The following is a 143,562-nucleotide window of genomic DNA, read 5'->3' on the forward strand; positions in this document are numbered from 1 at the left end:
TCCAAGATAACAGAAATCTGATTTCTCCATTGATTTATTCTGGAGTAATCGTGTCAGTTCATAGTCCCAATGAGGGTGGCGTGATTTGCACAGGAAGTCCAAAGATTGCTGGGTGCCAACACTTCTAAACGCTTTAGAGAAATCCCACTCTTTGTTTTCTGGATCTCTCTGGCTTGGCCGCAAACCCGTGTCGGTGAACAGCACAGGACAGGGCTGGGTGCAGCCTGACTTTGCATTTTCTGCTCTCCAGAGGTTATACCTAAAATGTAGAAGAACCAGATCTGCTTCTCAGTCTGACCTGACCCACACCAAATCATGAACCATGTTAGTCTCATCCCCTCGCTTCATATGTGAGTGCATGCTTAGTAATTTCTTAATATAGTTTTGCTTTTAAATGATTCATCTTCCATTTAGTCGCTTTCATTGGCGCTATAGAAGCCTGGCAGAGCCCAGAGGACCTTTCCTGCCCCGCTGGTGGCTGCGTGTGCGGGAAGAGTCTTGCACCATCCATACCAACAGCTTTTTAAAACAGCAGAGACCTGACACGTGGTATAGGCAGATGTGGTAGGCTGTCTGTCTGTCTGTCTGTCTGAGACCTGCGGCTCCTGGCAGCAGGACAGGAGACACAACTGACCGAGTGGACGTTGCTGAGAAGCTGTAGTGAAGAGGCTTTAGAGGCTGGATTTTTGGTTACCCGTCAGACTGATTTTGGCTGTTGTGACGTTTAGAAGGGGGGGATGTGGGGTGTTGTGTTTTCACGCTGCTTGTGCAGGAGCCGCGTGGGACCGGTTGGGACCAGCTGTTGTGCTTTGCAGTGATTCACGTTGCAGAACATGGATGTTTAGAAAGCAGAGGCCAGTAAGCAGCCTTAGTGTCTTCAGCCGGGCTGGAACTCTGCTCGGCCGTTTGGCTGCTTTGTAGGTCCTTACTGATGCATCGTGAGTTCACGTTTAGCGCTGGAATGAATTATTCACCACTGCAGTCAAAAGGAGAATTTTGGGTCAGTGTTCCAGGCTGTTTTCTGCAGCCCTTTCAGCAGCAGCGCTAGTTGGAGGCGCTGTAAGGGTTCTTAGTCAAATTCAATTATAATTAACCTGGGACTAGAAACCAGCAATCTGAATATCTCTGAGAAGGGTGAACACGGTGGGGATCTCAGATCTTTTCAATCCTTAGTTTAGTACGGAATTTTTAAGAGGATTTCAATCTTTATTTCTTGTATTGGATGATTCCAAGCAGAAGTGATTGAAATTGTTCTGTCACGTTTCCTTGATAACAGACCCATTCGAGTTGGTAAGCTCCAGTCCTCATTCCTGTCCTGCTGTGCCAGGTGAACCTGCCGGAAGGTTACAGGTGTATCAGGGTAAGTGCCTATGGAAAATGGAAGAGTTTTAGCCAGGTGGTTCCGAAGTTGTCTGCCGCAGTCTCTGGCGATGCCGTCACTGCCGGACCTCGCACCGCGGCTCGGCCTCACCCTTCAGTTGTGCACTTAGGAAGTCACAGCCCGTCAGAGCAGCGTTGGTGGCACTCGCAGCACCTCGCCCACCGCTGCCGCCTCCGAGCCGGCCTGAAATACCAACATGGGTGCTCGCTCGTAGTGATGAAGTGAGCATGATCAGCCACTTGTCAATCAGCCTTTCAGTCTGAGCTTCTGGCTTCCTCATAAATGATGCTGCCATTAGCTGAAACAAAGCGGGCGGGTTTTCTCTGTTTTCACGTCGGACAGCAATGGGAGATGACCCGTCCGTGCTCTGAGCCGAGGGCTGCGCAGGCTGGGCCGCAGGACGCTCGCCGGCCCTGCCCGCTCTGCACCTCCACTGGTGCCCCTGTGCACATTAGGGGAAAAACAGGAAAAAAGAGGAAAAGGTAAGAATGGTGAACTGGGAATCCCCGGTCCCAGCGTGTGCTTGTGTGGAGGAGAGAAAATACCCTGCTCTGGCACCGAGACTTCTAGCACAGCTGGAGCTGTTCCACCCTCACAGTTCTGTGTTCATGGTACTAAACCTGTTCAGATAACCGTGGACTTAACCTCCTTTGGTTCAGAAATTTCCCCCTAAGTGAAAATGGTAGCACTTCTGATTCTTCCAGGCTAATTTGCAGTGTGATTATAGAATAAATTAAAGCGTAGTAATGGGAGACATCTCCTGTACTATTTGCTTCACTTTATGATTATTTAGAGGCAACTTATGGTACAGTTACTGTAGTCGCAACCTCAAAAGATAGGGGCAATGGCAAAGTTGTGAGCTAAAATCCAGCATGCATGAAATCACAGATAAGTGTGACAGGACGTGACATCTCAGATACAGTTTGACTCAGCGGTGAGGGCCGAAGCGCAGATAAGGCAGCCTGCCTCTGGAGGGAAAGAGAGGAGAGTCTCGCAGTAGGAATCGTTTTGATTTTTGAAAGGAATCACAATGCTTCAGAATGGTTGTGCTGTAATGGTTATAACATCAAAAGCAAGGATAATCTCCCGGGAAGCTGTGTTTGCGGCATTTCCATTTAACCGTTTCACGGCAGGATGTGCCGCGGCCGTGCTCGCCGGCCGTCCCGCGGCTCGCTCGCCATCTCTGGGTGCTCCGTGGGCCGGGCGGACTCCACGTCCCCAGAGCCCTTCAGACCTGCTGTCCAGTAACACCGACTGTTTGCATTGAGGCCCTTGGGAATAATTATTTCCTCTTACTCTTAACCCCATTGCAGTAAATTCCGTGTGAAAATGCTGGTGCACAGAGCAGGTGAAGAAGTGCACAGAGAGCGTGAGGCTGTTGTTTGCTCTGCGTGACAGCAGCAGCGCAGGAGCTGCCACTTGTGTCCACTGCCTCTGCACAGCGGGAGCGACCGGGTGACACCAGGGCAGCGGAGATCTGGCCCCTCTGCCTTTCTGATTCTGCACATCAAGACTTCGCTCATTATCAAAGTGCTAAAAGTCACTGGATGGAGAGGGCTTAAAAGGGAAAACAACAAACAAAAAAAACCCATAAAAACTAGTGTGTGACATTGATTTACATAGAAATTATGTGACTCCAGTGCAATCAGCGAGAGGCCCCAGTGGCGCTGCTGAGGACGCGCCGGGCGCGGGCGGACGCTGCCTGTGCAAACCGCTCTGGAAGCCCCTTCGGCACGTACCTGGGCACCATCCGCCTCGCTGCCCGGGCGTTTCCCACGCGCCGGAGCTCCGGCTGAGCCGGGCAGCGTCAATCACGGCGGCGCACGTCGGTGATGCCTTATGGTGCCACTGGGGATAGAGGAATCACATCCTCTTATGGCTTTAATCGCGAGGCTGGAGTCCATTAAAAATCCATTCAAATCTATGAACTGGTGCTACTTTTTAACTGGTAATTTATGTCCAGTGGACATTAGCAGGACATTTTTCTCCTGGATCTGAACTATTGCCAGGAGCTGCTCTAACTAACCTGTGGCATTCATGTTCAGGCTTACACAGTATAATCTCCTTTGCTTTCTGGGTCGGTGTCAGCAGGCAGCAGTAACGGGTATTGTCTGAATCAAAGCCTCTTAGGGTATGGTGCAAACCAAAATGAAAAGACTGGAGTAGCTCCCCGTCAGTACGTGGGAACTGTTCAAACTGGGGACTGATGTGTCGTCATCTTTCAAACTGCATTTTGGAAGGACTCAGAAGAAATTCAGTACTGTGTACCCGAAAGTGGAATAAAATGCAATCTGCTGAGGTGCAGAATTACTCCAAGAGCAGAAAAAACACTAATTAGAGCATGAATCAATTTGCTACTTTTACTTGGAATACTACAAAACGGGCAGTAAACTGAAGGCAGCAGTGTCACAGCATCATTTCCCCTCTGTCTCCAGCGGCTCTGTCCATCTGTCCGTGTGTCTTCCTGCTGGCGGGTGAGCACCCAGCCCTGGGGCTGCAGAAGCAGAGCGGAAACTGGCGCCTGAAGGGCGATAAGCGTAACGTTGGACGTGAAGCTGTGCAGCACGGTTGGTGGATCCGCAAGGGGCTGTCGGAGCAAACCTTGGAAGCCGTAGCAAGGTGGGTTTTTGTGCTGCGTTTAGAAATGATGATCAGAGTGCGATGAGGCTGGCCCGGTCAGCCAGAGGCAGACAAAGAAACCAGGTGGAAACAGGCCAAGGCTCAAATGTTTCTAAGCCAAAGTGCTGGTCTTTATTTTTTAAAGTGCAACTAATTAATTCCTCTTGGAAATCTACCAAACTATTTACTCTTCGTTCTGGTAGCAGCAGCCGCAGAGGTAAGCAGAAGTCTCTGGGTAGTACAGGTGTTCGCTAGCAAGAGCAGCTGTTAACGTTAGACAGAAGAGAAAAAGTTCCCTTCAGTTTCAGCTTCATCACCCAGCTGACAGGTTCTGAAATGAATTAAGCCCCCTCCAGCAGACGTGCGTCCCAGGCTGGCTCTCGCTCGGCTTTGCGTGCCGCTCTTGTGCTCCTGCTGGGGTCTGGCACGGACGGCTGTCGTGGGGCTGCGCGCACCCCGCACGGCCCTGTCCTGCCCAACCTGCCAATCGGAACCCGGCTTCTCTTCCCCTTCATTTTGTGCTCGTTAGTGCAGAAGCCTTGGTGAGGCGAAGCACAGCGGCTTCCTCAGGCACACGGAGGTGATGGGTTCGTCCTGGGTGCTCAGGGACCAGGGGTGGACAGCAGAACTCACTCTTTCCCCGGCTCTAACATTGTTGTTAGTTTTCTGATGCGAAGGTTCCCTTTTGAACTGGCGAGGTTTGCGGGTCCACTGAAGGCATCCAGATAGTGCCTCAAAGGGCAACACGGTCCTTCTGTCAGCAGCACTAGGGACAGTTAAAGTTGTGGATATAAGCAATCCAGACTAAGCCAGGAAGCTTCGGCTTGATTCAGACAGCTCACGGCTGGCCAGCGCTGAAGTTGTGTTTGACAGCTGCAGAACTTGATCCTTTTGATTTTCCACATCCCAAGTCCGGCAGCGGTTCGGGGCGAGGAGCGGCGGGTCGGGGCGAGGAGCGGTGGGTCGGGGCGAGGAGCAGCAGTTCGGGGCGAGGAGCGGCGGTTCGGGGCGAGGAGCGGCGGGTCGGGGCGAGGAGCAGCAGTTCGGGGCGAGGAGCAGCAGTTCGGGGGCGAGGAGCGGCGGGTCGGGGCGAGGAGCGGCGGGTCGGGGCGAGGAGCGGCGGGTCGGGGTGAGGAGCGGCGGGTCGGGGCGAGGAGCGGCGGGTCGGGGCGAGGAGCAGCAGTTCGGGGCGAGGAGCGGCGGTTTGGGGGCGAGGAGCGGCGGGTCGGGGCGAGGAGCGGCGGGTCGGGGCGAGGAGCGGCGGGTCGGGGCGAGGAGCGGCGGGTCGGGGTGAGGAGCGGCGGGTCGGGGCGAGGAGCGGCGGGTCGGGGTGAGGAGCGGCGGGTCGGGGCGAGGAGCGGCGGGTCGGGGCGAGGAGCAGCAGTTCGGGGCGAGGAGCGGCGGTTTGGGGGCGAGGAGCGGCGGGTCGGGGCGAGGAGCGGCGGGTCGGGGTGAGGAGCGGCGGGTCGGGGCGAGGAGCAGCAGTTCGGGGTGAGGAGCAGCAGTTCGGGGCGAGGAGCGGCGGTTTGGGGGCGAGGAGCGGCGGGTCGGGGCGAGGAGCGGCGGTTTGGGGGCGAGGAGCGGCGGGTCGGGGCGAGGAGAGGGCTATTTCCTGCATAGGGCTGAGAGGGCCAGAAGCATTTTGAAATTATTCAGCGCCAGTTATATTTTGTTCTTACTGCTTTTCTTTTTAGCATCAAGAATTGTTGCTGATCTCATTCTTGTGTTAGCTGCTCAGTTTGGTGAGAATAAAGGACAGCTAAATTGGGACCCGCAAAATGCAACACCCAGATGGCTGAAAAGACCAGTGAACAAGGTGCTGAAATGAGAGGCTTTTGTCTTGGGTTTAAAAAAGAAATTAAAAAAAAAATCAAGCAGTATACAAGTAATACACATGAGCACATGCAGAAGTGAAGTTGATTTTGAGCTGAATTTCGCTGAGCCAGGAGTTCATCTGGATCTTGTTGTAGGGGATGCTGAAAGAGGCGAGGGTAGTGGCTGCACATTGGAGGACCACTGCTCTGATAGCTGTCGGTAACTCCGCAGCCACGGGCAGCCAGGTGTGGCTGCTGTAGAGAAGTCCCGGGAGGAAATGCAGTGGAATATTATTCTAATATATGGCAACTTACCGGTTGCTGACACCAGCGAGGCTTTGTTAAAAGGTTCCCTTAGGGTTCCCTGTGACAATGTCATGGGCTTCTGCCTGGTGACGAACATCAGTCTGAGCAGTGCAAAGCGGAGTAAGGGATGACGGGCTTCTGGGCATTCTGTGATCTGGGATACAGGTGAAATAATTCCTACCATAGCAGGTATCTTGTGACAGAGGGCGAAATGATGGCTGGTAGTCTGTGTGGTTGCTGAGGTATAATATCATTTGCTCGGATTGTTTCACACAGGAGCTAGGGAGAGAGTTGGTGGCCAAAGAACCCAGAATAAACTTGCTTGGTTTATCTTACAAGGTACTTTTTGCATCTGATTTTCTCTTTTTCCAGCAGCACTGGTTGTATCAGATATAGAGGCGTAACACACAGGTGCTGACATTAACAATGCCGCGTTGTAAAACTGCTTTGTAAAAACGGCGACTGGTGGGAACTGCTCATGAATGAACTGGAAATGCAGGAAGAGTGAAGCAGCACCGAAAAGTTCAGAACTGTTCTTTCAGAGTGTGAAAGGTGAAGGTTCGTTGCCAACCGGTGTGGATTGCTATCGGCGGGGTTCTCAGCACCAGGAACCTGGCATTTTAAGCCCTTGTTGTACGAGTGGGTTTTGCAGCCTTTCGGGTGTGTCACCCTCCGGGGATTCAAGGGCTTTGGTTGCCCATGTTCAAACAAGTGTAGGAAGGGCAGGAAAAATTAATACGGGCCAGTGTTTGTAGGCCTTTGGTTGTGCTCTTGGTTGTTGATGAGACTTTTCTTCTACCTGTGTTTAAACTTGACCACAACGAATGAAGATTAGACCCAGTTAAGCTGCTAACACCGCTGCAAGAGCCCTGAGCTGAGCTCTCCTTTTCCCCGGCAAACAAAATCACTGTTTTCATTCTTCCATAACCTCATTGCTCTGCTTAGCAACACCAAGCCTAAATTATGATGAAACTTATGCACATAATTAGATCTTTGGGAATTTGGAGGTATGTTATCTGTAACTAGAATGAAGATTTTTCCAGCGTAGGGATTTTTTTTCTGATGGTTTTCTGCATTCTTAATGAAAACAAAAGAGCAAAGCCAAAGGCACAGGAAGAAAGGACTCGGTGTCTGGACAGGCTTTCCCGCAGCTGTCCCTGCCCGTGTTGCTCCGGCTCCGTGCCGGGGTTCCTGGCCTGTCCTTAGCTGGAAGGTCACGCAGTGCTCCAGTTGTACGACACAGAGGGGGCACCCAAGGGGTGCAGGTGGAACCGGGACGGCGCTGCAGCCAGCAGCTCACGGCTCAGACACACAGGGCCATCAGGGCCGCGTCTCCTGGAGGGGAGCGATGGCCCCATTCAAAGGGAATTAGAGCTGCACTTGGGCACGTTCAGCTCTGTGTAACTGCTGGCACACCTGAGCGAGCTGCTTTTGGGGGTGATAGTTACATGATGTTCTCAGTTGTGTAATAGATTAAGGGAGATGTTGGGAAAGGTTTTATTCTCATCCTTTGCAGCATCTCCCACTGCCTCGTGAGATGGTAACTGATGGCAGTTTTTAGGGCTTTGGCAGCAATAGGAGTCCTGCTCCGGCTTTGGGTGATGCCCACGGGACGTGCTGGAGCACTCCGGTCCCTGCACAGGCTGCCCTGTACGTTACTCCCCGTTGTTGTCTTGCAGCCGCGTGATGACAAAGGCCAGAGCAGCAGCAAACCTGTCGCTGAGCCTGCAGAAGAAATACTGCCACGATCCAGAGCCAAGCAATTCGACTTGGCCAAATCAAATATTTTTAGTGATATTCAAAGCTATGCACATTCTCCGGTAAGATTTGTGTTGTAAATGCAAATCTCTTGATTTTTAGTAGAAACAATGTTGTCTGAATGGTGCTAGAATATTGAGAGCAAAAGAAATTAGTTGGAAAAGCGGTAGAAGGACCTGGTTTAAGCTAACAGCTTTTACTCCAGCTTTTACTGCTCCCCAGTTGAAGCAGCATTCTGGGCTGCAGCCGCACATGCAACAAACTGCAAACGGCTTGAGTGTGAACTGTGGGGAGCTGCAGCCTTGGAAGAAAGCACCGAAGACAAACCTCGCCCCAGTGGCAGCAGCAGGTAAAAGTGTTCCCGAGTGCTCAGGAACAAGGGAGGTTTCAGGAAAAACTTCAAGGAGAGAGGGTTTACGTCTTCTCTGTTTTCCTCCCTGGTTCCATTTGCCAGCGCTGTTCTCTGGCGCACAAAGGAGATCAGCTTCTGTGGGGACAGCTGGGACCGGGATGGCTTATTGTGAGTCTCAAATGTCAATGACTAACGCTGATTTACATGCAGATTGCCTCTCAGCTCTATTTCGTTATTTATTTATTTCTCAGAAATGCTGTCATTTGCTTCTGAGGAGCAAATCAATGAGGGGCAATAAAGAAGATGTAATCTTATTGCCAATTCACCAAAAAAAGAAAGAAGTTCAGAAGAGGATGAGAGAAGCATTTCAGCAGATGCAGAAGTGCTGGTGTTTTTTCCGTGCAGGTGTTTGCCAGATGTCAGCCTGTTTGGTGTAACGCGCGTTGCTGCGGATCCAGAGCTGCGGTTGCGCCCAGACTCCGTGCAGCCTCTGCAGTTTGAGTTGGCCTTGAAGTTCCTCACTCGTGGTGTGAACCGAGCGCCGTCCCGTTAGCGCTCACACCCTGCAGCGCCCACCATCCGGCTGGGAGCAGAAAGGTTGGTGTTTGGTTGTTTCAGTGGAATTGTCTCCTTTCCAGGGCGTTCCGAATTATAGCTGCGTGCCTTACTGACAGGAATGAAGCTCTTGCGGGCTGCCCATCCCCTGGGTCCAATGCTGTGATGTGGTTCGTTGTTGCCCCCTCCTCTCCAGTCTGTCCCTGTCGTCTGCTCTCTAACGCTGGGGTACGAATGAGTTCTTTGCTCTCTGTCTTACAGTGACTTTGCAATCCTTTCTCCCTCTCTGGGAAATGTTTGTTACTGGTGATCATTTGTAATCCAAAAGAAATCAGCTTAATATTGTTACGGATTTCTCGTTGAGCTTGGCAAGTTTGTGGTTTGGAAGTTGCAATAAGAAGGCTTGAGATACAGCCTTTGAAAATCAAATGTAATGCACCACCAGCTTTATTTTCCTTGGTAGTTTCCAAAATACAATTGCATTGTCATCAGTCCTTGTTCTTGTTTAACTTCCATTGACTTCAATGGGAATCTGGTCCCCGAACTGTTCAGAAGTGGCAAATTGTGTACCAGAAGCAAATGGGGTTTTGTGAAGAGGGCACTAGATCTAACATCGAGAGATGTGGGTTCAGTTTCCAACGTGCTGGCGACCCCCCAGCGTGGGTCCAGCCGCACGTGCTCCGTTAGAGACGAGCAGGCGCGGACCAGCCTCAGGTCCGCGGGTCCAGCTCCTGGTTGGGCTCAGCCCGTGTGCCCCTGTGAGACGGCGCTGGTAACACCAGGGGCAAACTTGTGCTCACCCAGACGTACAAACCTGAACAGAACACGTCTGGTTAGCTGAGGGAAGTGCTTATCTCTCTAGATTTAGTATGGTCACTTACTCCGTGCACAGATCTCATGAGGACTCAGAAGAGTGGCGAGATTTACAAATAAGAAGTTGGGACTATCAGATAAAGACAATTTGAGACAACTCAGCTCTTGTGGGTTTACAGCTAAACTGTATTGCTTTTATTTTTTTAATGTGGGTGGCAAAGGACACAAAAAGTGATCATGGATTGGTGACTTCCTGGTGGTGGTGAAAATCTCTTCTTGAAGATCCATGCAGAGCGAGGACCCGGGTGCAGCCGTTCCCGGTGCCCATTGCGCCTCAGCGGCAGTGACACTGCGGCTGGGGAGTGTTCTGTCTTGAGAATTTTTAATGATTAGAGAATTTTCTTCATTATAGTCAGATATCTAACCACTAATTACTCTGTTAAACTGTGTTCTGGTAGCAGGAGAAATGCAACAACAAATTTATTTACCTATTACAATCTTTATGTGCCTATTAGTGCCACCAGTCTGTGGCTCTTCAGAAATATAGACTCTTATTGATGGAAACCCAGATGCTAACTAGAATTTAATTTAGTTAAATGGTTTATACTACAGATTGTATTTCTCCATGGATATGCACAAATGAACAAGATAAAACCATTACCAGTTACTGAGGCTTGCTTTTTAAAATTCTACCTATTTTCACCCTTCTTTCTTTGCATTGTAAATATAAAATATTTACAACTCTTGCTGTAAAATACTGCTTTTGTGAGTCAGGAATGTGCTGCCTGTGCTGTAAAGTTGCTTCCAGTGCTGTTGCTCCAGTTGCAAGTGTCCAGCAGTTTGTAAGACACCACATCTGGCTCTACTTATCTTTTTAGTGGATTACACTAAAGTGAATCCTTAAGGCTAAACCCTCTAATTTACTAAAACACATGCACATAAAATTACAGCTGTCTCACCACGGCGTTCATTGATTTGAACAGAACTGGGATTCATTTAAGTGGTTATAAAACTTAGATAAGCAAAGTTCTTTCAAATCCAGAGGAAAAAAACACAAGTAAAATACCAAAACCAAAACACCCCCAACCTGCCAAACAGCCTTAATTACGGGTTTATTGATTGGCTCATCAGAGCCTTATTCTTTATCCCTGTGTCCACTGCCACTGTCTCTCCCAGATCCCTTGGTTCAAAGGCACCTCAGTGTGTGTCCCACCTGACAGTACCTTATATAATTATGTACCGTAGGAGGTGTATTTGCCTGTACCCATATGTGCATACAGAATTTGTACCTATGGAATGCTGGCAGCGCCCGTTTGAGCAAACGCGTGTGGTGTGTGCCACACCAACACAGATGTGCCAAGTGTCCCCTGCAGGGCGAGGGGTGATCAGTGAATTTACACCCGTGCAGGACAGACCTGTCCCTGTCGTGGCTCCTCTTCCTCTGCCGTTGTTTGTCATTCCTCCTTTCCCCAGGATGGATGCCCGAAGCACCCGGGTGTTTCTTCAGGCCGAGGTGGGTGCTGTGGCCCCCTGCTCTCCGAAGCCACGTTGCGGGTGCCCGGGGAGCTGGACTGGTCATCTCGCAATGGTAAGACACTTTATTCATAGTGCAGTTAAGCACGTATTTAAGTGTTTTACTGAAGCAGAGCATGTTTACATTTATTATATTTTCATAAACAAATGTGTTAAGTTTCCGTAATTTCATCTATGTCTCTTCTGGACAGCTTGGGATGTTTTAAAATGGCCTTAAGGATGTGGGTCAAAAGTTTGCTGTCTACATCAGGAATGTTTGAGCAAGCTGCTGAAATCACAAAGAGCAAATTGATGCAATAGTTTTCTAAAGAGATGGTAACGTGTTGGCAGAAGGTGGTGCTGTTACCTGATCTTGAAGCAGATAACGAATTCCCGTGGCAGTGAACTTCTAAACAAACTCTTTTCCCCCAGTCGTAGATGTGGCACATGAGCAGTTACTCTCAGCTTTGTGCTGCAGTCAGTCTGGAGGTTGATATTTATTGCCTGTTGTCTTGTGACTTCCGATGCATCTCTGGACAAATGGGTGACTTTACTGTTATTTCTCTCAGATCATGACTGTAATTTGGGGCCCTAAATTAAAACCTGCAAGCACAGAGTTCCAAAGCCTGAATTCTCGCTTGTCAATAGGGAAACAATAAAAATCAGCCTGATGGTGGCACAGCCAAGGCCCATAAATAACACCTACCCAGGTGAGGTGTCCTGGGCCTGGAGAAGGCACTTACATGTCAGCTGTCATCAGCTCTTTGCCCATTTTCTTTCTCCGAGTTGCTGCAAAGCAAACCTTTCCCACAACTAATTGTATTTGCTAATCACCTGTGAAAAAGCAATTATCTGCAGGTGATGCAGTTCTTTGGGAAGGCTCTTTTAATTGGCCAAGATGGGGGAAGAATCTCTTCTATGGGTGTTGTTTTCAGAAAAATCCTCCAAAATATTGTAGCTGATGGATCACATTAGACACGTCGGGTTGGTTTGCATCAGCAGTGCTGCGTTACACGGCATCGCCGGGGTAATGTGCTGTGACAGACTTGCAGTGCAATGTGTCAGCTGGAAAATGGGAAAGATGTGATTTCCTGAATAAAATGCTGCTTAAGCTTTATGGTATTTTCCCCTCCTCCACTAAAGAAGTGGCCGTGTAGGTTCTGGGGTATTTCTTAAAAGACCCAATTGCCTACTGAAGAATTCTTAAGGGTTTTTTCGTTGTTGTTTCCTTGTTCTCCATGGGTAATTAATAGGTGTAGAAATGTTTGGGTTTTGCTACTTACATTTCCATTATAATATATCTGTCCTGAAACTTTCAGTGAGCTGAGAAGGCGTTTCCTCGGATGAGGAGAGCTCTTGCCACCCTGTGCCTGATGTTTTTCCTCGGTTCGTGCGATGAGCTTCACGCCGGGAGTGCCAAGGGGCAGGTTCTGTCTGCGCGAGGCTCAGCGTCACAGCGGGAAGGTACAAATAGAGAAAACACGGCAGCAATGCACGAACACATTGGTCAGAGCTGCAATTAGCAGATGATTTTACAGCACAGGAGTTATTTGCGGTGCACATCTGCAGGGACAGCACTGAGGTTCCTGAATCCACCTTCCCTGGTGGCTGCGACGTTCTCCGCAGGGGCGATAGCAGGCGGACAGTGCAGAGTCTTGTCTTTGGAAGGCCATCCTCAGTGACGTGTAGGAAGACAGGATTTGCATTAGCAGGGTCTCAAATCCGAGCCAGGGTGACGTGTCCAGCCCAGCAGACAGGACAGCGCGGCACTGGCTGTGGCACCAGGAGCGTGTGAGCCCAGCCGGCCCCACACCACGGGCAGCTGCATCCGCTCCCTGTCCTGTGGGTGAGTTCTGTGCGGATCCGGTCCTGGCCGGCGGTGTCTGACAGGCGCTGGGTTGTGGTCCTGGCTGGGCTGGGTGCGCAGCCGTGGCCGCGGGGCAGAGCACGGAGCGCCGCTCCCGGTCAGCCTCGAGCTGTTAGCGTCCCGAGGGGAGGAGGAGCTGTGGAATCACGTAAAAGCAAAAATTCAGATTTTTTTCATATCTCTTCGCAATCTGTGTTGTCAGGAACAATGTGTGGTGTCAGTTCGCTTCCTGTACTAGCTGATTTACAAAAGAAAAAAACTCCCGTTTTTTCTGAGCTCCTCAGCGTGGTCTGGTGTGGAGCCTCCTCCCAGACACGCGTTACACTGCAGTGGAACATCAAAACCATGTACTGAGAATTTCTGAAGAGAGAAGTGCTGTACAATAACGATGAACATATTGTCCTCAAGCTGCGGAGGTTAACAACCCAAAATTGCTTTGGTATTTGTACATACTGAAATAAGAAGAATTTATATGTTTGCTCTCATTTAAGTGGGCTCTTGTGATTCATTACATTGGCACTTCAGAGCTCAGAACAGTCACTTGTCTCCTGCAAAGCAGCACCCTTCACTGTTACTATTTGGTTGCTCATTATTGTGCCAGCTCTTTCTTTTCGCTGCTGCACACACGTTGGTTTGGCAGTGACTGGCTGCTCTGTGGCGGTCGGTGCAGACGGAGCAGGTTCTGCGGCACTCGGAAATCACCTAAGGGAACCTGCAATAGCATTGCTGTTTAAACAATGCCTTGGATCGTTAGAACTAAACCAGAAAGAGTTGTTTAGGTACCTATGGATACCTTTCATTTTACGTTCAATAGGTTTTTCTATAAAATGGCAGCAGTCATGTAGAAATTGTTGACTTACCTTTTGTTCCTTTGATTTAGTCTTTAAGGACAATGCAGTCGTTTTACAGGCGGCCCTGGGCAGGGAAGGTGCGTGATTGCCCCAGAACAGCCTGAGCATGAATGACGAGGTGAAAGTCTCTGATCTGTCCGGCCAACCTACACTCCTGCTTGCTCTGAGCAGGTATTCAGACCATTGAGAATAAAGGTATTAAAAAAGGTGTTGAAGCGCCTAAAGATGCAAATAGGCTCACAGGGTGGTGGGGCTGTTTTCCTCTTTCTTTCCCCTCCCGGAATGACGGGCAGGGCAGGCTGCTCGGGTCGCTGAAGCCGGGGGAGCGGCGCGCCTGCAGCTCCAGGCCAGCGCAGCAGTGCTGTGCGCCCGAGCGCACCCCGGGCTCCTGCGCCACAGGAACTGACCCGCATCCTGCTAGTCAGGGGAACCCGAGCAGTGCGGCCGTTCCTCACCACCCACCGGCTGTCGGGGTGTGGGCACCCACAGCCTCCCCGGTCCAGCACCGGATGGGATCAGATACATCCCGAAGCATCTCTGGTCTCCGCTGGTTGTGTGAGAATTGCTTGGAGGTGAGCTCGGGAGCTGATGTTTCTAGTCTGGCAGCCGCATTTGCTCAGGAGTACCATACTTCAAACAGCGGGGCAACCTTGGTGCTTCTGATGCTTGTTTTCATCAAAATGTTCATTTTCTGTCCTCTATCATATGTATAAGATATTTAGATAAATTAAAAAAAAGTAGTCTCACCTCTTAATGAAATATTAACCTTTCTATGTACAAGCTGGTGTTAACTGACGCTAGCCCTTTTTCTGCATTCAGAACTCCTATTCTAAGCCCTTTCTTTAAACCTATTATTAATTCTGCCTTTTATGTCTAAACCTGGTACAGCAGCACAATTAACTGCTGCACTTACCATGCAAGGTTATAAGCGATCCTGATGATACCACTGACATTAAGAAAGTAAATGGGGTTAAACTGATTCTCATTACAAGCTGATCTTTATACCGTCTTGGGTTGGTAGAGCCGGCAGCAGATGTGTGTTGCAGAGTTCATTTTGAGACAGTTATAAGAACCGTTGATACATAATAGTGATATCAGGTGAGAATGGAAGAGTCCACACAAGTCTTTAATCTCCCTCAAACCAAGCTATTAATTGTGCTTTATTTTGTAGTTTAAAATAAGTCCTTAATCACACTGTCTACATCTTTTGTGCTCTTCATTTCCTTCCGGTTACAAATATGGTTCAGCTTCTCCTTTAGCAAGAGCGGGAAGGAGAGAGGTCCAAGCTCTTCTCTCACAGCAAGAGCTGCTTTTCCTGCTGCAGAAGGATGACGGTATCTCAGTTCCTCAGCTCTGTGGCCTTGGACTTCACGGGAGTTCACAGAGAAACAGCGTGTTCAGGTGCTTTGTCGATCTACCCAAAATGTTCCATGAGGACGCCGTGAGAGGAATCACTCAATGGCTGGTGAGCAGAATTAGGGAATGAGCCGGTGATACATGCTGGTAAGTGACCGAAATGACGACTTTCCCCTGCCCAACAAGGCACATCTTGTAAAAGTAATGCAGGTGAACAGGTCAGTCAGCCAGCTCTGGGCTTCGCTTTGAGAAGAGCAGGAGTTTCACACAACTGTAAAAGCAGTGGTGGCCGAGGCAGCACGACTGACACAGCTGAGGTTCCCCAGGCTGTAAGGTGGGGTGGTGCTCAGCTCTGGCTGGGTTTGTAGCGGCTGCGCTCAGCGGGGCTGCCAAGCGGAGCACTGACTTCCAAAAACCATGAGATATGTCTGAATTCCAGGGCAGGCAGTGTTAGCTGGGTGAGATTTGTACAGCAGCGCCAAGGACATAACAGAGGAAACCACTCCAACCACCCGCTGCCCTCAGGAAGGTTTGTTCCTTTGGACACTCAGGACAGCACTAAAAGACTCGGGCACACACCAGAGCTGCCGAGGAGGCTGCAAGAACTCACCCTTAGAGAAGTGAGACTGAACTGAGGCACCTCTGAGTGCGGAGAGGGGGATGGAGAAATGAGAGAAAATGAAAGGTTTGCACCTGGTTTGAAAATGCTAAGGTGAAGAACTCAGCACAGCGGTGCCTTGCGAGCACCTTCTTCAGCACCCTCTTTTCAGTAGGTGGCTGGAGATCTGCATTGCTAATTTGCTTGCTTGAAAGTTCTCTCAGGCTTCCAAGGAAAAGAGACAGATGTATCATTCCAGGGCAAGATGATAAGATGTTTGAGTAATTTCACCTCTGTGTCCTGTACTGTGGATGTGCTGGATGTGGAGCCGTGGGGCTCCTGGATAGAAAACACCTAAACTGAACGTTCATTAAAGAGCTGGTTTCTAACCACTGTATCCTCGATAAGCAGCACACCAGTAGGAGGGCAAAATAACAATTGCTCTAGGCTTGGAGAGGCTTTTGTGTTACTGCTACCCCAATTATTTCTGTTTTTACACATGTTCAGCAATCTCTCGCCTCTATAATTACCACACTGAACACTGCAGCTATTAGATACAGCCACTAGACTTTTAACAAGCCATCGTTACTCGCACTTGCTATCTTACAATATTACAACAGTGTCTTAGAGAACAGTGTAACTTGTTTCTCCTTCACGAGGAACTCACAGACGTGTGCATGGACGCGTGTGTAAAAGGCGGTTGCAGCCATAGACTTTGGTAAGAAACAGTGAGGAGGCCGAGGGTGGAGACGCAGGCAGTGGAAGCTGATGCATGCTGTGGTCCTGGTGTGAATGTTCTAGTTAGAAGTTATTCGTAATATCTCTATTGGGCAAATTTTCCCGTGAGAAATAGTGGCTGAGGATGCTGTACCAGTAAAACCAAGCCCTGATGTCAGGAAGCTAATTGCCAAATAACAGAAAGCCTGTGAGGTCTGGTGTTGCTGTCAGATGAGAGGACAGCTGTGTGTCAGCTCTCCTTGAGCACCTGAAGAATGGGGGACGGCAGGTTGAGCTCTGCCTTTGGGTGGTCGAGATCTGCCTTTGGGTTGAGATGAGCTCTGCCCTTGGGTTGAGATGAGCTCTGCCCTTGGGTTGAGATGAGCTCTGCCTTTGGGTTGAGATGAGCTCTGCCCTTGGGTTGAGATGAGCTCTGCCTTTGGGTTGAGCTCTGCCTTTGGGTTGAGCTCTGCCTTTGGGTTGAGATGAGATGTGCCTTTGGGTTGAGCTCTGCCTTTGGGTTGAGATGAGCTCTGCCTTTGGGTTGAACTCTGCCTTTGGGTTGAGATGAGCTCTGCCTTTGCCCGGCTCCCCAGCTGCCTGGCAGGTTCCTTCCTGTACTCTGTGCTCTGGTAATGGTGCTGAATACTGAACCCAAGTAATTCTGTGCCCACGCAGGCAGGAGCGCGGGGGCCAGGTTACCCAATTAGCTGCTGGATTTTCTATTCTAACCACAGGTGGCCAGGCAGAGCAGACATTTAAAAACTCATCCATCTCTTGTCTTACTGTCTTTGAACTTGCATAATTAAAAGTGAATTACTTGCTGTATTTTTTTTATATCCAGTGAAAATGCATGAAAAGCTGAAAAATTACAGCAATCCAGTAATTCATGTCATGTCCCATTCAGAATTACAGCTTTCCAGTGCCAGCTCAGACACTGAGGATTCCCCGCCACCATAAAGCTATAATTGCTGAATTAATGATCGCAGGTTTTGGAGAGTGACTGCACACACTCTCTGACCCAGGTAATAGAAATACTCATGTTAAAGTGAAGCTGATACATCTGACTTAATCTATTTCCCATCAGGCTGAAGCAGTGAAGATCATCCTCTCCATGCCATAGCAGCTTATGAGAGCTGCAGCAAGGGGTTACTTTTCAAATTTAGCTTAAGCCGGCTGTGTGACTTAGCCAGCAGGGATTAGAAATTCCATTGTCAGGGACCAGCCAGACTAGTTTTCCCTCTACCAGAGGACTCGTACCCCCGTGTGCCGGTCTGCCCAGTGCTCGGGGAGGGGGAATTCTCCATCCAGCCACGGAGAACAGGATGTAAAGGTAGATGGTGAAAGGCTTCTGTTAACATTTCATCACTACAGAATATTATTAACAACAACTAAGAAACCAGTCCCTTCCCCTCAGCTTCCCACTGCGGAACAAATGCCGCAGCTGCTGCTCTTCCCAGGACACGGAGCCTCGTGTCCCCCGCAGCCGTGGAGCTCACACGGACTAGGATGAAGTGACACGATGGTAGGAAATTAATCAAAGTGGCATGATGTGAATGAAAGGTCTTTCCTGCCTGCCTGTAATCCATTTACCACGACTTCCCAGGTTGGGACTCGGTGGTCATTTGAACCTGGGTGACTGTGTTTCAGTAGGTTTTGTGATTCTTGGTCACCACTATAAGCTGCTTCAAGTCGTTAGAGATCAATTGACCCGTGTCAAAGGATCTGTTGTACCCAGGCATTGATTTAGTGCACAGGTATTCACACTGCAGAGCTCGGCTGCAGCAAAAGTCCAGACGTACAACCGCTCAGATGTTGGACTCAGCTCAGGGTGACGTGTGTGCTGGGGATCTTTGCGATGGTCTCATTCGGATTGTATGTACGTTGTGAATAAGAAGAACTGGCAGTTTCTAGGGCCGGCCGTCTGGTTCCTTTCATAAGAATTACCATCATTAATTAAAATCTCTTGTTCTGTCTAATTATTTCAGCTCTAATTCTCTTGCAGGTTCATAAACAGTAACATCCCGTTGTCCTGGAAAAAGTTCATTTGTTCTCGTTCTCTTAGTCTTTGCCGGTGCCCTCGCTCCGTGCGCTCTCGTGGCTGAAGGTAATTAAGCCTCTAAAGTCTGGTCACCTCTCTGAAATATTTAAACATGATCAAAGGCTTTTCCTGTTCCTTTTGCCTGCAGAGCTCCCTGGGAGTTCTGAACCCAAAGGTTGCGCGTTTCCCTTTGCAGATAACGGCAGAGGAGGGGCCGGGGCCGCAGCGGGGGGTTCTGTGCACCCCGCTCGCTGTACCCAGGCCCGCGCTGCCCAGTTACTGTTCCAACAGCACATGTCTCAAGGCTTATAGCTCGCAGGCATTGTGGAAGGTGTTTAACCTGATCTCTGTAATTGCTTCTTTGCCATTTAACACCGAGATTACAGCATTTACTGGTGGATGTTAATAACTCTCGCAGCTGAACTTTTGCATCTAGCAGATGATTTTTGCGGCATATTTCCGTGGAAGGTAGTGAAATTGATACATGCATGGATGCATACATGCAGAGTAGCTTGGGCTAAGTAATATTAATGAAAAGGAGAAAAATCTTCCTAAAGCCAGGTACGTACAGCATTGCTGCCCAGAATTGCTGAATAGAGACCTGGCTGTTTTGAGAAAGAGTAAGTGGAAATCTGCAGTGTTAGGGCGGAAGGAGCTCGTGCTTTGGGCACCTTGAGGCCGAAGTGGGGGCATCTCTCTAGGCTTTCAGCAAGACAATGACTTTTATCAGTTCACTATCAAATCTGCCTTTTCTGTGTGGATATTTAGCTTGCTGGCTGGTGTTTTCTTCAAATTGCCTTCGCTAAGTGTCAAGTTTTGGTACCAGAAAATATCAAACACAGCTAAAGGTCAAAGTGAATCATGAATGAAATTACAGAAACTGATGTAGAGTGCAGGATAACACAGAATGTCAGAGACCGGTTTATATAAACGCTGTCCCTGCATCAGGGCCAGCTGTTCTTGCCCCTCAGAGATGCGGGTCTACTGGCTTTATTGACAAGAGCTTTGGAATATGACTGCAATGCCCACTAATTTCACTGTTAAACCAGCAAATGGTGCCTGAATCATCACAAGGATTGGGGGAACTTGGCTGAATGCTTTGATTTGGAGAAATAAATCCAGCTTCTTCCTCCAAACCCACAGAGATGCCGGCAGTACCGGGTATCGGTGGAGGTCACTCTTCAGCCGCAGCCTGACCGACGCCAGAGCACGAGCAGCACAGCAGAGATCGCTGCGCCAGCAGTTTTCCTCTTTGTTATGTGATGAGGGAACATAGTCAGGGTGCAGTCTGAGGGACAGCCCAGCGGGATCTGTCAGGTCTGCCCTTCCAGTTCAGCACCACATGCCAGTCTGGGGTTCCTGCCTCAGTCCAGTGTGCGAGTCTGTCTGGTTTCCTGCAGACAGCCAGTGGACTTTCACCAAATCTCGCCATGTATGGTGCGTTTAGAAGCAAGACTTCAGTAGCAACACTTCAGTGGCTGTTAGGCCCTGACACAATGGTGTCCGTCAAACCAGCTGAATTCTGCTGAGAAGCAATTAGTTCTGTGAGCCACAAAGACAACGGCATTTCCAGTCCTCGTTTTTTGTGTTTATCTCTGGATAAATTGAGAGCTTGTTTGTCTAGTTACGGAGGTGCCCATTTCATAAAATTTGTAGGAATGTTAATACCTTGACTACACGTGGACGTACGTATTCAGAGAGGCTTTGTGATCAGGTAACACTTAGGAAAGCATACAAGGAGTTGTTTTTCCTGGGAATTTACAGTGTTGTCTGCACCAGAAAGGAGCGGAAGAGCTGGAGTGAGGGGAAAGTGCATGTCTGGAGATCACGAGCAGAAAAGTAGGTATTCTGAGATACTCGGTGGTAATGAGAGTGCCGTCTCCTCTCCAGTGGCACCGTTTCTTAAAGCTCCGTGAATGAAATGTTCTATGGTTTATCAAGTGCCGCAAAGTCACTGCTATTATACTTGTAATTTCATGACTGGTAAGCAGATACCTTTGTGCTTAAGGGTCCAAGTGTCAGTGGTGTCGAAAACAGATGGTTATGCTGCTTTGTGAAATAGGAGCTGCTTCGTAAGGAATGTATCACGCCTGATGCAGCATCACTTGATATTTGCCCTTGTGGAGCATGGCCCTGTGGCCAGTGTTTTCAGTGGGATCGAGAATAAAGAGGACGGATGGGACAGTTAATCTGGAGATATGTTTATATGTTTCAGTATGGGCCGTATGGAACATGTGTGGTCTCCTCAGGTGCGGTGATTCAGCCTTGGTCCAGTGTACAAAGTCCTTCTGGTTTCCTAAAGACAGTTGATATATTTTCAGCTAAATCTTGCCATTTATGGTGCATTTGCAAGAAAGACTTCCCAGATTAGCGCTTTTAGTGGCCGTCAGGCCCTGAAGCAATGGTGTCTAACGGAGCAATCGACCTTCATGTTCTTGGTGGGTACCTGAAGTCACGTGCAGGTCCTGTAGCCCTGGTGTAGCCGGTTTTACCGATGAACACGAGCAGTGTGGCTGCGGGAGAGGCCCCGGCGGCGTTTCCACTGCAATCTTTGCGATTTCACCAGTGAACAGTGGCTTTGTGCTGTTCTCGCTGTGTCTTATCTAATGTGTTATTGATGCTATTGCATTTGCTTTCAAACACAGTCATTAGAACATTTAATTTGCAGCAGCTGTAATTTATATTTGTAATTTTGTCTAAGATCAATAAAGGAAACTGAAGAGATTTATAGTCCTAGTTTCAACTAAGATAAATTGAAACAGGCTCTATTTCCCTGAAAAGCTTTATTTAAACAGCATTTTAAAAGAACAGAATGAATTAGATGAGATATTTGCATGCAAGCGTGGGTAAATAATCCCTCGTGTCTGGAAGAAATATTGGAAAGTGTGAACATGGTCAGTGTGTTCTTTGAAATACAAATAAACTCCCGGGAAATGTTATTGTAGCGTGGGATCTAATGGGAGTCAAGTAACCATTTCAAAAGGTACCTTAACAGCATAAATATCCTTGGGATCTGTTGTATTAATGCTTCATCATAAGACTGTAGCTGCATGTTTAAATACTGTCGGGATCAGCCTGAGAGCGGAAAGCAACACCCTGACAGCAAGGCGCTGCTTTGTTTTCCAGCAGTCCGTGAGCAGGGATTGCACAAGTGTGTTAACAGTTTCTGATGGGTCCATGTTGGTTCCTGGAGCGCTGGTGCCCAGCAGCACCGCGCAGGGAGGACAGGTCTCCCGGGCACAGGGAGGACAGGTCTCCCGGGCACAGGGAGGACAGGTCTCCCCACAGCCAGCGGGGCTGCGCTGGGCGGAGCAGACGGGCACGCTGGGGCCACTCGGGCTGCTGCAGTTCCAGTGTGTCTGACGGAACCCAATGAACCTTCCTCCTGCAGCGCCGCAGCGGGACAGGGGGGCCAGGAGGAGCTGAAGGCTGAGGACACCATTGCAGCTGGCGCAGAGCAGAGCACCGTCCGGCCGCTTGCGGGCCAGCTCGGGCCTGTCGCGCTGAAGCCCTTTAATGGGGTGTCCTTGGGGAAGGGAGGATATTCTTTCTCCACCCTCCGTTAACTTGATTTGTGCCTAATCCAGCTGCCTTTTACCCACAGATGGCTGATACCGCTGTGTCAGGACAGTTGTTCCTCTCGCCAGGCTTGCAACTTCTGCTCTTTTGGCTAAAGTTTCTCTTCCTGCTGTTGTGTGATCACATGGAAACGGCTGATCTCATACTGAAGAAAAAGGCGTTTTGGACTCCTCAGTGACGTGAAGGAGGAAGTTCCACAGGAAGACTATAACCCTCCCCCACTGGGCAGCTGATTTTTTGGTAGGTTTTTCAATATTGTGGTGTTTTGCCAAACTGGCTTCATTCAGCTCGGAGCCTCCATCCGAGCCCCTTGGCTCAGCGCTCCGGGGTCGGGGGTGCTCACAGACCCCGTGAACAGGGTCGGTATGGGCATGGGGACAGGAGCGGGAATCCCGTCCCAGCTGCACAGAGCTCGTCTGCCTCTGTGGTTCTGGGAAGGTGCACGTCCAGCACTTCTGCTCTGCAGGCGATTCCCTATGGGGAGCAATCCAGGATGGAAGGAAAGTGCCGTTTCTAATCTGTGCTGTTCTTAAATTGCTAAAAGGAGCAGGGTGAGGGCGAGGAGTGGGGGGAGAACTCCCCATTTTCTACATTTCCTCTTGTCACATCCCATGAAGGTTACAGAGAAAACAGGAGCAGACCTGCCCCGTCTCTGCCTGCCACGTTTGATGAGGAGGTTTCGTCTTTGCATGCTCCCCTGGTAGAGACGTACTTCCTCCTGTTTATTGTTGTGGCTGATTGTGTGAATTGAATTAATGTAATACGTTTTTAATAGTGCAGTGCTGCCATCTCTTCAGTACCTTGTAAACAACGATTTTTGCTGTAAGCGATCGACCAGCACCCTGTGTCTAGTCATCGCAGGGGTTGAACGTTACCATTATCATCTTGGACTTAATGTGACTAATGTCTCAACAAATTGCTATACGGGCCACAAGACCATAAAACCCATCGTTATTTCTATTATTATAACTAGTACTAATTTTATACATGCTAAGAAAACCTCTAGATGTTATTATGGTGCTGGGGCTGGAACAGAGAGAGAGAAGTCTATGGAAGAAGACAGACCTCCTTCTGAGAACCTTCTCTTGCAGATGGTTAACGCAGAAGCAAATGTGTCAAGGCATGGTCAGCATCACAAGGTGAGTTTAATAAAGAACCGAGCAGTAGCCGGTGATCCTGAGCCACTGCTGGGCTCACATCGCGGTCCTGTTCGTCCAGACAAAGCTGTGGCAAACTGAAGCCCCAGGTGCTTTGTTTGTTGTGTGCAATCAGTCCAACCTGTCACTTCACCTATACTTTCTATTACCTCGTGTTTTCCTCAGAAGCTTCTAAGAGGAGATTCAGGTGAAAGACTTGTGAAAGTTAATAGCTCTTTGTGAGTCAGTGCATGGTATTGGATTTCACCTGCCAGGTTGAAATGCCTGGTAGGTTAGTTGGAGGGTTTGCCAGTAGCAGGTAATGGCCCTGGATCCTGCTGTCAGCCTGCAGGACTCTGTCCTCAAGCTGCAGGGCTAAAGCCCACACGAAGGCAGAACGGTCTGGCTTTTGTCATCATTAACGAGACTGGAGGAGGCTAATTCCTCCAGAACTTTATGTTTGTGTATCTCTAATATCTGTCCTCTTCTGCTCAATAAATACTGTGTGGGAGTGGAAGAAGAGACGGCTGACTTTTTAAACTGCAACAAGATCTTCTGCTATGGATGGTTTAGTTCTGCTAAAGAGGTCTTCTGCTGAGCAGCAGCAGAGAAGCTTTCACCCCTCATCCCAGAACTGCCACAACATCTGCAGTGTCTTCATTCCACCTCTGATTTGGGGGGTAGAGGAATGACGACGATCAAGGAAAACACCCCCAAATTTAATGCTTCCCTAAGATGTGCTGGGTTTTTCTAATAGTTTTTAGGGCTTTCACTGGTGGGTGAAGGAGTGGCTGCACGCAGCTTTGGAGCCCACCACTTGAATTTGCTGCGGGGCGGTGCTGGCGGCCCCAGCCGGTCGAGATCTGCAGCCCCTGCGCCCGCCATGGGGACGGTGGCACCGAGCGGAGAGACGGCTCTGTGGTCCCCGGGCAAGCCCGTGAAAGGGTGCTCAGGGGCTCCGTGGTCCCCGGGCAAGCCCGTGAAAGGGTGCTCAGGGGCTCCGTGGTCCTGGGCGAGCCTGTGAAAGGGTGCTCAGGGGCTCCATGGTCCTGGGCGAGCCTGTGAAAGGGTGCTCAGGGGCTCCGTGGTCCTGGGCGAGCCTGTGAAAGGGTGCTCAGGGGCTCCGTGGTCCTGGGCGAGCCTGTGAAAGGGTGCTCAGGGGCTCCGTGGTCCCCGGGCAAGCCCGTGAAAGGGTGCTCAGGGGCTCCGTGGTCCCGGGCGAGCCCGTGAAAGGGTGCTCAGGGGCTCCGTGGTCCTGGGCGAGCCTGTGAAAGGGTGCTCAGGGGCTCCGTGGTCCTGGGCGAGCCTGTGAAAGGGTGCTCAGGACGTGTGCCGTTAAGCCAGCGTTCCAGGTTGCTCAATAACAGGCAGCATTGTGAAGCTTCTCCAGGGAGGAGGCTGCAGGGGAAGCTCTCTCTGCCTCCCTGCTGTGAGTCATTGCGAACTCGAGTTCAGAGGAACTGGTACCAAGGAAAAAGCATTGAGATAATAACATTGAAAAAATCACAAGAGCGAGGGGGAAAAAGAGAAAGATTTATACACTGAAAAGAGCAGAACTGCCTGACGCTAAAAGCATTCTGGAAATGAACTCCTGTGCTTCCCAGCTCTGCGCCTTTATCAAAGGCACCGTCTTCTCAGGGTGGAGAGGCATGTGCGTCGAGATTCAGGACTTGACGTGTTGTGCAGCACAGCTTAGCCTGCGCTTGGGGTGCCGCCGCTTTGCAGCGCGACTCATCAGGGCTGTGGAAACGTGTTTAAATCTGACGCTGCATTCCAAGGCACAGTTCTTCGTGTGCCTCGGGAGAAGCAGCGCGCTGTCATCTCCTTTCTCTGGGCGTGCAGGTTGCTGGGGTTAAGAACACGGACATCTACTCAAGCCTGGTTCACCTTTCTAGGAGCCGCAGACAATGCCGCGGTGTGTGGGAATTCTGTGGTGCTTGCTAGCTGCCGGGCCTTCTTCTCTGGGAGATAAGCATATGTTGTGCTATTAAAAAGGACCCTTCAAGTTGCTGTTCTGATTTATATTCCCTTCTGCAGCATTGCATGCGTTTAGTGTACGTTGAAGGCTGACAGCCCTGGAGACCTCAGCTCTTTATTCGTCTACAGAGTGAAATTCCTCTCTCTGTAGAGGAGATGCCAAAGGCACTAATTTTCAATGACACTGTTGCACACAAAAAATATCCTTTCCTTATTTTCCAGACAGGATAATTGTACCATGCAAAGGAGAACTGAAATGGAAGCCGAGGAGAATTTATCTGATGAAGGCCATGGAAGCTCAGCCTGAGGACTCAGCCAGTGAAGCTGAGGGGAGGACTGGCCGTGTTGTCAGGTACGTTTGTTTGTTCTGGCGCCTCACCTGTGCTTACCTGGCACCTGCTGCTCCAGAGACAACCTGTACCTCCTGTCCCTAAACCCTCAATAATGGTGCCGATCCTGTTGTTACTATTTTAGGAACACGAAGGGAGGGGGAGAGATCTTGTCACAGAAAAATGCTTCTCTAACCCTGCATGCTGGTTTTAAATGTGGTCCTAACATATGACGGTATCACAACTTGCAAAACACCTTCCAATAGCAGATTTCATAGAAGCTACCAAATAGTTACCAACAGCCTATAAAAAGTAATATTGAAAGGCATTTTTGTCTATTCATTTCCTTCTGTAAAAAGAAGGTGATGCTAGCGGAAAAACTCCATTTAACAAAACCAATATTCTTTGTCTTTTCCATTCGTTTAAGAAACGTGTAAGTGAGCGGCACCTCCTGCGTCCCTTCCCACGCCAGCGAGCGGGAGCTGCGGTTCCACCTGGCAGCGCCGCGGCTCTGGCCAGCGCTGGTGCCGCCGCGGCTCTGGCCAGCACTGGTTCCCCTGCGGCTCTGGCCGGCGCTGGTGCCACCGCGGCTCTGGCCGGCGCTGGTGCCACCGCGGCTCTGGCCGGCGCTGGCCCCGCCGCGGCTCTGGCCGGCGCTGGTGCCGCCGCGGCTCTGGCCGGCACTGGTTCCCCTGCGGCTCTGGCCAGCGCTGGTTCCCCTGCGGCTCTGGCCGGCGCTGGTCCCGCCGCGGCTCTGGCCGGCGCTGGTCCCGCTGCAGCGTTCTGCAGGAGCCGCTGCAGGGCGGCCACGCCAGACACGTGGAAAGCAGATTCATTGTAATTACATCCATTTATGGTCATTAAAAAGCCTCCTTAATAACTAACTCTGATATTGAATTGTTTCGTATCTTTTCCTAATGCACTCAGACAATGTTTATTTAATTTAATTGACAGGGTGAATTTATAGGACTGTAATTCATGATTTTAGTGAAACAAAAAAAAACCCCACATGGAACTATATAATTTGATGCAAAAATGAAGTAGAAAATTCATCAGAGCAAATAGTATATTCAATTTTAATAGTTTCCCTCATCAGGGTCTCTTAATGGGCTTTCTTCTGCAATTACTCGCGGGCATTGAAGCTGCCCGTTGCGAGCACTGGCCAAACAACGCTGCAGTGAGTCCCAGTGTTAGAGAGGTTTTAGTGTAACCTGTGTGCTTCCTGCTCTTTGACAGCGCTCTTTCAGCCCAGGTTGCGGTTTTGGAACGAACGTCCGAGCAGTGGTGGATCCCGAGGGCCTGGCCGGGTCGCAGGTGAGGAAGGTGCCTCCTGAGCTGCTGACGGTTCTTGCTGAGCCTTCGTGTGCTTGGGCCTGCAGGAAGCAAGGCCTTCAAATCACTTGATGGAGGAGCAAACCGCCGGATCCCCGCAGCGCTGTGGCAGCTGCGCGGCGGCGCGGGCGGGCGCTGGGACACCGCGCTGTGCTTCGGAGCACCGGCCCTGCCGCGGCCTCAGCGCTGGAAAATCCCCGAACCACCATCTGGCAAGTTCCGCAAGAGACACCGGTGTGACCTCTGACTCGTTCCTGTTACACAGTCCCGAATGGTGAGGTGTCGTTTGAAGTCTGTGCTTTCCTGGAGCGTGTAGCAAACAGTTAAACTGGAGGAAAGAGTTTCGAGGCGGATCTGGTCCTGAGAAGGCTGAGCAGCGAGCTGCAGCGCTCAGAGCAGCGCGCAGCCCCGGGACAGAAGGTGTTTCTATGGGGCAGTGAGTTACGTTGAGGAGTAAAGTGGAATCTGACTGCACAACCTCATGGGGAAACCGTCTATATTTAAGCTCGGAGTTTTTAACAAATTCCCCTTTTGCAAGCTAATACCTTTGAGATGACAAGATATCTTCCTGTGCTGTAATAAATAAAGGTAAGTATGATGCTGGTAATTAATAAATGGAGTTTATTTGTGCAGATAATCCCCCTTCTGAACGGAAATCAGAGGCACCGGTGAACTTTGGCCTGACTGTGTGAAGCTGTTACAATGCAATCGTTATTACCAGATCTCAATAGCTCCCGGTGACGTGTAAGTAGCATCAACAGCAGCTATCACACAATTTCGTTGGGCTCGCAGATAAGTATCTGGAAGTAGAACCATGTTTTAGAGGTATAAAGAATGCAATTACCATTTTAATATCCCTGCACAGGGAACAGGGAGATTAATTTTTGTGGGTCTATTTTTGTGATTTTTCACAGGTTGGGAGAGATATGCAAAAAGCTGGCAACAGCACACTAGAAAGAAATGAAGTGCTGCTGATAGCTAATTAAAGGAGCACAACTAGATAGTGGAATTACTGGAAAAATCAGAGTCTCTTGTACTTTAAAATCATCCTGTACTTTTGATTTGGTTTCCAAAACGAAAGAGAGGAAATTCTGATATTGTTGGTCTTGTTTCTTAATGAAGTGTAAACCAGCATTTTCAAAGGAAGAGTGTGGCCCAGAGGATAGAAAAAAAATGTAACAATTCTTCCCCTTTAGGTTCTATTTATTGTTGTAATACTCGTGAGTGTATTTATTGTTACCTGCCCATTCCCATATTCTAATGTACAGATATAGCGTGTTTTATAGCTTAATTTCCAGCTCATTCGCTGCTTCCTGACGAGGCCTTTAGAGTTGGCGCACTAGAACGTGAACTCCGTTTGTGAATGGTGTGGATACACGACTGCGTTGTTGAGATCCAGCCTAAGAAAAGAGGTGTGAGCTGGCAGGTGAACCCGAGAGCTGGGCTGTTGTGGTGCTTTGGCACAGCACCAGCAGGAGATTCGGTGCAAGTGCCCAGTGACCTTCTCTTTGCCTTCAGAACTCGGTCTGGGCGGATGGCTGTAGCTGGGCAGGGAGGCGATGGACCAGCGCGGCGATGGACCAGCGCAGCAGCGGCATCGTGCAAAATCAACATGCGCTTGGCTCTCATGAGCATTATCTCCCTACAGGGTGCTGCCGGGGATGTTGCTGAGGTGCCACGTGGGTCAGCAAGGTGGCAAAACAATAGAAACAAACCCTTTAAAGGCCACATTCCACTTCTTTTCCTGTGTCTCAGGCATTAGAGATATTGAGCTTATATTTTGGACCGGAAACAAAGTAAGGAAAACCCATGACTGGTAGATCTTGCTACAAATTCATCTCTTCACCAGGCAGAAAGTTTTAAAAGTGGGTTCAGGCTTGAGGTGTCACAGTGGTCACAGTGGCCGGACTGTCACACCGAGCCCGTGGCGCCTCTGACACTCACTGCAATGGGGACAGACAGGTGGCAAATTTTAATGACTCATTAATAAACTGGCCACATTTATATGAATGCCAGGAACAGCGGTGTCTCCTGCAGCATATTCGTGAGCCGCCTGCGGTTTTGTGCCGAGGGTGTTGAGATTGATATAGGTGTTGTGTGGAATTTTCTAGTTTGAGGAGAGTAGGGTGGGAAGGAAGAGGAAAGATGCAATTAAATCTACTTGGCCAACTCTAGACTATTTAGCTGTGTTTGCCTAAGCTGCCCATACACACGTATGTTCATACATACACCCAAGAAAATAATTTTCCGCAGCCTTTCTCTTGTTCAGCAGTAGTACTGAGGTACTGGTGTTCAACAGTCTAAACCCTCCAGCGTGCTGGTAAGAGCAGGTTTTAAAGGAGGCGTTAAATGAACCGTTTGGCACAGGGGCCCCTCACCTTTAGTGGCATGTTCGCAAAATGAAATCCCGTGTTCAGATACGATTATAAAAAGAAGAAAAACAATACTACCTGTTTAAAGGGAATATAAAAATCCAATTAAGTTCTGAATTTTAATTTGCTTGCGAACATGGGTTTGTTGCTCTGTGAAAAGAATGCAAATGTAAATGACATTTCTGTGTGTTATCTGCATCATCCAGAGCTCAGAATATTCTGTTATGCTTATTTTGTCTACTGTTGATAAAACTCAACAGTTTTAACTGAATTTCCTGTAAATGGGCAAATAATCAAAAATGAACATCTTTATATTCTGATTTTTCATTAATTTATGTATAAACGCTGTTACAAAGAGATTAGCTTCTATGCAAGAGAACGGCTTTTGCCTGGGAAAGACAGCTGACCCAAGTGGTAGCTGGGTGGCACAGGGTACAGCTGTGCAGACGGTTCCTGCGGAGGAGGGGACAGTGTATCCAGGCTGCCGTGAGCAAGGCTTCTGTTGGACAGTTGACTTTGTGTATGCTTTGTAAAGATAGTTTGAAACAGGCAAAAGGCAGAACATCCAAACCCCCATTATTTTAACAGACCTTTATGCCTAACGGTGGTGTTAAGCATTCAAACAAAGTCGTCTGTTGGGTGTTGAACGAGACTGGGAACTCTTGGTGTCAGTCTCTGTAACTGTGGGTGCCCAGTCTGAGGAGCATCCAGCTCCAGTGTCTGGAGAATCTGCTCCTTCTGAGAGAGCCAGAGGCTGCATTCGCAATCTTCAGGTTTTGATATTGGATCCAGAAGAAATTATGAAATTGTTCATGTGACCTAGAATTGTACAGAGAACAGGGCTGCAAAGCTACCACATCTGCCTGTTGATAGGAAGCAGCTTTATCTGCTTTTGTACTTTTCTGCAAGCTGTATGTACTGCTCCTGGCCTTTAATCTCACTGCAGACTTTGTTCATTGCATTGCAGCACTGCAGCAAGGACGGGAGCACCAACCCGGACCCGGGTTCTTCTGCGCTTCACGCACTCACGCAGCCTGTTCTGCGGTTCGCAGAGTTCAGAAAAGTGCAACTTCTATGCCCCTTCATGTCCTCAGCCAGGTAAGTTTTAGATGGAAGTAAGAACTAAGCTGGTCTTTATTTTTTCTGCATCCAGTGTTGGTTTTATATTATGTATGTCGTTACTACTGTGGTCCTACAGCAGGTCTCTTGTTCAAGCTCACGTTGCCGGTGAAAATGAAAAGAATGAATTATAAGTGTCTGCAAAGATGTAACTTGGCCCCGGTCGGGCGCCATCGGGGAGCGGAGCCGCTTTGCAAGCGCTTCCCGCTGCTGGTGCTGCTGAACGTAAGGACTTGGTCGTGCCCTCATTTCAAAAGCCAAACACTAAATTCAATCACCAAAAGATTAAGCAGTGCCAGAGCTTTCTGATGCCGCTAAAAACAATTCATCGCATAGGAGTTCTCTGTGTTTGAATACCGAATCCCAAGGGGGTGGCAGCTATTTTTGTAATTCCGTGGAGATGGAGTGAATGGTTATGAATAGCAGTGGTAGAACAGGATTGATTACTAAGCTCCATTCGATTAAAACCACCTCAATTTGCCAAAAGGTCTTACGATGAGACTTGTCCATGTACCCTGTTACTTCTAAGCCCTCCCTCAAACACTGCACAGAACCAAGGTCTGGAGGGTTCCAGAAAAGCTCTTCACCGCGTGCTGCCTCATGTCCTGTTTCACTACGGAGGCTGCGAGTCCTTTCCACTGTTTGTGACACAGTTTGTACAAACGGCACTTGCTCTGCAATCTTAATGGTCCTTTCCAAGAAAGAGCTCTAATAGTTCATTGAAATTGCCTTTAGTCTGCAGGCCCCCTGGAGCTATTATAAATGCAATTAATGTCTGCAGAGCAGGACAAAAACGTGAAGGACTCTATGCTGTATTGACTCAATATGTTATAATGGCTCTGTCTGGGCCTGGATGGGCTGTTCTTCACCCAAGAGGTTTGGTGCACACCACAGTTGCACAGTGTGGCTTTCGGCGTCACTTGCTGTGTCGCAGGTCAGGCTCGCTGGAACAAAAGCAGGAGATGGACCCCGCTAACAGTTCTGGAAACCATGGCTCTGTTTCCCCGTAAGTCTTTGTTTCATGGTCGGGCGGTTTCACAAACGGTGCAGGAGCTCTGTGGACAAACCCAGCTCGTGGTGTGGCGCTGGCTCTGTCTGTTTGCACTGTGGTCCTGGCTTGCCCGTTCCTTGCTGGCTCCCGGATCCCCATTGCTGCAGAGGTTTTTGGGGCTCACGCACGTCGTTACAGGGGCCCGGCAGAAGGCAAAGCCCCGGCTGAGGCAGATGAACCTCCTGGCACCTCAGCCCAGCCGCTGGTCCTGGCCCACGCGGGTCGGTGGGGATCTCTGTGTTGTAACCGGGCACCCGGGAGGGCTTTATCCTGCCCTCCAACCCTTGAGACCGGTAGTTGTGTTTCACTGCTGATGGAAGAGCCGTTTCACCGTCACACGTTTTGATTTCATGCTGGGCAGTAAATACGGGGCACTTCACAAATTGTGATTATTTTCAACAAGTGAAGCCTGATTTCAGTCACGAATTTTCCTGACTTTACACAGTGAACACTAAAGCAAATAGATACACAAGTCTGTGTTTTATCGTGGAGAACCTCCCAGGTGCCTGAGGCGGTTTCAGAGCAGCGGCTGCAGTGAGGCCAAGTTGAGCAGCGCGGAGCAGGCAGGAGCAGCTTCCCCTCCGAGTCCCGGCAGTGCAGCTGCAAGGGGAAAGCCTTTAAACGTCAGAGAAATCGTTTGCTTTGAGATCTCCATCATCCGTGTTATCTGTTCTTTTAACCTATCTATCGGTTCATTCAGCGCTGGAGCTTCGGTGCCACAGAACAGTTCAGGTGTCAGACACTAAACACCAGCTGCTGAGTTCTGCTGTTCTTTACTGGGGTCAGATTCATGTAAACTGCAGTGCGTTCAGAGATAGTGCAGGAGTAAGAGAAGAGAGGTTCGTTCAGTGAATTGTTTTTTACAAATGACCTGTCGCTAATCAAAGTGCTTCTTTTATATGAAACTACAGATGCAGCTGAGATACTGATACAGCTGCACTTCAAAGTAAAATGAAGGAATCCGAGGTCTTTGGTGCTCTTCAGATTTGCACCGTGTCAGGACTCAGTGCTATGAACCCTTGTTTATATGGAGTGCGACTGCAGAAATCTTTCCCACCTGAGTATATACAATTTTTTTCTGCCATTTCAATGTATTTTCACCTTAATTACATTATTCTACTATTTAGGCAGAACTTCTGGAATTTATTTTAAAAACGTAAGGTGACTTCCTGATCCTCACATACCTAAAAATATATTTGGAGCATTCAACTCACAGCGTGCTCTTCAATCCCAGCACTAGGCTCACCTGTCTCAGCGCTCAGCACGTAGATAAGTGCAGCTGACACAGTTTTATCTTTAGTGAAGAACTCTTATTTTCCTTAGCAAACGCAGCCCACAAGAGGCAAGCTGCCCCCAGAGTTGTGATCAGAACTGAATGCGTCAGCTGTTATCTCCAAACTTGCACAGCTGTAATCACAACTGCTTGTGTGTGCCAGAAGAAATTGGAATATTTACAGCTTCTCAGTGCAGCCGGAAGGAAATAATTAGAAGTGAAATACAAACACAGTCACATATACAAATATACAGAAAAAAGCACAGATTTGCACTGACATGTGTGTTCACACTCCAACAGGAACAAGCAGGAAGTGTGTTTGCAAGTGGAAGACGTTACCGAAGAGGTGGACTAGAAGGCTGTACAGGGCAGAGGACAAGCCCGGTGTCAGGAGAGCAGACACCAGCCGCGCTTCCCTCCCAGGGCCGAGATTACGTTTGGAAAGGTGGGTCCCCATGGACAGCTCTGGTTCTGGTTCAGCCGTATTTACCCTGTGTGCCCTGCACTCCCACCGAGGCAGAAACAGCTGGGAAGAGGGTTTTGTGTTGATGGAGAAACATTGCACAGTATTCACAAGGTCTACTAGGAACCCTACTATGTTCAATTAAATTGGTGCTGCAAGCAGGATGATGGGTCTAAATGGAGCCAGAATTTTGTGTGGTATCAGGCGTGGAGTGACCTCTGGGGTGGGACTCCTGCCACCGTCCTTTCTGGACGTTCCCGTGTTCCCTTCTCGCTTGTGTTTCTGAGTGCATCACCACATGGCCTGACCAAGGCATGTTCCTCCATAAGCACAGTGAATAGCTGCATTTCTTCTGGCAGTGCAGATGGTCTGGATTGGTTAGTTTCAGTCCTGCTAGGCTTTCTTTGTCTATACGCTTCCTGGGAAATCAATACTCAAAGGAGCAACTGTGTATCTCTGACTTACACGCAGTTCCAGCTGAACAGCGCTCGGCTTCTCGCAGAAGGATTTAAAGAAGAAAGAAAAAGGCTCATTTAATTTACCTCGAGGGATAGTTCATTTTTCAGCCACAGACAATTTGAAAAGCACAAAGCACTATGCCAATATTTTAGTCACTCTCAAAAATAAAATTAAGTCTTTCTTGGTAGGAAAATAAATGTCAATGCTGTGTACATTTGCATCCAGCAGCAATTCTACAGCTCATTTCCTAGTCACTGATATGCTGCTATATTGCTTTATTATGAGTGTTGAAGCATTGAAAATCCAGGTTCGGCCCAGACTTGGTCTGATTTGCCGTAGCAGGCTGGCCAGCACACAGTAATGAGCAGAGCTGGCACGGAGCTTGAACATTGAGGTCCACTGGTGACCTGAATACGGTTCAGAATATTACGGCTCAGAAATGCCAACTTACACGGGGCTGCTTAATAAAACCAGTGACTGACCTGGACAATATGAAACCACACACGAGTTTAGACAAGAAGCTGCCCTTAGACCAAGAGGCCATTAAGAAGCTGAAAAATAGAAGTTTCTATGAGTAGGTGCTAAATTCAAACCAATGCCTTTTCTGAGTCATATGGATTAGGATCTTTATGTATGAAAGCAACTGTGAGAGTGACTTTGTGAGAAAGGTGCATAATGGGTTATGTGTCCATTAGAAGGACATGTCTAGGAAGGCTTCATTCAGGTATATGTGATAACTTCTTTTTAAATGCAGGGCCACACCATCAGCTGGTGTATAGCGGATTATTTTCATTATCTGTCCTAACACACATCCCCTAAACTGGTGCTGAGCTGCAGGGATGCGCAGCAGGCACTACAGTTGTGGCTGCAGGTCCAGGCATCACTCTCTAAAATGAACCAACAACAGCACTGCCGGTATGACTTGAAATTGCAGATACCAAAAATGCAACAGGAGAAGAGCGTGTGCTGGTTTGGGCTGCCTCTATTCAGACATATTAACAGTTAAGCCAACAGCTAGTTATTATAATGACTCCTACATGTGTAGAACTGCCTGCCCTGCACAGACTTTCCCAAACTGGTGCTCTTGAGAGCTGCTGCTGTAGCAGCTGGTCAGAACACACCTTCCATGTGTGCTGCTCCGCTGGCATCCTTTTGGTGTGCTCTGTACCTGTTACTGGTTGTGCAATTCAGTCTGTGTCTGTAGCAGTTGCTCTGTCCACTTATGGCTCCTACAAGGCAATTCTCTTGTTTATTCCTGCTTGTACTGCTGGGAATGAGGACTAATTGCTGTCAGAGGATCTCGTTACTCTTTCTATAGCACATCAGCTGGACATCAGATTCCCTTCCCTAGTGAAGCTGCCTGCTGATGGACTAATCCTTTCATGTTAACAAGATGGTTCCATAGCGACAGTCCTGCTGCAGTTACAGTGAGGGGCTCGGGGTGTTTAGTGCTGGGATGGAAGCAGCCGCGCGCTGGAGGCTTTGCCGGGCGGCACCGGGGGGCGCAGGCGGGCAGGGGGGCGGGTGTGCGCTGCGCTGCGCTGGCTGCAGGGGCTGCAGGCGCCACTCGAGGCTCTTCCGCTTGGCTCCTGCTCTGAACAGCCCCAGGAGGAGCCCATTTCTCCTCCATACTCCAGGTGAGGCTTCCATGTCCCAGAGCCTTTGGGAGCCCTCCTTGGGACCTCTGGCTTCAGCAGCAGGGACTTCGTAGCTAAAAGTGTAACATCCATGGAGCCTGTTGTGGTTGAGATGGACAAACGACACAGACCAAGTTCTTCCAGGATACAAGTAGTAGATGCCGTTTATTGCCATAAGTGCATTTTTATAGTTTTACCAATTCATGTGTCTCTTCACTGTTGGTTACAAGTTACAGCAGTAACATCTCCTTGGCTATTTTTGCTGTCATCAATGTTGCTCTTCTACTCCCTTCTCTCTCATGGGTGCATCCTTAACATCTCGGATGCTCCTTTACTCCCATCTTTCTCACGGGTGGGCCTTCATATCTTCAAGGCTAATTTCTGTTCCCATGCCCTCCGTCAGGGAACCCACGGACCCACTGCAGTCCCCCACAGTTCCCCCTTCTTGTGCTAAAAAATGGCCTTCATTGTCCCCTGCAGAGCCCTCCCTGGAATGTGGACCGACAGAAGGGTGGCCCGCGGGCTTTGTTTCACACGGAATGTGCTCTTCACCAATTCACGTAGTTTCCCTTTGACTTGGCAGATCCTCCTCAGCTCTCTGCAGCGAGCAGCTGTTCTCCGTATTTCCAGCCTGTGAACTTAAAGAAATTCTGAAATAATTTGTCATTTTATAAATAAGTTATACGAGCTGTCACCACAAATCTGTCACGGTGCAGGCAGGTGCAAACATGCGCAGTGTGCAGGGAAAGACACTGACATGCAGATCGGAGTGAAGGCCGTCTCAAAGCAATTACATTTCCAGGTATTAGGCAAACACAATTATTTAAACTGCTAGTCAAAAACAGTTGATGAAATAGATAATTAAAAAAGATTGACCTGAAAGCTGATTTTAAATTGTTCTGTAACGTGCACATAACTCATATAATTGCTCTCACCTGCCCCAGCCTCCATTAAAAGGAAATTTCACCTAGGAAAAAGATTATATATGCAGCACACGGTGATTAAAATAAATACATATTCTCTCAAATGCTGGAAATTATGTGAGGGACTGTATTAAAAAGTGGGGATGAATTAGCCCTGCATTGCAAATGGTACTGTGGTCTGTCGTTTCAATAAATCACACTCAGGAGGCACTGAAATAGAAAGTATGGCAATGCATTAGACCACAGAAATACTAGATGGCCTGTTGTATGTAGATATATAAAAATTAAGCTGGAAAAGACTGAAAAAGATTAGAGAACCATTTAGATTAGGAAAGACCTTTAAGATGGTCAAGTCCAACCCCTGTCCTGGCACTGCCGCGTCCACCACTGGACGTGGCTCCAGGCACCTCAGATTTACGTCTCCTCATCAGCTGCGGGGCTGGTGGCTCCGGCGCTTCCCGGGCGAACCTGGGCTCTTTGGTGCCGCTCTCTGCTGCTGTGGCACGTGAACCGCGCACAGGGCTGGTGGCCCTGGGCTCTTTGGTGCTGCTCTCTGCTGCTGTGGCACGTGAACCGCGCACAGGGCTGGTGGCCCTGGGCTCTTTGGTGCCGCTCTCTGCTGCTGTGGCACGTGAACCGCGCACAGGGCTGGTGGCCCTGGGCTCTTTGGTGCTGCTCTCTGCTCCTGTGGCACGTGAGCCGCGCACAGGGCTGCTGGCCCTGGGCTCTTGGCACCGCTCTCTGCTCCTGTGGCACGTGAGCCGCGCACAGGGCTGCTGGCTTCGTGCAGTGCTTTCCTAAAAGAAGATCTCGCGGTGCCTCTGTTGTGGGATGGTGCTCCTGGCTCAGGCTTCAGTGACTTGATGCTCAGCTGGAGCAAAGAAACATGACTGTTGAGACAGCCAAACTGTGGCAGTTTGTACCCAGTTCTATTGCTCCTGATCTTCTCCATCGTGGTAGATACTTTCAGTACTTATGGCCAAATATATATGTGTTGGCAACACAACCATCAAGTAAAAACTAAATTGATTTTGACCTTCGGCTATCTATATATGCACAATTCAGAGAAACCGGTTAAAGGGAGGGATAGCAGCAAAGGACATTTTTAGAAGAAAATCTTATAGGAGTCCAGTTTTAATAACTCTGCCAGTCTGATTGCAGAACATGAGAGCTCTGCCTGCAATTGGAAGCGCTCTCCTCTGCACACAGTGCTGCTCTGAACCTGCACTTCTCGGAGGCTCTTTCTCAGGCAGTCTGCATTTTAAATCAAGCAGTTGTGACAGTTTTCACTGCAAAAGGGGACAAATTAGTGAAAAACAGCACATAGAGAAACTTGGTTACAATAACTGCTAAACAACAATGACCAGAGTTCCTGGGAAATAACTAATTGGCTGAGATTTTTGCAATGACCATCCATAGAAGAAAGAAAGACGTGTAGGACTGGAGCAGCTCGGCGGCTTCGGTGCCTCAAGTAATGAATTACAAACTGAGACTGACTGAGAATTACAGACTGAGATCATTAATCCTGCATTTATTGACAAGTTTGGAAGCCTTGGGTAACCCGTGGTTAGAAATTGAGCTGGGAGTACAATCTGCTCCCGCATCTATGATATTCCTGAAGCCCTCTGCAGTTTCAGATGCGTTTGTTTTCCCGTGGGGCCTTTGAGACAGTGATGCAGGTCGCCCCATTTTTGTGGGTGAGAAGTTGAAGCTCAGAGGTAGATGTGCTGAATTATGACTTGAAGCCAAATTTTCCCCACCTCCCCTGCGTGTCCCTTCTTTGTGCTTTGCAGGAAACTGGGCTTGCAGACGGACATTGCTGATTTCGTGTTGCAGGCTTTGTATCCAGGTCCAGGCACAGTCTGCGAGCACCGGGCAGCGGTGGGATGGAGCGGTTAGGAAGGAGCTGTTTTACTAATCTGCTTCCGGAGCCCAGTTTTCACATCTGAGTCTTATGATAGGAGATCAAAGGCCCTCATTAGGGGACTGAATCCAGTATTTAATACGCTTAATGCCCACTTTATATACTCATAAGATAGCCTAGTTTCTGCATTAAACAACATTCAAGCTGCTTTTGACACTTAATGAAGGGACAGAAGGTTTTATGGCCTCATTTTCTATGCTGTTACATGGTGGTGAAGCAGGACGGACTTCAGTAGTTCTACTGTCATCCAATCAGCCTGTCAAAAGCAGGCTCAGCCTCCAGTGCTTCACAGGAGGGGATACAGGACTATCCTAATTAATGCATCTGTCTTTCAAAACCTATCCTGTGATACCCTGCACTATCATCTTCGAAACGTCCTGGACTTGGGGAATGTCAAGACTTAGGGTAGGAGTGCACACCATGACTCTGTGTGTTGTATTGGAACTGATAAACCTATCTATCTCTTATTGCTCAGGTATTGGAAACCAGACACGTACTTCTCCTGGGGATTTACCTGGAGCGAGATCAAAAAGAAACTGCTGTCTCCCTTCCCTGTGTGAAGGTTCAAAATCTGTTTTGACTGGAGACATTGAAAATAAATAAACATATGAAGTGACCTGAATAATTTGAGCAATTCCCTTGTGACTAAGGCAGGAAGTGTCTGAAACATGGAAAGTTGCACCCGTGTTCAAATGAGAGAGGTCCTAGTTAATTATTTAGAGCAACCGAAAGCTCATCAAAAATTTAACCAAGATGTATTTCTCCGTGATTGTGCAGGCACCACAATGTGCAGAAATTGAAGCTTTAACTGTTCAGTGAAACTCCTGACTTTGAGCTCGCAGGCGGCCCGTGCCGGCCCCGCGGGGCAGCGCGGCCTCTTCTCCCATCTCATCTCCCCAGGCACCTACAGAAAATGCCTTTGATTGTCAGTGATGCACATTAGCCAGGTGGGTTTAAATAGCATACCTAGGGCAATAAATAACTCACAGCATTGGAGCTGCTGCTGGGGGAGCTGTGCTGGCCCAAAGGAGCTGCGGCTTTTGAAGGCTACAGCCATTTGCCCCGGTAGACGCTGTCAAACGCTGTCAAACCCGCCTGCAGCACAGCCCGCTCCTCCTCTCCTCTCCTCTCCTCTCCTCTCCTCTCCTCTCCTCTCCTCTCCTCTCCTCTCCTCTCCTCTCCTCTCCTCTCCTCTCCTCTCCTCTCCTCTCCTCTCCTCTCCTCTCCTCTCCTCTCCTCTCCTCTCCTCTCCTCTCCTCTCCTCTCCTCTCCTCTCCTCTCCTCTCTCTCCTCTCCTCTCTCTCCTCTCCTCTCCCGCCTCTGCGGTTGTGCGGCTGCGAGCCCTGGACCTGGCAGAGCCTGTGCTCCCTTAGATAACCAGTGCTGCAAACCGGGAGCTGCTTTTAAGCAATTGAGTTCAGATCTGGCCGATGTCGTGCGTGTTGGCTCTGCACCGTTGCCCTTGGCTTTGAAGTCCTTTGCATTTGTGGTTTTTCTTTGATCGTTGCTGTAGAAGTGACTGAGGTGTTTTTCTGGTAGGTTTGTGCGCACGCAGGCGTGAGAGGGCTGAGAACTTCGGTCAAGGTGGAACGTCCTGTGGTGCACCAGCTCACAAACCCCACGCGTGATCGGCGCTGGAAAGGCCTGAAAAGAACACGAGAGGATGGAGCTCAGGAAAACCAGGCGGGTCTGGAAGGAAGAAACATCCGTGCGAGGTGAGCGGAACGGCCAGCGGCCGCGGTGCGGGGGAGGATGCCCTGCTGGGCTTTCCAATCGTGAGTGATATTGGTAACAGAAACAGGGAACAGTTGTTCATCCTTTCTCACAATACATGAAATACTTTTCCTAGTGAAAAGATTTCTCATAAATAGCTAAAATAAACCCTCCAAATCAAGCTGAGTATTTTAATGCTTTCTAAGTGGTAACTAGGGAAAGAAACTCTATAAGGTTTGCATTTTTATTTGAAGTATTACTGTATATTTTGATTCATTTGGCTCAGTTCATGATATAATGGAGCATAACTGATGTAACTTGGCTTGATGTGTCTCCTTGTTACACATACTGGAACAATATCTGCAGAAACATTTGAAATTACACGTTTTTTCAGACATCTATTTTAAGGATCGGTAACTTCAAACAAGCAGAGCACTTAGGCGTATTTGAAAGGCTTATTTCCTGCAATCACGCATGGGTCATGGCTTCATCCTCATCAGAAAGCACACGCGTCGGGATCCTGAGTACAGGAGCGACAGGGAGGGAAGGACACAAAGAAAAGTGCCCGTTTTCAAAAAGAGCCCAGACATCTTGCAGCCAGCCAGGAAATCTGGGATGCTCATTTAGAAGATAGGTGATTTTGGACACCCCGAGAGGCAGAACTGAGTTGATGACTCAGAATAGCTGTTAGGAGAGCTGGCGGTGCTGCTGCGCACTGTGTGTCCGCGTGTGACGCCGGGACGGGCTCCGCGACACCCGCCGGTGCTGGCCGGGCCGGGGCAGCCGGTGGCACCGGCACCTCGCGCCAGCATCGCTCACCTAATTACGGCGTTTCTTAGTATTTTGTAAGGAGGTTTTTAAACAGAAAGGCAGGCTATGCATTATTTTTGAGTGAAGCAGGAGCGGGGTGGCTTCCCTTGGCCATCAGCACAGCTTCCCTCAAATGACATGGGCTAGCGAAGGCATCCTGGTGTTTTGCTGGAGAGGTGGAAATAAATCAGCTTTCTGCAGCTAAGAACTTTGGATAAGTTAAGCACATAATTACCTGTGAATAAATTAGGAAATGCTACATATCTTAATAGATACCATATGGTTTTTTGCAAGTTCTTAACAGAAGGCTCATAAAAGTACATGGCTACATTCAGGAGTTCCCCAGTCACACACATCTCCTGCATCTCCTTTCTGTACTCACCGCCTGAGAGCAGAACACCCCTTCAGTGGATGTTTAAAACCTTACAGCCATCCTTTTGAGGCCTGTGAATATAGAGCGAAAGTCTGTTTATCCCTTTCAATTACATGTAGATGAAATGTCCAATACCCACATTTCTCAAGTAATTTAAAGAAGTTTGGATATTTGACAATTGAACAGGAGGTTTTCATATTTTAAAAAATGAAGAAGGGAATTTCCTGTGGAACTCAGTTTCCTTTACTTCACACATCATTGAAACGCTGATGTTTCTGGAGTACGGGACTGTTGAAGGTACACTGTTACTACAATGTGCCAGGCAGTGTGGCGCAGGCGCCCAGGCTGCTCTCAGTTCCCTCGCACGGCGATCCGGCGAAAACTGGAGGGAGCACAAGTGATGTCGGTGTTTACCTTTGTTTGCACCCTTTATGCTGTAGTCATTGTGTTATCTCCCCAGAGACTTCTCCAGAAATGGGGTTATAATTGTCCTCCCCGGTCACATTTTCCCCCGTTGCCCGGTAACGTCCCGTGCAGCGCCCAGGGCTTCACCGCACAGGCGCAGGCTGGGGCTAATGGGCTCTGGTTCAGATACACGAAGCAGAGGCAGGATTTTGAGGTCTATTTAATCAGCCCAGTAATTCAAAATTTGATTTGAGCTTGAGTTGTTTATGTATAAGGGAAGATTCTGCTTCTGGAGGGATTTCTGGCCTCCGCGCTCTGTGTACACCAATTATTGGAGATGCTACAACCAAACAATATCCTGAGCAACCGCAGTAATAACAGCTTAAGAAGGATAAACTTTTCCCAGCGCTGTAAAAATAAGATTTTAGGAGACATTTCAGCAGTTTTGCAGGAGAGTGATGAGTAACCAAATGATGGACATGATATGGGGACAGAGGCGATGTGCGATGTGGTGAGAGCCGTTGCCTTTATGTGCATTTCTGCATGTGCCGAGCTCCGTGCTGCTTTGGCTGCTCCTCCAGCGCTACCCAGACTCTCCAGGTTTAATCCCTGGTGCAAGCGTTTGTGACCCACGTGGTGCTGTGACATAACACGGGTATTTCTACTGCAAATCCTGCTGCCTTTTCCCTGGGAGTGTGGCGCTGTGCGGCGCTGCGCTCCGAGCTCCCGCGCGGTTCACGCCGACTGCGGCCATTCACGTCTTGTCTCACCAGGCAGCTGGTAATTGTCAAAGGTGTTTCCAAACCTTCTGTAAGTGAAGAAAAAGCCAAGAAGGCAAGGCTGCACATTTTAGAAACCCGATTTGTAAATGCCAAACTCAAATATTTTGATTTTTAAGCTCAAGTTTAATTTCCCCGCTGTGAAAAGCCTGTTCTCCCTACCTGTCACACTCAGCAGCGCTTCTGCAGATGAAAAGCAACTCTCCATTCTGCAGCCTCCCACAGACATATGCACGCACATTATGTCCCACGTTTAATTGCCTTTCAAAACTGTCTTATCTTGGCACGAACTTGTCATTGGTTTATCTGTGCTCCGGATAAATGCATACCTAATCTTATTAGTGGATGCACTAAGAGCAGGCAATCTCATTAATAGCCACCCTTGAGGGATTTTTATCCATGGATCAATTTCATAATTGGAACACAGCAACATAATACAGAAATGCAGCCCTTGGGTGGCACAGCCGTTCTCATGCTGTTCTCATGCTGTTCAGTCTTGCACATCTTATGGAGGGGGAAAAAAAAGAATCCAGAAGGAAAGAGTGTGTTTTTAAAGCAGATATCCTTCCTGAGCTTGTTGGGTTTCCAGATCATGCCACAGGCTTTACAAGCTGGATTTCGTAGGTTCGTGATTGTTACTGGCTATGCGAGTTCTATCATTTTTAGCCTGGATAGTTGCTAAGAATAGTTTCCCTTATTCTTAGTGGCAATACATTGAATTCTGTGTACTCTTTGTTGTAGCACATAGAATTCTACTAACTTGTTAGCTACATATAATTTTAAAAAGCAGCAGGAGCTATATAGCTTTTAAGAATTATGTTCATTTATTCAGTGACTGCAAAATGCCCTACTAAGAGTGTAATAGCTCTTAAAGGCTTCCTAATCAACTTTACTTCATCATTAAATAATTATGCTTTGTGTATCTGAACTGCACTTTTGTCACATCTCATATACAGGATGGTTAGTGAATGCGAGTCATTACTGAGGCTGAGTGAACCATTCATAATTAAACCTGAACCAAGCAGAACTGCCTGGGTTGGAGTTGTCTGAAGCTTTCAGCAAGCCTGGGCTAAGTGTCCAACAAACTTTGGTTCAATTATATCCAAACCCCAGCAAAATAAAATACATGTATAGTTGCAGAGAGCCAAGCCCCAGCAAGCTCTCCTCAGTCCGGTGGGTTCCCCTTGCCCCTCATCAGCATTGTTACAGCTCTGATAAAAGGGATTGGTTTTCCTCCTCCCTCCCGCTCTGTAGGTGCGCAGCGAGGACGGACACCACCGAGGCTCTTGGAACGTGTACATGAGAAATCAGTAAGTATTTATTTTACAGTATTACCTCTTTGGAGCTGCAATCCATGCAACGGCACACGGGGTTTTTCACATTGCTAGTGAAAACGTGGAAGAAATGGCTGTTGTGATGGCCTCACGCCAGTGATAAGGCAGCCGATATGAATCGTGGTGGCAGTTCACCGTTACTGGACGTAAAGGATTACCCGCTGCCTTCAGGTTCGAACCACAGCTTTCCAGAACACAAGCTCTGTTTCAAATCAAATAACCAGCTGAAGGTGGAGGGGCTGGGAGGGCAACTGACTGATAGGGAAATTTCATTGTGGCATGCCATTCAATTGCTTCATTTATATTTCATTAAGCATGAAATTATGTTTATAATTGTATTAGACAAGTGTGTGAGAGATATTAGCTCATAAGCCCAGCCTGAATTAAAACAATTATTAATTATTTTTTAATTTTCAATGAAATTATGCTCCTGAATTCAAAGCACTAGGGAAAGTGTATTTTTTTTTAATTCCTTAAAAACATCACACCGATTGGCTGCTCTGTAACTGAGAGCAGGTGTTATTTAATGCAAACGTCGTGTCACCCAGGAATGCACCTGTGCACGATCTCTATGGAGAGCGGTGCCATCGCGCCAAAGCGACGCCCGGCCCAGCCGGCGCTTCTCGCTGGGTCCAGTCTCGCCCACAGACCCTGCGCGGTGCAACGGAGCGACAGCTCAGAGCAGAACGGGCCCTTCTCTCTACTTTGTACATACACAGCAATCAAGAGCTAGAAGAGCTTTTGTTTGTTTCTCCATCTAAAATCTATCAGGCCTAGGGCTCTGTTGTACTTTTCTACTTCATCCTGTGATATTAATACATACGCAAAAGTCTCTTGGACTTGGAAGGGCCGGCCTGGCCTGGTGTGGGGGCTGCGGGGTGTTTGCTGCGGCCTGGCAGACAGCGCTGGCTCCATTGAAACCCTCCAACCTTCAGCCAGAGCTGTGGCTCACCGAAAGTTCTTCATTTCACCTTCATATCTTTTTCTTATTGCTTTCCAGCTCTCACACTTTTTCTACTAATGATTGAGGATCTCAAGCACTTTAAAACAAAGCTTTTCACCTCTAGATACTTTTTCAATCTCTGTGAGAAGAACAGGTTCCTCATGGGCATTTATCTTACAACGTGCTCCCTGGCGCCTCGGACAAAAATATTTTGAAACACATTCCTTTTCATCTCAGAGCTTTGTGAGTGCCAGGCAATCCAATTTGTTATGTATTTCTTTTTAAAGGCTGATTTTTGGCTTTTGTACTTTCTGTTCCTTTGTGTGCAGGTGACCACATGGTTTCATTCACTGAAACAGCCGATTGCAAAATTAGACAAATCCTTTGACTTTGCCCCCGGCTTTCGCGGCTGCTGCACCTCTGAAGGCTCCGCTCACCTCTAATTACGCGTCCACTGAAATCATGCGGGGAAGGACCAGTGTAAGTCATTAGCCCTCCTAAATGAATGTGCAGCTGACTCGCTAACAACGGGATTAACGCCTGACAGGGCAAGCGGTGCACGCTGAGGAGACGGTCGGGGGTGGCTGCCTGTTACCCAGAAAGAATTGCCAGGCACTGCTGGGAGAAGCTGCTGTCCGCAGGCTGTTTGCTGCGCGGGGACGTGTCCTCTGTCACCTCTCACCCTCTGCTCAGCACAGGAGCTGAGCCTGGGCAGCGGGTGGCGGCGACGGGGCAGCGGGTGCCGGTGTGGACCGGGGAGCGTGAAAACAGGGTCTGGAAATACAAGGTGATCTCCAGCCCAGGGATGTTCAGTTGGAACCTCCCACCTACTAAACAGAGCCCAAACTTTTTAAAAATGCTTCTTTGCTTGATCTTCCACTGCCATAGTATTGTCCATGGCTTGACACAAATGGTTGGTTTGGGGTTGTTTTATTTTTTAAAATATATTTAATGAAGACAATAGTAGGCATAGTAAAAATACTTGTCTTCTTCCCGTACCTGGCTTTTTCTTATTTAAATGCACTTCATGATTCAGTAAAGTATCCACACTACAATGAGCCTTTCCTAGATTAAACTATCTCCAGAGAGAGTCTTCTCTAACTAGTATTTTACCTTTTGAGAATACAGTTCCTATTCATGGAGTGTAACAGATCTGTTAATTCTGTGGCCACGAAGAGAAAGTACCTGTGGAGGACTTAAAAATGCACTGACAGTTAGAAGATGTGCTACAAGGCTGAGCGAGGGGGTTGTGGTCACCGCTGTCACCGTGGTGCTGTTGATGAATTACTCAACTGTGCTTGCTGAAAATACGCCACTACATTAGCATAATGTCATGTGGAATATCCTGTTCAGCAGCGAGAGTGAGCTTACAGTTAGGAAAGATTTTGGGTAGGACTTCCTGCTAGAATAAATGCTCATCACTCTATTGAAGTCACTGCAGCTGTTACGATGCAGATGGAGCAGACAAGGACTGAAATGACGGCAGAGCACTCAGCGCGCACTTGGGGTCGAGCAGAAAGCGGCTCCAGGTTGGAATTGTGAGCAGGGATGCATTTTTCTTTAGTGCTCTCTTGCAGTGCAGAACTTGTGTATCGGCACATGGCTGAAATAATTCCCAGCCAGGATCACAGGGGATTTCCAGGTAAGCAGAGTCTGGAACTGGTTTTTATTTGGTTTATTGTTTTAAACTTGCCAACAATACGTGATGGAAAACTTCTTGGCCTGTTTTGGAAAAACTGTACCATTTCATGGCAAGTTAGCTCGGTCAAAGAAATCTAACTGGACTAAACATAGCTACACTTTGACATCTTTAGCCCAATTTAAAGAGAGGGGAATTTTGTGCAGACATTTTAAGTTATCCAGTCAGCCACTGAGCTGATGATACAATAACAACGCACAACTAAGGCTGAGGGAAGACACAACAGCAGTGGGGTGGTATTGTACAATGTGAAAAGGATGTTCATATCCAAACATCACATGCACAGCTGAGCGTGAATTCACATTAGATCAACTCGAGCTTCAACCATATATTTATTATATATGGGTGGAAACAAGTATTTTTCAGTAGCAGAGTACTAATATGGCAAAGAATTTCATCTGGTGAAATGCATGACTCCTAAAAACCTGAATATGGCTAGGATTTCCAAAGGCTTGTTGAACCATAGCATCTGAAAACAGGCGATGATACTGTCATCTCGGTTATTATTAATGTCTTTTTTTGGCCTCGTCTTTTTCTGTACTTATAACAGCCGGTCAGTTTTGCCAGGGCATGCCCTGTACAGATTTTCATGAGTGACGCTAAAGACATGAATCCACATGAGTGGAGCGGGTGAGGCGAGCGCAGCGTCGATAATCCCGTGCTCAGGCTCAGCCTCCTCGGTGCACGGCCCCGCCAGCCCAGCTCAGCCCCTCGTTGGGCTCGTGCACTGAGCGCGGCGGAGGGATTTGTGCTACTCATGAGCAAAAAGGCCACAGCAAAAAACAGTGATGGGAAGGAAGTTTACGGCTGAGCCAATGGCCATCCCACAGCTCGTCTTCCATTCACCGCGCAGTGCTGCTTCCTTGGGTCTGATGAACTGACATCTGGTTCGTGTATTTGCCTGATTATTTAGTTCTCTGCATCACTTTGAGCAATGTAATCTCTGTAATTGGTACGCAGAAGTTTTTCGAGTATGGTTAAAAGAGCAGATTCTGTGCCGAGGTCCCATCGCGGTTGTTTTTGCTATTGGCTTCAGAAATCATGCAAAAGAAGTCTAATTTTGTGTTTATTCATTTACAGAGTTACCGTATTTGCAGCCTTGGAAACAGTATTTAGGTCTGCATGCGAAGGAAATAAAATGCCCTAATTAATTTTCTGCATCGTTGAAACGGAGGTTCAGTGCCACGCGGAGGCAGAGAGTGCAGCCGGCAGAGACCAGCCCGAGCCAGCCCTCCAGCCGACGGGCAGCAAAGGTACCACGGGACGGTATGTGAGATGATGAAAATGCTGATAACAGGGGTTTGGATTAGATAAGCAAATCTCCCTGTTAATCTCAAACAAATCTGAGGTTTCCTTGCTCTGTTCTCGCCCCATCCCAAGTCTGCCATGCTCATGCATTTTGTTTTGGAAAACAGCCCTCAATCTATTTTTACACGTCAGGCAATAGCAGTCTGGATGAAACACTCCTGATTTGTTCAAACCCGAAGGGTTATTTCCTGGAGATAAGAGGGCGTTCACTGCCTTCCCAATGGCGCAGACTTTAATAGAAACAGCCTGAGCTGTTTGGTCCGGAGTGCTTTTTAAAGGCTGCCCAGCAATCCTGCTCTCAGAGTGTCTGTGGTGTCCAGAGCTGCCCTGCAAACCCCGCACTGGGCTGGAAAAGCTCTTGCTCAGTGTGTTTGCTTTTGTTTCTTTGGGTTTTGTAGGTTTTTTCTTTTTAATATATTTTTTAATTATTTATTTTTGCTATAAGCAACTGTATTGAAGCATGGATACTACTGGTAGGATTGGTATTTTTCAACAGGTTGGTTTTGCAGTGTTAGACTTGCTCATACTCTATTTGAAATTCCTCAGGAGGCTTTAATCCCAATACATCTGAGAAGTTCAGCAGCGTTCATAAGGCATCGGCCAGCCCAGTATTGACTGACAGAGCTTTCAGTGCCCACATCACAGCAGCAGTCGTCTGAAATACATTCCGTTGGTGAGCAGGGGCAGAAAGGGCTCAAGTATCTCTGGTCCCAGGAGAGCAACAGGCATTAGAAAGATGTAAGTTTAAACAAATTTACTTTTTGTAAGCAAAAAAATGTCAAGTTGTGAATCTGTAGAGCTTTGAAATGAAAAGACCTGATGATAAAGGTTTCTAATTATCAAGAAGTCTGCAAAGAGAATGCTTCTGAAATATTGTCCTGGTCACCAAAGGGGCAGGAAAAGTGGTGGCTCCACATGCAGCAAAGGTTTCAATTAGAGATTTGGAAAAGCTTCCTAATGAAGTATACTTAATCAGGGAAGCTGGCTGCTAAGGGATGCTGTAAAATCTGAGCTATAAAGGACCAATTATACCAACACCTGTCTGGAATGGGCACAGCAGGATTCTGCTTCCATGCAGCGAAAATGGACTGGAAACCACTGCCGTACTGTGGTGCTGGTAGTTCGTACCCCAGAATCCCACGTATGTATCCTAAACTGGGCGCAGGTGCTCCCAGCTGGGCTGGGAGTGCTCTCAGGCTCTCTCACTTCTATAGTGCTGCCTGTCTGGAAAAATAATATCATAAACCTAGATTATGTGAGATCAAAGTCCTCTCGCGAGGAAGTCATGCAGATTAAAATTAATTTCATTATTCTGAGCAGAGCAGCCTTCCCTGGGGAAAAAGGTGTCGGCTCGACTCCGCGGAGCTGGCGCCTCAGCTGACTTTAATTAGGGAACACCCTGGCCCATAACCGTCTCTTTTTGGGGGGGGAGATGGTCAAGGATGAGGATCCTGGCGGAGAGGGACGATTTCCCTGCAGTCCTGGTGAGGTTTGCAAAGGTTCTCCCAGGCGCTGTGACCGCATCAGCTTTGGATGGTTCCCTCATCTGACTGGTGCGATTTCCTGGTGCGTTATGTGAGGTGCGGACACACCATCCACAGCTCGGACTCCCCTCTGACAGCCAGGAGCCTTCATGGCAAAGTCAGTGCTGCTTCTCTGGCTTCTAAATCCTGGAATTCAGTCTTAGTCATGAGTGGCAAGAATCAGATCCAGCACTGTAAGTCAGCAGTATCCTGCAAATAAGATGATACAGCAGCTGTGTTGGCTCTGGAGCAGCTTAACTTTAGGCTTCTGAGTGTGATGAATTATTGTTTAAGGAGATGTATTCATAATGCTGTTCCTTCCAAGCAGGTGCTTGATATTTTGAGATCCCTGCTGTATCAGCACTATGTATATTTGGCACAGAAACTGCATGAATATTATAAATTCTATATTTAATTGGGTCTCATAAAGAAATCCTGTAAATCATAGTCATCCCATCAAACAAAACAGGAAATTGATATGGTAAGGTGTTCAATAACATCACTTCTTTTTACCCCTAAATATTAGTCAAAACTTTATTGTTTCCTTAAGAAGAAAAAAATTATGATAGCGTCAGGTATGTTCAATGTAGTTCTGTTTATCTGAAAATAACATAAAATCCTAATTCTTAGCACAGAAATCAAGTACTATGAGAAGGTACTTTGATTCATAACACCAAGCCCCCGCGCCAGCGCCGAGCCGAGTTCTGAAGAGCTCTCTGTTCGGGCCCTCAGCGAGACCACAGTGCCATTGCTCATTCAGGTTGCGGCCTGAGCTTTCCTGCTGCTTTATATCTTCCTTGAAATCTTTCGTTCTGTTTCTCTTTCACATGTATTTTGGCAGGAAAAAAAAAGATCCCAGTGTCATTTGCTCTGCAGTGTGTGCCGGAACTCCTCCATTCACATTAGTGAACACCAGGTGGGGGTTGTTATGTTCTGGAGGGTGAGTTACTGTTGTTTCAGCTACTGGGGCTCCAAAAACCCCAACGTTCTGCTTTCCCTGAATGATATTCAGTAGTTCTTTCTATAGACTCCGAGGCTACGGCAAAGGAACTGAGTCACAATAAATAGGAAACAGTTAGAACACGCGTGAATCTTACCTAATAAATAAGGTAAAATATACATACCGTTGCAAGTGAAAGATTTATATCATCTGGTTTCTGTGTGTTTCAATCTGCACATGACCAAAGCTGCTTTCATTATTGGTGTATTGAGTTCTGTGTACCACTGGATTACATGAAGTACTATTTGCACCCGTTTTATCTCTAGCACCTCTATTACATTGAATCAGACACGAGGTAAGAGAGACTTGTAATAAATGAATGCAGTTCATTATTTAGCTGTATCTGGCAAACTGAACAAAGCGGGGGGGGGGTTGGTTTTGGCACCTGACCTGCTGTGGCGTCTTTTGCCTGCAGAGAGCTCGTCGTGAGAGAGAACAGTCTGCTCCAGGAGCAGCAGCCTCCCGACCACCGCGGGGACTCATGCGTGGCCGCGGCTTCCTGATGGCCTCAAGTGCCTCTCGAGCTATTGGAGCTGGTCCTCCAGCCCCTGTTCATGCTGCTGCTCTTTACTGGGGAATTCATCACAGGCTGTTTTATCTGGGTGAGAGCTGAGCATACGCATGGGGTTGAGTCCATGCAGCGCATCTACAAACAGACAGACTGCCGTGCAAGGTCCCCCGCCTCACTTATCAGAGCGAAGCGGCTGCGGACTGGGCTTCTTGACAGGCCACGGTGAGCGGGAGCATCGCGGCCCGGCAGCTGCACATCCCAGTGCGGTGGGTAAGACGTGCACCTGCTTGTCACAGGTCAGGGAAAGGTCCCGTTTGAGATTGATTGCAGATCTGTGTTGAGAAGCCTCTTTGATATGAGTGGCTAGTGCGGGTATGGCAAGAACGGTACTTGTGATAACATTTGACCATCACAGCTGTGTTGCACAGTACAATAGCGATGCTGAAGAAAAGCCACTCATGTTGGCAGCACCTGTGCTGAGTGTGTGGGAAGCACCAGAGCGAAGGGCGATCTTCACTGCGCCTGCCCAGGTGAACACTTGTCACTGCCCGGTTTTCACACTCTGCTGCAATTGAAAGGCAGTGCAAGTCGCAGTCACGTCTGTCAGAGATGCGTATTTCATCCTGCTCAGCAGCAAAGCGTCCCGCGTGTCCATCTACATCTGGGCGAGGTGCAGGGAGAAAAGAGCAATTATGGAAGATCAAGAGGAAGCTGGTGAGAACGTGAGTGGGGAACTGGGGTCTGCTGCTGGTTTCCAGTGTGCTCAGGGAAGGGGAAGATGGGTAGAACAGGGTTACTCTACGTAATATACGTGATTTACTGTTTTCCCTCCTATCCACAATGATCCAAGACAAAAACCAGGCCAACATCTCACTGCGGGGGTGCAGGAGTGGTGCTGTATGTACCAGGGAGTTCACTGCGACCATGAATAACTATAGATTAAGGTATTGTGACTAAGAGCCTTTGAGCATGCAGGATGTCATGAGGCCTGAAATGCAGTGGAAAGTCACCACCCTCAGGTGCCATTTTCTTATTTTACTATTACACAAAGAAAAAAAACGTTGCTCACCAGAAAAGGGCCTGAGCGTTACTGTGATGGAGGAGGATGGAGTTACTGCGATGGAGGAGGATGGAGTTACTGTGATGGAGGAGGATGGAGTCACTGTGATGGGGGAGGATGGAGTTCCTGCGATGGGGGAGGATGGAGTTCCTGCGATGGAGGAGGATGGAGTCACTGTGATGGAGGAGGATGGAGTCACTGTGATGGAGGAGGATGGAGTCACTGCGATGGAGGAGGATGGAGTCACTGCGATGGAGGAGGATGGAGTCACTGCGATGGAGGAGGATGGAGTCACTGCGATGGAGGAGGATGGAGTCACTGCGATGGAGGAGGATGGAGTCACTGCGATGGAGGAGGATGGAGTCACTGCGATGGAGGAGGATGGAGTCACTGCGATGGAGGAGGATGGAGTCACTGTGATGGAGGAGGATGGAGTCACTGCGATGGAGGAGGATGGAGTCACTGCGATGGAGGAGGGGCTCTGCTGAGGTCACTGCTGTAAGCTGACGAGCTGTGAAGGTACTTTCAGATACCAAACAATATCTGCACCAGGCTTCCTATCCATTTCAGGAGTACTGTTTGTACAGCAAATTACTGCTCTGTATGAGTAAGTCTATGAGCATCCAGATTTCTGCTAAAAGAAGATTACATCTCTATTGGACTGTCCAGAAGCTACAACGTTGCGATATACTGTATTACCCATACACTGAAGATACATCCTTGGGAAATTATTCCATAAAAATATGTAGGAGACCAATTTCCTCAGTAACAGCAAATCTCTCAAGCACTACAGCTGAGGCGACGATTCAGCTCTTGGGGTAGAATCCATTTAACTTTGGATTTGGAAAGGCCAGTGCTGGCAGTTAGGGAGCAGCAGATTTATGTGTCACCGAATTATAATGTAGAGGCTATTTTGCAAATACCCAGTGCTGTGAAACTGCTGCCTGCAGGATGCCGTAGGAATATTCGGATTTTTGCCACACATACAGAAAGCTCAGAGTCAACTCATCTCATCAGATAACAGCACCACGTTTCACTTGCATAAATGAAAAAAACACCCCTGTCCTTATAACAGTGATGAGAATACCTTTCGGTTATTGCAGCACCTGCAGCAGGAGGGGGATCGGTCCAGGCCTGTGGTTCATTGACAAACCAGATTTATATCATGACTCTTACTGAAAGCTTTTCTGGAGAGAACACAGAGGGTATGAAATACTCCTAAACATTAAGCAAATGACTTTATCTCAAAGAAATAAGGATGAATTTCATCGTCTTTCATGCATGCAGCTATCAACACGCTCTTTAACATCTCAGAGATGTTTTAGCCTTATTCTCTGTATCACTGCATTTTCAACTCACAATTTCATGTTTTGCAGCATTTATTGCGCTCAGTCGTCCTCCTTCTGAGGTTCAGTGAGTTATTTACTTGCTGAAACCCAGTGACAGAATCCACTCGGGAGGCCAGAGCTGTTCTTTGTGTTCCATTATTTTGGGGTTGTTTGCATACCCCATGTCCCGTTCTGGAGGAAGATCACCCACCGCATGCTGTCAGTACCACTGAGAGTGCAGAAAGAGCTGCCGCGGAATGGTAGCGTGATAAAACCAGACGACCTTTAAAGCTGAAACTGTGGAAGCAAACCAGATAAAAATGTTTTCAAAACACACACAGAAAGCTCTGTAATGGAAGGAAAAGTTATTATTCTCACATGCTTATTTTAAAAGATTGATGCAATTAAAGTAGGCATTATTTTAAAACAGCTGAATTTCGTACCACGCTGGCTCCATTATTCAGTTTTGAATGAACTTCTGTTTTTTTCCAGTTAAGCAGCAATGCTTATTTTTCTTTACGTGCTCTTGTCGTTTTTCCACCCATACAGCTCAGACGAACATTTTCACAGCAGGAGTTGATTACTAACTGGTCACTTTAAGCCGCGTGGTTTTCCTTCCTCGTAATGCCCGGGTGACTCGTTCTCCGTTCCGAAGGTGCTGGCGGCAGACGGCACCAGGCTCGATCCTGCTCCCCAGCACCCTCCTTTGGTACAGGACACCAGCGTTGGCAGAGGAGCCAGCACTATCTCACACTTCCAAAAACGCCTGCTCGCACCAATTGTTTTTAGTTCCCTTCAGATTCTGGCCCTGATTTTGCAATCACATGCAAGTGGACTTAGAGAGTTTGAGCCAGGGTCAATTTTTTGTTGTATTTTTGCATAATGCCTTGCGAAATGAATTCCTAATCCCCGACTCTGACCGGGTAGGTCAACTGCCCTAAATATAACAAATAATATTAAACTACAGGCTTTGCTCATGTCAGGAAGAAATGAGAGATGGAGGATGAGCTGAGTTGCAGGGCTGTGTGTGACCTTTCTCAGTAATCCCACTGGGGAGCTGTAGATCACATCTATTCTCTTTGAACAGATATATTAATGCAGAAACCAAAAACCAGCCAGAAAAACCACAGCATCAGTATTACAGGGTTGAAATTTGAATTGGGATGTGGAAACAAGTCACTGGGAAGAAGTCTATTGTTAACTGAACTGAAATCCCGCTTACAGCTGCGAGTCTTGTGCTGGATTAGTCACACTGAGCACGGCTTTGCTGGCCCCTGTGGGTTGGGGGGCAGGGAAAGGGTCACGAATGGCTGAAGGAAAAACTTGCTGAGCATGTGCCACGGCAGGAAGGAAATACGGCTTCACGTGTACTCAATATTAGTTACTTTTGAAAGAAACTGTGATTGAACCACAAGTAATGAACTGATCAAATATATCCAGTGCATCCTACCTTCAAGTTCCATAGTGCTAGCGTGGAGATTTTCCTGGTAAAGATTTCATTTTGATACCCTTCAGCTGGGCTGCGGCGCAACTCAACTCATACGCATGTTGGATTCACGGAGCTCCGTGGATCAAGTCCTGTGGTTTCCTTTGGTTTGTCCTGGGAGGATTTCTGCCACTTCTCCTCCCTCTGAAACCCGCGGCGCATTGAACTCCTGCTTCTCTGAACGAAGCTGAGCAGTGGGCCTGCCCGGAGGAGAAAGGCGGCTGTTCATCTGAAAAAATAGCCAAGGAAAGAGTAGAGAAATGCTGGTTTCTCCACCCCCAGTGCAATAAGGAGAGGAAACAGATACATATGTCTATATATTTTTTTTCCCCAGAAAACTTGTCCCTTGTCCCTTTCTCTTCCTCAGGGCCACGTGCAAAGCGCTTTTCCGTGCCTGTCCCAGCGGACTGGGGGCCGGAGCAAACGTCCCGTGCCGCTGTGCTGCAGTTCTCTGTGCGTTCAGACATTAGCGCTAAGCTTTGTTTCTGGGTTCAGACCACATGGCTCGGACCATATGTTACAACGATGCTACCGAAGGTGATGTGGAAAGGCACCCTAATTAAGCAGCACAGTTGGCTAGCTAGGAAAATCAACATTGTGACTTTCTGTCCCAGTATGAGGCAATTTGGAGAGATGGTTTCGTCTGGGAGAACGCGAGACATTTGAATTTGACAGTTGAATTAAGCGAGCAAAATGGAGAGCACATATGCACAGGGCCACGTTTTAAAAAAGCCTTACCTTTAAGATGGAAACTTCAGTGTTGTTTGCAGAGCATCCATAGGTACATTCTAGAGGAAGACGTAATATGTCTGCATATAATTACCTATGGCAAACATGATGGTGTCATTGATGTGAATTCAAATTTGCGTCGCCTTGCATTGCACTAACAGAAAATCCAAAAGAACAGCTTCCCGAGCACTTTGCTGCTGAGTGCACTTCAGATAACACGTGAACTGGCTGAAATGGGGCCAGAAGTTCACACAAGATTTATATGGTTGACGCTCCAGTTCAACAGAGGCGGCCGAGTAACCCGGAGAGCGCCGCACCGCAATATCTCTTCATTGCTGGGGACCTACAGAAGAGGAACAAACAAATGTAAACCAGGACCCTAACGACGCTACTCTTCTCTTAGAATTGCAATAATTAGGCCAGTTCGGGTCATGAATGAAAGCTGTAAGCCATCTTCTGCAAAATAATGGGTCAGCAGGCCAAGTCCGATAAGCATTAGTGCACAGCAGTTTTCTACTGCCCCAAATCCCCACTGATGTGACAGCTGAATCACAACTGTAATTCAAAGGAACAGAGAAAACAAAACATCTCCTCACTGACAAGGAAAGAGAACACACTGTGCAAAAGCACGGGGGGCACTGAGTTTGCAAAATAACGTTGTTCTCATCAGCTTCATTTGGCTTAATCTTTTGCCCTTATCTTCACAAGCGGGTTCAGAATCAGCACCCACAAGCACTCTCCGATACTGGTGCTGGGTATCTCTTTTTGCAGTCTCCGAGTAATACCTGAGTTCGTTTAAATGCTTTCACACTTTCAAAGGAAAAAGAAAAGCACAATAGGGACTATTACAGAAGTATCCTGGGGTGGCATTTTATCCTCCTTCTGTCATGAGCTGAGAGGCAGAAGAACCAGAAAAAAGAAAAATGAGCCATAAAAAAATGAGCAAAAGATGACACTTGGATCATTGTGTGTCACAAATGCCATACAGGACCAGAATATTGTCTTCAGTGAGCAATGACATCCGTTTGTCAGTGTCGTCACCTTGCTTTACTGGGTCCGTCAGCGCTAAATGGACACAGCACTACTCAGTCATCCCCTGTCAATCACATCCTAAAAATAAAGTTCAACTGCCATCAAGTTATTGGAATTTTTGACTATTTTATAGGCCAGCCACCCTGTCATTTTAATTCCCTTCATCACTTTTGTGATACAGGCATTTCAGATAAATGTCCCTGTGGGATGTACTGACAGCCACACAGGACACCTCTCACCTGTCTGGTGAGGCTAAAGCACGCTAGTCCTGTGGTCAGTAACGTCCAGGGTGGTGCAAACCCACAGGTACGTCCTCTCTTAACCCAATCAATGGAATTGCACCCTTAGCTTGAGCTCAGAGCAAGGCCCAGCTGCCTGTGAATTGTGTTATCTTCATTGCTCCATCAGAAACTGCCATGGCTACACTTTTTAGTGGCAGTGATATGACACAGTAATACAGTTTTCCAGCAGCTAATTCACACTTACGGTTCACTTACACTCTAGAGGTTTCTGGAAACTTCCACAGGATCGCGGTGGAGCTCCCCGTGTTGATGCCCCTCTAGACCCATCTCCTGCTGCACCACTGGGGCTGGGTAGCTGAAAGTCAGCAGAGGATTAATACCAGGGTACTGGCTCCTCATTGAGACTGACAGCTGAGGCAGCGGCTGCGGAGGAGCCACCTGGAGCCCGTGGTGAGCCCTGAGGCCAGAGCAGGCCGAGCCAACAGGACCACCGGAAGCCAGCGAGAGTGGCTCCGGCGACCGCCCTGCTGCACGTGTGTGGAGCTCAGGAGAGAAAGGAGCATCTCAAGGGACATGGGTCAGACCAGCTGAGCGCTGCTGGGAACCTCAACATTGCTGCAAAGCCAAAACTTCTTTGCCTTATCATATCCAAAGGTTATTAAACAAAAATAGTGCAAAATGGCAGAGAAACAAAGTCTGATACAAATCAATGCTTGGAAGCAACAGCTGACAAGGAGCATAATATATATGCCAAGCACCCTCTTAGGAACAGGCTAATTTTGTGCAGACATTGCTCAATAGACGATACATTCATAAAAACGTCTTGTCACTGGGTCTCAGAACAGCATGGGAACTCCCTACTGACTTCGTTTCCAGGCGCGACTCAGTGCTCTCCCTCCTCTCCTCCTCCATCCCCGACCAGCTCGGAGCAGCCCCCCCGTCCCTCCGCGGGGGTTAATCCGCTCACCTGTGTGACACAGGCGCTGAGATTGCCTCCAGAGTTTCCACGGTAGAAAGTGGGAATAAAAAGCAGCTCCCTGCATGATTTGTGAAACATGCAAAATACAATAGCAATAAAAATAGTAATGAGCTCATTACAATAGAAATGGTCTCATTAGCAATACAAATGCCAATCATATACGTGGCCAGGTTCCTGATGATGCAGGGAGTACTTTAAAGACCAACCCTCCCTGCTCCAGCAATACGAGTCCTATGTAAAAGTATGTAATTCTTCCATTCCTCGGGCTTCTTTCCCTCCTTTTGCTCCCCCAAAGGTCACTGTGCAATATATTATACCTGGAAACGTAGCACGTGGGGGTCAGATGCCCAGTCGAGGTAGCTCCCATCCCTGTGCACGGCTATCGGCAGAGGATCACCCTCCCGGCCTTCATCACCACCAGAGGAGGGGAAGAGGACTCCATTTGCTGGCAAGAAATGGGAAGCATATGATGCGAAAATGTATTTAGAAGTATTTTAAGTGGGAGGAAAAAAGTTCTCATCAACGTGCTGGTAATGAATTCAGGGCGTTTGCAGATGAACAGCAAGAATGGGGGTTATAAGGCAGCGTCAGACATACAGACATACAGTGTGTCCTGCTGCTTCAGACTTACCTGTCGGGAAAGCCCCGCGAGGGCTGGCGGCAGCTGCCGGTGGCCGGGGCGCGGGTTCCTCTCTGCCCGCGCTGCAGCCGGGCGCTGTGGGTTCTGCACTTGCCAAGTTGCAGTGGTGTTGCCGCTGCTGAGAATCTGCTGCCCAATGGTGCTGCGGGTGGGACAGCGCGGCCCGGAGCTGGGAGAGGACAGGCGGGCACTGAGAAAACCGTGGGGAGGACACAGCTGTGGGGCCTGGAGACCTGCGGCAGAGCAAACCCAGTCAGTCCCGTCCGGGCTGGTCCCAGGTGCCATGTTGTGCAGATAGGAAGCGTACCCAGGCTCTGCAAAACAAGCTGTGTGGATAGGAATTGAAAAGAAAATGTCCATTTCATGCTTTTTCTATTAAATGTCTACTTATACACGACTTGAAAGCTGGAGTTGAGCTCCTTGTATCAATGCATTTGTCTGGGTAAATGAAAAGACACTTACTATTTTCATTTTATAGATGAGAAATGGTGCTGCAGGAAATGCAGAGCTGAGTCAACAGCAGGACTTACTGCATTTACTGGAGGTCCCAGAAGTTCAGCGCCGGGCAGCAGTGACCTGACGCTTCACCCTTTCTGCTGGCTAATGTCCATAATTCTTGGTCCACACACAGACTCTCATGGGTCACTCTTTTTCTCATTACACATTTACATGCTTTAGGGATCTGATTTCACAGCACCTAGACTGCAGGGGACCCGAAGCTGCAGGCACTGCGGCACCATAACCCCTCCATACACAAACGTCTCGGTGACTTGCCCGTGGTCACACAAAAGCCTGCAGCAGAGCAGGAGCTGAGACTGCCCCCCCAGCCCAAGCTGTGCCATAACTGCCAACCAGTACCCCGTGTATACACAATTTTTTTTCATTTGTAATCTAGGCTACTAAAAACGTACAACTCCATCAAGATCTGCAAGGTAATAATGAGCCACACTCTTCAAAAATGTACTTAAGGCTGAAAGTGATTAAAGATGCTCCCGCCTGCAATTACCTCTTACTCGCTGCTGCTCTAAACGGTTCATTTTTCACATCATTCCAGGAAGTTGTAACTTCTTAAAGCGATGTGTCTGGTAATGATGGGAGAGCAGCAGCAGCAGCCCCTGAGCATTGTCCAGTGCTGCGGCAGCCAGCAGCGCTGCCTCCTGCAGGGGGTGCGAGTGCAGGGACGTGGCCGAGCAGCGGCACCTGTCTGCCTGCTCAGCCTCCCGCTGCCCGGGGCTGCGGAGCCCCCGCCACGACTTGGTTTGGGAGAAATACGGGACTGGGGAAGGGCGAGCGCTGCTCGGTGTGTGCTTGGTGTGCCCCGGAGCAGCCGCAGCCCCGCGACCAGAGCGCCCGGCACAGCGCAGCAGGCACAGCTCAGCAGGCACGGCGCTCGCTCCTGCTGGGCCGATTGCAATTCCTGCCTCTCAGAAGCTGGCCTAGGAATGAGAAATGGATTTCAGCAATGTATTTTTAGGCTCTCTACTTTTTAATTTTGAAATAGAGCAGCTAAGACAGACACATCTGAGCACCAAACCTCAACAATCTGCCTTCGCCTTTTTCAGACAATGAGACCTGGTTTTCTTGTTGCAAAAGTAGCGCCACTTGGGTCTGATAAATGTATTGGAGAGAAACCACAATGCTTAAAGCACAGAAATAGAAATAAATAATAATAAAAAAATGCCAGGCACTTGAGACAGCCACTCCATACCAGACACCGTAATTGCAGGACCGAATGCTGTGGCTGTCCTGGCTGCCTCTGTCCACAATCCAGGGCAGAGAATGAACCCAACAATGTCTATAGCAAGCTCAACAGTTTGTGACAGTGAAGAACATAACTTTTACAGATATGGGTTCCTCTGGCTGCAAGCTGCCTTGCTTTGGAGACTTACCTACGATATACAGCAAACATTAGTTTTCCGCGTGCTGGGTGAACCGATGCGTGTTTTCAGTGTCGCTTCCCATTTGGCTGCTCAGCTTGTCACCAGGAGATCGTCACCCCAGCCCTCTGGGGCTGCTGGCACCGCGGCAGAGCACGATGTGGCCACACCTGCTGAACGGAGAGGGGAGGACGGAAAGAGCGGCGTGAGCAGAACAAAGCTGGGTCGGGCACCCAGGGCCCCGGGCACCCAGGGACCCGGCGCCTGAGCGGTGTGAGCAGAACAAAGCTGGGTCGGGCACCCGGCGCCCCGGCGCTGCTCTGCGGGGCAGCTGCGCTGTGACACGTCTCTGCATTTCTGCTGAAGACAACCCCATGTTCGTTAGGACAGCACCCACACACGGCCACTCAGTGCCTTTCACTGCCTGGGCTGGGAAGCTGAAAGCACAGAGAGAAATGAATTATTTACTGCTGGTTCTGCTGCACGTTTGGCTCAGAATGAAAAACCGTGCAGACATGTTCCCGTTGCGTGTCTGGGCTCAGCTCGGAGCTCTAGCCTGGCCCTCCCTCGGTGTCCTGTGCTGTTGTCTCACTCATCCTCCCTCCTTCAGGCTTCTCAGACGCTGTGGTGCTATCAAATGTGCTTCCAGATGCACAGCTCGCCTCGCACGTACCTGTGGCTTCAGAAGTGGCGTGATGCTTCATTCTACTTTGGAACGTGATATTGTTTTACAGACGTGCTATTTCATCCTTAAACAGAGCACAGTGATCACAGCTGCTGAGTTCATGAAGTTTTATCTCAATAAAATAACTACAATAATTTTTGTCTGTTTGTAGAGTACTGTGCACAGACAACACTGTTTAAACAGTAAATGACACTAATACTAATAATTACCCCTGTTACTAAAGACAGGAACTTACCTTGATAATAATAATAAGACTTCCCAAGATGACTTCAGCTCATTTAATCTCAGTAATTTATCTCAGTACTAAGGGAAAAGATGTTAGAAGTAGAAATAGAGAAAAGAAAGTTGTGCCTAAGGATGCCAGAAGAACTGTGTCTGTTCTGTGTGACAGCCGTGGGGAGCAAAGTAAACGTGCCTTCTTGCCTACGTACACGTCTGAACGAACAACCAGCCCCCAACCCCTCACTTAGACACCATGTATTTACGCAAGGAAGTAGCTGGAAAGGCGAGGTTCTTTGGCTGCACAGGAACGGTGAGTTTGGCAGCGGGTGCTGTGGGAGGCTGCCGTGCTAACAGCGAGCTCCCGTGTCTGCAAGTGTGGGAAGTGGTGAGTTTTCGTTTCCGAAACAGCATCCCAGCCCCGTCTTGGTCCTGCGCTGCAAAACGTGCAGCAAAACCCGCAGACACTGATGTGCTGGTGAGGAGTTTGTGTGGCTGGTGCTGCCCCACGTGTCGAGCGCGGTTACAACCCCACGGACCGGCACGGCCCCCGCGGGTCTCCCTTCCCGCGCTCGCTCTGAAGCTGCCTCTTGGTCCTTGTCCAGGTCAGAGATCTCTGCTGAGAGCACGGGCTAGCACAGGAAACGGAGACCGGCAGCTACCAGATGATTAATGCTACCAACGTGAACTTTGCTGGCAGCTCGGAGCCCGGGCACCTCTGCCGAAACACATCGACTTTAGTCTCTTGAAACACAGGAACTAAAGAAAAAGGAGCTGCCCACTGGGAACCATCTAAATCCACAGAAGAGTGATGAGCACGTCTGCGCTGCAGGAACCGGCTGGAGAAAATCTCTGGCAACGTTTGCCACTCTTGATCTGGGTGCTTAACATCCACTCGGCTCAACTTGTACATTTTGGGCTGCTGGTATCAAGTCTATTGGCTAAAATGTCAGAGGTGGTGGCACACGAATTGATCTTCATTTTTTCCACAGTAGTTTGGGAACATTTCCCCGGTTATGTTTTCCACCCTGACCTACATTGCTGATGATGATTCATTTTCCTTTTCTTTTTCTCTCAAAGGGCAACGAGCGGCAGAAGTTCCGCGGCGCAGGCTGGGCCGGGTCTGCGCCCGCGCGGCCGTGGCAGCGTAAAGCCAAATATATACTGAAATACAGTTGCGTGAGTGCACGCGAGCGTGAGATGTGCCGAGTTTTTTCCCCCTCAGGGATTTACGACATATTTACTCATGTCATAAAAAGAGCACCTGAGCAGCTGGCACAAGTCACTCGCGGGTCAGCCCTGGCGTGAAACTTCCTACAAAGAGTAAATAAGGGCTTTCCGCAGGCCGTGGGGTTGGACGGGGATCCGTATCCTGCTCTGAACTCGGGTTTTCAAGGTCTGGGCTCCGCAGCCGCGCGGTTTTGCCCGTCACGGTGCAGCACGACGTGCACTTTCTGTACGAGGGGCTGATTTCACCCTGCTTGGCCAGGGCACACGTACCCAGAGAGACAAAGTGATCGCTTATAGCTCCTGCCCGCACGCCGCTCCCACCGCACTCTCCCGAAGAAGTTAGAAAATGTCAGTGTTGTCTCAAACCGCTGGAGACCAGCGGGATTTCACACCCTGAGTCATAACTCATAGGAACATCAAAGAGGTCCCAGTTTCCTGAGGTTCCTTTTCTCCTTTCCATTCGGGGGCTGCTCACAGCCGAGTTTCTGATAAGCAAAACAAGCCCAGCCCGAGCAGTGGGAATGCAGGGGCTCCTGTAGGGCCGGGGCAGGGAAGGGCTTGTGCAACGTCTTCCAGTGATTTCTATTTGGGGAGGAGGAACATCACCTCCAGGAATTCAGCTTTATGGGATACTCTAATCCAGAAGAGATAAAAGCACTCACTAATTACTGCTGGGCTTTGTTTCTTTGAAGAATTGGGTTAAATCTCCTTTCAAAGTAGATGTCTGTTTGTGCTCCTTACATGTATAATTTAATTTGTTTAGGACTTTTTTCAACTTTTAGGGTTTTGTTCTAATGATATCTGTGCTTTTCCTCCTATTCTTTCCATCTCTTTTCTCCCCAAAGATACGAACTTTTGATTTATTCTAGTTTTCTTAATTTAACAATGAACATCCCCAAGTTGTTGCGTCTTTTGGGGGGACCTTGTTTTTTTCCCCTTGAAAATTCATTCCCCTAAAAACAAAAGGTGGTCCTCTTACCTGTTGAATAATTCTGAGATGTATTTGCTTGTGGACATTTCCTGGCTGAAACTTGTATTCATGCTCCATGGAGACAGAACTCGAAACACCTACTGTAGACAAGAAAAAACCGTAATATTATAATTCATCTGCCAACCACTGCTGTGCAGCATTGCAGGACAGAGAAAACTGTGCCGAAGGGAAACTCGGGAGGTCATTTAATTCACACATCTCCCCAAAGTCACAACCAGCTCTGCCTACAGCGTTCCTAACAGATGTTCTGCTAATCTGCTCTTCAAAACCTCAGTGACACGAGCTGCACAACCTCCCATGGCAAGTTCTATTGGTTTTCACCTGTCCCCCCGTTAGGAAGTTTTTCCTAATGTTTAACCTAAATTCCCCACGTTCAGCCTGGAACTTCTCCTCCCGTCCACGTTTCTTTGCCCTTGTTAAGCCTGACCAGCTGAGCTCCAGCTTGTGCTCCTCTGCAAATGCAGACCCACTGTGACAAAGCCGGCCCTGAAAGCCGAGCCCAAGCCCTGGAAGCCGAGCCCAAAGCCCTGAAAGCCGAGCCCAAAGCTCAGACCCAGATCAGTGCCCTGCCCGTGCCCTCTGTTGCTGTTTTGCTGTGTCAGCGGGTGGAAAAAAAGCCTCACAGAGCACATGCTGTGCTTAATTGCACAACTCTCTCCCCCTTCCACCCCACTGCATAGGAGGAAAATGTTCTCCCTTCCTGCTCTGGGTTGTACACTGAGATATTTATTGACCAATTACTTTCATATTGATCACACTGATACTTGGATGATGTATTCTGAAAGAACTCTTCCCCCTGCCCTGAATAAACCACACAAATAAAAACCTCTGGTCTGCTGTGCAAATAAACAAAAGCGTTGGTTGACGGGTGCTGTTTCCTGTCTGTGCGATGGGAACACACGCTGCTGTTGACCCGCAGGTGCTCTCGCGGCTCTACAGACAGACTGACTGCAGTCGGCTTTGCCGCCGGCCTGGTGGGGTCACTTGGAGGAGCCAATGAGCTCCTTTACCTGACTTCTTACATTAAAGGGAATGATTTAAAAATAAATAAATAGCAAACCACTCTGAGACATAAACCTGAGGCGTGCTCCGTCTTAGTATTCCCGGGTCTAGGGCTTGTCACGCGAGCCCATAAAACTGCTCAATGCAAAACACCGTATAAGCAGAAACAGCTCAAGGCTTTGTAGCCAAGCAGCCAAAACGGAGTTTCTGACCCCCCTGTGGCGAGGGGGCTGAAAGGGATCCCAGTTCTGGCAGGATCGGAGCCCCCGGCCGCTCCTCGTCCCCCGCAGCAGCAGCCGCAGCAGCCGCAGCAGCCGCAGCAGCGCTGGCTGCCCAGGGCTGGCTGCCCAGGGCTGGCTGCCCAGGGCTCGTGCAGTGGGGCGGGCGGCTGCTCCGCGGGGGGACAGCGGGGCCACTGCCCCTCTGCTGCCCCAGCAACTGCAGGGGCTTTGCCCACCCCTAGCGCTGGCCCAACTTGTTATTGGTATCTATTTTCATCACTCGTATTATTATTATTACTACTACTATTCCAAATAACAATGGAACAAACTCCTTCTCAGAAGTGATTTTTTGGTGAAGTTGCTATGTCCTGCAGTGACAAAAGAAGAAATATTATCTCACTAACCGATGAAATTTCTTCATGATGGGGGAGCAGGAGTTATGGTTGGAACAGACGGGGCGCTGGAGCCAGACGGCGCCGGGAGCCGCTGCCCTGGGCACCGGGAAGAGCCGCCGCTCTCATCGCGGAGCCCCCACAGCCCAGGGGCACAAGCCCCGGCCGAGCGGGGGTCCCGCATGTGACAGAGCGGGCGGGGGCGCGGGGGGGTCAGACCGCACACGGGCACAGGGCTGAGGTTCTGTGACTGACGCCCAGTGATTGTGCTGCTGGCCTCAGGAAACAAAACGCTGAACAACAAACACCGTCATTTGGGGCCAATCAAAGATTTCTCGCTCAGCCCCAAGCTGAGACGCTTTTGGCTTGTTTGATCCTCTGGGGGGGGGGGGGAAATAAATTTAAAAATGGGCTATTTGGACTGGACAAAAAAGGACTAAAATACTGTGTTTTCTTTCCAAGTTTTGACCAGTTCTCTGTGTGAAACTGTTTTTTAAATTTGGCTCAAATAGTTTTTGTCCAAATAAAAAAAGTCACATCATCTCTTGCTTTGATTGGTGTGACACCGTAAACACATCCTAAGGAGCTCGTTTCCACCAGACACCTCACCTGCAGCGCCTGGGGAAGCTGGTCTGGCTCGGTGCTCCCTGGGCTCCAGCGCCGTGTCCCCGCCGGGACCGTCGGCTCCTCCGCTGGGAACCATCGTTTCTGAGGACAGACCCGAGGAAGCAGGACAGCGCAGACACAGCCGAGGCCTTTAGACGTGACTCCACTGTCTTGCAGTCCACGGCCCCTTAGTTATTTGGTGATGATTCAGGTCCCCACCTGCAGAGCAAGGACTTGCTGCACCCAGAGTCATGGACAAGTTAACAACAGAAATCCCAGTCCTAAGGAACTCACATTTTGTTTTCACCTCCTGTTGAAATAATGAGCTTTGACCTGGAAACCCCAATTCTCTTCTCCAAAAAGACATTAAACTTCTGCAGATGCGAGGGCAGCAGATGCTGCGCTGAGGCTGGAGGGCCAGAAGGGTCTTGGCTATAAGAAGGACAGCTTATCATTTCTGTCCTAAGCGACAAATCAATAACGGCTCTTCAGAATGAAGCCCTGTAAGTCATATTGCATCAACAAGTCTGGAAGCACAGTCAGGGCTCCCAGACTCACAAAGCAGGACAAGGGGGGCAGCCCCATACCACAAAAACCCACAAACAAAGCACAGAGCCAGGAGAAAGCCTCATAAAACCAATAAGTTCATAGCAATTTCCACAGAAATAGTTTTAAAAGCTGTCATTGAATATTTTGATCCTTAGTTCATCCTTCAGCAATACATGGAGCAGAGTCCATGACAAAATAAACCCAAATATACTGGCAATATCCTTACGTTCTGCACCGTGACACTTCACAGGCACCACCACCACTCGGCCTGCAGGACACCCTGGGGCGCTGGGACCTCTAATGCACCGGTGCAAACAAAAGCCCCGTTTCTGTAAGGCGCGAGGCCGCGGTCGTGCCCGGCGGCTCCGGGTGGCCGACAGGGGCCCAGCACAGCGACGCTGAACGGCGGCGCCACAAACCAGAAACCTTCGCTAAGAGGACCTGGGGCAGCCAGGCCTGAGCACGTCGGAGAGCCCGACCAGCTCCCCTCGGGGAGACTGAGACAGTTCTTGGTACAGACCCGAGTCAGGCCCTTCTATTCCACCCATATAGCTGCAACCCACTGTAGCATCACCCCAAGCAAGCTTGCTCTTCTGGCTGTCTTGATTAAAGTGTTTAGCAATCTCTTTGAAATACTGAAATGGATTTAATTATTCACATACTTGGGGAAAAGAAGCCCCCCGCTGTTTCCCCAAAAATAGGCAAAATGGGCCATTGCACAACGTAGGAGAGAAAGGCATGTGCCACCCAGCCCCTTCTGGAGCATGTGCAGAAAGTCTCACTTGCTCTGCAGTCTCTCACCAGCCCCACACCGTTTTTTTCAGCAACGCTTGTGCAACACGGCAGAACCCAGCCCGTGAACTCTCTAAATAGAAATGCCCGTCATACAGAGCAACCCCGCCAGAACCTTTTCCATCAGCCGCCTTGGGGAGGTGACTCACGGCGCGGTGGGCGTCCGGGCAGCCTGGCTCCGCCGTCCTCAGTGCCCTGGAGCTGCCGGAGCCGCGAACAGGCGCGATGGCAGCGGGACGGGCGCTGCTGGGGGCTCCCTTAGGCAGAAATGGACGGGAAGTGAAGGCTCCTTGGGCTGACAACCCCAAACACGCAGGTCTCTCATACACCTGTTAGAGGACACAGGACAGAGCACAAAGACATTGCTTTAATTCACTTCGTGTGTGCTATCGGATGCCTCCAACTTGCACAGGGAGGATGGGTATCCCGGGCCGCTGCTCCTGACAGCACTGCCGTCCTTTCTCCCTCTCTGAGCGTCCTTCCTCAGTTTTGTTTCCACTTCACTTGCTCTTTTCTCCCGCTGCCACTCTCGCCCCAGGGTGTCCCGGCCCCCGCCCCTCAGCACACAGGGACAGGCTCCGGGCCCCCGGAGCACCCAGCCCTTCCCACAGGCTCCGGGCCCCCGGAGCACCCGGCCCTTCCCACAGGCTCCGGGCCCCCGGAGCACCCGGCCCTTCCCACAGGCTCCGGGCCCCCGGAGCACCCGGCCCTTCCCACAGGCTCCGGGCCCCCGGAGCACCCGGCCCTTCCCGGGAGAGCCGCTCGTTCCCGCCCCAGGGAGCTCCGTCCGGCCGCTGGGGCCAGGCTGTTCAACACCCCCTCGCCATCCCCTGCTGGTGTTTTGCTTTACACAACCTTGCACGTGGCCACTGCCATCTTCCCCTCTGTGCCGTGTGTGCAGGTGTCCCCGTGCTGTCACCTGTGGATCCTGGGTCAGGCGGAGCAGGGAGAACCAGGGCACAAAGCCCATAACGTCACCCGCCAGGATCACGAGGCAGACGAGGATTCCCTGAGCAGCTCCTGGAGCCGTGTGCCAACAGTTAAACCGAGGTGGAGGCAATAAAGATGTGAGACTCTCCTTTTGCAGACAGAGCGTGAGTCAGCCGGGCCGCAGCAGGGCGGTGGAGCGGTTCCAGCGGCACGGAGCACAGACAATGGCCTTGCCTCTGTAGAAAGTGCAGTAACTCCTTTATAGCTTGTTTTTGAGCTGAGAAATAGTCAATAGAAGCTACAGAACATACTAAATTATGTTTTGCTTATTTTTCTAAAATTACGTACAACTTCATGCGCTTGTTGTCAACACCAACTGCCAGAAAAGCAAACGAGCAGAGCAGGAACCTTTGCTTCCAGTATTTGACCATCACCAAGTCTCTTTTGAAGTCATGAAATTTTTAAGACTAACACAGTCTGTGGTTCCTTTAATTCGATTTTAGATTATTATTTCTAAGTTTCTCAGCCATCCACATACCTCCATGCCGTATTTCCAGACCCTTACCACAGAGGTGAGAGCATTGTTTTTAATTACAGTTTTTAGTGTGTTCCAGAAGCGGGTGCTGTGGGTTGGGATTGGAAAGGTCACAGCAGGCGTGCAGCAGAGCAACATCCCGAATCACCCGAATCACCCGAATCACCCGAATCGCCTCCGTGCAGGAGCTCGAGCCGTTCGGCTCACTCCCACCCAGCAGAGCAGCCGTCGCGGGCTCGGCCAACGAAGGCGCAGCCGAGCGGGGAGCGTGCGGCCCGGCTGTGGGGTCGGGGCTCCGTTCCTGCTGCTCACCAGCCTGGGCTGTAATGCCGGGACCTCCCTCGGGGCGCTCACCTCACGGATCCAAACACGTTCATCGTGGGTGCAGTCGGACTCCAGTCCCGGCCAACACCAGCGGCAGGGGAGGCAAAAGCCTTTTCCTGGTGCTCAAGGGAACGTGCACAGCAAGAGAAGCCGGTGCTGCGGCCCAGACGTAAATCAGTGCTGGGAACTTGCAATTAAGCCTTTGCTCCGGTGATGAGTAATCTCTGCATAATTCCCCTCTGGATGTTTTGGATACAGCAACATGTTTTTCCTGTAGCAGCAGATTTCAGAGGGTCTTTCTTACTAATTCATGTCAAGCCTAGTTTGGCTGCAAGTCTGTCTCAGTAAAATGAAACAATTGCTCATATTTGGAGACTTAAACATATAAACGTTTTTAGAATAATGAGACTCCCATTTAAAACCATGTGTTTCTTCCTTTGTATCTGTTTTGTCTTTGGTGTTTTTGCAAACTTCTCAGGGAACGTGTTGGCACGAACAATACGTTTAGACAAAGAGAGCAAATATTTTCAGAAAACAAAGCTTTAGAAAGTCATAACAGTTGATTCATCATGGTAAACATCTGATTTATACATTTACTGTCCTGCCAGTGAGGGTGTCTTAATATTGCCCGAGACTTAAAAGGCCAATAAAAACAGTTATAAACTTGAACAACAAATACTGCAAATGATCTACGTACCATAAGCTGCAGCACAAAACCTGTGAGCAGAAGGGTTTGCCTACTGAACGACTCATCTCCAGATCATCACCTGCTCAGTAGACTTTCAGGTGGCCAGGGAGAGAAAAGGAAGAAAATAAATCAAATACAAATTACTAATGATTCGCCCTCCTCTGCCGTGCACAGAGGTGCCTGTGGCTGGATGCAATGTGCACAAGGCCCAGGTTCACACCTGTAACCTTTTCCAGCTGATTCCCGGCTGCCCGTGCCGAACGCCACCAGCCCTGCCAGCAACAGCTCTGCCGCCACTGCTTTTAGTGCCCCAACCCTCGGCTTCCGAGCCCCTTGGTCAGAAGCTTCGAGTCTGGAGTTGGGAGCTAATTAAACGGACAGCGCTACCTCGCTGCAACTCATCGCAAACCAATTGAACTTCTATTTGGTCTGATTTCTCGGGGTGAAACGCGGCGGCGCTGGGGAGGGGAGGTCTGGGGAACGCAGCCGCGGGTCAGAGCCGCCTGTTTGCTTGTTTTTAACAAAGTGGTTAAAATCACACAACTCAAAATCCCGTTTAATATATTTTTTTGCTCAGGACAATAATTAATTTGTTAAATGACGCAGCAAGAGAGCTCAGAGAGAGGAGAGCTGCTCGGAGCAGGAGAACAGGCTCCTTTCTCAACAGACGGTGTGGGGCAGGAGCGGGTTTTGAAAGAGTCCCAGCAGCTACAAGCAACCACTAAAACCAGCTATCAGTGTGATCAAACCGCGTCTGTAGCACAGTCCTAGGAAACAATTCTCTGTGCTTTTTCTTCAACAAAGCAGTAAAACAATAAGACTTTTAATCTCCATTAAATAAATATCCTCTCTCCTGCTCACACACTTGGCTGCGAACAATGCAAACCTGCATGGCGAGAGGTCACATTTATGGCACCGATAAGATCAGAAGCGCCGCAGCTCTTATCGCTGTGCTCTGGGGTTTGGACCCATTTAGAGACCTCAGCCACCGCTGCCCTGAGTGATTTACCATGGCTAGATTGGGTCCGCCTTACGCTGTCACATTTGAAACCTACACTGTATTAATGCATTTACACTCTCTAATGTTGTTTAAGTGTTGTCCGTGTTGCAGCAGCACCTTCTGGTCCCAAGGCCTTTCAAAGCCTTTGCCTGCAGCAGCGGTCGCTGCACTCGCAGCTCGCGGACCCCGGTGGCCGCACGTGGAGCAGCTGCAGCGCTCCCGGGAGCTCGGGGCGTTCACGGGAAGCTCCTTCACTTGCGACGTTCCTGAGCAGTTTTGGCCATGACAATACTCAGGGACTGCAACCCGTTCTTCCCCTTTCAGGAACCGTAAACCCAAACTATTCACAGGGTGCCTAATGCTTCCAGCTTCCGTTTCGTTAAGGTCACATTTCTTTCCAGTTTGTTTGTAAGAAGTTTCCACTGTGCTGCTCACCAGTTCTTCTAATTAACATTTTCCATAGCTAAAGGTGAGGAGGGCCAATTAAAAAAAGTCTGCCTTAGCCTATTGCTATGAGATAGCATAAATAGATAAAAGCTCTAGTTGTACTAACAGTCCATAAAGGTGCCTTTACAGCTACAGTTACTAAACAAATAACTGCAGTCTAAGACAACAGGTGCATAATGACTGGGAAAGAAATAGCATAAAACATTAGTAGTTTTCTACATGGACGTTACCATTTTTACGTGATGAGCTCATCCGATATTATAAATGCTATGTCAATGTATTACTGCAAAAGGATTTTCAACCATGTTGCTGTGTAGACTATATTATTTTTTTTCCTTAATACAGCACTCAAACAATTACTTATATGTACAATCGCTCAAGTAACAAATCACTGCAACGACAAATTGCTCAAAAAATGCTTTGCTATCAAATTATAAACATAAGATTAAAGAGGCAAACCAGAGTTTTCCATCTGACCTCTAGAACATCACAGTAAAGGCTCTGCCATGGTTATAATGCTGCGACACAGCCACATCTCTCAGATGAGGACTCTCAAAACACATTTCCGTTTGGTTTCAGTGCTCCCCCCCATTAATTCTCCATGTGAGAAGCCCTTTGCAGTTATTTTAAGCAGCAGTCAAAGGGCTCAGGTTGTTTTCTTTTCTGATGGTAGCAAATGCAGGTGTGTTAGAGCCGTGCTCTCGGGACGCCGTGTTGTACCTGGGGTGGCGAGGCTGGCTGGGAGACAATGACGGCAGCTTTGCTGCTTTGCTCAGTCAGGGCCTTGGACTGACCGGTGAAAACGAGCAGTTTGAAACGTACAAGCTCGTTTTGTATTTTGATAAGTAAGTGACACAACCCTCTTCTTGCTTAATCCGGAAACTCATGAGCCAGGGGGATTACTTCCTCCTCCATCTCCAGAGCACCAGGGATGACTCTTCTTGTGTGGCCTCCGCAAACCGGCGACACTCGTTTGGTATTTTCCACTCCTTTATTGTACTTCCTCACACAGACTTTCCTACCATGACCTTTTGGAGCTGGACACTCTGAACGTTGTGGGGAGAACATGATTTCCTGCCTGCTACTGTAAGCGACCCTCGGAACGACAGTCCCGCGCAGTAAAGCACGCGGCACGTAACACGAGTGAGCAGTGAGATCTGATGAGGAGTCAGAGGGAAATAAACAATGACTGAAGCAAGCTGAAGGGTCCGATCCTGCAGGACAGGAGGAACTGGAGCTCTTTTTCTAACTCCGTTTTTATGTTCTGCTGGCAGAAGCAGAATTTCAAGCACCTCAAAGCCAAGAAAATAAGTAAAAATGGGGAGACACTGTCCCAAGCAAGGAAAAAAGTGAAACTGCAGAAGACTCCACCATTGCAATAGAACAGATAATATGTAAGTTGTGAGATATCTCTTAATAGTCACCACAAAGCACTTGGGTCCAGATGAGGGAGATCCCTGTAGAGAAGCTGATGACAGCTGTTACTTTTCCCCGCTTTTGCAGTACATGCGTACAGAGAACAGCAGAATGATGAAAGATGAAATAACAATGAGTTGAATGACAAATTCAGTAGATATTATATAATGAATATGTTCTTCAGAACTGTTTAGGAGCAAGATTTATCTTGTATAAATGAGGTGGAGTATTTCAGCATGGCACGGGACCGTTTCTGTCCATCTTTGCAAAGAAATTATGTGGGGAAAGAAGAATTACGCTTCAAGCAGTAAAACAGAACTGAAATGTTATCGATAAGAGCAAAACAAACAGGAATCCCGGCTAAAGCTATTTCAAAATGTGGAGCTGCTCTAGGAAATTTAAAAACAAGTGAGAACTGATGGAAATGAAAGAACTAAGCTTTGAATTTAGGAAACGCTGCTTACTTGATTACACCCATATGCAGTCACTGATGAGCTCCTGAGCAGAACTGATGAAAAATTGGATTGTTTACATGTATTAAACCAAGCAAATGGGAATCTGAGCTCAATGTGCCAAGAAACCTTGAGAATAAAAATCCTAGCAATAATTGCTACATTTCATGTGTCAGTGGCATGCCAGCAAGGACTCTGCACCAAACTCCGACCAGTGGAAAAAGGATGGGCATGTGAAACTGTAATATCACTTATCTACCAAGCAGGCCACCTGATGACTGACAACTTTAATTTCAGCGTGAAATTGGCTGACCAGCTGTTGAAACATCCATCCCTTTGACAGGGATAGCGGTCTCCGGGTATTTGCCACTAGAAGCTTCCAAAGGCAGCGTCCTGCTCCACTGGTGTCCGTCTGGAGCTGCAAGGAGAGCGGCCTCAGCCGCAGTCACAGCTCCTCGGTGAGCGGGCAGGGGCTGCTCGTGGGCCCGCCGGCAATGCTGTCCCTGCCTGTACGGAACGGCCCGTGTGAAGCTGTATGTGCTGTGAACAGTGAGCACTGCGCACCCAGCGGACCGAGCGCAGCCTTGAGGAAAGGGGCAACTTAAAAACAGAGACTTTTTTCATATGGAACTCATATGTGGATCAGGAAGGCAGATTTTTAACCTGTGTTTTCTCACAGCCAAAAGCGGGCCCGCCAAAAGAAAAGAGCTCAAATTTATTTTTGCGTTGTATCTATGTGATCTTGCATGAGAAAGCTACGAGTACCATATAGTAATGGGGTTACAGCAAACATCACCCTTACGGCACCGGCACAGAAAGTTACCATCTGCCTCTTCAGAATAAATACTAATGGGGAGAATAATCAAAATAACTGTGACCATTGTACATTTACTGTTATTACCAAATACCCTGAGTATTACAGTGCTCTCCTGCCTGGACAGACGAGATATTTTAGCCTGAAAAAGCTGTGCTTTGGGGAACTGGGAGAAAAGCGTTATCTCACTTTTAAGGTGCAATCTCATAGGACCTGACATGGTTCTAAAGCCCGTTGCACTGGAATGCCTCTGCTTATGTAGGAGCTTCACTAGCACTTGCCATCATTTAATGATCCTGATTTTGATATCCGCCATCCACTCTGTTTGCAGCTAAACAACAATTAAAACAGAAGCCAGACAGCAAATTCCCAGAGCCTTCCCGATCAGCCCTGACTTGTGACCTGCCTTCCCCAGGACTGTTTCCCACCAGAGCAACCGCCCCCAGCGCCAGGACTTTCCACAGCACCACGTGCAGGCTTTGGTTTTCCAGCTGTGCGCTTAACCGTACGGAAGGTTCTCCACATGGCCCAGGTACTTCTCAAATATTTGGTTTCATGGTGAAAAGGTCCACAGAGGACATCCCGCCATCCAGCGCAACGAGGGACTTTCATCAGCCTGCGGCTGAGAGACCAACACAGCCATTCCACAGGTGAAGAGATGACATTAATAACACCCCAAACCTGAAAACTTATCTGTCAAAATAAAAGTATTGTGTATTAATTTCTGGCTATTAGGATCCTGACTGCCACTGTGCTCCTGGTTTGGCTGCCCGGTGCCCCAGAGCGGTTGTAACCCTTACCCATGGCAGCTCTGGAGTGACTTTGTTGTGCCAAAGCAGGACACGGGATGCTAATGGCGCTTAACTTTCCTAAAACTGCCAGCTAAACAATGGCCTAAGGGAATGGTAAAGCACATATGAAGCCTGAATGCTGCATTGACTTCTGGATTGCAACAGAAGGCTTCCACAGAATTGAAGGATTACCACTAATTTTTATCCAAAAAGGAAAAATAGAACTGATGAGTCTAACTCATACACATGGAGTATGCTGAACACTGCATCAGCCCAGAGACTATTAGCACATAATTAATTAAAATGGCTTGGCACTTAGGCTTATGCTAAGAGAGCTATGTGAGCTAATGCTGGCACGCTTTCTACTCTCATCACAATCCGTGTCAGTAGGATGGACGCATTTGAAACCATTTCCTGCTCTTTGTTACAGTATTTGCCAATCGCAGGAAAAATTGATGCTGTAAAAGTGAGAAAGCATCTCCAGCATTGCAATGGAGGAATAAATTATTCTCTGGTGCAGATTATAATTGCAACGTAATTTGGTGAGGAAAAATTAACTCTTCCTCCTGATGTATTCAAGGGAACTGTTTTGTGGTTCTGTGAAACGACGCTTTGATTTGTGGCATTAAGTACCAAAGGATTCCCAAGAGCAGCCCCAGCCATCACACAGACCAGCCCGGCTAAGCCCGAGGTGCTCGCCCACCCCCAGCTCACGAGTTCACAAGCTTGCCTGACTCAGTGGTCACCTCTCAGCAAGACATTGTTCTCGTTCCAGGATCAGACCTTCGGAGCAGAAGTGCCGTCAGTGTTTCCTAAGGGCCCGCTCCTGAGAAGCGAAGGAACGGTGCGCGGCCATCCCGGGGGCCTGTTCAGCAGCAGCAACCGCAGGTGAGCACCGGACAACCACCAGAGCTTGGCCGAGCGTCCCCCCAAGACCGGCCTTGTGCAGAGCGGGGGGTCCTGCCCTGGAGACCAACGCAGGAAAGGTAGATCTAAATAATAATGAAACAGGGAATTAAATGAAAAATAGTCCGATTTTTGTAAACCTCAAGAGAAGAACTTTCCGTTTGTATTTCAGCATGATAATTTAGCTCCTTTAGAAACCCACTGAATCAGAAGAGGCTCTCTTTGCCAGAAAATATTTCCTTCCCAACTATTTTAGTCAAAGACTGTGGAAAACCCAAAGGGCTCTTGCTTTCTCAGATCTAAGGACAAGGACTTGCTTTGACATTGCATGCGAAGGCAGATCATCAGGGGGCTGCGCTGCTACCCCGGCTGCAGCACAACCATCGCGACAACGCTGAGGTCGCAGTGTCTGCACAACGCATGACATGCAACTCCTCAGCATTTATTAGTGTTGCAGCATCAGAAAGAGCTGATTAACTATCAAGGATTTCTGCATAGCAGCTAAAGGGAGAGTAACGTGCTTTGAAGAACAGCATCATCCCTGCTAGTTGCGTAGCGGAGAGCTAATTATTTCTGCCTTTGTCGTTGTTTCCATCAGAGGGGAGAATCTGGCATTTCTCCAGCTTCGAGTACTTTAAGGTAATAACGAAGAGTGTCTCAGCATGCTGCACGTTAGAAGGAGATTTAATGCGCTTGCTGAATATTGTATTGAGTTCCTGATTTGTGTCAGCAAGACCTGCTAATTCATAAGAAAAAGTGTCATCAGAACTTATTTTACATACGTTTAGACACGGGTAAATTACGCTGGAGAAAGCCTGACTGCAGCCATTAGTACTCGCTGCAGATCTTGTCTGACTTGAAAGGTTGCTGAGAAGCCCACCAAGGTACAGAGTGCAGCAGCCTGCTCAGACGTGCCCCTCCAGGATCCCTGCGGGCCGGCCCTGAAAGGCTCGCGTGTGTCATTTCTGCTGCTCCTCTTTGCAGAGGAACCTCCCAGGGCCCCGTCCCTACCAGCCGCACTGCACATTTCTGCAATTCCTGCGCAGGCTCCTGCTCCTCCAGCATCCCCCGGACCCTCCAGCATCCCCCGGACCCTCCAGCATCCCCTGGACCCCTCAGCATCTCCCAGACCCCCCAGCATCCCCCGGACCCCCCAGCATCCCCCGGAGCCCCCAGCATCCCCCGCACCCTCCAGCATCCCCCGCACCCTCCAGCATCCCCCGGACCCTCCAGCATCCCCCGGACCCCCCAGCATTCCCCGGACCCCCCAGCATCCCCCGCACCCTCCAGCATCCCCCGCACCCTCCAGCATCCCCCGCACCCTCCAGCATCCCCTGCACCCCCCAGCGGCTTTGGTGCTGCTGGGAACAGCCTCAAACGGCTTTTGCCTCTCCCACTTGTATAAAACAAGCCACACATTTGCCCTCTAAAAATCACTCTCAAAACATGGAGCAAACCCACTGACACAAAATACTGCTTTCCCATCTACCACCAAAAAGCAAAGCTACCGAAACCTGGGGACAACGGGACCCTCTGCTCCGCGCCGTGGCCGCGATGGGCACCGCGGGTCACACGGAGGGAGCGAGTGGCTTCTGTGGCTCCATCCCGGAGCCTCTAAGGCTGCAACATGTATTTTGATGCCATGAAATCCCAGAACCCTCCATAAAATATTCATTGCTTTTTTAATGCCACATCTTCTAATTTTAAAATTCGGGCCTTAAATAATTTAGCAGACTTATGAAAAAAAAAAATAAAGAAAAAATAAGAGTCTCCAACAGACAAAACCCCCATGGGGGTTGCGGCACAGTTACTAAATTAAACCTTAAAGATTCTCACCATGTTACTGGTTTCTCCTCAGAGCTGTGTAGCTGTGCCCACAGCCCTGGCACGGAGCCTCCGCCAGCCGAGAGCCGGCAGCTCACACCGCCCGGGCAGGATGTGCCCCTGGGTGTGCAGCAGCACGTCTGCAGGCTTGTGGAAACGCAGCTGGAGAGTCCCCGCCGTCCTGCGGCACCCAGCGCCCATCTCCTCCAGCTGCCACCATTGATCTTTACATATTATTCCTCCCATCCCGCACACGTCCTGGTCGCAGTGCCCAGGTAGGGGCCTTTGGTCCCCCAGTCTGGACTCCCGTATTACAGACTTGAAGACACCTAGAGATGCAGAGTTGAGACCTTTCCTCAGTACTCAGTCGTGTAACTAAAGCATCTACTTTGTTTTGAACCTGGTGCTTTCAGCTTCCAGTTCTCGAGCCTTGTTACGGTTATTCTATGCTAAACAAAAAAAGCCATAATACCCCAAACTTTTTATTTTTCCTTGTATAGGAAATGCTGTCCCACAGAAACAATCCCAAATAGGCTTCTCAGAGCTATTTATACAATAAACAAGTCTTGCAGATGAATTCAAAATACAAACCTCTCTAGCTATGTACGTATTTTTCAAATCCAAGTTTTGCTGTGCGGTTTGTTGCCGTTCAGGGCTGACTTGGCACAGGTTGCTCTTCTCAATGCAAACTCAGTTCACCTCTTGCTGTGAAAATACAGCGTGTCCCCTGAAATGGTAAATACGCCAGCTAACTTCCCCAATTTAATTAACTTTTCCCCAATGGCCTTGCTTAAATAGACTCCAAAGTTCAAAAGATGAAACAAAATGAAGAATTGTGTTTTAATAATGCACTTGACAAAAAGGAGGAAAAAAGGACTTTTCATGATTTGATATTGAAGCCATGGAAACTCCTGTGCCTGGCGGCTCTCCTGCCTTTTATAACATCAATAATTTAAAACTTAATTGTTGTGCATTATTTGCTTAAAGAAGATTATGACTCCAACATTTGCATTTATTTATCAGTAAGGGTGAGATAGTTCTTCCTCAGTAAAAATATATTTGGAAATTCATTCACCCTGCAAATAAAATCACCGAGTAGCTCATCTCTAATGCTACTATTTAACCACTGAGAAATTAAGCCTCCCTGTTCTCACATATGATGAGAAACGTCTGTTTATTACCAAGCCATTGCGGTGACTTTCCTGCAGTGCACTTTCCAACCATCTGAAAGGCGTATTTGGAGGGTAATCTCTGGGAATGGCAACTCCATTACATTGTGCTTGAGCTAAGTGAAGTTTCTTGGTGGTATCTTCAAAGGGCAGGGTATGGTTCTTACTGCCTTTCATTTACCAGCAGCAGTCAAGCTCCCGGGGCAGTGTGGGCACAGGGACAGCGCTGTCAGACAGCCCAGGCACAGCCACACGTCACCTGCCACCTCGGAAGGGACCTGACAGGCTGCGGGGTTCCAGTACAGCTTGCCCTTGGAATCAACGACCACACAGAGCCCTGGGGTTTGTTTGAGCCTGATGGAGGGCAGGGGAAACAACTACTGAGTGTCTCGAGACTGTCCCAGGACTGAGACCACCACCATAAACCTGCAAAGCCAGGGGACACATGTTCCTGCTTCCCCATCGCCCCGTTCGGGCAGTTTGCCCTGGGGAGTGCTCCCTGCCCCTCACACAGGCGGGTGTCCTGCAGCTCATCGCTGGTTCTGCACCAGGACAGTCCTCCCTGACCCCCTCGGCTTTCAGATTACAGCTGGAAACCCCATCCCCCATTCATTATGAGGAATTCTGGTGTATTCACCAAAGAAAAAATGAAGGCAAAAAATGAAGGCTTGACTTAACTTTCCAAAAACACCAGCTGTAGTCCCGCAAAGTCGCAGGAGTTCCCACCCGATGCCGCGATCACCATCGCGGCAGCAGAGACTGGGGAGGGAGGATGGTGCTGTCAGGATTAGGGGGTAAAACGTGAACTCTGCTGGGACTGAGTGGCACAGAAAATTCATCTGCTGTTTGAAATCTGGCGATCTCGTACCACAGAGCACTCTGGAGAGCCACATCAGAGCAGAGCACTTCCAACTGTTGATTATTTTTGATAAAAAGGACATCTCTCAGCAAGATGTACAGAAACACCCAGAGAAGGTGGGAGGCAGAGGTTTCAAAGTCACTCATTTCTGTGCTCAGCTCCCATGGACCATTTCTATACTTATGCACTTTTGAACATACCCCTGATGCAGGAAGGCGAGCTCTAGGGACCACGGTGCAGAGATATGGAAATTAGAAAAATTAATAGCTTTGAAAAGTTTACAGGTTCAAGAGCACCAGCAATCTGTGACACGTTTGATGAGGCTTCAATCCACGAGTGTTTGCACGCGGAGCACAACACTTCCCGCTGCCACAAACGTCTTGTACAACGCCCGTGAATTCAGCTCTGACAGCAACGGGTCTCAGCACCTGATCGGACGCTGCACAAAGCCAGGCCACACCGAGCACAAAACTAAAGGCTGGGATTTCTGAGGTTCCTGAGGCCTGTTGGGGCACCTGTGCAGGTTTTCAAAATGTGCATTGATTTTGAAATTACACACTGAAGTTACTGCAGAAAATCTGGCTCCCCAAACTGCAGGTTATGATCTACTGGGAACGAATTTGTGCGTGTGTTTGGGTGGTAGGTGCACTGTCTGCTCTCCGAAAAGAGGCGGCCTCAGCAAATTCTGCCAGTTACTGAGCTGGAAGATAGCACGCAGCTTGATTACAAGCATCCGTAACATAAACTGGAAATCCTCAGGGGCAATAAATGCCCATAATAAAACTTGAATCCCCTTTAGAGAGAAGAATTAACATGAGGTGTTCAGAAGGTCATTGGTTGAGATATGTGAAAGGTGGCAGCCTATCTGCAGGGAGACAGGTGAACTGATTAACAACCAGGACTCGCTCAGACTGCAAACTCCCGTTCTGGATGAGGATCTGTCCTGCTGGCTTTTTCCTCCACATAGTGATAATACCCGCAGAGGTGTCATGAGACAATCTTGCCCCTGGCGCAGAGCTAACAAGGATCATTAAACCCTGATGAACATCCATTTAAATTGATCTTTCTTAGTGAAAAATTTGGCTCCTGCCCAGAGCAACCACTTCTGAATGCTCGGCTTGCTGCTCTGGTCTAAGGAGGCTGAGCAGACAGGGCCAGACAAACTGAACGACAGACAGGAGGCAAAAATAAAGAGGGAACCTGTGTCCAAGCAGTACTGCAGGGGAAGGGCAGTGCTGTGGCCGTCGCAACAAACACCGGCACGGTGGTGCCCAGACACAGCACGGCAGCACCAAAACTCAACCGTCTGCATGTGCATCTCTAGGGAAAAGGCCGCTGCTCTGCAACACTCAGGATGAACCGGTAAGTAGGGAGATACAGCCTATTAACAGAAGCTGTCGTTTGAGAGACACAGGAATTGGCAGAGCTCAGGGCAGGACAGAGAGCAGCTCAGTTCGCACACCACGCTTCAGCCCAGGACACACGAAACGCCAAATACACCCCCGTAAGTCAGCTGGTATTCTAGTGTCTATAAAAGTACTTGCGTGTGCTTAGCAAAGCATTTCATTAAGTGGAGATGGCTGGTAATATTTACCCAGCTAACGCCTCTTTATTGGCAATTGATTTCACTTGTACAATGCTCCTTTCTTTTGTTTTTAAAGTCCTGTGTTTTTATCACTAGACCTTGTTCTTAAGAAGGATCTAAAGTCATCTGGAAAATGACTGGTATTCCAAAACCTAGGGAAAAATTACCTGCTTTCTCGATAGCCAGTACTATTTTCCTGGTTGTAAAGAATACAGACTGTGCTAGAATCAGAGCCAGTCTATAATCTGCTGTACATTATCTTAAATTTCAATGCTAGATTTTTCACTTCAGCAGATATATGGTCGGTCTCACCATTCATTATTTGCCAGCACAGATTACAAGTGCAAGCGGAGCATTATCTAATTATTGTTTTAGGGAGAGCAAAGCAGTAAAAAAACACCTTGAAATCCCAAAAGGTTATTTGGAAGCAGATTTGAAGGGAGACAATGCTTGAAGGCTCTTATTTGTGCTCACTTACACTGACCTTTGAAAAGTCACACACAAAGAGCACAGAAAGACCCAAAAGACCTGACCCGAACACTAGTGCAAAAGCTTACACTGAGCTTTACTGGAATCTAGATCAAGCTCAACACTAAATTAATTTCTGGGTTGTTAAAATGTTTATCCTTGACTACCATTCGTGTTGCACCATATGGTTATCAAAATGTAATGTGCTTCTGTCTGGGTGTACGCACGAGCTGTACATTAACTCTCAAAACTGAAGCTTCATTATGAGGAGAAAGAGGGTGGTTTTTTAATGGCTGAGAAGATCTAAAGGTACAGATCCAGCACACCTGAGTGCTACAAGCCTGTGTTCACCCTCGTACGGCTTATAAATGGGCGTGTTTCTTAATTTTTCTCGCTGTTTAATTTCTTACTAGCACTACTGGATGATATTTACTTGGTGCCGCTTCCCAGCCTGTGAAATAAAAGGATGGTTGAGCTGGCAGAAAAAAACAAACCAAACCAACCCAACCAACCGAAGCAGCAGCAAAGCCAATGAACACAGAACATCCCCATGGCCGTCTCGCACCCAGAGCTTGGCTGGAGGCTGCGGAGCGGGGGCAGGATCGGCATTCCTCCCCTACAGGTACTAATTTGGGAGACACTTTTGTTTTTGCAGTTTCCAGTGCAAACAACACGCTCCTTAGAGGGGGGATCTGAGCTGCAAGAAAGATCTTGTTGTGCTCTGGCTCCATAAATGGGAGCTTCGAAAATCAACAGAGCCTTATTATATACGGAATAAACAGAAAAGCCATGAAGGAACTCACTGTCTGCTGTAGATTCATGAAGTGAGAATGGGCGCTGATTTTCCAGCGTAGGGTCATTCGCCGCCTTCAGAGCTGCTGGCCCCACAAAGAGCAGCGATGGGGACGCCCAGCGCCGCCGCCTGCAAACACACCCGGGGAACGGTGGGAACGCGAGGAATCATTCCACCCAGGAGCCAAAGATTCTTTACAAGAGTCCCCCTCTGTCCCACTGGAGCACAGAACCCACACTGGTTTAGATGGTTTTGACTAAAGGTTGGAAGGGAAGAGAGAAAGTGTAAAATGCACAATAAATTACATGTATTTATAATCCTGCTTTCATTTAGAACCCACTCGATTTATACCAAAAGCCCTTGGCTCAGAAACATAGTGCACAAGTACTCAAGGAAAAATGTAGTATACAAAAAGTAGCCAAGATTTTTCAAAGTGACTAATGATTTTTGAGTGTTTAAATATAAATAACTTCCAAGGGAACATAATTTTCATAAGCCTTGAATAAACATTTCCAGCTTCCCTTCCAGCAGTTCTGCGCTGCAGTGTGGAGGTACTCCTGTAAACCTGGGCAAGCTGCTCATTTTTCAGTTCCAGATTTTAAAATGAAGAGATTTTTTCTCCTCCAGGAGCGCTCTCAAGCTACTGTCCTGCACAGTGTGAGTCCCTTTGAGATTCCTCCAAATACCCTTACAAGGGCATGGTATTTTCTTCACATAACGCCTCAACCACGCTCTTGAACAGCCATGACATTTAAAAGGTTATTTTTGCCATTTAGCTTTGTTGTTTTTCTTAAAAAATAAAACCAAACAGATCTGAAGAACGTTCTGTAGCAAGCTTCTTGCCTCCTTCGCCAAGTGCACCTTCTTTTGATAAAATCTTCTGCTATATCCTCCAAGCTCCACCCTCCACTTTCTACCTTCCACACTTTAATGCCAGTTCATGCATTTATCATTTTTCCTTCTTCCATCATCAGTTATTTGCCCATTACTGGTTTTGCTCCCAAATATCGTCTTTCTGTTGGTTGTCTGACCATGCTGCTCCCAGGTACCTTCTCCTCTTACTCCACGTCCTTCCAACTCTTCCTGCCTCCCAAACCTATTAATTCCCACTTCTGCACTCCAATTCCTCCTCTTCTCTGGCCCCCTCTGATCAATTATCTTCCCATAGTCTATTATCTTCCCTCACAATTTCCCCAAATAATACATTGACTGGTAAATATTTCCATGCCCTATCCATCTTGTGTTTGTGACAACCTCAAAATGAGTTGCCTTGCTCAGCCATTAATCCAGTCTCTCTGTGGTCTTCTATTATCAATTCACGCTGTGCCATCCTCTTTGCTGTCAATCAGCTCTTCTGGGTGCAAAGAGCCTGATTCCTCCTCACTGTCCTTTATTCCGCCACCTTCACTCCCAGGTGCTTCAGCATCCCCTTGCTTGTCACAGCTTTTCTCCCACAGCCAAGTTCCTAACCCACCTTTATCCCTTTGAGCATTCCCAACATATATTCCAACTCATGCTGTTATCACTGTGTTTCGATGTTCGTATCAGGGGTAGGAAGTAACCAGCCCAAGATAAAAGCAGAGCAGGAATTCGGGGACGGCTTGCGGAGCGTGCGGCTTTCAGCAGCCACGGGCAATGACATTTTGAAGCTGCTCTGCTCAACCCGAAGTCTGGAGGCATCTCCCCTGGGATTTTAATTGAGGAGCTAATGCTGTCTGGCCAACAAACTCTCTTTCCTGGTCTCTGCCCAACAGACACAACTTGGATATTATCCCTCGGTGCCTTGAAATCGGAGCATGCTAAGCAGTCCTTTTCCCTCTAGTTCAGGTTTTAATTCAACCTCCCTGACCGCAGCAGGTGGTGATGTTGGAATCTGGTACTGAAGAGGCGCGCGTTGCTGTTCTCTGGGGACGCTGCATTTGTAACCCAGCAGCAGCTGCTCAGTAATACCTGTATTTTCCCCCACTCATTTTAAGTGCCTATTTAGCACAGAGCATTGCTCCCCTTTCCGTCTGTCTTTATTTGCTCGTTTTTATTTGCTTCATCCCGCATTGCTGAATTTGCCATTCCCCAACGTCCTACTAAGCTCATACCTAAACTTGCACATTCTTGTGCCCGATTCCCCTGCAGCCACTGGCACTTGCACAGGCCAGCGCTGATGTGCGAGGAGCACGTGGAGAGGACAGGGACAAGGAAATGAGAGTTCCCATGTCTCGTTCATTTCTTGGTTCGAGCAGGCAGGGCTGAGGGGCCCCAGGTCCAGCCCCATTGCTGCAGGCGCTGGCAGGTTCATGAAGAGCGAAAGAGCAGGAGAATAAAAGAAACGGGAATGGTGCCTCACAACAAATCTGTGTAGTGAGGAATCTTTCCAAACCGATTTCTATAGATATATTTCACCAAGGGATCGTCATCTGAGTAATAACACAGTCTAAGAAAAATCAGTTTCTCCATGAGGAGGCTGGAGTCCTGGCCTCCATGTCCCTCTCGCAGAACAGCCTCTGGGGTGCAGCCTTGGGGAGGAACCAAACACGTTTCCCTCTTTCCCCTGAGGACTCGAACACTGCGGCTCTGTGCGGGACCCCCACGGCCCCCTGCCCGCTGAGACAGGCACCCCGAGGGAACGGCAACGGGAACACAACCGCCCCTTCTGACGCGTGATTAGAGCCGTGAAACGGTGTAACAGTGGTTCTCACGGATTTGTAGACCTGTTTCTTGAGTATCTTTTAGATGTTGGCTTACCTATTCAAACATAACAAATGAAGCTCTTTTGTTTGCCTTTTATTTTCCTTTTATTTTTATTACATATTTATATACTATTAATTTCCCAGACTGTTTTCTTCAGGGAGTGGAGAAACGACATTGAGTCTATTCAAGAAATTGTTCCAGAGTAAGCAACCTGCTATGCCATGGGAAATGGGATTGTTTTCCGTGGCTGGTGTGGAAGTCTGAAGCCCTGAGTGTGCCCTGTGCCTCCAGAGCGCAAAACCCCAACACAATCGTCCGATAGTCCTGGCGGGAGGAAGGGTTTGTGCCCTTCACCTCAGCCACGTCAGCCCGGCAGAAGGACCAAGAGGGACTTTGCAATGCCTTTCTCAGCCATGAGAACCAATGTCAGGTCCATTAGCTGGGTTTTAGTATTTCCCAATTTGATTAGAATTGCTGACAGTTGGAAAAAATGTCCTTGGACTAATAAACATGACCATAGTCTTGGGGATGGCAATATAGATTTGGTCTCTTGGTTCACTAACTCCTGTGCCATGAGAGGGACGCTGAAATCTGCGGGAGACTCCAGCACGGCCTGAGGTCATTAAATAGCCCACGGATGCATTGTTTTACCTCTGTTTTACATCTCCCTGTCCACATGGATGCTGTTGGAATGAAAGTGATACCAGCTCCAAATACAAACCTTACATTTGCATTTTTGGAAAATGTTCCAGCTCCTGGTTCCATCTGTGCAAATCAAACCCCACGGTTGCATAATACACAAGACCTTATTAAAAAATACTAAGCTGGATTATATGCAGATGAGGGTTTCATTGTCTTTCATCTCGTAAAGGCTAATAACATTACAGATGACAACCTTCTTATCAAAAATAGCTTCTAATACAAATTGCCTTTGACTGTATTTACAATGTCACTTTTAATCAAGTGAATTGTCAGGCTATTGCACTTTTGCAGTCTTTATTACACAAAAATGTAATGAAGAGGGAAGCGGGTACAAGTGCTTTCGGCTTTAACCGGCTGCCCATTTCATACCACTTACAACCTATTCACTGAGCTTATACTTCTGTTCTTAGAAAAACACTCGATATAAATGTACGGGTTCCTGAAGGAGCCAGCATGCAGAAAAAGCTTATTCCACTTACCAAGACCATTTGTCTTTGTAATTACACCTACTTTTCTTACTCCTATGCAATTAGTAAATACAAGCTAAAAATAACCACTTGAATGCCAATATGGTCCCCGACTGTTTCTCTATTATGTCACGTTTAGATTAGTTCGGTGTTCCATTGGTTTGTAGGTGAACAGCTTTACTCGGACGGTTTTATCCCTGCAGGTGCGTTTCCACCAGCACATACCCTTCCCACACTTGCAAGCAAACAGATCAGTGTGGTTCACAAGCCTTCTCCCATCTCCACTCAGCTGCCAGAAAACATGTGCCAAACAATAGACAATATTTTGGGGGAAAGAAACAATGCGATTATAGAAATCGTCATGTGCGCTTGCCCCCCTTGAGCCTTTTAATTCACAGAAGTCTAATTAGGGAAGACTTAATGTATAGCATACATAAGAAAGCTGAGACTTCTGACAAAATATGTTCAGTACCATTTTCTTCATGCTTCATTAATAAAGAACAAAATGTCTCTAGACTTTCTGTAACATATGCACAGAGCGATTTCAAACCAGGCTGAGATTCTTTTCAAATGAGGGTTATAATATACTCAAGCAATAACAATGCATTTTTTTATCGCTTTGCTTGTAAAGTTGTTCCCATGTTCTACTAGCACGAAGTTATTTGTCATTTTTGCAAAGTCTAAGTCGTTACTTTGATGGGTTTTAGGAACTTTCAGCTATCAACTCAAGGTTGAGCGTCGCCTACAGCGGAGCGGAGCCCGGGGAGCTGCGGTGCGGGAGGAGACTGCTGTAGAAACCATGGCTTTCATACAAATGAGGGACACAGCAAAGCAAAGTTTTGATTAATCTTCTAAATCATATAGAATGCGTAGGGCTCTGTGCCATCAGATCGCAGGAAAGCTAAAGGGATTTCTAGCTCTTCCACGTTTGCTTGCCTTGCTCAGACTACAAACAAACCGGTTTATTCATTGGATGGGTCTGAAACAAAGAACCTCCAAGAAACAAATGCAAGGTTTACAACTTCTACCAAAGACTGTATAACGAACCCAGCGCTGTGCCCTGTTCTGTCTCGTTTCGTTACCTACGTGCATTGCGGGGATGCAGCAGTCCCAGCAAAAGAAATGTCTGCCCGATGCTGATCCATGGGACAAGTTTCCCTTCTCATCTCCATTTCCAGAAGGAATGAGATGGGGGCGATTCCTCGGGTGATCTTCCACCGAACACGGCAAAAGGGAATCAGAGTGATCTCACCACACTAAGCCAACCTGGGACAGCATTTGCCCAGGAGACTGAAACAAGTCCAGCTCGCTTTGCAACTCGTGCGTGTGCTCCTGCGGTCAGGTGTTAAATCGCATTATACATATTGAGACATCAACCAACGTTTACAATAAGCATAGAGGGGAAAACCGCAAAGCTATTTAAAGGTGTCAGTGTATGGATTTGTAAGCAGACGTTTGTATATAATTTGATAGCTATTTATTTCTTGTTAATGCTTTTGATGGCCTGACGTGCCACGTGATGCAGATCCCATCGGATGGGTAAATAGCACCAAATCAGTGTTTTGCAAACACAGAATATTTTCATATTTGGTTAGTGAGACACAAAGGCTTCCTAGAGTGAGCATGCTATTAAAATGCTAATAAACTGTATTGGAGAGTTTACTCAGACCTCAGCAGGAAACATATACCATTTACAAAGAAGATCTAGATATATGTTTTTAACATAAAAGGGTTTTCCTTCCCATGGAACTCTACGAGCCTTTAGAAGAGAGGCAAGATAATGTGATGAGCCTCATGAGAATGAAGAGAAAAAAATAAATGTAGGGTTAATGAATGTAATTATGTTGAAATACAAATATAATTGTGAGCATTAAATATGTGCACATAACGTGATAGCAACCTTTGATGTTTAATGTCATAAAAGGAAATCAATCCAGTGAACTGCTGGTGAGAAATACCGTAGATGTTGTCACAATATGCTTCATATTTGCGTCATCCCATCCCAGATTTTAAAGTGAAGATGTCCAAGTTTGACTATTTTTTTAACATTTGGATATTGGTGCAGGTCAGCCCTCCAAATTAGTCATAGTGAGGGACAACCGAGGTGGTGGTGGAGATTTTGCCCGTGACCGGAGAAGCAAGACCAACGGAAGAAACGGGGCAGGGAGGGCACAGCTCTGCTCAGGACGGGCGGGTCTGTGCGTGCAGACCGGCCACGACTGCACCGGAGCCCACGGGGCGCGGGGCAGAGCTGAGCTCAGCTAAGCTCAGCAGCACGGGTTCCTGCTAATATCGCATGGCAGTCAGTAACTGGCTCCACCGTGCAGGCCCCAGGGCGTGTGTCTGAGAACCACCGGGAGCTGGCACGCAAAGAGAAAAGGGAGAGAAAAGTCGCGGTGTGTTCGGTCCCTGGTGGGTTCCAAGCGCAGCCGGTGCCGGCGCCAGCGGGGGCGAGGGGGCTTGCGCGGTACCCGGTCACCCAGCTGAACCACAGGCTGCAGGGGCAAAGGGAGCGGAGATGCACGATGCCTATAAAAACCCAGTCCAGATTGGCTGGAGGGCTGTGACCTTCCAGAAATGTAATTAAACAAACAGGCAAGCAGTGTTTGGGGTTGAAATCTCTGTTTAAACATCCGCTGTTACTTTATTTGAGTATGAGAGTGGGAGATAGAGTTCACATGGTGAAAAGGGCCAGAAGATTCTTTTTGTCCTTTTTTGCCCCCCTCCCTTTTTTTCCCACTTACTCTGTACATTGAATAAACACACCATTAATTGGCTCTTGTCTGATGGGCAGTGGGGTGACAGGATTGAACTCTTACATTAGCAAAGAAATTCCTTGCTGAAAACAAATTCTCTGACTCTGGCTCATACATTCCCAGCCCAACACAAATAAAATACACAAACTCAGCTCACTGACGGACAGCCTGGATATTCAAAGATATCTATGTCTCAGAAATATCTAATAAGCAGCCTGGATTTTTTTGTGTGTTGGCTCCACTTTTACCCTGCAATGTACATACACAAATTATTCTATGCAAATGTCAGTACAATCCATTGCCATGAGCGTAACGCGTCTCTGAAGGGCTGAGCTGCCAGCGCAGGGACAGCACAAGGGTTAAGATTTCTCCCAGTCACTTATAAAAAACCCCAAACAAACAAATGGAGGAGAAAATGGGAGATTATTTAGCTCATGGATTTGTTTTGCTTTCCTAAAACAAAATAACCCTGGATGCTGCTTACTGGCAGGCTGCCTGCTTCACAAATATTTACATGAAAGCAGCATAGGGCCTTTTTGCTTTGTTGGCTTTTTGTTGTTTGGGATTTTTGGGAAGGTTTACAGTGGAATTATAAAAACAAAATTAAACAGTAGTTTAGCATTTTGCAGAATCGCACAGAAGAACAAGACGTTCTGATTGAGAAGGCTAAACCCACAAATAGCGTCTATCAGGAATTTTCTGATGAAAGGTTTATTGCTAGAAAATGCCAGTTGGCCATAAAAATCTATTTTTCTAGATACATATTGGTAATGAGCCATTTTTATGAGAAATGTCAGCCCATGTAACCATCCCAACCGCTGCTCACAGGGTTTCAGGACTGACGTCTGCACCCCGTGGTACCACCGCAGCGCCACCCAGTCACAGCTCAGATGGAGACGGACGTCCCCATTTAGTTCTTGCCCTATAACATTCCCTGTGAGATCCCATCAAACCCCAACACACCCTCACTGAAACCACAACCCCCGCAGCACCTGGTTCCTGCTGGGAGCCCGTGAACACAGGACTCAGCTATTGGGTTTTGCAAAGGGAAACGTCAATGGTGTGCATCCTGAGGGGAGGGAAGGACATGGGAACGCCTGCGTTTCCTGGCAGCACTGGCTCCGAGCTGCGGACCCAGCTCAGCCGCGCTCTCAGCGTCCCCACGTCCTCTGGCCACGACCACCCTTTGCTGTGCTGGTGGCCAAGAGCGCCCGTCCCGTGCTCCCCGTTCCCCGTCCCGCCGCCATCCCCACAGGAAGCTTCTCCCAGCTCTGTTTATTCTTTCTTCCTCTTGCCCTTCTGGGGTGAATATTTATCTTCAGGGGAAAATAACATAATAATCATAAAAAGCCTATTTCTCTTGTGTGGGCACCTGCAGAGACCAGCACAATGGAGCCCCGATCTTATCTGAAGCCCTAAGGCGTGTGCTCCTTTAATGTAGCTGTGTCTCAGAAAATACACAACAAACAGACCAGAGAAAAACTAATTTTCTGCTTTCTTTCGATTTAAATATACTGCCAATTCAAAAGGCAGGGTCCTTTCATCATCTAAATGTCTTTCCCATGTACAGTGTTCCAGCGATTACGGGCAGAAAAAAACAGAGCTGAAGTTGAACAGCAGCTCCAGCAGCTGAAGCTCCTGCTCCCCAGGAGCCGGCTCTGGAGCGGCCGCCCGACACCCAAGGGCAGATAATGTTATTGGTTTCCTATAACAGCAACACTAACCACAGAAAATATTAAGTGCATTGTATTAAACAGAAGGCATTCCTTTAATTCAGATATTCCTGCTATAGTGAAACACACTTAAGAAATAGATTGAATGGATTTTTTTGTTAAGGTGTCAGTCCAGCCTGCCATGTACACAGAGCAAATGGAAGTCAGTTTATACCTTCTAGGCTTTCTGGGAATGTGTTGGGTTAGAGCAGTTAATTGCTGCTGTTTAAGGAAAATGTGAAAACCTATTTTGACATATATGCTGGATAGTTGTGAGTTCAACACATCAAAAGAATAAATAGTGGATGGGAGTTTCTGATACTGGTAAATAACAGAAGTGTAGTGATTCACAGCCTTTTAGCAACCAGAGGACAGAATATCGACTTGCATAAGACACGAGAAGGGAAAAAAGAGCAAACCTCACCTAATACTGGACGACACGATCAATTGAGAGCTGGTTTAGTAAAATAATGCTGACTTCTTGTAGATAAATTAGGCTAATTCCAGTGCTGCCTTTGTGTAAATATAATTCTTGTACATGTAATACATTTTCCTCTTTAGAGCACAGTCTACCAGATAAACTACATAGTCCAAGAAAACAAGTATTTTTTCTCACTTGGTCATCACCGGCCCCACTGTACCCGAAGCAGTTTCTCAGTATCACCACTAAGTTATTGCACAGGTCACAAAAGAAGGTGTTTGTGAACACAGTTCAGCTTTCAATCCTCATTTTATAAAGGAGGACAGAGCAGAATTTCAGAGGCTTCTTCAAGTCACACCAGACAAATGATGCACTGGAGACAAGAACTGTAGGATTGTTCTGGCCTGGCCTGTTCCTCTGCAGCGGAGCCCAGATCCTTCAGCCCTTTCCAAGACAGGGACAAAACAAACCCACTCATTCCAGCAAATGGATTGCTCGGGCAGCTCCCTGGTGACCTGCTGTGCTGTCACCCAGTGGCCCGACAGTGTCCTGAGCCCGGCTCACGCCACGGTGACACAAACACACACCCCTGTGCACGTACACATACGCTTATGTAGATGTATAGAGAGAGGTAACAGAAACACACCCCCCTATGCATGCACGCATACGCTTATGTAGATGTATAGAGAGAGGACAATCGAGTTGCAGAAGAGCAGCACGACCTGTAAACAGCTACTGCTTTTGTTAACCTACTTTGGTAGATGTTAATTTATTACTATTTTTTTTTAACTGCAATTAGCAGTTTCTAGATGAAATCTTAACAACCACTAATCACTGGCAACCAAGTTCTGTTCACAAAGGAAAAGCAAAGCTTCAGAATACATATTAGCTTCTGGACTACAGTGTTTATGGAGCCTCCAGGATTTTGATCGGTGCACGTCCCCAATGTACCAAATGTTGAAAATCCAAAGCAACTGCCAAAACTCACATTTGGCCCTGATTACTTCGTTGTTTATCACGGTTTGCATTCCCCAGATAAGAGATAATGTTGCAAGCACAATAACCACAACAAGTTTTGCAGGCACACTTAAAGGGAAACACAGCTCTTTTCCTAAACCACGGTCCTGAAGGAAATCAGTGTAAAACTAAGTAGATTTTAATTAAGCGACACACAGCAAAGCTCAGGTCTGAAAAATTCTACCTGCTTTATATCCTAACCAGACGTATGGAAAATTGCAATGGCTACAAGCTACTCCACAAAGACATCAACGAGCCTATGGAACTTACTGCCAAGAGAGCTCGTCAGACAGATGAGCTCAGCAGTATTCGAACAGGTTAGTGCTTTGTATCGTGAACCAGAACTCGCAAACACCACAAACACTCTTGCTGGAGAAGGCAGCGTACTTCACACCCGCACAGCACCGCACAGCACCGCACCGCACGGCACCGCACGGCACCGCACGGCACCGCGCCGCACGGCACAGCGCCGCACAGCACCGCACAGCACCGCGCGGCACAGCACCGCACCGCATGGCCGGACTGAGGCGGCAATGATGAACTAAGGACAGAGTCCTAAAGATCCATTGCCAGCCTTGTCCTGTTTTAAAACATCTCCCCAGGCCTTTGCTCTCGGATGAGACAGTTGATTGCTCTGCGTGAACAGAGCAACCTCCACACTTGCACAGGACCTTATTGTTCACTATCGCTCCTGGCACCGTGTATCTGGCATGTCTGCAGCTGGATAGCACTCTATAAACAGGTGAACCAGACATGGGAAAAGTTAATATTCTGCTGTTGTGACAGCACAATTATCTCTAATAATAAAGGAAAACAGCTGCTTCAAATAGTCTTTCACTTTGAAAGTATTCAGATCATTATGCTTTGACTTTTATCATCTGTTTTTTGGATAAACTCCCAATGTGGTTTATGGTTCTGCAAAATGGTAACATCTCATTTTATGAATGACAGACAGATGGGGTTTGCTGCCAGGCTTATTGACAGTAAAGCACATAACCCCATCCAAGATACTTAACTGCAAGAAATACTGGAGATAACAAAATCTTGCCTCCCCTCACTTTTCAAGACTCCTGTTATTTATTTTCACTGGGTTTGAGTTTTCTTTTTGCGAGTGTTGGGTGTTATCACCTGGCAATCCTGAAACTTGGTCATTTTTTATTTCAGTGCACAGAGAGAGCGGAACAGCTGGTTCACAATTAGCGGGGGGCAGTGGAGCTGCAGTCCAGATTCCAGAATAAGGTCTGTTTGCGGGAGATTTGTGTGCCATTCATTTCCCTCCCTCCGGCCTCCCTCCCACCCCCAGCAATCATCTAATTGGATTTTCATGTCCAAATCCTGCTCTCTTAATCAAAAGGCAAACAAAATCAATCTTTTGAGTTCCAAGAATCCGAGCGAAGCATTTAGTCCTAAAGCACTGAGAGACTTATTCTGCAAAGCCCTGTCAGACCCAGCTTAGTAAATGGGTTAACCCTTGTCTCTGAAAGCCACAGTAATCATCCATGAGATCTGCTGCTGTAACGTCACTTTTTGTTAGATTAGGAAAGGTTTTACTTTCCCAAACCTTTGCAAAATCCATACGATTGACACAGGACAAATGGTGGTGGTTTATTTTTTTTCAGTTGTTTTTAAAATCATTTGTTATCAAAACTTAAGCTTTTGGAAGCAGATACTTCAAATACATGGTGGTATTATGCAACATTTGACCTGGAAAGAAAAGCATCTAAAATGCATTTTTATGAATTGCTGGTTATTTGCCCTGGCAGACCAAATCCTTGCAATGAGGATTCAGCTCTGCTGCCTGTCCTGCTCTGTGCTGGTTTGTGTCTCAGGACACAGGGCAAGGGCTGGACGCCTCCCCGGCCGGGCTCTCCAGCACCGCGGAGACGCTGCCCCTCTGCTCAGCGCCCTCTGGGGCAGGGGTGCCAAGCGCATTGGCACCGGGGGTCACATCAGCCTCCCGGTTGCCTTCAAAGGGCCAAATATAATTTTAGGACTGGATAAATGTAACTATTCCCACAGTCTGACAGCCCTGCTCTCAAGTGACGCAGCAGCGCTGGAGCACAGCTCTGCCCCACCACTTCCAGGTAGGAACGTCTGGCTGGTAACTGGAGCCCCGAGTCCCAGAGCAGCTTTCTGAGGTGCTGGGAGTCAGTCTGGAGTGGCTTCTGGGCCCCAGGTCCAGCAGCCACAGAGAAAGGACACAAAAGGTGAATGGAACTTGCTCGGATTTTATACTGACAAGTATTTACAGAACCTTGTAAGACAGACAGAACTGCAATATACCATGAGCAAAGGTGATTTCAAAGGCTGCACAATTTCCCACAGAACACAACAACTTAAATCATCTGTATATGGGCTGCAATAAATAGCTGCAGACCATTTTCCACATAGACTTCTGGTAGTTAACCAACAACAGTGAACCTTCCCAGCCTAGCACAAAGCTATTTGATAAAGGTGTTTAATGATGATTCACTGGGAAAGGTCGCAGCTTCCAGTTGTGTGCAGGTTCACAGGTTACACCGTGTGTGTGTGTGTGTGTGTGTGTTCACAGGTTACACCGTGTGTGTGTGTGTGTGTGTGTGTGTTCACAGGTTACACCGTGTGTGTGTGTGTGTTCACAGGTTACACCGTGTGTGTGTGTTCACAGGTTGCACCGTGTGCAGGTTCACAGGTTACACCGTGTGTGTGTGTGTGTGTGTGTGTGTTTTCACAGGTTACACCGTGTGCGGGTTCACAGGTTACGCCGCGTGTGCGGGTTCACAGGTTACACCGCGTGCGGGTTCACAGGTTACACCGTGTGTGTGTGTGTGTGTGTGTGTTCACAGGTCACACCGTGTGTGCGGGTTCACAGGTTACACCGTGTGTGTGTTCACAGGTTACACCGTGTGTGCGGGTTCACAGGTTACACCGTGTGCGTGTTCACAGGTTACACCGTGTGCGTGTTCACAGGTTACACCGTGTGCGTGTTCACAGGTTACACCGTGTGTGTGTGTTCACAGGTTACACCGTGTGCAGTGCTGCTCTCCAGGACTGTCTGCACACTGGTCTGCAGCATCAACACTGGCTGGCCACCTGTTTCTTCCTTCCTTTTGCTGTATCCTCACCAAAGAAGGAAAACCTCTTGTTAGCAAGAAAATTAATTCCTTGCAAAAGTCTCTGCTGCTATTCCGCATTCATCCACTGCACCGCCAGGCAGAACACACAATGCAGAGCGTTTGCCCCACAGCTGAGCTGCCTTTCCATATTACATTTGCAAAGTTTGGCTGTAAGCTGGTGGACACAACTTTTCATGGGAACGCTTCCCTATGTTTTATATTTGACATAAAAGGCATGAGTTGGCACAGGACAGACCTTTAAAAACAAATGTGAGAAGACCAAGTGGTTATGAGACATAATTCACTACGCCCGCTAAATTCTGTAATAACTGAAAAATAGCCACATTTTACAACTTCATTGCTGCATTGAAGTTTTAATATCAACAATTTAATGAAAAGTAATCAGGCATATATACCATTGATGTTTTACTGAAATGTGTACTAGCAGCACAGAAAGCGCTTTGTAAGTTCCCCTTTCATTTTCGCATGGAAAGAAACAAGGTTCTTTTTTGCTCATCCAAATATTTGAATATTCAAGTTGCTTAACTGAAAACGCTTGGAAGGAACAGACAGCAAAGAGGATGATAACGTGCGGCTCTTTAAACAGAGGGAGCTTGGAAGCACGCAAAGCTGCATTGTTAACACACTATCAGTGCCTCTTTGGAGAGAAGTATTTGTCTGCAACAATGTTAGTGCTTCTGCTCGCCTCAAAAAGGACCTTACAATCGCTGTCTGGAGCAGGAGCTGTGAAGACTACAGTTTCACTTGTGCTGCCATCAGTGTGCAGCACAAACTCTGCCCCGCACCATCCCCATCCTTATGCAGGGAAGAATCTGAAAATTGCACAGTTCAAAGAATATAGCTGAAGTGGGCACAGAAATAATACGACACAGGCACTGCAGTTAAGCATGGGTGCCAAAACCTCAGTTAAAAACCATATAACCTCTACAGTGTGTTCTTATTGCAGCCCTGCAATTTCTCACAGCTGCTCCAACGTGGACCTCCAGCAGCAAAGCCGAAAAGCAGCAAGCTGCAATCACACCCTTCTGCAGCGATCTTACAACAGGGTCACCTGCAACTGACTCTCACCTGTGCTGCAACCCCTAGAACCTCGCTAGACAGGGTCTGAGGGAGCTCTGCGTCCTTTCGGTGTTTCTGACTCATCCTGCGGCTCTACGGCCATCTGAGCAATGAAGAAAATAATCACGCATATTTTTGGTTGCTTTTCAACAGTGGCTGCCAACATGCTTTCTCAGCTTTCCAACTGGAAGAATCACCAAAAAGGAAGATGGTGTTATTCACACCATCTCCATGGAGCGGCCGCCTGACGTTCAACCGCTCCGATGCTCAGCCGCTCAGATCAACGCTAACGAACCCAAGCCGGAGCTCCACTGCCCCTCAGTAGCCAGGCTGGGCTCTGCTCCGTGTATCCACAGGCTGGATGCAGCTGCAGACGCCCTCCCCGGGAACCTGAGAGTCATAAAAAGCGCTGTTATCCTCAGCTGTCCCACAAGAGCGTTTCCAAAGAAACTGCAGCTGTGCTGACGTCCCAACTCACTGCAGGGACCCAGGGAGACCTCTGGTCCTGGACAGAAGCCTCCAACCAGGACCCACCCAAGCAATTCAGAGCTCCCTGTCCCAAACTTTTCAGTGGGTTACAGGACAGTCTGCTTGAGCGAAACCAAAGGACATCATCACAGTATCACAGTATGTTTGGGATTGGAAGGGACCTCTAAAGCTCATCCCGTGCAATCCCCCCATGGAGCAGGAACACCCAGCTGAGGTTCCACAGGAAGGTGTCCAGGCGGGTTGGAATGTCTGCACAGAAGGAGACTCCACAACGCCCCTGGGCAGCCTGGGCCAGGCTCTGCCACCCTCACTGAGAAGAAGTTTTTTCTCAAATTTAAGTGGAACCTCTTGTGTTCCAGCTTGATCCCATTACCCCTTGTCCTATCATTGGTTGTCACCAGAAGAGCCTGGCTCCATCCTCGTGGCACTCACCCTTTAGATATTTATAAACATTAATAAGGTCACCCCTCAGTCTCCTCGTCTCCAAACTAAAGAGCCCCAGCTCCTCAGCCTTTCCTCACACGGGAGATGCTCCACTCCCTGCAGCATCTTGGTGGCTGCGCTGGACTCTCTCCAGCAGTTCCCTGTCCTGCTGGAACTGAGGGGCCACAACTGGACACAAGATTCCAGGTGTGGTCTCCCCAGGGCAGAGCAGAGGGGCAGGAGAACCTCTCTGACCTACTGACCACCCCCTTCTAACCCACCCCAGGTCCCATTGGCTTCCTGGCCACAAGGGCCCAGTGCTGGCTCATGGTCATCATCTTTAAAGAGAAACAAAGGAAAGTATCCAGATTGCTTATGTCTCACGCTAGACTCATAAAGCAGCTATATTGAGTGTCAGTGTTGTCTGCTGGTTGCAGTTCAGCATTACAAGATAGATTCCCAGCTGAAAAAACACAACTTCCTCCCAACACAAACGTTTCACAATAATCGTTGCTGGAAAGTCACCACATAGCTTTGGGAACCCTATAAAATCCCTCCAGGGAAGAATTTCCCCCCCGCTGCAGTGCAGCCAGTGTTTCTTCCAGCATTTGTCACATACCTAACAGCTTTATGACCTTTAAAAATATGCAATATGGGCTTGTGACACACTTCCTGATCTTTGTGTTAGAGGAGCCATGTAATGTTTCACATCCATTATGCAAATTCAGATTGCAAAATAATTTCTCCAGGAACTGCCTGAATAAATCCAGCAAGGCAAGCGCAGAAAGACTTAAAGCCAACAGACCAGGTCAATGAGGAACAGTCCAATCCATGTGACCGCCTTGGTGGCTCAAGGCAAATATGTAATTAAAAACATAAGTAGAAGAATTAAACACTTATTTATACGGTTACGTTCTGAATTCCTTAGCGGGGGAATGGAGAGTTGGATACAAATAAGGAAAAAATAAGTTAAAAAAATCAGGAGAGACACAAAATATTTGGTGAATTTGACAGCATCATGAACCATTTCTATTGAAAGACAGCAGACAGGTCTCCAGGTTGTCTCTTCTTCTTACGCTTGCACGTGTCCAGTGAGCAGCTGCACTGGGGCTCCTGCTCCGTGGGGCGGGGAACAGGGGGACGGGGGACAGGGGGACGGGGCCGGCCTCGTGCAGGACCGCAGGGGCTCAGCACACCCAGCACAGGTGCGCAGCTGAGAAAAGGATTCTATTCTCATTCAGAAGCAATGGAGGCAGCACACGCAACAACTCGTAGCGCTGGAAACGCAGAGGCTTAGCACAACAGAAACTGAAAACCCACGTCTGAACAGGAGCCAGTAGCTCACGGATATTCCTCTTTGGCAACTCCTTTGCATACATTAGAGTGGGAAAACATTAATTATACCACAGCAATCCACGTCTTCCAAAAAACTATGTCTGTGCAGTTCTCCCATGCCCTGCCAGCCTTCATCCCCGTCCTGCAGGCGTTACGGTACCCAACACACCCTGCATATCGGCTGCAGCTCATGGAAACCCAGCCTCACAATGAGCAAGCCCAGCAGCCCACTAAGGAGAGGAGACAATTCCAGGCCTCTACTTACTATTCTTATTTCCTCCAGGCGCACTGCGCTTCCAGCCCCCCACCCCAGCCGCAAGATGAAAAAAGCAGGTATCACATCCCCATCAATGAGAACCCATTTTATGCTGCCTTAACTTTGGATTTCTAGTGCTTTGAATACAACTGGGGTAAGCATTTTGCTTAACAATGGGATGCTATTATTAAGAAAATAACAGTTAATGGCCATATCTTGTTGCTCTAAGAACTCCAAACTGCATTGAAACATGAGGCAAATCCACTATTTTGCTGTTGTAAATGAAAGTACCACTAGAGGTGAGATGTTTTGATTGAGCTGCCAAGCATCCTCCTTCACTTGGGATTTAACCTGCTCCAGTAATTTGACTGATACATAACCTCATTCTAGGGATTTTTTTTGTGGCAGACAATTGCATCTTATTATCTTTCTCATTTGCTAAACTTTCTAATTAACTCCCCTAGTGTTACAGGTCATTTTAATTGATCTCATGAACATTTCGGGTTCCAACTCAGGACATTTTGTATACCTGAATACTCTCTATATCTGTTCCTGGAATTACAGCATTGCAGGGACCAACTGAAGGCTGGAAATGAGAGCAGTTTAAAGCGGGATGGACAGGCTGTACCAGGCAGCGCCGGCTGGCCAGGCCTGCGGCGAGCGAGCGCCAGGTGCCAATCACCGCTTGCTGATAACGAGCGGCGGGGGAGCAGCGCTGTCATAACCTGGAGTTTGGATTTCTACCATTATAATGATCCTGTGACAACTGCAGAAACTCCCGGGTGGCCAGAGGCTTATAACAACACACGAGCGTTCATAAATAAATGAGAGCTTGTGCCTTGTTTGCTGAATTCATGGACCCTGGCATTTCCACAGGACAGGGACGTATACACTGAGTTAGTACTCAGCGGAGCGGGGCAAAGGGCTCCCAGTGCTCACCCTAAAAAGATGTGGCATTAAACAGGCCAAATGAGGCTTCTCAGCAGGGAATGAACATGGAGCGTCTATCAATCTGTCATGGCAAAACCAGGCAGAGGCATTATTGCTCCTATGGACAGGATGCGCTGAGCTGCATGGGAAGCGGGCTGTAAGAACGTGTTAAATAAAGTGACACGGGAGCAGCAGAAGAGGAGAGAGGTGGAAATGAGAGCGGAGACATTATTAAGGCAGACAAGCGAGATCGCCTCGGAGCTACCGGCATATGTGTCAGATAGGTGGCTGGTCAGAGAGTTTCAGTCACTGTTCTCGCAGTTGCTCATTAGCAGACCCTGACTTAAGTCACTGCATTAATTGCTTTCAACATCTCCATTAATTACTTTGAAATGCAACTTCAGTGCCTTTTCTTGTATCTACTTTAACAGCAAAGTTTAAAACACTCAACGGAAGTTTCCAAAGGGTTAATATATATGGTCTCTGGATTGTGTTTATAATCGTGTGGGATAAAGTTTCACAATCCTGAGATATTAAGTGAAAATAATTCTTTTGTATTTTAAGCTACTTCCAAGGCCATCTGGAGCATTTTAACAGAAGATGACTTGCTAGCAACCAGTATAGAAACCAAAGTGCTTATAAGAAAGATACATGGCTACAAGATGGCCTATTAGTATTCAATGGTTTATTTTATAACTTTTGAAGATACCAGGCTCTGATCTGCATGCAACTCCAATTAACGTTAATGGAAATTATGTGAACATCCGGAGTGGTTATATGGCCCTTAAACTCTTGGTACAACAATTCTCATTGTCTACTGCTCTACATTTGCATAAGCAATTAATGTCTCATTAATGTCTCATTAGGAACTCATATGGTGTGAGGGAAGAAAGGGCATTAGTGGCTCTATGGAAACTGCATTAGGTCACACGCAAAAACCGACTTTACTGGTTTCATCTTGTTTCGTACTTGTACACGCAGAGAAAGACAAGGTTGCAGGGACGCACCGTTTGGCGGAGACGAGCGCGGCCGCTGTCAAGTGCAGCAGCTCTGCGACTGCAGATGGTGTCTCCAGTTAGACACGAGACATTGGGGCAGGGACCACGAAAGCCCCGTGAGATGCCCTCACAGCAGAGCGAGCGCAAACCAGGTGCTTTCATGTCTGCCGCTGCTAAATCCCACGTTTAACTTCAAAACATTGCGCAGTCCCATTGAAGTCAATTAAAGACCTATCCTTTGCTGGCATGTAGCCATCATCCATTCATACTGACAGAAACTAAACCCACTTAGGTTTGAGGTTCTTCTGTTAATGAACCACCAGGCTAAACCCATAAGGAACTTCCATCCCGTAGCCTGAAAGTTTCTCCTGGTTACTCTGCAAGGCTGGAAGCTCCCTCAACATCTGTAACTCCTGGTTCTCTGCTGACTGTTCCTCCCCTGCACACCTCACCGAAAAAGAAGTGGTGGCATGGGGGACAGTATTTTGATCATTTGTATTTCCAAAAGTATGCACTGGATTTACAACAAATTATTAACAAATAATTTAAAAATTAACAAATGACACCAAAGTAGTAACCCTTGCAGGGACAGCAGAGCACCAAAGTTGACATCATACCCTGTCTCAAGCTTCAGATTTAAAAAACCACTGTACCACCAAATGAGACCTTCCCAGTAGGAAGTCCGGTCCTTGCGGAGGAGCTGGGCTGTGCAACCGTGCGCTCTGCTTACAGGAGATCCAGAAATTTTGTTCGGAACAATCAGAATCTGAACCAGAGCACCGGCACCTGAACATCAAAATCTCCAATCTGTCCTACCGCAGATTTCTGTGAAGAGCCCAAATCCTCTGCCATACTGCGTGATGCTGAGAAGCTCTGGTGCGGTTGCTACATACAGCGTTTCAAGGACCAGCAGCTCAAGGAGCCTGTGAATGGCTGATATATTCAAGAGGGTTCACTTAAGCAGCAGCCAGGAGCTGGTTGGAGCCTCCTTACTAAACACATGCTGAAAGTGCTTTATATTGCCTGAGAGAACCAATTTCTTTCCCAAGAAACTCTAATGGGATTCGTACTCTAAAGCCGAAGAACATCCTAGCTGTTAACTGAAAATACAACTAAACGTTCTCAGTTTGTTCATAAACCTGAAGAGAGCACATCCAATGCTCGCAGCTCCTGTTAGCTGTTACTTGGACCTTCAGCATCCTTTTGGGCTGCTTCAGCAAGCACAGATATGAAGAGCAGCGTGTTATTGTGAAGAGTCCCACAGGGACTCCTCAGCTCTAAGCAGGCTGTGCCTCACACGTGCAGTGCTGTTTCTCACATACTGAAATTCCTCTTGCTTCAGCTGGAACATTTCGGCACCTTCAGTTCGGCGGGGCTGGAGAGTCCATCTGAGCGCCACGGAGCCCTGGGCCACGGCTTACAGCTGCCATACAAACGAAAACTGCACAAACTGCTCTCATTTTAAGTAGAAAAGGAGATGAAAGAATTCAAACAAGCACAGCGCAGTCCAAAACGCAGAGACACGAGCAGTTAATCAGAAGAGCAGGCACAATGCTCACATGTGCCTGCGGTAATTTATGGAGAGAGTATTTTTTCTAGATAAGCTGTTTGCTATGCAAGTACATGGAGCTAATCCAACGCTGATTTGTCAGGTTATGGACCGTAGCACCTGAAGAATAGTCCTGGCAAATATTTCAGATCCAGCTAGTCTGAACTGCACCGCAGGTACCTCCCAGAGCTGCCAGAACTGGTGCCAGCTGCACTGAAGGAACAGTGAAAGGAAAAAGACCTTTGCTGGGGAAATGGTGAAGATCTGGAAAAAATGACTGTTCCTGAGCAACAACGGGGAACGCTGGAGGATGGGGGGACGAGGCAGATCTGGGCAGAAAAGGTACAGCAAAATACTGCTGACAGTTCTCCATTACAAGCTTTCATTGCTTTGAAATCCCCTTTAGGTCTGCTGTTTAGATTAAACAATATAGCAATTCACTGGAAAAAAGTTTGGGGTCCCTGTATTCCCATTCTGAAGCTCATAAGACACTGTGAAGGTTGGCAGATGCTAATGACACAAATACAAGCATCCTCACCTCTGCACAGATAGAAATCCATGAGTTTCTGCATTCATCAAACCAGTAATTTCTACATTTCTGTGCAACTAGGAAATCTTTAAAGGGATCAAGGTTTCTATGGGAAATCAAATTCACGCGCTCAGTCCCGGAGCTGGACACAGTAATGTTGCCCACAAACCCAATGAGAGTCCAAAGGAAGGAAAACACCGCTCCTTCTTTTAGCACCCGGTCCTTGGAAGTCAGCCGTAGAACCAGCATTTCAAGACTTGGATCTAGATACAATTGAAAGCCAATGTAAGCCAGGCAACCACTGACATTCATGCAATTCTCCTGGCACGAAGGGACTGGCCTCACTGCGGATCATCGTGCAGGTTCGTCCCAGAGCCTCTTCTGCCTTTTGAAGGCAGAACGTGCCGTGCTCAGCCTCGTTGGGAGCCACCAGCACACAGGGCTTGTCAGAGTCTGGCACACGTAGGCTGAGGCGCTGAATTTAAGGACCTGATTTCACAATAGCTGGAGTCAAGCAAGACAAGGAAGATAGTTTTTGTTATTTAATATTAAAGGCAGTATGTAATTAGTTGGGAACTGTGGTTGTTTGCAAGTCTGTCTCTACTTCCTTGATGCCACAGATGTTTTACTGTTTCACTGAGCGCATCTGTATTTCTCACTGAATCTCAACAAACCCTATACTTACCCAACTGTTCTGATTAAAACAGAGTTTAATTTACATATTTTGGGGCTAGCTCTCCCAAGCAGAGTCCTCCTTCATCTTTCCACATGACTGTAAAGTAACCAATGTTTTCCGGACAGAAACACTCTGCAGTGTCATGAGCCTTCTGGTACGTGTGTGAAGGGCAGCTTTTCCAGTAAACCAGGGCAAATCCCATAAATTGTCCCTCTCTATTCAGGATCAGAGTAACAGCACACAGCCTTAATTACCTTTGAGCACACCACCAGACAAAGGAAAGAGCACCACCACGGAAATTACTGAAGCAAAGTCACCTCCTCTAATTAAACACATCAGCTCCACGGGGTAAGCTGCCCCGGCTGTGAGCAACGTCCGCGTTCACACCCGCTCTGCTAACGACCAACTCACGTTTTGCACACTTCTGTGAAAGCAAAGTAGATGAAATATTAACAGTGCTTATCTCCACATTCCTGTTCTGCCTTTTTGTAAGAATTGATGTTGCTGATCAATATTTTCACAAACGAACATGGTGTTAAAAATACTTTTGATTGAACAGTTGTACTGCTAGTGGGTTTTTTTAAACACAGACTTAAATGTTACAGGCAATCTGTTAAGTTTTAGGAGTGCGCTTTACTATGCTATAGGACTCATTTTGGTCTTTGCAAATAAAATCTTCCATCAACTTTTAATTAAGAGTCTCTCTGTAAGAGTATGATTGATGTGCTGTTGAGGCGGCAGCCCCATCCCCACGGATCACCCGCAGCGCCACATGTTTGCTGTGAAAGATAAAAGCCTTTTGGTTGGGCTTTGTCTCAGCTCTTAGTCGCAGTCCCAAGGCAAACGTACACCACCATGGTGGCGGCCAACGGAACAATCAAAGGGATGGTTAATAATTATTATTTCTTTGGGCTTTGATTTACTCAAGTGAATGATCAGGAAAACATTTGCAAAATAGGGTCTAACAATTATGTTCTCCAGCGTGGCTTTAAAAAGGAAACTAGAGGAAGAGAAATAGGCACAATACGGAGACACTGATGAACAGGACCGCATACAGCCCCTTATCATGAGAAAAATTGGACTGTGGGAGCTGTGGCTCTTTAGTTTGGAGAAGAGGAGACTGAAGGGTGACCTCATTAAATGTTTACAGATATCTAAAGGGTGAGTGTCAGGAGGATGGAGCCAGGCTCTTCTCGGTGACAACCAGTGATAGGACAAGGGGCAATGGATACAAACTGGAACATGAGAGGTTCCACTTAAATTTGAGAAGAAACTTGTTCCTGGTGAGGGTGGCAGAGCCTGGCCCAGGCTGCCCAGGGGGGTTGTGGAGTCTCCTTCTGTGCAGACATTCCAACCCCCTGGACACCTTCCTGTGTAACCTCAGCTGGGTGTTCCTGCTCCAAGGGGGGATTGCACTGGATGAGCTTTCCAGGGCCCTTCAACCCCTGTCGCTCTGGGATTCTCTGCAGTCAGAGCACCACCAGCTCCAAACCAGGGCCCACATGAGCCCCTTGGCACGGAGCCCGGGCTGCCCGCGCCAGGCTCCCAGCAGGGCTCCGGCACTCCAGCTGCACCAACACAACACGGTTAAGCGGCTCCTGGGTCAGATCTGCTTTGCATCAGTCGAACCCCGGCAACCCCAGGTCCAAGTGTCTTTGGCACAGTCGTCACCTGCCCTTCCGCGGCAGCTGTGCTGTGACACCATCGCTGGTGCTCGTGTCTGAAGAGCTGGCTCCCAGCCCTGCTGGAGGCAGCCGTGGGGCTGGATGGGGCATCTGCTCTGCAGGCAGCTGCTTTCTTCACAGAAGCAGGAAAACTGGCACCAATCTGCCGTTCGGGCTCAGTACTGCCATTGCCAGCAAGAGCCGAAAGCAGCAATGTTTTAATTCAACAGAAGGGACTGGACAACAGTACCTGGCAGGGGACGCATGGTCCCCTCTGCCACCTCTGCAGCCAGAGCTGTGACATCCAGCATGAAGGCACCAAAGGAAGAGGAAGAGCGACTTGGAGCCCTCGGTGTTCTCCTTGTATCCATAATTGTTTTCAGACTGAAATCTCAGCCACATAACTGTCTCGCTCTCTGCGTTTCCTACCTTGGGACACTTGGGTGCAACCATAAACCAGACACACACGCTGCTCGTGCTGCCGGGCTGGGCTCCGGCGGGTCAACAGTTCACCTTAGAATATGACAACTTTCTTTGCCAGAAGCCGACTGTCTGCACAAGCAAGCCTATTGGCAACAGTTTTCTCCCACAGTTTTTCTCTCCCTTCTGCTTAAAAAATTATCTTATTACCAGTAGCCCCTGTAAAACAGCTTCAGCATTCAGATCCCTGAGTATCAAATGGCATAAGTAAGTGACAAAGGCAAGCATACTGCTGCGTCCTCAGATATGCTGAGCTTCATAGAAACGGTACAGATTTCTGACATCCCGTTTGTTTTCCCAGTATTATGGAAAGTGCGTATAACCTAATTTTCAGTATTTCTCTCCTTGATGCCTCGTTAACAACAATTACAGTTCCTGGGAGGACCTAACAGTGTAGAGTCTTGTACTAACTCTGTACAGAGCGGTTCTTTGGGGAATTTCATCCTCGCAGTACAAGCTATCAATACAAAAATCATAACTGCCTCTGGTTGCACAAGTCTTAATGCAGTTACTGCACAGGCAGGAACGTTAACTCTTTAGAGCTGCTTTATCTGATGTGCTCATTTCAAACCACATTTGTCTCCCAGTACCTCTGAGGTTTAGCAAGTCTTGTCTGAAATGGTATATTGTAATTACTTTCCTTCCGCCCCTCTCCCCAGTACATATAAATAAAGGCTTTTACATCTTACCTCCCAAGCTCCTATGAAATGCCTTTGTTTTTGAACACAGTAGAACAAAAACAATGTTGTATTATTCAGTAGCCGTGGGAAATAGTTCTTTATTTGGATGCAATTAAACTTAAATGGTTAGTTCTGCTTTTTATCAAAAGCCTCTATGAAATATGTATAAACACAGCAATCTTTGCCTGCTCACTTATTCACTTTGAATAAACTACGCAGAATTAAATTGAGCTTTATTTCATTCTTGCTGTTAATAAGGTGGATAACTAGCTAGTAAGTTCTCAGGACATGTTACATGCTGGATTGATCTTGTTTCTTTAATCTACTTCCAGAGAAAAAGGAGAAGGTTTCTTGGTGCTGCAGCTGTTTTCCCTTACGAAAGGGGCAGCTCTGGCACCGGCTGGAACCGGGGAATTTTGGCCCATCTAGTTCTCATGAGGTCAATGGGAGTTTTCTCATTGCTGGTGACGTCTGAGAGCCTGTGGCTGATTCTCACGGCAGAAACCCACAGTGCTCTGGAAATCACAATTCAATGTGCAGTTTTCCTAAGCTTGCTTTCACCCAAGCTTTGGGAGTGGGAGGAGATCTAACTGGAGTGTTCTGGGAAGTGTTGTTGCAAGGAAGTTTTGGGGAAAGCAGAGGGAGGCTCCTGTAAGAGACGGCCCGAGATATCACTACCATTTTGCTCCCCAAATCAGAATCCCTGGTGCAAACTGCTTGAGCTGCTCTGAGACGGACTCAGAACGTGCAGAGTCCAGGCTTGGGGCTCTGAATGCTTTGGGGCTCCCTCCTGCACAGGAAACTCTGCCCCCTCCACCCAGTTCAACATCACAAGGCCAGATTGCACTTTCTTCACCCGCTAAACAATATTTGACCTTTTTTTTCCTCAATGAAAAAGGAGACTCATTTTAATCATAATTCTGAATGAAAACCTGTTCACGAGGAGGGGAGTTCCCGTAGGATGGAAATGTTGAAGATTTTACAGTTTTACCTATTGGAACCATCAGACAGCTGAAGCCAGAAAGTTATGAAAAAGATCATGTTGCCTGGGCAACAATTTGTTCACAGTCAGCAGATCAGTCTTGTAACTTATTTTTAGCTTTTCTCAAGGAGAGAAAACACCATTGCAGAAGAATGTTGGCAAACAAACAGAAAATGCACTGTTCCTAGGAGCAGTGATTACGCTGCTATGAAAGCAAATATGATCTATGCTGCTGCAAAAAGGCAAAATCCCAAGCTTTTAAAGTGAGAAGTCACAGTATGCATGGAAAACACTCTGATTTGGTACCTGATTTGCATGAGCACAAAGTCAGCTACTTACACATATAAATGGCTAGTTATACATCTAAGAGATAAACATGCTTTCCCTGCACAGAACCCAAAATATGTTGCTACATCCTACAAAGCAGCTATAATCATTTATTTAGCAGGTCCCTGAAATTTATATTCATATTACATGCATTTCAACATTTGCATAGAGTAAATATACTTGAGAATTTGCCATGCCTTTCAGCTGTCATGAATTTTATTTTAGGGCTTGTTTATGCCAAGTGACATTAAAGAAAGAAATTAAACAGGAAAGATGAAAAAGTGCACAATTAGTTATGATGTTCTAAGATAGCTTTTATTACCATTTATCCTTACGAGCAGCAACATGTGCTTAGTAACTCAAGACTCAAATAAATAGGCTCTAGTGGTGCATTTTGCACATCGACGCAATCACAGTTCAGACATTTTGGGGTGCTGGGGTTTAACCCAGCAGGTAGTTAAACACCACACAGCTGTGTGCCCACTCACCCCCTCAGTGGGACTGGGGAGAGATTCAGAAATAAAGGTAAATCTTATGGGTTAAGATAAAGACAGTTTAATAGGACAGAAAAAGAAGTAACAACAACAAAAATGACAATAATAAAATAATATCTAAAAAGAGCAGTGCACAATGCAGTTGCTCACCACCCCGTGACTGATGCTCAGCCTGCCCCTGGCCAGCGGCTCCCCTGGCCAGCTTCCCTCAGAACATATACCGAGCATGATGTCATATGGTATGGAATGTCCCTCTGGCCAGTTTGGCTCAGCTGTCCTGGCTCTGCCCCCTCCCAGCTTCTTGCAATCCTGGAGAGGCTTGAGAAGTTGGAAGGTGCTTCACTACTTAGCAACAACCACAACAACAGAGTAATATCAATGTTGTTCTCATTCTAAATCCAAAAACCAGCGCTATACCAGCTACTAGGAAGAAAATTAACTCTATCCCAGCCAAAACCATGACATGGGGAAGCAAAGGGCAAAAACCATTTTCTGAAGAATCTGAATTGCCATCCCTTGTTGAAGAGGTGTTATTTGTGTCTCCAGGATCAATACAACTGGTCTACAGACACTCTGGAAATAGTACTTGTCCCAGTTTCATGGATTATGTCTTATTTTGAAGTACATCTGAAACACTTTAAGAAGATACTCTCTCTGACAGCCACTTTCCAATCAGATACAACCTTTACCTCTCTATCCAGCAGAAGTTTTATTTCATAGCTCAGCACAAACTTCTACTTAGAGTTTACATGTGGACAAGATATGTAGGTAGATGTTTTACTCCTTGTTAAGCTACTAAGGCTAGTTTTAAAAAGATTTCTTGTAAATGCAAGTCTAGGTCTGCTCTCAGAAAGCACGAGTGCTTTACACAATTTAACAGTCTTGTTGTTTCTAAGCAGCTGCCAAAGCCCTTTGTCTTTCTCGACCTGTTCTGGCTTGCTCGTGCTCAGGTTCTGCAGAGCAGGCACGCGGGACAAGAGCAGCAATAGCATTTCAACTGCCATTTCATGTTTCAATAGCTTTCTACATCTTCGGAGAGGCCAAACCGTGATGCTCTGGACTCAAGTGACCACCAGTCCCAGCCCACAGCCCCGGACCAGTCGTGTTGGCCTCTGCCCATCAGGCAGGTCTGAAAGGCTACAAAAAGCCCATGAGAGAACGTGCTGCCTGGAGGGAAAGGAGGAGCTGGAGCCCTTCGTTATTCAGCCGTGCACAAAATGAGGGTGACACACGGCCAGCCATGTAACTCCCATTCCCGTACAATACATGCGTCTAAGATAAGCAGATGAAATGGGAGAAGGACAGAAAGACCCATTCAAGTATCAAATGGGCAGCCCTCGGCCAAAACACTTTACGTCACTAGCAGCATCTGTGCAAACTGCCCCACTTTGGGAATCTTTGCAGTTCTGTTGTGTAATTCTACTACAACATTAATTAATAACATGCACTAATCTGCACTTAAACTCCCTTTGTACCCAGATGTTAATATGACCCCCAGCTAGTCACTCATGTCCAGGTCGATATATCAGCTGGTAAACTCAGGCAGCTTTTCTCTGCTCAGAAACTAAACATCTCAGGAGCATAAAGCATCTAGTATCTCAAACCACAAATCCCTGGGTATTTTTTGCATCCAACTCCTATCTGTTATTTTGCCATAACTGGGACACACTATGACTTATACCCTCTTACCTGTCACCCTTAATTTTGGTCTGAACGTATGAGATTCAGCTGTGTATTTCAGATGCTACCGGCATTTCAAGACCCAGTGCAATAGGAAGGTTTCCTTAGCAACAGTCGCCATAGGAAGCCCTTTAAAGATGCCTTTCTTGACTCCTGTAATTCTGCTTTTCAGAGACTCATACAGGTAAATCAAATATAAAGTTTTGACATGAACTTACAAAACAGCAGCGGAAAAAATAAGTGTATTGAGTTTGGATGCAAATAACTTATTTCTGAATACACTCTGAAAACACATCTGCCATTTAAGCTCATATTATTATATCCAGCAACTTGCACTGAAAAAGCAGAAGGGCTAACTTTTCAAAAAGAGTAGCAAAGAAGAATTCACCTCTGATAGGAATGAGCCACAGTATATATTCATCATCTGCCATGTTAGCATAATTAAAGAGCTGGTTTATGAACCACTGAACTAGTATGTTCGTTGATGATGCTGTAGGTTTAGTTGCAATTCATACTTTACTCCATCTTTCATAATAATCTAATAATGAGGTACCAATTAATTATCACAGCTTTGAAAGGAGAGTGTGGAAAATGCCACTGCTTCAGGGATGTCTCCAGTAATATTTTATTTTCTCTTTAATTATATCCTGAAAGCAAATTCAGCCAATATATAGCTGCAGCAAAGCCCCCACTTGTAAACGGCAGGCTACCAGACCATTAATCAACGGGCTCTCTGCGAGGAGACGACTCTTCCATGCTGAGCAAGACACGACTCTGATTTTACAGGAGGCAGAAGCAATGAAATAGCTGCCGCTAATATCTAAAGTGACGATTCACTGTTACTTGTGTACCTGCCACCGTGAAATATTATTGAAATAAGCTGTTTTCAAGCGTGATGCTTTCAACATCAGTACATCAGTATTTCACTGGCCAGGAAAACCCGCCCCTGTCCATGCAGGAAGGTGCTGGTTCTGGAAGAGGCAGGCAGCATCAAATATTTTTCTCAGAAAACATAGTTGTTGTCCATGATAAAGAATTATCCAGATCTCCAAGCAGGACAGGAGCATGGAAGACGAAGTGAAGAGTTTGATGAAAAGGCTTTAGAGATTTGTTAGGGCAGGGACTTCCTTGTAACTCTGCTCTCGTTTGGCTTGGGCGGCTGTTTTTTGCTGCTGTTAAGAACGGTTTCTTTTCCCTCGCAGCCTATGGACAGTGCTCTTTCTCCTGACACACATTAGCGTGTGAACCATTTAATCAATTAAAAATTTCTAGTTGAGGAGACTGTAAACCAATGGCAAAGCCAGGGCTGCAGACAGGAAGAGACAAACTCAGAGCCCCCTTTTGGGAGTGAGGCAGGTAAGGGCAGCAGGAAACCTGATGCAGAAGGCAGACAGAGCATCTAAGAGCTGTTGGGGGAACTTCCCAGCACGATCAGAAGCGTTGCTAGTACTATTTGCACCAGACAGTTACAATCCTCTGTGCTTGCTGCCCATTTGCCCAGCAGAAACAGAATTTGGTCTGTAAGACCTGTATGCTTAATTGGAGGAAAAAAATCTAAATTAAGAGCCAGTGGCCTAGGAGAAGTTCTCCTTTTGGGGGAATCGGGTTTTCTACATCTTGCTGGATCTCCAGAAGCACACATGCAAAACCAATGCTGTCCCACAGCATCCCCGTCCTGCCTCCAAAGCATCAGCGCCTCTCCCTCCCCCTGCAGCTCCAAAGCATCAGCGCCTCTCCCTCCCCTGCAGCTCCAAAGCATCAGCGCCTCTCCCTCCCCTGCAGCTCCAGAGCATCAGCGCCTCTCCCTCCCCTGCAGCTCCAAAGCATCAGCGCCTCTCCCTCCCCTGCAACTCCAGAGCATCAGCGCCTCTCCCTCCCCTGCAGCTCCAAAGCATCAGCGCCTCTCCCTCCCCCTGCAGCTCCAGAGCATCAGCGCCTCTCCCTCCCCCTGCAGCTCCAAAGCATCAGCGCCTCTCCCTCCCCTGCAGCTCCAGAGCATCAGCGCCTCTCCCTCCCCTGCAGCTCCGGGCTTCCCCACGGCCCTTCCCGTCCGCCCCGGGAAGGGAGAGCGGCCAGAGGAGCCGCTGCCACCGCCTGCCCTGTACCAGGCGCTGTGACAGAGAAAACGCTTCAACCCCCCAAACGCCTTCGGGTACAACCAGAGCAGAATATCCCAGAAACGGCTAGAAATTCTTTCAAAGTCCCTTAGCAAATTTAGTTTTCGAAGTAAAGCGTTTGGGACAGGGAGCATGGGTCTAGGAGCAACAGGAGCAGGGCTTTCCCATGCTTCCATCACCTAGACTAATGAATGGCAGCTTCTGCATGGGACAATAACACTACGCTCAGACAAAAGCTGCCCCTTTGGTACCAGCGGCTCTGCCCAAAGGCCAGGTCTCCTCTGCTGTTTACATACGCTTTTAAAAGCCCACTTATCAACAAACACAAGTACATTATATAGATTCACTTTTTCAAAGTGGCTGGAGTAACGACTTGTGAGCTTTGAAAGGTCAGTCATGCCTATTGACTGCTCCATCACGCTACTAAAAGCCTTTTCATAGCAAAAGCACTTGATCACTGAAAAAATATCGATTCAGGCACTAGAAAATACCACTGGGTAGGACATGAGGAATATTGCAGAGTAGGAGAACTTAAACTCACAAAGAACAATTCATAAAAGCTTTCCACAGCTCATTCTAAAGAAAAAGAATTATCAGATCTTTATTTAATTGCTAACTGCATAAACTACCGCTATATTATTGTTGATTCTAAGGAGAAATATCAACACGTTATCATTTTTTTTCCTGCTATGTGATTTCCCCTCTTTGACTTTTCCTTCCCAGAGGAGCCGTTTCCTGCCTTATTGCAGCTGTTCCTGCCCAAGAGCCGACTCTCCACAGCCATTCCGAAACAAAACCTCGGTTTTCAGCCTTTTGCATCATCCCCAAGGGACCTGAGTACACATCAGAATCAACTCAGAACACAGGACAGCACCTTTCAGCACATTTTCTTTTGTGTCAGGTCATTGTTTGTTGCAATACGTATTTTATTAAAATTATTACAGGTGCTCATATGTGGGACTAAGCAGATAAAGGTCATCTCCACGGCCTCCACTGCAAACGCAGAAAGCTTTGCAAGCCACAGACGGCAGGAGGTTTCTGGAGCCTGCCAGCACACACGGGGCTGCTTCGGGAAGGGGACGTTTAAATGTACTTTTGGGCAATTGCCTGAATAGACAAAGTGCCAACTTGTCCCTCAGGGGTAAGTTCACCAAGTTCACAGCTGCAATGTTACCATGGGATGTCATCCTGGAGATATGGAAGATGCTTAATCCAGGATTAAGAGATTACAGTTCCTTCTCTTAGGTTTCCAACATGAAGTCAAGTACAGATCGGTTTCTAAGGCTTGGGAGGCAAACAAGGACAACTGAAGTAATGCATCCTGTGAATCTATGCCATAGGCAAAATGTAAATAACTTGTCTTAGTATCATGTGGCATTTTCTTAGGTTAAATTTTGGAAGGTGGGCTGAAGCTGGCCTCAGGTAACATCACAGCCTAACAGATCGTACACTCATGCACAGCAATATGCATCTGCCTGGCACTGCTTTAGTTCTGGTTTTGGAATGAAGGCATAGACTGACTGATACGAGCCTCTAAGTGCTTCTCTTTACAAACTCATTAAAGAAATATAAACTGTGTCTTCCAAAGCTGGATGGGCTTGGACAACAGGGACCAAGCGGCACAGCAAATTCAGTATTTTCCTCCTGGAAAATCCACAAGGAACAACACCAAAAAAAGGCGGCAAGAAAGAGGGAGTTAGCTGATATCTGCAGAAACGGAATCCACCCCGCTTTGGCTCACACACAGCTAGAGAACCTCCTGCAGGGAACGTGTTAAGTAAAGGATAACATACGGGGTTTCTACTGCATTACAGACAGAAATTTCCATTAACCTGTTAGTAAATATGGACAAAACGCTTTATGAATTTCTTAGTGGGCATTTTGACTGAGTGATAAGATACAGCACTGTGAAATCCTTTCAGATTTTGCCATTATCAGGATGCAGATCATAAGAAACAAGCCTGTGTGGCAGCTGTGTATACCTGCACCCAGCTCCTCCCAAAGGCTCAGTGGTAGAAAAACCATAAGAAACATAATTAGGACTTTGAAAAGTGTAACTTATGACACTGAATAAAGCATGAACTTGGCTGGTGTTCACTTTGAAGCTTGAATAACGCCTTATGTTTTAGCATTTGCTACACAAGATGTACCTTGATCAGTATCAAAGCAAGATATCTTCCCCAATGCAGCAGTGATCCTGCAAGTGCTGCTGATGCCCATCAACAAACGCCGTTCAAAACCTTCTGAACTAATCAAACAACATGAATTTGGGAATGAGTTTGCACCACTGTTCGGAACTCAAGTATACTTGCCAGAAAAATTCTCTGTTTTATTCTCTCATCAAAACGACTTCCACGGTCGAACAGGCGGTGGAACTGCTGTTTACTGCCCATTGAAAATGCACTCAGTGTTGCTCAAAAATAACCTCCAGGAATGCAGCTCCGTTGATTACTATCACATTGTCTCTTTCTACATTGCTGCAAGAGGCCGCTCGCACGTCAAGCACAAGGGCTACGGTTCAGCATCCTTGCCGCCCTCCAGCAACCGCCAGCGCCGTGCACAAATCCCCACCTTTGCTGGAGCAGAAAGTCCCTTTCCCAGCCATAATTATATCTTTAGGGGCTGGATGTTTCTGCAAATACACACGCACTTTCTCAGAGCATGGCTACAAAAGAGAGACATGGTGATGGAAACAGGAGCAAAAGAACCTTCAAATCTCATGTTATCATCAGACCATCTGGAATGCAAAGACCCCTTGAATCAATGCCTAAATCCCAATGCACTTGGTGCTATACCAGCACATTAATCAGCACAGTCCTTAGGGCCTGACAATGTCATGTTTTGTGTGTGTTTATACTTTGCTGTTCCATCTCTTCCTCCCGTCGCTGCCTTTCCCTGTTTCCCCTTTCTCTGCGCATCTCACAAACTGGGACAACAAAGACCAAGAAAAATGCTTTTAGGCTGTGAGAGTTCCATTTCGTAAAGAGAAGATCTTGTATTTAATACACTTAGGGAAATTCCAGTTTCTCCATAAGGTTTCACCCTTGCTGATGAAGGAGAAAGACGCATCTGAAGTTATTTACCGCTGGCCACGATGCTCTTGCTGTGCGAGTGGGCGCTGAGCCTCGCTCTTCCCTTCCCTTCCCTTCCCCGGGCAGGCGTCCTGCCCAGCACACGCGCCTCTGGACGTCACCTGCTCATAAGCCTGTAATGAAGATGTTCTACTCCAAGCCTCTGGGTAAAGAGATTCATAAAGAGAACCACTTCAGAGGGGTTTTGGAGAAGAATGAAATCCTGTCTTCACACACATCCCTGACAATTATTCCCATTTACATCAAGAGAGACGAAGATTTGAGTTCCACTAAACAGCCTCCAAACCACGAAAACAAGGCAACTTCTCATTTCCTGACTCTTGTGCACAGAAATAATCTGTGGAGAATGCATTTTTCACACCAGGTAGCAAATGTGTGCTTCTGAAACCTGAAACCATACTCGGTGGCATTGTTTGCTCTATGTTCATTAGAGAAGATTAATCATATAGGGCCAGCTTTTGAAGATGAGCTGAGCAGCGCTTGGTTTGCACACTATTGTACTGAGCATATGTTTTCTGCCACAGTCGGCAGGTGGTACTGGTTTTTTATTGAAAACAATTAACATCAGGGTCAAAATGGTTGGATCTTTTATTTTTCTGTTCCAGGTCCGGAGAAACGTAATTAAAAATAATAGTTGCTTAGTTTATTTGTTAACCGTGTGCGTGCCTGGTTGTGGCCATAGGAGCAGTTAAACTACACGCACGTCGTGGTGTTTATGCTTCAAAAGGCAAATCCACACACTAGAGATGAAAAGACCTTTTCCCTCTGAAGTAACGCAAGACAACATCTGCAGAAATTTAGTAGTAACTTTTTGCTGCAAGTTCTGTTCCTTAAAAAAAATAAAATAAAAATTGGTCTTTCTTCTAAAAAGTCTGCATTTCTGCCATTTCCCCTTCACTCAGCAAGGACAGAGAGAAACACGACTCTGCTGGGCGCTGAAGTGAAACGCAAAAGGCCTCAAACAAAGCAGTTATGGGAATGAGTAATAAGGGTAATACTAGAAGAATATTACAACTGGATTTTCATTTAGAAGGATCTTTACATTCATCAGTTTGCTCAAATGAAGCCTTTAAACTGATGCCTAAGTAGAAAGTAAAATATTCACTTAATTACAGATTACCCTTCCGTCTGAAGCACTTGCAGACAAAATGCAGACTAAATTGAACCAGTATTTTAAGTGCACTTGTATCATCTAGTGCAGACAGAAATGAGATTCAAATCCCCATCAAGCTAAAAAAACACCCAGTTTGTTCAAGCTGATTCACTTCATTGGGAAAAAATTGTACCAACTATGGGAGAAATCAATAACCTGAAACTAACCTACCAAAAGTGCTGCTTTCTGTATTGGGGCACCTAAAGCAAGAACAGCGGCTGGAGCCTGGATCAAGCACACTGGAGGAAAATAAACAGCAGTGCCATGTTTAGCATGAAACCGGTATTAATGTAGCTACTGAAACTACCATGTCCACAGCTCTGTGATTTCTGAACCAGTTTCAATACAGTGCCAATATTACCATGGTTAAGATTTATTTCCTGGCTTAATGTTCTATTTTACATTTTAATTTCAAGCCAGTTTAAACTCAGAATACCAACTATCATTTCAGAAAGCACGTTCATTCAATTACAAAAAAAGGGTCCGAAGTTTTGTAGTGATGTGAGCTAGAATCCAGCTTTCAAACCACACAGCCTGGTTTTTCCCTTAATTAAGAAAAACATACATGGGGGGGGAAAGAAATAAAAAGCCTCTGAAGTTTACCTGAAGTGAATTTTATTCCTAGGGGTTATTTGCCTTGTTTAAGTGAAGGTTATTTAACCTCGGCTGTCCCAAGCTCTTCGATACTCTCTGCAGATGAGCACTGAGTCCCTGCAGTGCTTTGGGACCAGCATCCACGTGTCCGTCGGCTCGGCCACCAGCGCTGTGCCGAGGGCTCCGAGAGGAGCCGAGACCCAGGGACATCCCCCTCTTCATCCTCCCACTCCAGCCGCGGCACTTACTGCTGTACCCACGCTAAACTCGTCCCCGCTGGGTGAGGCAGCGACCGCAGGACCTGTTCCCTCTAATGCAGATTCACCCTCGGCCCAACATCTGACCAGTTCCTGTGGCACGGAGCATCTCTGGCTGCGAGGAGCTAACGTGGTGATGAGAAACCCCATTCTGATGGGCTGGCTAGGGACAACCTGTCCCTTCTGCTTTCGGCAGCCGAGACCAGCTTTTCATCATCATGCACAGAGTCTTTTGTCTCTATGACCTTTTTCCAATCTCAAATGCACGTTGTGCGACATTATTTTTAAGAATCCATAAAATAAAGCCATACAATTTGCTTGAAGTAAGACATAGGGCTTATCTTATGGCCAAGAGAAAGTCTTTCCCTTTTGTGGGAACTGAGAACTCAGCAAAGTCCCATCAGCACATTGAACATACAGGGGCTGTGGGAACACAAGTATTTCCTAAATCACGGTGAGCTGCCCCTCGCCAGGCAGCTCATTACCCCTCACCTCATGTGCAATGACACAGATGACATTTCTCTTTTACCCCAGCATATTTGGAAGCCAATTAATCTGTTGCACAAATTAATGAGATGAAAGGACAACCTGACAACTAGAAAACCTGGTACAACCAGCATAGAGTATTGAGAAAATTTGTAATCAATAAAAGCAAAGCTATAGATGGATAACAAATGAACCCAGAAGCCCTGGCATGATAGGCTGATTCAGAGCCAAGATTGCCATTGTCTATTAGCGTTCTGATTATCTTTTAAAAGGCAAAGGCTTTGTGCTGTGTTAAAATACCCTGACAAACACTTGGTGTTAAACCACCCGAGTAGCACATTGCTTTTGAGTATGTACAGTTCAAACACACTGCTGCTCATAAAAAAGTCAAGTTTTTATCGCACACACTGCGCTTGCAAAAATCGGATTCATTGTTCTGCAATACCACCTCTGCTGGTGGAACCAAAGGACTCTACGGTAGCTAATACGTTATCATTTCAGCAGATGTGCCAGACCAGCGCTATAACTAATTACTCTTGCATTGCAGCACCACCAGCAGCAGGAGCTATGCGTCAGACACAACCGTCTCAAGGGACTTGATGCATTTCCTCTGTTTTAATGTTTTGACGGGTCATATGGTGGTATCCGGGATTCTCTCTGCTCTGATCGTTGTCTCTGGGGATTCGGGAGAACAGGTTGCAATCATTTGGTTTAAACAGGGGGCTGAAAACTTCATTTGCTACCCCTTCTGTAACAAGACCATATTCTAGCTGAGAAGAGACAAGAAATCTCAATATGAAAGCAATTATTCTCCCATCCAGCAACTCACAGGAGCCTTCTATTCCATTTTCTGGCCTTTTATGCTGGATGATGCTTTTCCACGAAGCGGTCAGGCTGGCTGTGGGGAAAGCAAGCGTCACTACCCGAGTTGTCACCCACCGGACTGCTAATTTGGGGAAATTAATCAGGAACTGTGGAAGAGATTAGACAGAAGCTCCCACCATTGCCCATCCAAAACAGCTCATTTAATTCCCCTGTTTCCTCCCCAGGATCTGCCAAGGCAAATCCACATCTCGGACCAGCACGAAACCAAGATGAGAGCAAAAGAGAGAAAATGGACATAGTCCAACTATTGTAGCTATAAAGCAGAGGAACAGATAACTATGATATTGTGTTTACATCATTAAATATGCTTTAATGTAGATGACTGACTTTTAAGAGGATCCTCTGGTCAGACCTACATAACATGGATCATCAACCTTGCTCTTCGTGCTCCTCAGCCTAATGAAGTGCTCTGGCTTAAGAGCACAACCTTGGCTTGGATAAAGCCTTTTTCTTTTGTTGGGACTGGAAGCCACAGAAGTCTATTGTTTCACCTGAAAGCTCATTATCGAGGATATTCCACCTCAAATTAAACGTGTGCCATATTTCTTGGCATTTGCCTGACTTAATCTTTTAGCTGCTGCCTCCTGCAAGACACCACAGAATAAAATGCAGAAATAATAATTTTTAAAAATCCTCAATTTATGAACCCAGGTGTAAGAAACGTAAATGCACTGACAGCTCCAGGACAGTCCTCACTCAGCGCGTCTCCAGCCCCAGAGCTGAGCGCAGCGTTGACCGCCGGGCAGGCACGGCGGCTGTGCTGCTGGTCACGGCTGGCAGCCCCGCAGACACCAGCGGTGACACTCACCCCATCCACACAGAGTGCACGATACAGCTCTTAGTTAAGTGCATCATTATATAACAAGTAGACTCTGAGTGTCTTGAAGAGAACACGCACCTCTCTGAGGACTGGAGGGAAGTGATCCGCGCTAACACGGCTGCCTGAAGGGCGGCCGGCGCTCAAAACCCGGTTTTCCATACAACAGGGACCTCAAAGACCCACAGACTCAGCTCCGCGTGGACCAGGGGTTCCGAGCCCACTGCTGCCCGTGCGCCGTTGCACTTTATGTGAGCAGACAGCGTTTCTCTTGCCCCACGCCAGCCCTGATCCCATTTGCGCAGGTGCCATCAGCTTCCACCCCACCCCACCATCTCCTCTGACAGTCCCGACCAAAGCGCGGGCGCTGCCGCCCCGCTGCCGTCAGCGCCCCGTTTCACCCGAGCACAAACCAGCCTTCGGCTGGCCTCCTCCTGTTCCTCCCCAATAATCTTTCCTCTTCTTACCACGCGCTGCAAGTGTCATTGCAAATAAAAGCTCAGACAAAACCACCCCGGCCCCCGCCAGCCCCCTTAAACTCCCATTCTAAAATCTCATGCACAAAATGCTCTTTGGCCCAAGGGGGCCACAAATCAATATGCAGTTTTTGAGCTGAGTATTTAGTGTTCCTTGCAGGCTCTAGTGACTTAAAACTGTAAAGAATGAGCTAGGGCTGTTTTGTCGCCATTTATTATGTTGATTGTGTATTTATTCCTCGAAGCAGGATTCTGCTTAATGTTCTGTGCTTTGAAAAAGCCTGGCAGCTGGTGTAAATGAGTTATAGACCCATTTGCCACCAAATCAAAGCCCAGAGCCAGATCAAAGCCAGATAAAAAAACCCACCCTTTTTCTGTCACAGCCTGGACGGCTGCTTCTCTGCCCTGTAAATAAAATTGATATTATTTCATCCAACTTCTATTTTCTCCTGATCAAAATATGATTATGTCTAATGCTATCCTGTCCAGGGCACTGAAGTTATACGAGATGTGAAAGCTTATTGATGTATTCAATTACTGGCTGCTGCTCCATTGTCTGCTGAGCAGAGCTGCTCAGTTATCGGTTCTTCAGAGCCGCACACTTCTGCCTAACAGAGTCATCACTCCCACAATTACCTGCTTGATGGATGGAAAACAGAAATATCTCATGAGTCCAATGCTGTTATCAGCTCTTCTCCATCTCTGAAATTGCTTTATATTAATGAGATTAGGGCTGTGGAAGAGGTATCACAAGGTTTAATTATTTATATTTTTCCTCCTATGGTAGCAACACTCATCTTTCTTGATCTGCATGATGATTTTTCTATAGCACAGCATTTCCACAGTAAGAACTGGATGAAAAGCAGTGAAATGTACTCTTTCTAAAGGCTTATGTAACCAGGGCTTACATATCCATTTTCCTGCTATCTAGACATATAGTGCATACACCACAATCACCGTCACAAGAATCTTTAGTAGAACCTGCACCTTTGTGTTTAATTAGGCTGAAACACACAGGCTAAGCTCTCAGTAGCTACATAATCAACTGCAGGTATCTATACTATTTATAAACACGCTGAGCATCAGCGACATTTTTCTCCCTATGGCTTTCCAGCAACAGCTAAAGCGACTGAGTCGTGAGTCGGCACGTGCAGAATCCCCCTCTCCAAACGCCGATGCCCTCTCACCTGTGCTCTTTCCTCCTAGCTCTAGTTGCAGGTTTTGTGACCGCTGGTGTTGCATTTTTGCCCTTGCCTTGGCCTTCTAGGAGATTTTTTCATCAAATGGCAACACTTTCTTTTATTACATTTACTCTGATAAAATAGACAAGGAGAACTTTCCCAGGGTTGTTCTGCATTGCCATCCCTACGGTAAGCACTGACATTAGGAGAACTTTCCCCAGGGTTGTCCTGCATTGCTATCCCTATAGTAAGCACTGAGATTTTAGTATAGACCGATACAGCTGTGAGCCAGCACAACTGCCCTACAGGATGTTGAGCCTGGTTCTAGGCTTATTATTATTATTTGTGTTACACAAAAAAAAGCATTTGGCTTCATCACCATTAAACAGAGCAAGTTTCAATCCCACGAGGAAGGAATTGTTGTGGAAGCGGGGCTCATGGAAATGACCCTGTAAATACAGCAACCCGAAAATAAAGCGTGGCTTCCACGGAGCTGATTTTCAGCAGCGTTGCTCTCCCAGCTCATCCTCCCGTAGCCGGCTGAGTGCTGTCACCTCTGCTACACAGAGCGGGTGACAGCACTAATCTTTGCTTCAGAGCTGACAGTGTGTTTTACGAGATCTTGGCACGGCGTAAGCCGTATTACTTGGTATCACTGCCATATAGCTTGAGGTGCTCACACCAACGCCAGAGATAACCACATCTTCCCTCTAGACCCCACATGTATTTTGGATGCACTAATATAGCCTTGTTGCCAGCATTCAGTCTGCTGTAACGTTTAAGGAAGGAGATCTGTTACACTTGAGATCAATACTGTATTTCACACACAAAAGCAGAATAAGCATTATTCAAATCAATACAGATAAAATCCTGGGACAACAGCTTTGAAGACATCTGCATTTATGTCATTATTAGTCTCTTTGGACTTGTGCGTTTCTCCGTATCTCAAATGTTGTTTCCTCCTTTATTCAGCCTGTAACTCTACTGTAAGAAACTGGGACTCAAGATGGTTCATCAGTGTCTGTTTAGAAAGCATATGTTATCACGTGAAGTGGAACTACCATGACATTTTCAGAAAGATATGAATAACCACACATCATTAAAACCGTGGATTGAAACCGTGCTTTGCCATGACATTTTTAATCCATGGCACAAGTGAAAAATCTCCCTAGCAAAACTAAAACATTAAAAAAAAGCACAAAACAACCCCACCCAAGCCCCAGAGTGTTACATCCCAAACGCTTCTGCCTGCTTAGATGTGAAATAAAGGAAGGAGCTCCTAGCAAAGCCAATAGCGAAGCTTCCATCCATCTCAGTGGGATCAGGTTTACTAAAGTTGTGGTGCTTTTCTAAGGAATAAAGACTGTATGTTGCCTTTGGAAGAGAGCTCAAGGCTCTTTCTGTCACACGTGGCATCTTTTGGTAGCTCTACATTCTTCCCATTGAAAAGCTGCTTTATTTTGCTGAATTCAGATATCAGCCTACTCTTTGTTAAAAAAAAAACAAACCAAACCAGTAATTTCATGCAATGTACATGCTGGGAATAAATCTGTTTGTTTATAGAAATTGCTAAGATTCAGGAGTGGGAGAAAATGAAAGAACAGAGTTTAGCCAGCACAGAGCAGAGGAAAACTTGCGTAACAGAGTATGGAGCAAGTTCTGCTCACACCCCATGTGGTGGGAGCTGATGGATTTATCACCTCTGCAGGCGATCCCGACTGCACTTGAATCGAGCGCATCCGAAACACGGGCTGCAGCTTCAAACGGCCCAGGAGAGCCCTCGGGAACGCCAAGACTCCGCTTATTTCCAAACACGCCTTCTCTAAACAGGAAACCGCTGGCTAGGAAAGTGCCGTCATTTCCAAGCGGGTATCTTGGTGACCAACAGCAATGGAACTAAGTACATGACACGGGATAGCATTTCACATCCTGCATGCCGAGCAGTAGTATTTTAAGAAAGATTAATTCCCGTAAAGCTAAATTGACCTTTCTTTTAATTAAAAAATAGTAAGAGGGATGCTGTGTGTGGAATTAACACTTCAGCATCATACACATGGGCCGCTGTCTCCTCCAAACCTTCCTGCCTGCGTCCTCCCCCTTCCCTCCATCTGTCTCTGCAGCATCTTTGGGGGGAAAGGAGAAAGAGGGGGGGAGAAAGAGGGGGGGAGAAAGAGGGGGGGAGAAAGAGGGGGGGAGAAAGAGGGGGGGAGAAAGAGGGGGGGAGAAAGAGGGGGGGAGAAAGAGGGGGGGAGAAAGAGGGGGGGAGAAAGAGGGGGGGAGAAAGAAGAACAAAAACCACCAAACCAACCAAATAAACATCAATGAAAACCATGATCCACGTCCCAGGGCGGGAAAAGGGCATCTTCACGTAAGAGCATCCACGGGAGAGCACTCCCCACCTTGTGTGCAGCCTCTCCTCCCTGCCCCCGCCCAGCCAGCGCCCGAACCAGCACAGCTCCCAGGGCAGAAACAGCAGCAGCCACGTAGGCTGCCCCGTTCCCAAACCTCGTTTGTGTAAGAGATCTACACACACTAACGATCTCAAAACCAGCTCCTATTAAAACCCCTTGCAAGTATTTGGCGGTGTTAGCAATAATCATTAAATCCAGCCAAAACCCTTTTGACAGAAATCTGGGGTTTTGACCAGAAAGAATATTTCTGAAAAGTATGTGGTTTTCTGTTAAAGGAGCTTTCCTTGGAGAAAGCCAACTTGTTCTGATTGCTTTTGGTTTACAAAAACAAGAAGTTGACATTTTCTGCAGGAAGTACAGCATTTTCTGATTAGCTCTAATAGCCGCCTTTGGGAGATACTGCAATTTATCGCAGCGTTTGGAGTAGCTGAGTGTCATTAATTGCCATTCACTAGGGTATTGGAAGCACTTGGTACCTGGTGAAGCTGGGGGCTGGAAATGAGGGCGCAGGCCAGGACCCAGCAGAGCACCCCAATGCAGCTGAGGGGGGCACAGACCTCCTGGGCTGGCTTGGCCTGGAACTGTCTTTGGCAACCCCGCCAGGCGTGGCAGACCAAGCGCTGTTTTGAGTATCTGTTAGCGAAACACGGGTCCATTGTTTGTTTCTCTAATTTCAGAAGCCAGGCGTTTATTTTAATAAAGTGCTGCTAGAAAGTTTTCCATTTTCCCCACTGCATCACACTTTCCTTGCTTCAAGTTTCTCAAATCTACTGCCTCCAAACTAAATATATCTCAGCCTGTTATTAAAAACACATAATTTTGTTACCCCGATAAACCAGATCTTGATAATGCCAAAGCTACAGTGATATGTAATTCTTGTCAAAAGAGTCACTTATTTCATTTCCCATCCTCAGAGATGTGCTCTCTAAGTCGGTTTCTGATGGAAACAAATGAAGGGGATGATTTGTCTTGAATAATAAAGCACCTGCAGCTGTTTGCAGCATTTAGAATGATGGCTTATCATTAGTAGAAATGCTTATATATTCCAAGCACCCTACATGCCTTGCAGGTAGGATGCCAGGGTCTCTGTCATTTACCTTAGTTTCTCATCATTTTCCAATAACAGTAACATCAAGGATGCAGCACATACATCACCTGCCCAGGAGGCTGCGTTTGCTCTGGATACTGACCTTTAATAAGTCCCCTCTGCGCCCCACAAAACATCAATACAAGGGATTTCCTTAGACTTGAGTCAGGTAAAATCCACAGAGCAGAACGTCCCTCTGGGGCGGGAGGCAGCGGGCACGGCCGGAGCCTGGTCCGCGACGCTGAATAACTTCAGCAAACATTTTAAAAGCAACTGCACGTGCAGACATTCCCCAGGCTGGCAAAGCTTTGCAGACCAGCTGCCAGGCTGGTCTGTCTTTGCTCTTCTCCGTCCCGGTGGGTGAGACCTGTGCGCGTGTCCCGTGCAGACCGGGCGCGAGGCTGCAGCGATGCCGGGAGCGGGACGTGGGGCTGCGCCAGCCAGCTGATGGGGAGCTGGCGGCAGCTCTGACAGCGCATTCATACAGAGAGCAACTCGGCTTCATTCCAAATAGATTAACTCATTACAGAAAGCAGAATAAGAAATCGCACGGGAACGAGTGAGGTGTTTTGAGGGGAGCTAATGCACTCTACAATACCATGAAGCTCACGTATGGCAGGAAAGGATGAATTTGTAGCAGTACAATTTACAATTTATAAAGTTCAAATAATTACATATGAATCGCTAAAATATTCATTAAGGGAACACAAGATCCCTTTACTTTATAGGATAGTTTAAGTTTTTCAGCAGTTCCATAAACACGGCCAGGTGAATCAGCTACTTGTCACCACCACTCAAATCTCTGGTGATCTATTAAGAAACAAAACCTCCGTCCAGTTAGTGTTTCACGCAGTTGCATCTTTGAGTCAGCGTCATCTCTAACTGCAAATTCCCATTACAGCTCCAGTGCAAAGCTAATACTGGATCAATTGCTATAATTAACAAGATCAATAATAGGTTAACAGTAATGCATTTTCCCTCTTTGGATAAGCTGTGCTCATTCACATAGCCTTAAGCTCAGACTTATTCACAGCTGAACACAGTGACATCAACATCAAGAAGGCTCAGGGCACCAGGGCGGGCACAGAAGAGCCTTTCCGCCAATACTGACATGAGTCCCATCCCCAGCTCAGTCTGACATCCCGGCTTTGCCTAGGACGGGCAGTAATCAAAGACCAAAGTCTACCTGGGATAGTTTTCACCATCCTCCATGCAGTCCCATGCGGTCACACTGCGGTCACACAGTGCAGCTGGACCTGCTGCTGTTTCCAGCACGATGCTCACTACATTGGGTTGCTGTGTCTCTGGGCACCCTGCACAGCTTCGCTTGGCCTGTTCTCAGTTTATTTCGGTTTAGGCGCCTCTGCCTTTGATTTCCTCCTACATAGGAAAGGCTATTCCCAATTCCTCTGTGCCTGCTTTTCACCCTCCCAAGCCTCTGCTCCTTCCCAGAAGCAATACTCTCACAGACACTGCAAAGAACACCTTATTGCCCTGCCAGTCCAGACCCGCTCCCACCCACCTGGAGACACCCTGAAGCTCCTCAAGCCAATTTTACATTTGCTGCATGCCATGTACTATGCCTCATCATCCCAGCCCACAACTGCTCTCCCTGGAAGACCTGAGGAACGAAGGAGGGCAGCTGCCCACCCTCCTCTTGGGCAACGCGAGGCTCTGTCTGCAGAGCAAGGGAGCAGCTTCGGATCAACGCAACCAGTTTTCCCAGTCAGCTCAGGGATACAGCAGAAATGCCACCAGACACAATTAAGCAACACTCTGCAGGCAGCAAGACACCACACTCCCTTGCTGAATGGCTGACTTGAGCAGCCAGGAGATTGCTTGGCTGTATTTGTACTTTCAGCAGGAAAACCTGAGAGCTTGTGCTCAATAGCCTGCAAGTCTCCTGGTGGTCCCCTCCTGGTTCCTCTGCCCGCCCCGCCAGGGCAAGGTGGGGGCTCTGGAGGCATCGCTGAGCACTCCAGCCTTCAGATGCACCATCAGGGGTCTTGCAGCAGAGGCCAGCAGTGCTGCATGCTCTCGGTCAGCACTGACCTCCTGTTGCTGGCCACAGCACCCTGTCCCAGTTGAGACGAGCCACAGTCTCTGATCGTCTTTCTCTTCCCGCAGAGACAACGCGACCACTGGCTGTCCTCATCACCCCCCAGCAGCCCACCCAAGGGGCTCAGAGCAGGCAGGGGAGCGGGGGGCCAGCTCCTGCAGAGGGGCGAGGGCTGTGCAGGACCCCCATCCTCCAGGATGCTGCATGGAAACCACCCCCAGTGCTGGGAAAGGAGTGGAACCTCATGAGCATGTCTCCTGGGCCACATCCAGGAGCGGAGGGAATGGCTCTTCTCCCTTGCTTGGGGTACGGAAACAGCCACATTCATGTATGGAGTGAAGTGAGAGAAACCACCAAATGATAGGGGAAACTCTCCTTCCTGTGTTCCTCTTCTGAAGATACATGAAATCATAGAAAAGTAGTGCTTGAATAATCACCTAATATATGTCCTCAACTCCAAATCAACAGCAAATCTATTTCTAGCAGATGTTTGTCTAATCTGTCCTTAAAAAAACAAAAAAAAAGCACTGAGGATGGAAGTGTTTTTTCACCCTGCTTGGTTAGGCTATGCATAAAAGTTAAGAGATTTTAGGTAACAGCTTGCAAGCTGCGATAGCAGCAGCAAATTTCGCAAGCCTGTGCACAGGACTATTATCATATTCCAATATTATTGGCCTTTACTTCTGCTGTGGGTTGCTGAACTAATATGAAATTCTGATTGAATTTGTGCTGCCAGTGGAAAAGCTGGAAATGAGTAAACACCCCGAGAGCAGCGTGTGTGTGCTGAGCACCGGGCGAGGGGAACGCTCGCTGCGGGGATCCCTCAGTGGCGCGAAGCCAGCGAGCAACACATCACCTACTGGCCATTGAAATGAGAGGAGAACGGAGAAGAAAAGCAGAGAGAAAGGGATTATTTCAGAAGCTTTCCTCACACCACCAAGGTTTTTCTGCTTTATAGGAAGTGTCGTATCACTCTGAGTTTCTTATACAACTGGAGCTTTCCGCACGGCCTGTCAGAGTTTGCAGTTTGGGTTTATTTCCATGCAGTTTCCTGTGTCTTTGGCACAACCTCGAGAACCCTTCCCTGTGTTTCAGGGCAGCAGCTTGTCCCAAGCGCACCTTCTGCAAGATGTTCCAGCTTCCTTCCACCGGCCTCCAGCCTCTGTGTTGAGGTCAGTAACCGAAGACATGCCGGTTTTACAGGACTCATGTGGTTGCTTTGGGCCCCCAAAGGCTTTTTCTCTTGCACTAAAGCAAGAACATTTTCCATGGTCTCATACACAGAGCTGCTTCCTTCAAGAGCAAGGAGAGCTCGTGGGCAATGTCCAGAGGCTGTGCCACCCACCCCGGGCAGGGACACAACCTCATGATGCCACGTGAACCAACACTGAATATTACACATCAGCAATGGCCTCTTCCTTGCCCTCAACCTGCTCAGTTTATCCTGAAAAAACGCATCCTTCAAGGCAGTGCTGCAGACAGACGTGAATGCGCACATCTCTTGTAAGTCAGAGAATCTTTTACGTTGGAAAGACCTTTAAGATCATCAAGTCCAACCTTTAAGATTGAGTCCTTACCCAATGTCTTCAAATGGTTATTAAATCTAAGCAGGAGTCACACGACATTTCCCATAGGATTGTCTGTTGAAAAACCCCTGTATTTTCTAAGCCAATGTAATAACATTAAGACAGAAACAGCCGGGCGAGAAGAGTCCCTTGGTTGTCTCACTGCAGCCACGACACAGCAGGGCGAAATTTTGTCCCTTAAAGACATTGCGACCAGTATGCAGACAGGAGCGCAGGATGCACCGAGAAATAACCGCCTGGAGAAAACACACTTGGAGGGACAGATTTGCGAACACTTGCAGGCATCTGGAAGCCAGTGAAGCCTCCTCACACCTCGGGCAGCCACCCCAGAAGGTGATAACCACCCTCACTATTATTTGTGTTTGTTCCCAAGCGATGACTGCGCAGGAGCAACCTACAAGTCCAATTCTGGATGACTCTCAGTACTCAAACGCCTCCACAAAAGCGCTGGCCCACCTTGTGCTCATGCTGGCTCTTGGATTAGGATCACAGAGTGGAAATTAGGATTAGGAGTAGAGCAGGAGGAGTCAGGACACATATTAGGATCCTTTTTTATTATTATTGTTTTGCTTCGGGAGACCAGCGGTCGGTCCCCGGGTCTTGTATAGATCGGGAACCAGGCCGTTTTATTTCCCTCTGACTCAGTTTTCCACACAGGAGCAAGAAGCTGATTTTCAAAATAGGTCATTAAGATAAAATGAACAACATTTGAATTGCTTAGCTATTATTGTGATGTGAGCAGAAAAATAGCTCAAGGCAGCGTTCATTTAAAGGTGTAGGGCAAACCAGCTTGCTAGATCAAAACAAGAAAATCTAATTTCGAATCAGAAAGGTATTTTTTATTTAATTATCTCACCATTAACGCTTTCATTTGTTCTTTTTTTCAAAGGAGGATGTTCAGTTCCCTGAAGTGATTCTGCAGAAGCCTCTTTCAAACCTTAATTTCTTTCAATGAACCAGCCAATTTCAGGACTAAATAATAATTACAACTGTCATTCATTCAGAAAAGCAATTTAATTTTGATCAGGACCTACCTCTCAGCCTTGAATTAAATTAAGATAGGCCACAATTTTTGAATGTAGTTACTTCTAAAATGGAACAGATCTTGCTGCCCACAAGAGACGTGAACTCTTCCCACACCAAAAATTCATGTTAGATAGTTGGTACTTGAAACACAATTATCATTAAAGTGGATTGTAGCATTCATGTCCTGGAAACACGAAGAATAGAGACTAATGGATTAATCCATGGAGAGCGCCACAGTGATTTCACCTTGTCCCCTACAGAACAGGCCTCCTGCAACCCTCCTTCCTTCAATCTGCAGCCAGATTGAGAGATTTAGGTCAAAAAAAAAAATTGATCACAGTTTACTATAGAAAATATAGATGGTTCACAACTTAATTTCAATCCACTGCCTGTCTCGTAATGCCACTATGGAATATTGGGGCAAAGTAGTACCTTTACAGTAAGAAAATTGCAGTTTTCAGACAAAGAAACTGAGTTTTTTCAGCCCAGCAAATATCCAGTTTCTGCAGTCCCTTTTCAAAGTATGAAGAGCAATGAGGAACCGTTTGAAGATCGCGGCTCTACAAAGCAACGGAGCCTTCCAGCGCCTTGCCTGCCAGGAGGAGCACAGAGCTTAACAACGGAGCAAATGCACTTTCAAAAGAAGAAATAAGTCCATAAAGTCCCCTTGACTTTTCTATAGAGGTGGAATTAATTTCATTGCATCAAAAGTAACCAGAGTTCCTATCCCACTTTCACTGCCAGTGGCGATTTTTGAAGAGCAAAAAGCGAGGGAGGAATTGGAGAAGGGGCGTAGAAACAGTCCTGTAACTCCGGAAAGGGCAGGAGACAGGAACGGTCCATTAAATCTGCTTTGGTTTTGTACTCTCCTGTAGCAGCGTTTGCATCGGGGTACTTGAGTCTCTATACATCAGCTGCTCTTCTCTACCTGCGTTTCAGTTCTTGTGGCCGCCGAGGGGAGCGGTGCACTCCTCCTCACCGACAAGTCCACATTTGGGATTTTTAAAGTGATACAAGTGAGCATGAGACTCTAAAGCCAAGAGGCTGGGAATGGTGGTTGGAACGTCACTCACACCAGTGGCAGCGCGTGGGCACAGCGCTCCCCCCTCCCAGAGGATGCATCGACTGCAGGTCTGGGTGCAGCCAGGCATCGATGGGGCAGCTAACAAAGGCAAAACCGAACATCAAAGCACCTGATCAAAATAGTGCACTTCCGTTTAAACTGAATCTATAATAAACCTATTTTAGGCATTTCACCTCAATACATACCAAGTCCGCAGCAGCATGCAGACTCAAAGCCTGTAAAGACTGTCTGAAGATGGCTATATGTGAGGCACAGGTAGAAAGAAGAAAACTAAGGCTCTACCAAAAAGAAAATTTGGAGAATTGGTGTAAATCAGAGGCAAAATCTCGCCTATTACTGTTCATCTGTGGAATTCGTTATGGGCAAAGACGCCTGAACTACTCCATGTGTGATTATGTGATAAAATGAGCAAGACATTCTGTACTAACAGCTCCTTAATGTGTCCGCACCACTGAACAATACCGTGAAGGCAGTTTAGATTCACAAATCTCTTATTATTTGGCATATCCAGAAACACAGGAACCACCTGACAACCCCCCCACATTTCCATCTTTAGAAAAAAGTTCCATCATCACATTTCTAAAATATCTGAGGAACAGAGCAGGAGGCAGCTGTGTGTTCAGAGCAGCAGGAGCTCAGGCTGACAAGTGCCTGGATTTTGTTCAGTGTTTGGAACAATCTGGTGGAAACAAAATGAACTCAGAGCCTGGAATTGCTCTTGATTGTTATTTTCCAAATAGAGCATGAAAAAGTAACACAAAAGAGAAGAATCCACTGGGAGAGATGCAACACTATTGGTTTCAAATCAAAATCATTGTCTGGTTGAAACTGAATATATTGTTTCAAAAATGTGGTCAATGAATAGAGCTCAACACCCTTTTTGTTGTAGGTGCTCTGCTCTTTTTTTTTTTGGTAAAGCTTCATTAATTTAGTGAAGGTGTTCTAATACTCTTACTGAGGGTTTTGTAAAAGTTGTATCAAAGGTGTAACCTGACATCTAAATCAAAAAGATTTTGAAATTTGGAAAAATGAAACCTTTTTCTACAGCTCATGTATTCTGACCGATAGAAACAAGTCAAAATACCACCTATCGGTCATCCCTAGCAGTCCTTCCTCCCCATTCTGTGTGGTCAAGGACATTTCCATGACCCTTCACTTGTGGCCCAGATCAGCTCGATGCATCTTGCTCACTGCATGGATGCCCATTTGTTTCCAGAAACGATCCCACACCTCTCCACATGCAAACCCAGTTTTCTAACGTAAGGACACCATCATGTGTCTAGACTGGGGGAAACCATTTGGAAAGCAGCAGCCCAGGGCTCACCTGCCTCGCTACTTAAACACCGCTCATGCTCCTTTCACTTCTGAAGTGGAGAGCTTGGAGAGCACTTGGAACGCAAATCCTGAGTCATCAAAACCAGAATAAGTTATTCCCTGCCATTCTTGGGGAGCAGAGGTGGAACGTTCCAGAGGCCCCGCTGGAGGCACTTGCCATGGTCAGGCGCACACTGCGCTGACCTCACCTGCACAAACGAGGTTCGTGCCTCCAGATGTTCCCACACCCATCACCCTGAGTCAGTCTGCAAGGGACACACCTGATCTGGAGGATCTAGAATTGCCCAAATCCTACGTTAGTCCTAACCCTCTGCTGGAGGATCTGTGGTGCCATGGGCTGGGCTCAACCCGAAATGGCAAGGGGCACATAGTCCCAGAGAACACAGCTGAGGTTTAATAAAACTGCTGGCTTGCTAAGGAGATCAGCTTTAGTTACAGCCTGGCTCAGCAAAGAGAAATCACAGCCCTAGAGCAAAAGGGAAGAACTGAACATGAAAGTTATTATCTCAGCTACACGAGGTTACAAAAAGCAACTGGCCTTTCCATTCCTTCAATAAATAACATCAACAAATATTTAGTCTTTTAAAAAAACTGGTTGGTGACAAGCAGGAAAACAAAAAGCAGTATCATACAGGTTAATGTGATGATTCAGAGCTGATACAGCTGCACCACTTTGTTATCTGTTGCTTTCTAGTTGATGCAAACTCCTCAGGCCACGTTGGTCGTCATCGCACACGGTGGGGGATAAACTCTTATTGCACTGAGCTGGCTTGGATTTCAGACTCCAACATGCAAGTCAGAGAACGCATTCCCAAAGAACAGGAAGATATCAAGTATTTGAACCACAGTGGTCTCGTATCATCGAGGAAGTTTGTTCTTAAGTGATGAAACTATACCACAACAGCACAGCCAATCTGAATCTCTGCATGTTTATAAGTAGGTAGCTATAAATTGCACTATATTCTGACATTCTTTACCAAATACAACATTAAGCTGACAAATTGTACTAATACAGTATGATTTCAAGGTGCATCCACATTTGCAGCATGTGTAAATTTCTCAAATAGAATCTGATGTTTGCTAATATGGTACGATCTAAGTTAATAAGATCAAATTATGTCTGATCATACTACATTAGTAAATGTCACATCAAATTAGTCATTTTCAGAATTAGAAAGCAACCAAAAATAACTTCTCCAACACAAGTAAGCAGTACTGAAACTGAAAACCGAGCTAAATACCAAGTCCCTGGAGAATGCTTTTGAAATTCAAAGTTAGGTTAATTTTTATTTTCAGTCTTATTTCAGAGCGCTTTCATACATGATTGAAATCATGGTTCGCATCACAGTGGAGTCTTGTCCAAAGGTCACCAACGGGGGCTGGAGATAAGGCCAAGAACTAGGAAAAGCTGGTAAAATGACTACTGAAAGGCTCGTAGTTCACGGGTTGTCATCCTCCTGCATATTCGTGCTCACCGCAGTGGTTCCAGGTAGGAAAATTCATGAAAAGCCACCGAACACAAATTTTGAAAGAGAAAGCACTTTAAATAGCAAGTTGCCTAAACATTTATTAAACTTTCTTCCCTTCAAGTACATTATCTGAACTGCTGTAACTAGTCAGGCCTTGTAAGATCCTATTTGTCTTTTCTGTTATTAAAACATAGTAGCTGTCAGGTGTATGTTTGGTATAATCTCATTTATTTGCCAACATACAGACTTTGGTTTCTTTGAGCACAGCAGGAAAACCAAACTGCTGCTGGGCTCAGGAAGCCGAGTCGCACTGGCCACTTCAGAGCCACACTTTGCTTCCTTCGCTCTTCGGACTGCCTGCAAAGCTTCCTACGCATTTCCTCCATGTCCCTGTAGCTAAGGTAGGGAATATCTCTGAAGCGCCCACGTTAAAGCTCATCTGTCATACAGCAGGGGCCATCCAAGTAGGGTGACCACAATCTCCAAGCCTGCCCTAAAAATAGGAGGCTGAAGTCAGTCCCGTTAAGCCTCGAGGGTGTCTCACATACAACCCTTTCCCGGAACCTTTAACGAGGGCAAAAAACTGCCATGTGGCAGAAGCAGAAAGAGCAGGAATCTGAAGGAGCTTTCAAGGGTCCCACCTTCAGCGGTCAACATCTCCAAAGCTCCCGTCATCTATCGCATCGCGAGAGTGCAAAGAAAAGAGACCAAATCAACCCGAGATGGCCTAGTAAAGGCAGCATAGGACAGGAGAGGGTTCTTCTGCAAGGCTGAGGGCAGCTTCCCTGATGAGGAGTGAATTTTGCCCTTATGCCACCGGGTAAAACTGGGTCTAGGATTTTCCTAGGCCATCGTACTAGCTCCAGGAGACAAGGCTTTTGTCCCTTTTGATAAACTAAGAGGCACTGGGAGGGAACAAATACTTGAGTGGTTTCATTTCTGTCTTTACAGAGTTAAAATATACCCGTGTAACTACAGCTGTCTAAGTCTTCTGGATAAATCACCTTCATTCCCAGCTGAATAAATTAGTGCCAGCTGAAAGCATCGCAAGCTCCAAGCAAGAAGCGTTTTCTGTGCGCAGTGTTCAGGAAAGCAAAGGCCAAAGTGGCACTGAATTACCTAAGTTAACAGTTCAGGTTTTTTAAAAAAAGATTAAAAACCACACTAAACGAGATGTCCGGTGGTGAAGGGAGGATTTCTAGCTACTTTCTCAGGAGGGGCAACATATGTTCATCATTGTGACCTGTACTGTTTAATATTAATTTCTGTGATCTAGCATACACTGGCATATGCTTCAAAGAGTGTGTTTTCCCCACAATAGCTTCACCAGCCCCTGTTGCTCATGACTTTTGTTTATTTGGTTGATATTTGTTTCTTTTTAATCCAAGCTGTCTGCATGAATTTTAACTCAATTATGGGTGTTTATATAAGGCAGTCTGTTCAGGGACAAAGTTGTTGATCCCCAGAGAAAGCATTGTTCCTATCCTGTCTGTATTTCAGTAGATTAGGTTTAAACCAGACCTATCATCAAAATACACTCACTAGCACACAAGCTTTACATGTGTTTTAGTTTGAATTGAGTTGTTATAATAGAACAGCCTTTTGTTATTAGTAATTATGAATACTTGTGTTGGATTCTGGTATGCCAGTGGACTCGGAACCCTTTGTTGTCTTTAAGCTAATGTCTACATTATCCTGCATTTTCCTTTTCTAATCCTTCCTCTATCCTAGAGGATTTCAGCAACACTTCACTGTCATTCTGTTATGAAACTCCTTTTCCCTTGAGCACGTGGCAATTTCATTAGGTACCTGAGGATCGTATAAAAATCAAATAACAATGTAAGCTCAGCCGAAGAAAACAAACAAAATAAACCCAACAAAAAACCACAACAAAACCCACAACGTTTCTACTTAGCCCAAGACAAAAATAAAAGCACATGGGAGGAGGAGGGGAAGGCAAGAGAAAAAGGAGGGCAGCATTGTTTGCTGCGCTGTTTAACCCCTCGCTGGCCGTGTCTCGTGGTGTCTGGGACGCGTCAGCCACGCTGTGCTCCGAGTCGCTGTCCGGGCTGCAGCCGGGACGGGGCATCGTGGGCCCAGGAGCATCCGGGGCCGCCGGCTCTGCTCTACAACTGCTGGCGCTAAGTGCAGCTTAAAGGGGGCCATTCATTACTTGTGTGCGTGTCTTTACCCTTTCACATAGAAACACAAACTATATCCTACCCTGATGTCTTTCTTTCACCCCACCCGCCCAAAAATAACCAACACAAACCCAAACCACTTCCTCTGGCTCAACACTGCTGGAAAGAAAAGCATTGGAGAAAGCCAAGTGCCATTACACGTGGTGACCCCGGACACCTTCTGATCTTTTCCCAGGGAAGTGGGCTCAGCTAATCCCAGAAAACCACGTTAGAGTCATGTGTCACAGACTGTCCCATAAACACCCGTTTCTGACCAAGTCAGATCACCTGGGGCGGCTGAGCCATTTTGATGGGACAGGAACACCTTCCACCATTTCGACAGGCCAAGAAACTATCCTTCTCCTTGTATCAAGGCAAACAAAAGGTTTCTTCTCCTTGGGACCGGTTCATTACATGCTTGAGCATGTTCTGAAATATTATTTAGCTACACATGGACATGACTAATGAGATGTGTCCTATTGACCTCTGCTTATAGGACCCAAGAGCCACCTCATTCACGGTCATTTGAAGGAGCCATCCAGAAACTCCAGAGCTTGGACATGTAGCGCTTGCATTCACCAGATAAGCAATGTGAATCTAGCTAACGTCACCTAAAAAAGGGCATAAATCAGAAGTTAACCACTCCAGCCAGCTCTCTGTATAACGTCACTGTACAATCTAAAGTTCAAATATACATATGAGTTCTAGCTAATTAAGCACAATTGAGCGACACCAATAGAGTGAGCGGCACAGCAGAGCTGGCAACAAAGCAAACCGCTTGGCGGAGAAGGCGATGTGTGCTGCTAACGCCATACAAATAGCATTTTAATCAAAACCAGTTTGCCACAAGTCACAAGCCCAGATCTCTTGGCTTTGGCTTAAATCTTGGGTCACTTTTCTGTTACACCCAAGCCCATCTCTTAGGATATAATACTGCTATGATTTTACATACACGCACACACCCCCTGGAGAAAAGTAACAACATCAGCAAACAGAAACATCAAGACCCAAGCATTTACACATTAATTCACAGCCACAGTGCATGGACAGAACCACACAGGCCTTTGCCAGACACCAAAAGATGGAATAGAAATTGGTCTTGGAGTGTGTCGGTACAACAGCTGGGACAGATCACTGTGTTCCAAAACAGAATATTTTAAAATTCAAAATGGCTTATATAAAATTAGCTTGAAAGTAATTAGTGCCAAATTAAACTAAGTGCTTTCTGATTTTTTTAAAAATAGGGTTAAAAGACAGCAGAAACAGTTCTTCCTTGTGTTTAAGTATCTTGACAGGAATTTTCAAAGTCAAAGAGATTTAATTGCCCAATGCTCATTAGCATGGAGCGAGAACTAGGCAAACTAGTGCTTGAATTGGCTTTGATAACTGCAGTTTGGGATTTAGAAGTAGAAAAAAGGTTTCTCTTTTTATTCTTAGAAGCGAGCCATGTTTACGAGCAAGAACATTAACTCTCCTGCAATGGACAAAGGCCTGTTTTAAGATGTATTTGAAGACAGAAACATGCCAAACCTTTGCCTGTGACTCCGCCAGGGTTACCCACCCTGCCTGGCCTCCCTGGGACCTCAGGGCTCGGCTCAGGGTCACTCCCAGCACACGGACCCCGAGCAGCGGAGCAGCGTGCAGGAACGGCCAGGACTCGCTGCATACAGGTCCCACTGAACCGCAGAGCTCTCCCCACTGCAGGCGCAGCCGAAGCTCCGCTCTGCTCCGTGTGTCCAGCCCGAGATCCCAGTTTTATCATCTTCAGCATTACTGAGCAATCGATTCCAGTCTCATCTGGTGCCCTTGAATTAAGGCATGTAACAGCATTTTCATCTTTGCTTCCTAATGAGCTGCCCTCAGCGACCACCACAAACCGAGGTTGGCCGAGGATATTATTCTTTGTCTGAGCACGTTACGCAGCCCAACAGGACAGAGAAGACTAATTCTACTGCTCCATTTACACCAGCAGGATCCCAAGCAGCACCCCAGTGCTTACTCTGTGATAAGTCGCTCATTTACAAACTCTTCAGCCAGTGAAGTATCTTTCCATTTTAGCATCAGATGAAATACAGAGCCGTGTCAAAGGCAGTGGCAGGCAAGGGCGGTCTAGGATTTAAAAGGCTATCCAAAGCCTAATTATTCTTCTACTTCTACGCCAAGGCTAATCCACAGCTGGCCTGTGCCTACAGCACACCACACAGACGGACACGAGGTTCAGCCCCTTCCTTGGGCATCTGCCCCAGGGTGGGATTAGACAGACACATACAGCATCTGTTTCCTTCTGTAGAGCTGTTCTGCACGGAGACAAAGAATGTCCCTATTTCCCTTTTACACGTGTGCATTGATAATTAATGAGCCTCATTCAGTCAATTGCTCCTTCCAAGAGATAAAGAATAGAATAATAATTTAAAAAACTCTCCAAGATTACTCACTGGTGGCTCGCAGCGTGCAGAGAGCTCGCAGGGCAGACACTGCGCCGGCCAGAGGAGCTGAAGTCCTCGTTCCCTGCAGGACAGACAAAGCACAGAGGGGTCACAGTGAGGACGGAGTCCTGCTCTGGGAAACCACCTTTGCACTTAAAGATCTGGATATCAACAAGGATCACTTATTAAAAACCAGAAACCTGAGGTCTGGAGGTGTTTTTGTGTAAAGCTTTCTATTAAAACATCTTATCTCAGATCTATTTGGCTGTTTCATCAACGTTTGTTTCTTTTCCTCCCATTCCCTTCCCTGGTTTAATCTTCTGATACATCTTCTCCCAATTTGATGTTTTCTCTTGTGGAAAAGGCACAGCCACAGGAGGCAAACAGAGCTTCCCCCCCAATACACACAAAAAAAACCTAACAAGAAAAGCCCAAACCTGCCACTTTACCTGTTACCAACCACCTTCATAATGGCAAAAAGGGGAGGGGGAAGGAAGAATGCACAATCTTCTCCTTACCCTAAATTACCCTAAATCCTCACCAAGTCCAACACTCCTCAGTTCCAGGCAAGCAAGTTTGCTGGAGCAAACTCCTTTTATGTGTAAGGGAATCCCTTAATTGAGGACAGCTGTCCCTGCCCAGCACTCCCCATGTGCTCAGGGCATGCAGCTGTGCTCCCTCTCTGCCAGAGGAGCCTTAACCCCTTCTCTGCTAATCCCCAACGGCGGCTGCAGATACCGGAGCAGACACAGAGTCAAAGAGACTGTAACTTCTTATGAAACCTTGTGCATGTAATTGCTATCAACTCCACAGCTGAAACAAATTCCATTTCCAAACAGAAACAATTGCCAGACCTTGCTCTTGCCCTGCGGGGTGGCCACACCACATGTCATTCCGGTTTCCACTTCTAGTTTCAAATTTCTTATTTTCTGGGATTTCATCATCTGGCAAAGAAACCCAGTCCCCGGTGGTTCCTGAGTGATGCTGAATTCAGTAGATCTGCCGCGTACAGAACAGAGATAACAGATGGTGCGTTTGCATTAGTGTGATAGTTCAAATCAGACACTTTAAAGACAACGTCCCAAAGGTCCCCAAACACTGCACTTTGGTTCACCTTGCAGAGACGTGCGGGCTGTATGAGCTGCATTGCCTGCGTAACTTCACAAGTCCGTGTGCCAGAGGAAAATATCTCCCTGATACCAAGAGCATTGCCAGTAACCGCAAAACGCAGGTGGTGGAGGAAGAGGAGCTGGGTGTTGATATGGAGGGGACCACGCTCTTCGGTCAGGTTAATGCGCTGGTAGAAGAGGGAAGGGAGATTTATACATGAGGGTGCATTCCCCATCTGCTGTGAACGCATCTTGCTCCCTCAGCCTTGATGTTTCCCACACGTTTCCCTCACTCCTAAGCCTCATGACCTGAATCTTCTTTAAGGACCATATCTCGCTCTCCACCGCACCACTGTATGTGGGGCAAATTTGTTGTTTTGCAGTGGTTTTATTGGTAGGACAAAGAGCCCCATGTGGAGTTACAGAACAAGGATTCTGCAAACAAACCCCAAGGATTCCTCCAAGCCCGTGGGGCCCAGCCCGAAGCTCACCGCAGCCGTGTGAATCAGGAGTAATGGGGTGAGCTGGTGATATTTAACGGACAGAAGTCAGAGCAGAGAAGAAAGCAGACCTTTTAGCCTCATAAAACACAATATGTGCATGTGGATTTATCCAAAAGCATTACGGAGGGGGTCTGGTCCCCCATTAGTGCCACCAGCTGCCACATAATGTCACTTCACATGGCAGCACTCAAACGTCCTCCAGACACCTTCAATCCCCCTTCGAGATGGAGCTGCCGCTGCCATTAGCACCTTTCAGATCTCATTTTGGACTCTGTACGTACAGGTTTGCCCTGCAAGCTCCTGCACGCCCTTTGGCAGGGGCTCACGTCATTAGACACGTTAACGTGCAGCCCTCTGCATTGGGAAGAACGAGCTCCGAGTGCACCCCGCGCACGCCCACCCTGGTGCAGCTCGTGTCAGCGTCTGGAGCTGCTCACTAACCAACTCGAGCACTGTAAACACGTTTTCAAAACACCAAGACTTGTAAACGCTGCAAGAAACGATTACTGTGTCTGAGCCATCAAGAAGAAATATGTCCTTCCCTAAATGTGAACCATCTGACCCCAGAAAAGAAACCAAGAATAAACGAGGGCAAGAAACAACCCTTGCACGCATTTGGCCTGATCCTGACTGCACCACGTAGACCTGATGCCATCAGGGTTGCACCGAGTGTCACTGTGTGTTGACTCCGCTTATAGATGTAAGACGTGAACGATCCCTTCCTATTTTTCAACAGCTAGAGCTTGTGTGGGCTTAAATACCGTAGTCAGGTGGGCAACAACGCTAGAGGCTTCCTGGCACATGGCTACCTGGAATGATTAGTTTAATTAATTTCTGGGTCATTATAGGGATCAATTCTGGTGTTGTGGCCCATTAAGCGAGTTTGGTTTGTCCCAAAGCACTTGGTCATTATTAGCGCAGAGTCGATAAGCCACATCACACAACCATAATCAATAAATGAAAAAGAATTTTGAAGGAAAAGAAAGAAAAGGATGGATTTTGATCTCACTTAGATCAATAATTTCCCAGAAATTGGTGGAATTCCCTGATGTAAAATCAATGCGAGCAAGTTCAAAATTGAGTTGTTTTGCTTTGTCAAGAAGATGAAGCAGAGAGCTCGGACTGTGCCTTTAAAGAGAGACTTTTATAGATTAACATTTATTTGCAATATCTTTCTCTCCAGAGATCTCCTCCCCATTTATAACCTTGGAGCTGTTGAAGGATATATGGAGTCCATCCGACAGGTATTTCCAAATCGTACTCTGAAATATGTACATAGGTAAAATAAGCTTTTCTTGCTAGTGATCCTTCAATAAAGTCCCAAGATGGTTTTAGATGACCAATTGTCAAATATTGAAGCACTTTCACATAGGGGTCAAAAATGTGTGTAAAAACACACGTAGCAGGTAAATGCACGCTCTGCTGCGTTCAAATGTAATTAGTCTGTATGGCACCATTCAGTAAAGCAAACAGCACATTGTGAAGTTGCAGTTCTGTGTATTAAGTCCTAGGTTGTGCACAAACAAAAGAGGATCCCTTTACGCATGCAAGTTAATGAGTTATTGAAAGCTCTTCTCTCAAGCCCAAGCAGGACAGGGGATTAGTGAAACCAGTTTCCACCTCCAGTCTGAGGGTGTGTTTGACCAGTCACCCAGGCAGGGCTGAGTCAGCCAGTCTCACCCCTGGGAATGCAATAAAACCTGTAAATGTTACACCTTGATGGAACGATCTGCCTCTGCTTAGAATTTCAAAGGAAGCTTTTGATGATAAATAAGCTGCTGTGCTGGCCGCCGTCTCCAAGAGCCCAGTGCATCTCTGGGTCCACGGGACCCGTGCAGCGCGCCGGAGGCTGCGACCTTCAAAGTGCATGGGCAGGGGGTACTGCAGGGTTACCCTCAGGATCAACCCGTGGGCAGTCAGTTATTTCACCGTAATTGCCTGTTTCTAGCTGCTACAGAATTTCCTGCGCATAAGAACGCTCCTTTCTTAACCGAGGTGTTGCTCATTTACTGCTCGGCCGGAAGGGGTGAGTCTTGCAGGCAAAGAGCTGCGACTTCAATGCCTCATTTTTACTGCACTGACTTGTTCAGCTCTGTGTTCTGTGAGGAAGCTACAGCTCCAACAGCAATTCGTAATCACTCATAACTGGTAATGTTGGTCCTCTAAGCTGCTCTGAAAATCCTAGCCAAAACGGTCAACTCCTTCAGCTACCAACTACCCCATTCACTTACCATGTAAGCTCAGAAAATAGTAACACCAAGAAAAGCCACTCAACCAGGGTTGTGGTTTTGCCCCAAGTGTTCACAGCAGCACAAGGGGATTGACAGTGTGACTCTGAACCCACCTCTTCAGGCTAAATCTTTGCAAAGAAAAAAACGTGATGGTTTAGGAAAGATTCGGATAGAAACTCCGCACCCATTCTGCCCACCCAACTGCATATCTGCTCCTGCTCCTGTTTCAGCTCTTCTCCAGGTACCGGCTGCATTTTGATGAACGTTGGCTGTAGGATGGGAAGCGCTGTCGGCATGGACTAAAGGTTGTGATTAAGAACACCCAGCTGGGGTTAAACCACAACACCAAATTACGCGTGAAAAATACTGGAGCACCATTACGAATCTCCAAAGGCTTTAGGTGATTCGACCTCCAACACCATTTATAGACTGTGTACAGCTACCCAAACGACGACAGGGACAGCAAGGTGCTATGACAAGTTTTCTCTGTGGACACTCGTGGTGGGACTCTTTGCCTCTATCATTCGCCATCTAAGGACAGTGAAATTACTGCTGCTGTGAATTTTATGGAGTTCAGAGCGCAACAGGAAGGCTGAGGGAGTCCAGCTTTGAAAGTGGAGATGGAAGTTCAGGCCTGGGCACAATAAGGGTTTTTAATGAGCCACTTCAGAATGCCAATCAGTGCCTGAAGCTGAACTCCACCGGTAGGCAGAGTAACAGCTCTGTTGCCTTGCAGGTGTATCTATTATTGATGTAATGCATATCTGTGCTCCCAAAAACTCACATGAATTGGTACAGTGTATATTTCAATGTTTTGCTTGTTCTTTCCTCTAAGAGAATAATTATCGTCTTACCTCCTCTCATTCATTAAATCAAACCTTGTTCTCAGCACAATGAAGAGTATTCCCCACTGGATACACTCGCTCTTGTGCTGAGACCTTGTCAGCTCGGTTTCAGCCTCAAGCAAAATTTTCTGGCTGGGATTATGAGCTGTTCAGTATAGAGGGTTTGTAATGGAAACGGTGATTGTCCCCAGCTCTGAGCGCCGCCCGGTGCCCCACCGGAGCAGCGCCCGCGCCGCGGGCAGGATGGCACGACCCCCTTCCCGCGTGACAGCCGAGCCTCCCGCTCCACACACCGCATGGTGCGCTGCTCCCGACGCGCTTTTACAGGACAATAATTAATCCACAGTGACTGACATTGTTTTATTTCCACCCCATCACTGACATCTTGCCTGAGTTACATCACATCCCACAAATTGCATATCTTTTTTGGCTGCTGATACTCTCTATTCTCGCTTCTTTAGTATGATACTCATTATAATCTGCTCTCTTATACTAAGGCCAAGGCTCCTGCTGCGTTTCCAGGTAATGTATTCTTCTACTGAGTGATTCATTGTGGAGAAGAGAGAAAAGAGAGAAGGAAAAGCCTTGAGAGGAAAAACATCCAAGTTTCACGATTTCTGAGTCTCTGAAATCGTTCCAAAATTCCCTGGTGTTCTGGAGGTCCTTCCCTGCACGATAAAAGCACTGGCCTTTTGTTGTTGTTCAGTTTATTTTGCAATATTTTATGATTCTCATATATTCCGGGTTGTGTTGATTTGTGACTAGTTTTTCATCATCACCCCAGGAGAAATTTTCTCTGGAAACACAGGAAAGAAACAACGCCCTGAAGTGAGACACCGCAAAGGAGCAGCTGCCGGCGGACGGTGGGTTCTGCTCTTCACACGGTTCCTGCAGAATGCTGGAGCACCTGAGCACCTCCCAGAACGATAAAGTGAAAACAAAAGCATCTTTCTCCCCTCGCTGCCCTTCCCATTCCCCTCCCGCGCCAGCTCTGCAGGCTGTTAATGGTGAGGAAGAGCCACAGCCTTCCCCAGCCAGGGAAGTGATTAAAGAGGTGACCGCGGCTGCAAAATAGCTCAATTCCATCCTCCAGCACGTGTTTTTTGGAGCGAACTGGAGCAGCTGAAGTCCCTTGATTCGTAAGGAAAGCAATAGAAGCTATAGATTTAAGTCTTGTTGGGAAACAAGACTCCAGTGTCCCTCTGTCTCAGATGCAATCTGTAAATGGGGAGATGAGCATCTCCCGGCTCGCAGGCGATAGCTGATCCATGTAGATACAGGAAGCGCTCGCTCAGATTCCGAGGCCACGGGAGCTGTTGAAACGTCTGATAATGAGGACTCCATCTCCTTGCGCTGGGGCTATTCTTGATTTGCAGAAATAGAAATGAGCCATATTTCTCACCATTCATATTTGAGAACACCTCCACAAAAACAGTGATTCCTTGAGCACTGGAGTTCAGGGACCTAATTTCCTATGGATTTGCATCTCTGTGCTAGAAGTCCCTCTGGATCCTCTTATAAGCACTGAATTCATGATACAGCTGTTCATTTAACTGGGCACTAATAGGATTTCTCTTCTTCACCCAGGCACCTCCATCCATGGAATGTGTTGAGCTCGTTCTCCCCAGCTGTCCGTGGAACCAGCCACCAAGGCTCACTTCACTAAGAAATTACCCTCACTAATTTAAAACGTTTATATCCTCGGCTGCTGCAGCAGAAAGGGTATAAAGTCCAATACAATGAGTTTCAAGCCAGCTTTACTTACATCGGAAAAAAATTACACTTTGCTTTAGGTTCTGATCTCCCAAAAGACTTTCACCTTCTCAAATTCTGTTTGTATATCCCTGGGAGTACACTGACATAAGTTACGTGAGAATCAATTAATGGAAACGTAATCTATACCACTTAAAACTTTGTTTCTCAGAAACCTTGGCTTCCCCAGCCAGCGTAAGCTGTAGATTATTCTCACATAGCTGATACATTCTCACCACTCCTGACGTGCCAGTGTAACTAAAAGCAAACCCGTAAACATACCCATATCTAGGGAAAATGGGTAAAATCCTGGTTCTAACTTTATAGTTGAAAGTTTAGAGCAGTAATTTCACCATGAGTTTTCTCTGGAGCAAGAAAGAGCTATTCCACCAGATTAGAAC

The 143,562-nt window shown here is 47.4% G+C and overlaps 1 protein-coding gene and 3 long non-coding RNA genes across 18 annotated transcripts; 2 read left to right on the forward strand and 2 right to left on the reverse strand.

Moving 5' to 3' along the window:
• Positions 1 to 22,186: 22,186 nt before the first annotated feature.
• Positions 22,187 to 30,575, forward strand: LOC309445537. Its single transcript, XR_014185303.1, has 5 exons — positions 22,187 to 22,359; positions 25,455 to 25,584; positions 26,798 to 27,481; positions 28,192 to 28,305; positions 30,233 to 30,575. It is a non-coding gene; the product is annotated as an uncharacterized lncRNA (long non-coding RNA).
• Positions 30,576 to 35,785: 5,210 nt separating this feature from the next.
• On the reverse strand, positions 35,786 to 65,300 carry LOC309445534 (uncharacterized protein). Of its 15 annotated transcripts, XM_082064417.1 has the most exons (10): positions 59,898 to 64,167; positions 58,000 to 58,241; positions 57,686 to 57,813; positions 57,357 to 57,426; positions 56,645 to 56,744; positions 55,125 to 55,458; positions 52,932 to 54,615; positions 52,660 to 52,759; positions 51,582 to 52,083; positions 51,047 to 51,173 (listed from the first exon to the last, which is right to left on the reverse strand). In XM_082064417.1, the coding sequence occupies exons 1-5, from the start codon at positions 59,915 to 59,917 to the stop codon at positions 56,707 to 56,709; spliced, it is 498 nt and encodes a 165-aa protein (XP_081920543.1). In that variant the 5' UTR covers positions 59,918 to 64,167; the 3' UTR covers positions 51,047 to 51,173; positions 51,582 to 52,083; positions 52,660 to 52,759; positions 52,932 to 54,615; positions 55,125 to 55,458; positions 56,645 to 56,706. The 15 variants fall into 15 exon arrangements, 13 of the variants coding, with proteins under 13 accessions (XP_081920553.1, XP_081920543.1, XP_081920549.1 ...); XM_082064427.1 differs by adding an exon at positions 35,786 to 35,905 and having other exon boundaries at positions 50,126 to 51,173; positions 51,582 to 54,615; XM_082064423.1 differs by adding an exon at positions 65,235 to 65,300 and having other exon boundaries at positions 51,582 to 54,615; positions 59,898 to 63,090.
• LOC309445536 lies at positions 43,451 to 48,138 on the forward strand. The gene is made up of 5 exons (XR_014185302.1): positions 43,451 to 43,504; positions 44,801 to 44,951; positions 46,049 to 46,113; positions 47,251 to 47,436; positions 48,025 to 48,138. It is a non-coding gene; the product is annotated as an uncharacterized lncRNA (long non-coding RNA).
• Positions 65,301 to 65,359: 59 nt separating the features above from the next.
• Positions 65,360 to 67,115, reverse strand: LOC309445576. The gene is made up of 3 exons (XR_014185307.1): positions 66,722 to 67,115; positions 65,526 to 65,693; positions 65,360 to 65,450 (listed from the first exon to the last, which is right to left on the reverse strand). It is a non-coding gene; the product is annotated as an uncharacterized lncRNA (long non-coding RNA).
• Positions 67,116 to 143,562: the final 76,447 nt, after the last annotated feature.

This window comes from Streptopelia decaocto (genome assembly GCF_964273445.1).
Source record: "Streptopelia decaocto genome assembly, chromosome: 13".
In the NCBI taxonomy this organism is placed as follows: Eukaryota; Metazoa; Chordata; class Aves; order Columbiformes; family Columbidae; genus Streptopelia; species Streptopelia decaocto.

Bases quoted from the DNA above. Each gene is read 5' to 3' on its own strand.
- LOC309445534 (XM_082064427.1), bottom strand. From the start codon at position 59,917: ATGTTTGCTGTATATCGTAG. The intron at 57,814-57,999 runs GTAAGTCTGAAG...ATTTCTTGCCAG, and splicing joins TCGCGGGGCTTTCCCGACAG to CAAATGGAGTCCTCTTCCCC. The intron at 56,745-57,356 runs GTGAGCGGATTA...GCTGACTTTCAG, and splicing joins TCAGCGCCTGTGTCACACAG to CTACCCAGCCCCAGTGGTGC.